This window comes from Pseudophryne corroboree, chromosome 10, assembly GCF_028390025.1.
Source record: "Pseudophryne corroboree isolate aPseCor3 chromosome 10, aPseCor3.hap2, whole genome shotgun sequence".
In the NCBI taxonomy this organism is placed as follows: domain Eukaryota; kingdom Metazoa; phylum Chordata; class Amphibia; order Anura; family Myobatrachidae; genus Pseudophryne; species Pseudophryne corroboree.
In genome coordinates, this window is record NC_086453.1 from 142,880,257 (window position 1) to 143,024,435 (window position 144,179).

General features: G+C 45.7%; 1 protein-coding gene across 1 annotated transcript; it reads left to right on the top strand.

Moving 5' to 3' along the window:
• The first annotated feature begins 19,381 nt into the window (after positions 1–19,381).
• On the top strand, positions 19,382–102,561 carry LOC134965238 (troponin I, cardiac muscle-like). Its single transcript, XM_063941738.1, has 10 exons — positions 19,382–19,471; positions 19,595–19,802; positions 20,482–20,639; positions 32,926–33,093; positions 41,137–41,178; positions 42,028–42,159; positions 44,103–44,192; positions 86,250–86,435; positions 96,353–96,458; positions 102,372–102,561. Exons 1-9 carry the CDS (start codon positions 19,382–19,384, stop codon positions 96,452–96,454), a joined length of 1,176 nt encoding a protein of 391 aa, XP_063797808.1. The 3' UTR covers positions 96,455–96,458; positions 102,372–102,561.
• The last annotated feature ends 41,618 nt before the right edge of the window (positions 102,562–144,179 follow it).

Genomic DNA, 144,179 nt, shown 5'->3' on the forward strand with positions numbered 1-144,179 from the left:
GAACCCCGGAATCCAGTTCCGACAATACCCACATATTCCTAGAAATGTGTGAATTTGTTGCTGAGTCTGCAGCAGAGTCATGTCACGGATGGCCTGTATACTGTCTTAGTCCTTGTGTCAAGCAGTGTCCCAAGTATTTAACCCTTGTCCAGCACAACTGCATTTATCCTTAGAAACCTTGTGTCCTGTCTGGGAGAGGTGAAACAAAAGCTGTTTAGTGTCTGCCAGGGACGGTTCAGATGAATCAGAGCATAACAACAAGTCATCAACATATTGTATCAGCACCGACCCATTCTCAGGTTGAAAGGATTTCAAACAATCATGTAGGGCCTGGTAGAAAATACTTGGGCTGTCAATGAAACCTTTGGGGAGACGGGTCTAGGTGTACTGTACTGTAAGAGAAGGCAAATAGGTACTGGCTGTCGGGGTGAAGAGGAACAGAAAAGAAAGCAGAGCAGAGGTCAATTACAGTGAAGTACTTAGATGTAGAGGGAAGCCGCATGAGGATGACAACTGGATTGGGCACTACAGGGAATTGACTGTTGACTATTCTGTTTATTCCCCTTAAATCCTGCACTGGCCTGTAACCCCTCCCGCCCACTCTTTTTCACAGGGAAGATGGGACTATTGGCTGTGCTGGACGTCCTTACTAGGATGCCCTGCTGTAGCAGCCGCTCTATGACAGGGTATACTCCTAATTCCACCTCTCGTTTCAGACGGTACTAGGAGATTTTTGGAGCAATCCTGCCATCTTTTATTTGCACTACTACTGGGTCTACATTTGCCATCAGTCCAGTGTCTTGTCCATCTTTGGTCCATAAGGAACCCGATATTTGTGAGATCATTTCCTCTACCTGCGATGGACATGTGTCTAGAACGGTAAAGTGCAACATTAGCCTTTGAGGGGTATCTAACATATCTTGTACTTCCTGCGCATGGTTCTCAGGGATATCCAAAAACACACCCTCAGGGGTACAATATACAACACACCGCATTTTGCATAATAAATCTCTGCCAAGTAGATTAGTCGGAGCCGATGCAGCCAACAAGAAAGAATGTTTGGTATGCAAGGGCCCTATCATAGCCTCTGCAGGATTGGTCAAAGGGTACTGTTGCATCTTTCCCGTTACTCCCATTACCGAAATTGTTTTGCCCGTGATCATTATTCCTGGTGAAGAGTATAGTACAGAACCTGCCGCCCCTGTATCTACAAAGAAAGGTTGTCTTGTGCCAGGTACTTTGACCATGACCTCAGGTTTATCTCCAAGGCCAGCAGTCAGTTTTACTGGCTGCAGAATACAGGTGTGACCTGACCTCTATTGTGAATGTTGCCCTTCCCGCAGGGCATTGGCAGCTACTACGTGTGAGGGAGATATCTGTGAGGTTTCAGAGGTCTGCCAGTCCTTCCTTGGTGGGTACCTCTGTGTTTCCCCTCTGTGTGGCTCATAATCCCTCCTATTTGTTCCCTGGTCCCATCTATGTGTCTGATAACGTGGCTCATGTTCTTGTCTAAGAGGTCTATACTTACTATGTGTATCTGTGTTCCTACAATCTTTGGCAATGTGTCCCTCCTTGTGGCAAACATAACATCTTATTGACCTTCTCCATTTCTCTTCAATGATCTGGGGTTTCAGTTGGTTGGTCATCTCTTCAAGTTCCTGTATACTTACCACCATCAACCTTTCCCCTTGCGATTCTTTGTGTTTGATGATATTCCAATCGTGTTCAATTGCAGACTCTCTCAGGGCATCTACAGTAATCCCCCTCCAATTAGGGAAAGAAGTCTGTACTCTGACTTTCAATGTCTCTTTGAGCCCATCCATTAGAACAGAGACAGCCACCTCCCTGTGGTTCACATTGTCCTTCATATCCTCTATCCCAGTGTATTTAGCCATATCTTGTAAAGCTCTCTGGAAATATTCGGATGCCAGTTCACTTTCTTTCTGTTTGATTGAGAAAATCTTATTCCACTTTAAAACTGGGGAAATACAATCCTAGTTGTATATTAATCTGTTACGTTCTCCTGATTGTATTCATTAGTCAGAGGACTGTCTGCCTCTACCTTGCAATTTGTTATAAATTTTTGGGTGTCAATATTAGGGGGTAGGCACGCTTATAACACTGTCCGCCAATCTTTGTTTGTGGGTTCAAGGGCATTGCCCAGGTCTTTAATAAACTTCTGGCATCCAACTAAATCTCTCCTGGGATCGGGGAATTCTGACATGATTGACCGCTGTTCAGATCTGGTCCACGGGAAATACATTGCGATATTCCTCATGGGGGTTACCCTGTCCCTGTCAATTCTCCCATTGGGGACAGCAATTATGCGGACGGGGTGTAGCCCTGCTATATCATTCCTTTCTGACTCATCCTGGGGATAGACTGTTTCTTCATAATGGACGGACCCATACTTACCGGTAGCTCTGATCCCGGCCATCTCACCTGAAGAAGACGCAGTTGTTACTCTTACCGGTTAGGCTTTCCCCACATGGGTTTCCTGTATGGTTACTGCCTGAGAGAGAGCCGAGATCAAGCTAGGTTCGTTATCCTCTTCTGAACTATGACCCTTGAGAGAACTTAAAACAGGGTACAATTTGCATGGGTTAGGGTTAATACAATTTGCAAGTGCATTCCTATCATTTTCTGGTATGTTATTGGTTGTAGCAGCCTTCTCTCCATCAACATATGGAGGTGGTGGTGCACTCGCATTCACATTCCTGTCTGGTTTGGAATTTGCTGCACGAGCAAGTTCCCTTTGCATTTCTCCCTCTTGTTGCCATATTTTTAAACAGTCGTTATGTCTGATCCTTTGTTTCTTGGATTTGATCAGACATATCCTATTTCTAACATTGTGCAGCACTTCTGGTTCAAAACTACTTACCCTAGGAAATGATACCCTATCATTGGTTGTAGTATTGTATACCCAGTGGCTGGGCTCCCAGCGACCAGCATACCTGCGCCGGAATCCCAACCGCCGGCATACCGACAGCGTGGCGAGCGCAAATGAGCCCCTTGCTATTTATTCTCCCTCCAAAGGGGTCATGGACCCCCAAGAGGGAGATAAAGTGTTGGTATGCCGGCTGTCGGGATTACGGCGCTGGTATACTGTGAGCCGGGATCCCGACAGCCGGCAAAACTGAAGACCACCCCTATCAGGAATCAGGCTAGCAAAAAAGCGGTTCTCGGACAAGCTGACAAACGATCTCTCCACCAATGACCCCGTATCTGTATGGAAAGGAATGCAATCCATAACCAACTATAGGAAAACATCAAAGTCCACCGCCATGCACCAAGACCTTGCAGATGAACTGAACCACTTTTATTGCAGGTTCGCAAAAGAAGTCCCCTGCAACCCAAACAATCACCTCTACGATGCCCCGAACACCGACGGCCAACCACAGGCACTGCAAGTCACCCAAGAAGAGGTGGAGGCATTGTTCAAAAGGACCAAAACCAGGAAAGCTCCGGGTCCTGACGGAGTGTCACCATCTGCCCTAAGAGCATGTGCAGGTCAGCTCGCCCCCATATTCACCAAGATCTTCAATAAATCGCTGGAGCTACAGAAAGTCCCTTCCTGCCTCAAAAGGTCTACTATAGTCCCGGTCCCCAAGAAACCCACTATCACGAACCTGAACGACTACAGGCCGATAGCACTGACGTCTGTGGTCATGAAAACGTTCGAGCGTCTGGTTTTGAATCACCTGAAAACTGTGGCTGGCCCCCAACTGGACCCCCTGCAGTTCGCCTATCGCTCGAATCGGTGTGTCGAGGATGCAGTCAACCTGGGCCTGCACTACATTCTACAGCACCTAGACATTCTCGGTACCTACGCGAGGGTCCTGTTTGTCGATTTCAGCTCGGCCTTCAATACAATCGTCCCCAGCATCCTCCACCCCAAATTACTTTGCCTAGGGGTCCCAGAAGCTACCTGTTCCTGGATAATAGACTTCCTGACAGATAGGACACAGGTGGTGAAAGCGGGGGAATTCACCTCTCAAGCGCGGTCCATCAGTACAGGGGCCCCTCAGGGCTGTGTCCTCTCACCCCTGCTCTTCTCCCTGTACACAAATGACTGTACCTCAGAGGCGCAATCAGTAAGGATCCTCAAATTCGCCGATGACACCACCGTCATCGGCCTCATCAAGGATGGGGACGAACCGGTCTATAGACAGGAAGTAGACCGGCTGGCCCAGTGGTGCATCCACAACAACCTTGACCTCAACCCCCTCAAAACTGTCGAGATGATAGTGGACTTCAGGAAGAAGTCATCTAGTGCACCTCCGCTAACGATTGCTGACAGTGTGGTATCGCTAGTGGACTCCTTCAAGTCTCTAGGGACCACAATCTCCAGGGACCTTAAATGGGGGTCCAACACTGACGCCACTGTTGGGAAAGCGCAGCAGAGGTTGTTCTTCCTCAGGCAACTAAGGAAGTTCAACATCCCACAGAAGCTCCTGCTCCTCTTCTACTCCGCGATTGTGGAGTCGGTACTGTGCTCCTCGATACTCGTATGGTACAGCTCCGCCAGCGCGAGGGACAGATGCAGGCTCCAAAAGGTGGTCAGAACCGCAGAGAAGATCATCGGGGCCGACCTTCCCTCAGTCCAGGACCTGTACTTGTCCAGAGCTAAAAAGCGGGCAATGAAGATAGTAAAAGACCAGCTACACCCCGGCCACAGCATGTTTAACTTGCTTCCTTCAGGCAGGCGTTACAGGGCTGTCCCCGCCAGATCCACCAGAAGCCTCAAAAGTTTCTTTCCCCAAGCTGTCCGCCTGCTGAACTCCTGAACATTGACTGACTAGACGTACATGTAACTCACTTGTGTCCCTACGGTATACCTATCTGTGTAACTTTACTTGCCCCCCCCACACACACACACACACACACCTGCTTACCTGTTACCTACTTGGCTGTTGTATAGCAAACCGTAGACAAATTCCTAGTATACGTAAGTATACCTGGCCAATAAAGCTGATTCTGATTCTGATTCTGATTCATCAACAGTCATTTGTACGCATTCATCACAAAAAGCTTCTGTGTATGGACCATATTTCCCACACATTATATAACCAGCGGACGCTTTCGGCCCCTGTCCTTCAGCCTGAGCCCTGGCCAGCGAACGTTTCTCGCCTGTGTATTTGGCTCCCATTGTGGACTTTGTAAACACAAACACCAAATGGACAATGCAAGCAAACGATGAAAGTACTCCGAGTTCTTTCAGCAACTCCTTTTCTGCTGGAAAGTACCACGGTCCACTCCAGTAGTGACTGCCCGCATACCCAGTGAGGACCCTACCAGACCCCTCAGTACTGGAAGTATGAAGTATTATCAGCAATAAATCAATACCCCACCTTTTTCAGTGGAGATTGAAAGCCTGATCTTTTTTTGGTTTCTATCCACTGGAATTTTCTTGGGTGAGAAACAACTTATCTATCACCGTATCCAATGAATGTCTACCTAGGAATATTTCCTGAGAGAGTCAGCGAAAATTCCTTCTCTTTACACAAATCATGTCTGCGTATGATGACGCAATTGCGCGAAATGATGCAAATGGTATCACATTGTGCCACGTATCACATATACACACGTGCGGTCCAATCGCACGGCTTATAGATAATTGTTATGTATACGCCCTACGATCACGGGAGTCGAATTCACAAGCTGCGCTCCACAGCCGGAGCATAACACTAAAATCATGCTCCTCCACACGTTTTACTTTTAAAACACACACACTACGTGCCTCAATACCAGTACGTAAGGTCACTTGCCTTTACGCCACCAAGCCCCTGCTTACTCAGTGTCTCCTCGACAAGATCCCATTTTTGTCCTGGGGTTCAATGCACTCACACTTACTTTTCAACAACCCACACTTACTTTTCAACAACCCAAAAAAAATCACTCCCTTTGATTGATAGCTTGCCCCAGAGGTAGTACACTTATAATAAGAGTTTGAGTAATCTGTTTAAAATCAGATAGTTACTTATTAATGTGTAACTATAAGTATTTTATCCCACCTTAAAATTAACTTCTATTGTGTGGCAAACTTGCGCTCGCTACTTTACGCAACTTTTGCGTAAGTCCGCAACCGTGCATGTAATCGTGCACACGTGCGTGTTCCCGTACGCACGCTTCACGTACTGTTGTACCGTGCCACGTGTGTACTGTGCAATCGCAAATAAATATTCCACACTTATCTCGATCAATGTAAGCAATGAAGCAAATTTGTGTTTCTACTGCCTCTTCTTAATACACATTACACCTTTGTTCCTCACACACACTGGAAGTCACCCACGAGGATAACTTCCGTTGAGTGCTTCCTAAACTTTTAGGCCGGATCTGAGTTTTATATGTGTTTTACAAGTACCCACTTAAACGAATACACCAAATGTATAACAAATAACTTATCCAATTCTATGCGGATCTATAATGACTATTACAACCTATGGCAACAATATATGAGAATATACACAAAATATCAGTACACTTGTGCGCGTTTTCGCGCCAAAAGTAACACACACAAAAAAGAATAGCTTTTCCTTGTTGTCCCTCGGTTCGCACCAGCACCTCTGAGACTATGCCGGACAGACCTGGTTTAACAACATTAGGTAGTTTTAGCACAAAACAAAATGACTTTAGACGCGTCTCCACCCTTTGTTGTTAGACCAAAGTTTGTAGGCGCTGCAAGTCCGCGAGTATGAGGTGAACTGGAAGAGCCCCCAACTGTAAAGTTCGATTAACTTGTAGGGAAAAGCAGTACCTGATTACACTAGGGTTATAGCCGCTGCGGTCTCTAACGTATGCATACACCCGCTAAAGTATGTATAAAAGTTGCGTATAAACACTGACACATTATACGCACAATGTAGCGACATGTGTGGCTGAATACACCTTATCCCAAACAAGAATGGAATGCGACACCAGTAGTTAAATGTAATGTTGTGGTCCAACGCATCAACAGTATTTACTCAAAAGATACAGATAAAAGATACAACAATATTAAAGAGAAGAGCTACAACCAATAGTACATATGTTTGTCCATGAGCGCTCCCGGATCCAGGACTCAGTCAGTCTTAGCAAGATGACCTTCAGAGAATAGGGACTGAAGCCTGGTTCAGGAGACCTCTCTTTTATACAATGAGTCCAAATACAATACAATGAGAAATGTAAGCTCTTCTTCCATAGGTCAAGGGGCAGGTCATTTACAGTACATGAGGGGTCATAGGTTGGTTTGAATGAATGGGCGATGCTTGGTCCAGGTGTGTTTGCAGGTGTTCGCCACTGGGTTCCCGCCGAATATCCTGAGTACAGTATCATAACAGTTTGCTAATATTATATTTCTGCGTATATCTACATGCAGAAACATGCGATCAACTGCAAATAGCAACCGGAATGTAGATCACAAAATACTGCACATCTGGATACCAAACACTAAGTCCTAACCTTGCTCTGTCCCCTCACATTGTGTAAAGCTGAATAACTCTATTGTTCTACCATTTAAGTGTATGTAAGTTGCTGGCAATGTGTGAAGGAGAGTATGCGTAAATTATGCACTATATGAATAGAATATTGAATATGTCTTTGTGACTTTTCTGTGCGACTGCATGTGCTACCGTATATACTCATACCACGCACCAATACACAAGGCTCGTGAACCAGTGTATGTAGCGTGCGTGTATGTGCACGCATGGCGACTACGCGCATGCACAGAGGCCACTGTGTTTGGTGTTTGCATGTGGTGTGTATGTAATATTTTCAACTTCGACAGAGGATACCCAGTTTGGGCAGGCAGTGCTGCAGCAGTCTCCGCACGTTCCCGCACGTTCTGAAAGCTTTGTGAAATCCCCATCGTACTAATCTGTCCCCAATATCCCTTATGGATGCTAGAGAAAATAGGATTTTAAATACCTACTGGTAAATCCTTTTCTCGTAGTCCATAAGGGATATTGGGCGCCCGCCTCTGTGCGTTTACTTTCTGCAGGTTCTCTGTTATGTGTTACCTGTTCAGCTGTTGCTGTTCCTGTTGCCAGCCATTGCTGGCCCGGTTATGTTGTGGTGTGCTGGTGTGTAAATCTCACCACACTTTTTGTTGTCATGTTCCTTCTCTCAAGTATGTCATTCTCCTTCGAGCACTGTTTACCTATAACTGACCTGTGGGAGGAGGCATAGAGGGGAGGAGCCAGCACTCCCAGTTGAAGAAATTTAAAGTGCACTGGCTCCTTTGGACCCGTCTATATACCCCATCGTACTAATCTGTCCCAGATAACCCTTATGGACTACGAGAAAAGGATTTACCGGTAGGTATTTAAAATCCTATTTTTGGGTAATTGTCTGATTATTCTGAAACAAGAACCCTCATACCAGAGTACACCCAGACAGAAATGGATTATTAGTTCAATTGTATCTTTAAAATATTTGTATTTAAAAATTCATTAGTACAAATCTGGTATTACATCACACATATCTTAAATCTTGACTTTTGTGGGCTTTTTGGTAGATGAGAGAACTGTAGCTATCTACCCATCCAAAGATGAGCTCACCAACAGCTTGTTCACACCACATGGGTCAAGTTGATATAACCCAACACGTTTAGGGCTGGGAGGGAGGAGGTTAGGTTTAGGTGCCACTCAAGGGGTTAGAGTTAGGCTGCTGGGAGGAAGGATTAGGCACCACCAGGGAGAGATTAGGTTTAGGCACTAAAGTGGAGAGCTAGGTTGCGGGGAGGGGGGGTTAGAATTAGCCACCACCAGGGGAAGGTTACAGTTAGGCACTAAGGCGGAGGTTAGGGTTAGTTTGTGGGAAGGGAGGGTTACTTACCTCTCCCCTGTCAGTATTTTACACATCGGGATGCCGGCATCAGTATTGTGACTGCCGGCATCTTGTCCACCGGTCACATATACCAAACCCCTACCTACAACTCTGCACAAGTGGGTGAGTCAAGTGGACTTTAAAACAGCAGACCAACTGGTTGAAATGGTGGAAAGGTATGTGGCAGCTGAGGAACTATTAAGAAGACCCCACAAAGCCCTAGTCCCACAAAAGCAATCTCCAGTGACCACTAGTAAAACTGTTCCAGTGGAGAAGGGTGCTTGGCGGTGGAAAGAACTTAAGGCTGTGGGTTTGGAACCTGAAAGTAGGTCAGCAGGTTCCTACCCTGTAAAAGACTTGATAATAATATGATGTGGTGGCTTGGGCCATATTGTTGTTAATTGTTGCTTTCCTCTGGACCTATACAATGTGATACTGCTTATGTCAATCACAGAGTATCTTTCTTTACTCAGCTAACCTGCACTGCAGACTGAGACAAATAAGCAAATGTGTATAGTCACTATAGAAGGCAACCAGGTAGAGGCTTTGATAGATCTGGTAGTCTTGTTACTCTTATGAAAACTAAATTGTTAAACCCCTTAATCCATAAGGGGAAATCTGTATGTGTAATTTGCATACATGGGCATACTCAGTATTATGTTACTGTGGAGGTGAACATAGAAATGCAGGTTGGTTCCGCTGTAGTCTGTGTGGGTTTGGTTCCTGGCTTGATGTATGATGCAGTATTAGTGAGAGATTTTGCCCACTTCTGGAAGTTGTGGCAAAACTGATTTGTTACAGAAGTAAATAACCCAGATCCATTTGAGAATGTTATTGATACAATAGCAGTGGGAGTGTCTTCTGGGTCTGAAATGTGCCCTCTCTCAAGCATGTTTGAGGAGACAGAGAATGATAAGAACAGTAAAAAATTATATACAGTACCTACTACTGAAATAGAAAATGTTGTTGAACTAGTTGATCATCTGCCTGTTCTTGAAGTCAGAAAAGAGATCTTTGCCCTACTCTGGTAAACACTAGAGAGAATGTAAGAGTGATTGGTGGAAACCCTGTAGACCCTGATAGTAGGTGTCCATACCCTCACATGGCAGTATGCCAGGATTTTCTGCATCAAGTGACCAAGAAAGGGGAAGATATTGTGGAACAATTGGTAGTCCCTAAGGCATATAGAAGAACAGTGTTAGACCTAGCTCATGGCCACATAAATGCTGGCCATCTATGGGTAGAAAACCCCCCACTGAATTTTAGAGGTTTTTCTGTCCTGGAATCCATAAAGAGCTATCTGAATATTGTGCATTATTTCCTGATTGTTAATATCATGCTCCAAGGCCACATTTATAAAGTCCACTTGTGTCATTACCCATTGTTGAGGTTCCGGTTGAAATTATAGCTATGGATTTGGTTGGGCCTCTAATAAAATCTGCCCGGGGCCATCAATCTATTTTGGTGATAATGCATTACGTTACCAGATACCTGGAAGCTATACCAAAGCACAATACATCAACAAAGACCATTGCTAGTGAACTAGCACATGTTCTCAGCAGACTTATAATACCTAAGGAAATCCTGACTGATCATGGTACCCCATTTATGTCAAAAATCATAAAAGAATTATGCTGTCTAATTAAATGACTAAAATTAAGATCCTCTGCGTACCACCCCCAGACTGATGGGTTAGTAGAGAGGTTTAACAAAACTTTAAAACACATGTTAAAGACAGTGGTGGATAAAGATAGCAGGGACTGGAATTATTTTCTTCCTTATTTATTGCTGGCCATAAGAGAGGTTTCCTGATCCTCACCAGGGTTTTCACCTTTTGATGTGTTGACACCAAAGGCGATTACTGGACATTGCCAAAGTGACATGGGAAAGGCAATCCAGTCCATATAAAATTATTATTGAGCATGTGTCTCAAATGCAGGAGAGGATTGCTACAGTGGTGACAATAGTGAAAGAGCACTTAGAACAGGCCCAATAGGTACAGCAGCAGGTGTACAATCACAATGTCCAGTTACATACTTTTGCTCCTGGGGACAGAGTGCTTGTTTTAATTCCCACAGTGGAAAGAACATTTTTGGCTAAGTGGCAAGGACACTATGAAATCCTTGAAAAAGTGGGAGAGATTAATTATAAAATGTACCAGCCTGGGAAAAGAAAGCCATAAATAGTAAATCTTATAAAGCCTTGGAAGGATAGAGTAGCTATGTCAGCCAACCCAGCCCCTCCAGTAAGGGTTTGGTTCCTGAAGTAACAATAGCTAAAACCGTCTCAACTGTTCAACAGCAGGAAGCTAAAGAATTTCTCATAAGAAATAGAGTTTTGTTCTCAGACAATGCAACATACCAGGTAAATCAACAGTCATTAAACATGACATAATCACTGACCGAGGTGTTAAAGTTAACCTAAAGTCCTATAGAATATCAGAAGCCCAATGGGAAGCAGTGTCTATAGAAATTTAAAAAATGTTGGGGGTAATTGAAGAGCCACTTAGTGATAGGTCAAGTCCCATTGTGCTTATTCCGAAACCTGATGGGAATTTGCGCTTCTGTAATGATTTCCGTAAGTTGAATAATGGGGGTCAATCCGAGTTGTTAGCTCGTTGCCGATTTTCGCTATACTGCGATTAGTCGCTTACTGCGCATGCGCAAGGTTCGCAGTGCACATGCGCTTAGTTATTTTACACAAAAGTTAGGTATTTTACTCACGGCATAACAAAGCTTTTTCATCGCTGTGCTGATCGTAGTGTGATTGACAGGAAGTGGGTGTTTCTGGGCGGAAACTGGCCGTTTTATGGGAATGTGCGGAAAAACGCAGGCGTTCGAGTTGCAAAACGCAGGAGTTGCTGGAGAAACAGGGGAATGGTTGGGCAAACGCTGGGTGTGTTTGTGACGTCAAACCAGGAACGAAAAGGACTGAGTTGGTCGCAATGGCTGAGTAAGTCTGGAGCTACTCAGAAACTGCTAAGAAATTTCTATTCGCAATTCTGCTAATCTTTCGTTCGCACTTCTGCTAAGCTCAGATACACTCCCAGAGGGCGGCGGCTTAGTGTGTGCAATGCTGCTAAAAGCAGCTAGCGAGCGAACAACTCGGAATCAGCCCCAATGTGTCATAGTTCGATGACTACCCATTGTGTCGGGTGGATGAATTTATTGGAAGGTTAGAAACAGCAAGGTACTTGACCACTCTAGACTTAACCAAAGGGTATTGGCAAGTGCCGTTAACCAAGAATGCCAAAGAAAAGACAGCTTTTTCTGCTGTATTGTTCCAATACAAGGTGTTGTCATTTGGGTTACATGGGTCACCTGCTATCTTTCAAAGGATGATGGATAGCATTCTCAAGCCACATAGACAGTATGCTGCTGCTTATCTGATTATGCATTTATCTATAGTAATGACTGGCAGTCTCACTTACCCAGAGTACAAGCAGTGCTGGACTCCATCCATAAGGCAGGATTGACAGCCAACCTACAAATATATTGTCTAGGGATGGAAGAAGTAAAGTTTAGTATCTGGATACACTACTGGCAGATGTTTGATAATAAAAATGGGGTAATTCAAATGTGGCCACAACCCCTGAATAAGAAGCAGGTGAGAGCATTTGTAGGAATAGGGTATTATAGAAAGTTTATATCCAATTTTGCCACTATTGCAGTATCACCGACAGACCTTACCAAGGGCAATCAGAAAATGATGTTTAAATGGAGTCCTGAAGCAAAAAAGGCTTTTCAGGAGTTGAAGGTAGCATTGTGGTTCTGATTCCGTATATATATATATATATATATATATATATACACTGCTCAAAAAAATAAAGGGAACACTAAAATAACACATCCTAGATCTGAATGAATGAAATATTCTTATTAAATACTTTGTTCTTTACATAGTTGAATGTGCTGACAACAAAATCACACAAAAATTATCAATGGAAATCAAATTTATTAACCCATGGAGGTCTGGATTTGGAGTCACACTCAAAATTAAAGTGAAAAAACACACTACAGGCTGATCCAACTTTGATGTAATGTCCTTAAAACAAGTCAAAATGAGGCTCAGTAGTGTGTGTGGCCTCCACGTGCCTGTATGACTCCAAATCCAGACCTCCATGGGTTAATAAATTTGATTTCCATTGATAATTTTTGTGTGATTTTGTTGTCAGCACATCCAACTATGTAAAGAACAAAGTATTTAATTAGAATATTTCATTCATTCAGATCTAGGATGTGTTATTTTAGTGTTCCCTTTATTTATTTTTTAGCAGTGTATATATATATATATATATATATACATACATATATATATATATATATATATATATATACATATATATATACTGTGGCAGGGACAGCATTTTTCCATGTGGAAGTAATGTGGAGTGTCTAGACCAGGTTTTGGAAGCAGTAACAGAATCCCAGGTGTGTGATCAGCAGCACCTGGGATTTCCTGATATAAGGGTTTCCAGGGCAGAGTCACCTTGCTCTTGACGGTGGACTAGCTACCCAAGTGATAGGCCGGGTTCTGTGGGTTAGACTAGGGACCACTGGAGCCTATCAAGAGTCTGCTATGCTGAGAGGGCCTGTATGCTACTGCCTGTAATACTGACTGCATATGGATTTAACTTGCTATGTGGTGACCTGCTGTTCAAAATAAACACTGAAAGTGTTCATCTGAGTCCCCATGTTTGTGATCCTTGTCACAAGTGGTGGAGAATGCAAGCAAGGACATGGTGTACAGCAGAAACTGTTGGTAAGCATACCGGTGTTTAAACTACAAGTTTTCCCTTTTCTTTTCTTCCTCTCTGGTTATGCAGTGCAAGTGGCAGCCTTAAAGGGTCATAGCATTATAGGCAGACTGTTTGCTGTTATATGTTAAAAAGCCAGCAAAACAGGCGGGTGTCGGCTTGGGTTGTTTGATAAGTCGGGCACATTATATTAAACCTCTGAGATTTGTCCTTAAATGGGCCACGCAGGGCAATATGGAGGAGTTACTAAAACAATTTGCTGAACTTGCAGCTGGGCAACAAACCCAGATTCAAATGTTACATGAGGGGCAACAAACCCAGATTCAGATGTTACATGAGGGGTAATGAACCCAGGCTGAAAGACAGCAAACTCAAATTCAAATGTTGTACGATGAGTTAGAAGCACTTAAAACATCTGAGCCAGAGCGAGAAAGGCTACTAAAGCTTACCGCAGCAGATGATATAGAGGCATTCCTTTGCACGTTTGAGCGCACAGCCACGCGGTTGGGATGGCCTGAGGAGGAATGGTCTCACAGGCTGGCTCCCTGTTTAACAGGGGAGGCACAGCGGGCGTATGTGGACATGACTGTGGCTGTGGCACGCTCCTATCTTGGCCTAAAAAAGGCTACATGAGGAAAGAAGAGGAAAAAGGGCTGTATTATCGGTGCACAAGAAGAAGATCCGATCTGATTATCGCATCCACTTATATTGTTTAAAATTTAACTTTTATTATTTTATATTTAAGAATCGTGCAAATTGATTACACACAAACTAGGAGTATGGGCGAAACATAGAGGTTAAAATATGACATAGACAAAACATAAAAGTGCAATAGAATATAATAAAGGTGATCAGAAGATTAAAAAATGTGTCCGCGTGTTTACTCTAACGTCTACGTAGTATATTGATGATTGATTATATCATTATTATTATATTTGTCTAGTTAGTGAATGATATCTCAAGAGGACATTTTGGGAATGTGAATAAGACAATTGGAAATAAAGTATTATCACTTATACAACACTCTGTTCTAATTGTTAGGTGTATATATTAATATTATCACGCGAGGGGAGACACCTTCTTCATTAGGAACTTATGACACCTTGAAGTAGTTCCAAATCATATAGGTATAATCACGTGACAACCTATTCCAGTATTCGGATATTAGTATCGTATATCCTAGATTTCAGTGTTCGATATACATATTTTCTTTATACATAAAAGAAAAGACACCCTCTATACTGGGAACTGATAATTCCTTAAGGCTATTCGGATTCAATTCCTGTACGCTAAAATGCAGTCACATGGATTTCAGATGGTATGTTATTAAATGTTTGACATACTGTTACCGTGAACTCTCATTAATTAATAAAATTATGATGTTATGATACCAAGGTGTATGCTCTATTTTTATCCCTAGAGGGCAAACGCCTTCTTTATTTTGGGACTGGTAACACCTTAAGGCTATTCAAAGTTGGATCAAATATCCTGCAGTAGTCGTCATGATATCTTATCAAATAGAGTATGGGAAACACGATGTCATATCTTTGATCTGTTATAACGTTGAGGTGTATACTCTATTTATATCCCTAGAAGGAAAGCACCTTCATTATAAGGGACTGGTAACACCTCCCCAATACTCTATATGTTCATAGCATTTTTGTCGTTACATGGGAAAACACCTCCACTGTTACACGACACTGATAACTCTTAAGTGATTATATATATTGAGCCGATCGATTATATATATTGAGCCGATATATTGAGCCGAGACGTAAGAGTAAACACGCGGACACATTTTTTAATCTTCTGATCACCTTTATTATATTCTATTGCACTTTTATGTTTTGTCTATGTCATATTTTAACCTCTATGTTTCGCCCATACTCCTAGTTTGTGTGTAATCAATTTGCACGATTCTTAAATATAAAATAATAAAAGTTAAATTTTAAACAATATAAGTGGATGCGATAATCAGATCGGATCTTCTTCTTGTGCACCGATAATACAGCCCTTTTTCCTCTTCTTTCCTCATGTATCTAGTATAGCTGTAGTTGGTTGCACCCCCGAAGCAAATGGTAATTACCAGTAACATAATAGGGGTCTGACATTGAACTTATGTTTCATACCTTCATTTGACAAAAAAAGAGTGTGTGTGCAGATACATCATTGATCTCCTAAAAAAGGCTATACTGGATAGGATTGGAGCGATCGGGCCCAGCAAAGTCCAAGAATTCCATGACTGGCGGCTGGAGGACTCTGAGCCTCCCAGGATTTAGCTGGCCAAACTAGCCCGACTGTCAAGGGCCTGGTTGCAGCCGGATAAAAACTCCACAGTACAGATTGTGGAAATAGTTGCACTGGACCATTCCATGTGGGTGTTAGACTGCTCGGTGCAGAAGTGGGCCCTGCAGGCTGAGCCCCAGACGTTTGAGAAGTTGGCAGTGGTGATTGAGTGGCACCTGACGCTGGGAAAGCTGAATAAAGCCAGGTCAGGATACGGGCCAACACCTAAACCCAGAACTCAGGTCCCAGTAGTTAAACCAAAGGCTCCGCCTCCCTTGGTGGGCTTTGAGTGCAGCGAGCCTGGTCATGTGCGGCAGGACTGCCCTAAACTGGGCGAGCTGATGGATTGCAGTGTGGGGAGGACGGCTCGGCCGTTTGTCAGCATGGCGGCGGTGGGGGGTGTCCCAAGCAGAGCCCTCCCTGTTCCGGGTGCAGGTACAGGTGGAAAACTGGGAGATTTGGGCCCTGGTGGATACCGGCAGTGGGCTCACATGGTTCCTCTGGAAGCTGACAAGGTCCAGCCTCCTGTCAGGGTGTTGTGCGCTCATGGCGATATGGAGGAGTGCCCACGTGTCTACTTACCCCTGACCGTTCAAGGTCGGTCATTAAAGGTGGTAGCCACGGTGACCTCCAGACCCCCGTATCCGCTGATCCCGGGCTGGGACTTTCCATTGCTGCAGGAACTGGATACCTGACATGCTACCATCAAACCGTCAACCACCAAAACAACCCAGAAGCCAGAGACCAGAGACTACCAAAGTTTAGCGTCCGGGAGAGAGGCTGCCAGTCCCAAACCACTCAAAAAGACTGAAGTGGTCATTCTGAGTTGATCGCAGCCAGCAACTTTTTGCTGCTGGTGCGATCAACTAATCCCCGCCTATGGGGGAGTGCATTTTAGCTTAGCAGGGCTGCGAACGCTTGTGCAGCCCTGCTTAGCTAAAAAAGTTTTGTGTAAAAGTAGACCAGCCCTGGACATACTTACCCTGTGCGACGATCTCAGCGATGATAGGGACGGCTTTGACGTCAGACATCCGCCCTCCATTCTCCTGGACACGCCTGCGTTTTCCTTACCACTCCCAGAAAACGGTCGCCAACGGACAGGTGACGCCCCGGAACACCTTCCTTCTGCCAATCTTCTTGCGGGCGCTGCTGCATCTGCTTTCTTCGTATCCAGTGTCATAGGGGTCACCAGGCAACGCCGCGTGCAATGCGCACGCCGTGCATGCGCATTCCAGACCCGTTCGCATTACAGCGAAGAACCGCTGCGTGCGAATTAGTCAGAATGACCCCTGAGTCCGAGGCCCATTGGAACCCAGTTGGTGAGAAGATATCACTGCAGGAATTTGGGAGAGATCAACGCGATGACAGCAATTTGGTACACGCCTTTGAGACTGTTAAAGTAGTTAACGGCAGGGTAGTTGATGCTTTACCATCAGAGGGAGTACCATATTTTGTTTTGTAAAATATTTGCTATATCTTGTCGCTACTTTACAAGGGAAAAAGGTAGATCAGCTCTTGGTTCCCCAAAAACTGGAGCACTTGGTGTTAGAAGCTGCCCATACGCATTTGTGGGGTGGCCATCTAGGGGAGGAGAAAACACTCCAATGCATCCAGTTAAGGTTCTTTTGGCCCGGCATCTATGCTTCCATTAAGAGGTATTGTCAGGAATGCCCAGTCTGCCAGAGGACAGCCCCTCGGCCAGAGTTTAGAGCTCTTAGGTAAAAATAATTCAGCGCTAATAACTAGTTAGATAAGTATTAAGAAATTTATTAATTGAGAACATACATCATTAATTCCTTATATATTGACACATATTTTACTGTTGCAACAGATATTAATGATAAAAATCAATAATGGTACCAAAAATTAAAAGTTAAAAATTAAAAAAATAGGGCCAAGATCAACACTGCTTATTTATAGAAAAATTCTTGAAATGCTGGGTATGTAGCAAGAGGCCTTATCCTGGGGAAATAGATTATCGGTGTTACCAGTTCACTATGGTGAGTCCTCCAATCGGTTAGCACTCCGTGGAAATTGGGGATTCTCTCACTTGTTTGGTTGTCCCGTGCTGGAATTAATGTGGGAATTGAACCATAGGAGGTCCTGATGTAGTTATCTTCCCTGAAGTTATTCCATAGGGATCACCGTTCCCAATAGGTGGATTATCTTGCAGTTTGGGGGTCCCAGTCCCTTATTAGGTGATAAGACTGGGACCCCAAAACTGCAAGACTTGCCGATAATCCACCTATTGGGAACGGTGATCCCTATGGAATAACTTCAGGGAAGATAACTACATCAGGACCTGCTATGGTTCAATTCCCACATTAATTCCAGCACGGGACAACCAAACAAGTGAGAGAATCCCCAATTTCCACGGAGTGCTAACCGATTGGAGGACTCACCACAGTGAACTGGTAACACCGATAATCTATTTCCCCAGGATAAGGCCTCTTGCTACATACCCAGCATTTCAAGAATTTTTCTATAAATAAGCAGTGTTGATCTTGGCCCTATTTTTTTAATTTTTAACTTTTGATTTTTGGTACCATTATTGATTTTTATCATTAATATCTGTTGCAACAGTAAAATATGTGTCAATATATAAGGAATTAATGATGTATGTTCTCAATTAATAAATTTCTTAATACTTATCTAACTAGTTATTAGCGCTGAATTATTTTTACCTACCTGTTCTTATGTAAAGGGTCTAACTAGCCCTTCTTATTCAGCAGCTTGAGGATCTAGAACACCTGTCAGCGCCATCTCTACCTTGGTAGTCCAATTTCCACAAAGAGTTTAGAGCTCCACTGGTACCCCTCCCTATCATTTCCGTACCTTTTGAGTGGATTGGTATGGATCTGATAGGGTCAGTGGAAAAATCTGCTCAAGGGCACCAATACATCTTGGTGGTAGTTGATTTTGCTGCCAGGTACCCAGAGGCTATACCCCTGTGCAATATGAAATCTGGCACTATTGCCAGAGAACTACTAACCATGTATACCCACTTAGGAATACCGAAAGAGGTCTTAATAGGCCAAGGTACACCTTTCATGTCTAAACTCATGAAAGATTTATGTTGGTTGCTAAACGTAAACAGGATTGCCACCTCGGCGTACCACCCGCAGACAGATGGCCTGGTAGAAAGATTTAATAAAACCCTTAAGCAGATGATAAAGAGGGCAGTGTCACAAGAAAAACGAGATTGGGATCTGCTCCTACCTTACTTGATGTTTGCAGTCAGAGAGGTACCCCAATCCTGTACAGTGTTTAGTCCCTTCGAGCTCCTCTATGGGAGACAGCCCAGAGGAATTCTAGATCTCTTAAAAGAAGGGTGGGAAGAATAACCATGCCAGGCCCCTACGTCATTCAGTTTGTGGCCCAGTTATATGGTCGTCTAAGGCAGATTGCGCCACTACTGAACAAACACATGGAAAGGGCCCAACAACGTCAGAAACAGAGGTATGACGTCACCTCAGTCAACCGGTCCTTTAATCCGGGAGACAAAGTGTTAGTGCTGGTGCCCACCACAGAAAGATGTATGCACAATGGCGGGACCCTTATGAGATCATCAAGGCAGTGGGACCGGTCAATTACAGGGTCCGACAGCTGGGTAGAAGGAGGGAGGTACAAATCTACCATGTAAACCTGTTAAAACCCTGGAAGGAAATTGCCAATCGGCCCACTTTGGTAGCTAAAAAGATTTCATAATGCCAGGTACCCATTGAAGTCACGCATACTCCTGAATAGAAACGGGAAGTGGTGAACTTGGTGAAACGCTACCAAGATGTGTTTTCTGCCATTCCGGGAAAGACACAGATCATCCAGCATGATGTTGTGACTCCACCCGGGGTGGTCATTAAACAGAGGCCATATCGCATACCCGAAACGAAGCGGGCAGCAGTAAAGCAGGAGGTGGAAGAGATGTTACGCCTAGGGGTTATAGAGGAATCCACCAGTGAGTGGAATAATTCAATTATCCTAGTACCGAAGCCTTCAGGTGCCTTACGGTTCTGCAATGACTTCCATAAATTAAATCAAGTGTCCCGGTTTGATTCCTACCCTATGCCCCGGGTTGATGAGTTGGTAGAAAATTTAGCCAATAGTCAATATCTCACTACACTTGATTTGACAAAAGGTTATTGGCAGACTCCATTAACAGAAGCTGCTAAGGCAAAAACAGCCTTCTTTACCCCAGAAGGCTTATTCCAATATAAAATGCTCCCATTTGGTTTACATGGTGCCCCAGCAACCTTCCAGAGAGCTATGAATATGTTGCTGCGGCCCCACAGGGAATATGCGACTGCATATTTAGATGACATCGTTATTTTCAGCTCTGACTGGCAGTCACACCTACCAAAGGTAGAAACCATTTTACAGTTTCTACGGGCACACGGGTTTACCGCCAACCCTGAGAAATGTGCCATTGGTATGATTGAGGCCAAGTATTTTGGGTACATTGTGGGCAGGGGACAGGTTAAACCTCAGGCTAGTAAGGTAGAAGCAGTCCTCACCTGGTCTAGACCTAAATGTAAATCACAACTTAGGACATTTGGTCAGATATTATCGCAGGTTCATTCAAGATTTCGCCGCTAGAGCGGCTCCACTAACTGAATGTCTTAAAAAACAATTCCTAGACAAGATAACGTGGTCTGGACCAATGGAAACTGCTTTGCAGGATTTAAGACGAGCTTTGTGTAATGAGCCTGTCTTGCAAGCTCTTGACTTTAAAAAGCTATTTGTGTTACAAATGGATGCCTCTGGGACAGGATTAGGAGCAGTCCTATCCCAAGAAGTAGATGGAGAGGAGAAGCCCATCCTCTATCTTAGCTGTAAATTATTGCCCAGGGAGCGCAGGTACTCAACTGTGGAGCAGGAGTGCTTGGCCATTAAATGGGCAGTTGAGTCATTAAGGTATTATTTATTGGGACGAGAGTTTTTGTTGGTCACAGACCATGCACCCTTACAGTGGATGCATACAAACAAAGAGGTGAATGCTCGTGTGACCCATTGGTTTTTGGCTTTGCAGCCATTTAAGTTTGAGGTGAGGCATCGTCCGGGGAAACAACACCTCAATGCCGATGCCCTTTCCAGGAGGTTTGTAGGTCCTGTTCCTCCAATCAACCCTATGGTGAAGCTAGGGGAGGAGGAAGAAGGTGAGGTGGGTGAGCTCTGGAAGGTAGTGGAAGGCTGTGTACCTGGGTGGATGACACAGGTAGGGGTGGGCGAGGCAGAGAGCTCGCCTGAAAATAGTGTAGCTTCACCAGGGTTGTTGAAGCTAAGGTGGGAGGACTGTGGCAGAGGCAGCATTTTTTCCATGTGAAAGTAATGTGCAGGATCCAAACCAGGTTTTGGAAGCAGTAGCAGAATCCCAGGTGTGTGATCAGCAGCACCTGGGATTTCCTGATATAAGGGTTTCCAGGGCAGAGTCACCTTGCTCTTGACGGTGGAATAGTTACCCAAGCGATAGGCTGGGTTCTGTGGGTTAGACTAGGGACCACTCGAGCCTATTAAGAGTCTGCTATGCTGAAAATGCCTGGCCCTGTATGGTACTGCCTGTAATACTGACTGCATATGGATTTAACTTGCTATGTGGTGACCTGCTGTTCAAAATAAACACAGAAAGTGTTCATCTGAGTCCCCGTGTTTGTGATCCTTGTCACAATACATACATACATACATACATACATACACATATACAAATGTCAACAACAGTATGGACTGCAAGAAGTAGTTTTTGTTTATTTCTAACCGTAATTGCACATACTAGTCTGCAGCATAAGCTTGATAAACCTGGAAAATGATGACTCTGCAGAACACACAGGCTTGTTTTAAATATATTAGTTTCTGCTAAGTTGCTACAATTGTATCTCTTCTTATAAATGTACCGTATGAACACGGCAGTATTCTTATTAAACAGCAGCTACTCTTCTGGATTTTAGTTTTCATCTAATAAATTCCTTAACTCTGAAAAAATGAATTCCAATTTTGGAAACACTAATTTATTGAATAGTGCAAATGCAGAAAATCAGTATTAAATCAGATCCAAGCTGACATTTCACACTAGTTCTGTAGGATGTAAAATGACAGATAGTGGCTATTTCTGACATGAGTAATAGCAGAGATATGCTAGAGATGAATAATTAAACTTCTCCATAAAAGGACAGTATAGCGAACAATGACATAATAGTACCTTAAGTATGCTTTTATATATATTTTTCTTATTTTTACAGAAGCACAAATAAAAAGTTCACAATTACCCACATGTTGCATATTAAATGGAAGCTGCAATATCTATAACATTCTTCAATTTTACCGTACATATTAAAGCAATTGATTTAATTCTTATAGTGGGACTGTCAATTATAAATGATGCTGCAGGGCTGTGACCTCTAATGACTAACTAGCTCTGGCAGACTGTTTCCCTTTAAAATCATAGAACAGCACTGCCAAGTGGAATTAATGATTGCACCAATCACAGTATGCCTTTGGGTCATACTATATGCCTCCTGGATGTTCCCAGAGATTTGTTACTGATGTAGAGGAACCATGCTTAATAAAATACTACATAGTAACTAAGGTTGAAAAAAGACAATTGTCCATCGAGTTCAACCTATTTGTGGTCTCCTATGCAGTCTTATTATAGGACTACAACACAATATGTGGGGTGGTTCACAAGCGCTGCAAATCACTGATCAATAAACATTAATTTATCCCAGTCATAATGGTCATGTTCAGACTTCTTGGGTCACAGAGGTTGCCCGACTTCTCCCCCTCCACGGTTTATCAAAGGCTCGCACCTTTTGACTAACCTTCTTAGGGTGGGATATATACATCAAAAGGTTTCTTTAGATATTCTCCTCGTACACACTCATTTCATAGGATCGAGATTATCACACCCCCGTCCCTCAAAAAGGGCACTCACCTTCCAACAGTGCCCTATATTCCTTGAAAGGTTTCTTTGCTGTTTAGTGGAACCCCAGATTTCCACTGGTAACCACCAGTATTGAGTAGATATGTGGATAAAGAAGCAGTGGATATCCAAAAAAATACACAGATTTATTGTATCTTATAGAGATATATATATACCTGGGTGTGGTATTTGGGTACCCCAGGTCGTATGGGCTCCTCCATTTGCCTTTTAAATTGCTAAAGAGGACCAACACTCGGTTTTAATTTAAAGCTGTTCGCACAATTTTTGGAGTGGTTGGTACCTTGAGGTATTTGGGGGTGAGAGTAATTCCCGACTGACCTAGGGAACCATTTATTGTTTTTATTTTTTATGTTTTATTTTTGTACTGCCCATTTTTAATGTTGTATGGATATATCTCTATAAGATACAATAAATCTGTGTATTTTTTTGGATATCCACTGCTTCTTTATCCACATATCTACTCAATACTAGTGGTAACCAGTGGAAATCTGGGGTTCCACTAAACAGCAAAGAAACCTTTCTAGGAATATAGGGCACTGTTGGAAGGCGAGTGCCCTTTTTGAGGGACGGGGGTGTGATAATCTCGATCCTATGAAATGAGTGTGTACGAGGAGAATATCTAAAGAAACCTTTTGATGTATATATCCCACCCCAAGGAGGTTAGTCAAAAGGTGCGAGCCTTTGATAAACCGTGGAGGGGGAGAAGTCAGGCAACCTCTGTGACCCAAGAAGTCTGAACATGACCATTATGACTGGGATAAATTAATGTTTATTGATCAGTGATTTGCAGCGCTTGTAAACCACCCCACATATTGTGTTGTAGATTGTTTCAAGGAGTAGTGCTCTTGGGGGTTGGTACCGAGCTGCAGCAAGGGCGCAAGATATTTTTTTCTGTTTGTTGGAAATTATTATAGGACTAGTTATTTTTATGTTAGGACTAGTTATATTAACTATAATGCATGCTTACGCACCATAACCCTGAATATCTTTATCCAATAAGAATTTATCTAACCCATTCTTAAAGGTGTTGACTGAGTCCGCAGTTACTACTCTTGCATCAATGTGCGGAAACTCCTCTCCTCTAACCTAAGCGAGTGACCACGTGTTCTCTGTGCTGATCTTATAGAAAACAGGTCCCTCCCAAGCACTGTGTATTGACCCCTTAAATATTTGTAGCTGTTGATCATGTCCCCTCTTAGCCTCCTCTTTTTCAATGTAAACATGCCTAGGCTTGCAAGCCTTTCCTCATATTCCAGCGTCTCCATGCCCTTGATTAGTTTGGTCGCCCTCCTCTGAACCTTTTCTATCTCCAGGATATCCTTTTTGTAATATGGTGCCCAAAATTGCAAACAGTATTCAAGATGAGGCCTCACTAGTGATTTATATAATGGGAGTATAATTCTCTCGTCCCTTGCATCAATTCCCCATTTTATGCATGCTAACATCTTATTAGCCTTCTTTGCTGCCCTCCTACTTTGGGTACTGCTGTTTAATTTGTTATCTATGTGAACCCCTAAGTCTTTTTCCAGTACAGAATCCCCTAATATTACCCCATTTAGTATGTAGGTGTTATTTTTGGTTTTGCCCCCAGAGTGCATTACCTTACACTTGTCTGTGTTGAATCTCATTTTCCATTTTGCTGCCCATGCTTCCAGTTTAGTTAAGTAATTCTGAAGAGACTCAGCATCCCCCTCCGTATTTATAACCTTACACAATTTGGTATCGTCTGCGAAAATTGATACAGTGTTCTCTAGACCTACTGTTAGATCGTTGATGAAAATGTTGAACAAAAGTGGTCCAAGTACAGACCCTTGTGGCACACCACTTAGTACTTTAGTCCAATCTGAAAATGATCCATTGACCACAACGCGCTGCTCCCTATTATCTAACTAATTACTGACCCAAGTGCATATTGTGCTCCCTAGCCCTGTTTCTTGTAGCTTGTAGATAAGACGCATGTGTGGTACAGTGCTGAAAGCTTTGGCAAAGTCTAAAAAGATTATATCCACCTCCTTACCCTGATCCAGGTTCGCACTTACTGTTTCATAAATGCCAAGTAAGTTGGTCTGACATAATCTGTCCTTCACAAATCCATGTTGGTTCCTTTTAATGACCTTATTTGCTTCAAAGAACTTTTGAATACTGTCCCTTAGAATACCTTCCAATATGCTCCCCTTTTTGAATATCGGCACTACCTCCACTATACGCCAGTCTTTGGGAACCATACCCGATTTAACCAAATCCATGAAGATCAAAAATAGAGGTCTTGCTAATTCAGCGTGCAGCTCCATAAGAACCCTCGGGTGAATTCCATCGGGACCAGGTGACTTATTAATCTTTAACTTTTTTAATCGGTCACAGACTACGTCCTCACAGAAATAAGCATTTAGCAGTGGGATATTATCTTTGTTGAGATTTTGTGTTAGACCCAGCATTTGGTCCTCTCTGGTAAATACCGTTGAAAAAAACTTGTTTAGTTTGTTTGCTATGTCATTATCATTTTTGATTAAGACTCCGCTCTTGTCCTTTAAAGGACCTATACTCTCCTTCTTTAGTCTCTTGCTGTTGATGTACTTAAAATAATTTTTGGGATTCGCTTTGCTTTCCTTTGCTACTAGTTTTTCAGTTTCTACTTTAGCCGCTATTATTCCTTTTTTGCATATTTTGTTACAGTCCTTAGAGTGTTAAAATGACTCCGCATCCCCCTCAGATTTGTATTTTTTAAATGCTCGTCTTTTTTTGTCCATTAATTCCTTCATTTTTCTGTTAAACCACATTGGTTTGGGATTTTTATTCCTTTTTTTGCTGCTGGTGGGAATAAATTTACGAGTATTATTAATTAGCAGTGATTTTAATACATCCCATATCTCTGTAGTATTTTTCCCTTGAAGCAAAATTTCCCATTCAATGTCCCTTAACGCTTCCTTCATTATGTCAAAGTTGGCTTTGCTAAAGTTTAGAGTCCTAGTTGAGCCAGTATAGGACTGCTTATGAAAACTGATATTGAATGTGACCATATTGTGGTCGCTTTTACCTATGGGCTCTCCTACTTCAATATTTGATACCAATTCCCCATTGTTAGTGAATACCAGGTCTAAGATTGCATTGTACCTAGTTGGTTCCTCGATTCATTGAACTAAGTAATTATCATTTAGCGTGTTTAAAAACATATTGCCCCTAGCAGTATCACATGAATTGATTTTCCAGTTTATCTCGGGATAGTTAAAGTCTCCCATCACTACTATGTCTCCTACTCCTGCTGCTCTTTCAATTTGGTTCAGTAACAATTTCTCGTCAGACACATTAATACCAGGCGGCCTGTAGCATAACCCCAATAATAACTTCTTTATTCCTTTACCCCCGCATGCAATTTCTACCCATAACATCTTAATAGTATTTACAGTCCCTTCTTGAATATCTTCCCGTATAACAGGTTTTAGAAATGGCTTTATACCATACCCCTACACCCCGTTTATTTAGTCTGTCTCTCCTGTACAGCGTGTAACCCTCTATATTGACTGTCCAATCGTGAGTTTCGTCCCACCACGTTTCAGTAATGCCTATAATATCATATTCCCTGCTTGCTGCAAGGATTTCTAGTTACTGTAGGACAGCAATGTTAAAATTGGGGAATATGTGCTATCAAGGTAGTACAGCTGTTATGAGGCCCAGAGCTGAGAGGGGTCCTGTCAAAGGTACATATGTTATATACATTTTTCACCATTGCGTGGTACATTACACAGGGGCCCTAACAAACTTTTGCCATATATAGTTATGCCCCTGGATCTGCTCATTGTAATGTGGCATAAAATGAACTGCCTGGCTTTATGATGTTTGATACTATGAATTTGGGCACTGTAATGTGGCACAATATGAAGTGGAGGCACAATAGTGTGGCATAATATGAACGGAGGGCACTGTAATGTGGCCTAATATGAAGTGGAGGCACTATAGTGTGGCATAATATGAACTAGGGGCACTGTTATGTGGCCTAATATGAAGTGGAAGCACTATAGTGTGGCATAATATGAAATGGGGCACTGTAATGTGGCACAATATGAAGTGGAGGCACTATAGTGTGGCATAATATGAAATGGGGCATTGTTATGTGGCACAATATGAAGTGGAGGCACTATAGTGGGGCATAATATGAAATGGGGCACTGTAATGTGGCACAATATGAAGTGGGGGCACTATAGTGTGGTATTATATAAACTGGGGCACTGTAATGTGGCACAATTTCAAGCGGAGGCACTATAGTGTGGCATAATGTGAACTAGGGACACAGTATGTCATAATGTGCAGTGGGGATTCTGTGTTGTATAATGTGTATAATGATAGCCCTACAGTGTGACATAACATTACCTAAGGCACTACTATGGTTCAGCAAATGAACTAGGGCACTATTATGGGGCATAAAATTCACAACTGCTGCAGAGAGGTGTCTGTTTAGAAGTATTGGTATAGGGGCCCCTTCAAAATGTTACTATGATGACCACAAAGATTTGGCTACGCCCCTGGGCACTATATATTGGTAAGATTGAAATTAATTTCGAAATTTCAGTTTTGATTTTAGCTTACATGTTGTGATGGGCATTTTATGAAGAATGTTGCATATTATATATATTACTATATGCATACATTTTCCTGACACCATTCCTAGGGGATGAGGTCAGGATCCTGGTGTTCGGAATACCGACGCCAGAATCCCAACACTGCTCGAACGAGGAATTGCCACCACTCAGGAGAGTTAAGCTGGGAGAAGGTGTTAGGTTTAGGCTTCGGAAAGGGGGGGGGGGGGAGGATTAGGGTTAGGCTGCGGGGGTGGGAGGGTTAGGCTGCGGGGAAGAGGAGTTAAAGTTAGGCACCCCAGGGAGGGTTAGGCTGCGGGAAAAGGAGGGTTAGGTTTAGGCTGCGGGAAGGGAAGGTTAGGGTTAGGCACCACCGGGGAGGGTTAGTGTTAGGCTGCGGGTGGGGAGGGGTTAGGTTTAGGCATCAGGCAGGGAGGGTTAGAGTTAATGGGGTTAGGGATTTGGATTAGGTACTCACTGTTTTGGCATCATGATTCCCAGCGCTGGGATGCCACAGTCGGTATTTTGACTGCCGGCATCCCGACCACCAGGATATTGTATATATACCTTTCCTAAATAGTGTCATTAAATACTCACTTTTTTTTTAACCCTTTTCCACATAAGCCCTGCCTATTCCAGGCTTTCCTATAGCTATCTTTCTCAATAAAATATTACCATTGCCAATATATAACTTTAGCATTATCTAGATTATCACAAGGAAAATAAAATAAATAAGAGTTATTATGACCGAAAAGATACAAAGAAATATGGTTAATAGGTACAGGTTTGTTTTATCTTAATCAATGGGGAATCTTATAAATAAAGTCATGAAGATATATAGGGGGTTATTCAGAGCGCAGATCTTGCTTCACGCGGCAAGAGCTGCGTCAGTCTCCTCAGATGCTGTTCGAATGCCCACCACTGTCAATCAGGGGAAGCTGTCAATCAAGGAGAATACCAGATGAATAGCAGATGGACCACTATGCAACGCATCGCAATGCCCGTTATACATTATGCTACACACTGCAATGTCCCTGAGACATTATACCACATACAATGCCCGTGATACAGTATACCAACACCGACATGCCTGTGACACATTATGACACACACTGCAATGCCTGTTATACATTATGCCACACACTGCAATGCTCCTGAGACATTATGCCACATACGACAATGTCAGTGATTCATTATGCCATATACCGCAATGTCCATGATACATTATGCCATACACCGCAATGCCCATGATACATTATGCCACGCATTGCAATGCCCATTATACATTATGCCACACACCGCAATGTCCATGATACATTATGCCAAACACCACAATGTCCATGATACATTATGCCACACACCACAATGTCCGTGATACATTATACCACACATCGCAATGTCCGTGATACATTATGCCACACACCGCAGTCAGGGCCGGTTCTAGACCTTGTGGCGCCCAGGGTGAAAGTTTCCTTTGGCGCACCCCCCCTCCCCCGAGACGGCGAAATAGGGTTAATGTGCGCCTCTGGCGCGCTCAAAAATGGGGGCATGGCTTCATAGGAAAGGGGCGTGGTCAGTTTTGCTCCCTGTAGTTTTCCCCCTGTAGCGTTGTGCACCCTGTAGAGCTGTACCCACAGTAGCTGTTGTGCCCCCTGCAGCTGTTGTGCCCCCTGCAGCAGTTGTGCCCCCTGCAGCTGTGCCCCCAGTAGCTGTTATGCCCCCTGCAGCTGTGCCCCCATTAGTTGTGGCCCCAGTAGTTGTGCCACCTGCAGCTGTGCCCCCATTAGTTGTGGCCCCAGTAGTTGTGCCCCCTGCAGCTGTGCCCCCATTAGTTGTGGCCTCAGTAGTTGTGCCCCCCTTAGTGTCCCCCTGCAGCTGTGCCCCCATTAGTTGTGGCCCCAGTAGTTGTGCCCCCCATAGTGTGCCCCCTGCAGCTATGCCCCCATTAGTTGTGCCCCCTGCAGATGTGCCCCCATTAGTTGTGGCCCCAGTAGTTGTTCCCCCCTGAGTGTGCCCCCTGCAGCTGTGCCCCCATTAGTTGTGCCCACAAGTAGCTGTGCACCTAGTAAAAACAAATAAAAAATACTTACCAGCCCCGTTCCTATTCCCGACCACTACACTCTGTCTCCGCCGCCGGCGCCGCTCCTCTGATCTATGGGAGAGTCGTCATGACGTCTCTCCCATAGCGCTGCACAGAAAGGTCCTCTCGGTGAAGGGAAAATAGACGCTACCTCACTGCGCATCTAGATTCCCTTCGCAGAGAGGACCTTTTCAAAACCACTGCCGCCGTCATCCTAGTTAGTAGCGGCTCTTGCCACGGCGGCAGCGCCCCCGGGACAGTGGCGCCCCGGGCAAAAGTACTGCTTGCCCGTGGCAAGAGCCGCTACTGACCGCAGTGCCCATTACACATTAAGTCCTACAGCAAGGCCTCTAATTACTTTTAAATTACCTGCTCATTACCAGGGATTTTATGCTCTTGGTTCCATGCACAGTGCCAGGGGTTTTCATGCTCACGGTGTCATGCTCGTTGCCAGTGGTTTCAAGCGCTGTGTGCTATGCTCGTTGCCAGGGGTTTCATGTGCTGGGTGTCAAGCTCGTTGCCAGGTGGTAATGCTTGTTGCCAGGTGTTTCATGCACTGGGTGTCATGCTCGTTGCTAGGTGGTAATGCCTGGTGCCAGGGATTTCATGAGCTGGATGTCATGCGTGTTTCCAGGGGGTAATGCTCAGTGCCAAGGATGTTAATGCTCGCTACCAGGGATGTCAGGGTGCAAGGGTGCCGCGGAAAGTGCTATGCACTCCCACGGGTCCCGGCACTTCCTAGACGCTAGAGGTCAAGTATGACCTCTAGCATGTCTCCTCCATGGCGGCAGCCATTTTGGGAGGGACATTTAGCAGATTGACATGCAGACGGTTAGTGCTAATGGGCAAAACCATGTAGCACTGCAGGTGAGGCAGATGTAACATGTGCAGAGAGATTTAAATTTGGGTGGGGTTTGTTCAAACTGAAATCTAAATTGCCGTGTAAAAATAAAGCAGCCAGTATTTACCCTGCACAGAAACAATATAACCCACCCAAATCTAAATCTCTGTGTACATGTTACATCTGGCCCACCTGCAGAGCAACATGGTTTTGCCCATTAGTGTGCTTTTTTGGTTTGCTAACTAACCTGCGTAACAGCCTTAGCCACATCGTGGACACAGCAAAAAGTCACTCACAGTGTACTAGAGGCGCTGGCTGCGACTTTAACTGCTCAGGAATTGATTTCACACATGTACAAAGTCACAGATGATGCACAACAGGACCTGGTGTGAGGAAAAGCCACAGCTCCTCGCACCGGAGCCCTTCTTACACAGAATCAGGCTCAGTTGCACACATAGATGCCATGCTGCAAATCCAGTGGTCAGTGAACAGTACCAATGCAGTTTTGTTGCTTCCATTTGTTTTAATTAAGCAAATAAGTTTCACATATTGAGCATAAAAGATGCTCGGTGAAGCCGAGCCTCACGGGACCTGACATGACTTGAGCCATAGTGTAAAAGACACATCTGCACGATGACACATTTCACTGTTGCTTTTGAACTTACAAATTTTCAGCAAATATCGTAAGTTAATGGATGTTTGAAAGTAGACTAGGATGTATAGAACAGAAAAAAAAGTGACAATAGAGCATTAACCCATTGGGAGACAACAGGAGGTGAATAAATACAAATAAATATATATATATATATATATATATATATATATATACAGGTTGAGTATCCCTTATCCAAAATTCGAAATCTCACATTTTTGGTCCCCCTACTGAGATAATGACACATATATATATACATGTTATATTATATATCTATATAATGTATCTATACATACACATAATATATAATATGTATGTAATTATCTCAGTAAAGGACCCAAAAACGTGGGATTTTGAATTTTGGATAAGGGATACTCAACCTGTATATATATATATATATATATATATATATATATATACAGTGTGTGTGTGTGTGTGTGTGTGTGTGTGTGTGTGTGTGTATGTGTGTGTGTGTTCGAAAGTCAGAAGCGCCCAATAGTGTAATACAATTTTCAACTATTCACCATGTAGTGACTACTGTATATATTAAAAAAAATGGTTTTGTGCCCAGCTTCATACCAAAACTTTTAAATGTAAGTGCTGAAATATATCAAACAATATCCAGAATTCTTGGATGTTAGTAGATCGGTATATAGTTAAATTCTCCAGTCCAGCCTTTTGGGATTTTTAACCTAAATTCCAAATAACATATGACTCTCCTCTCCACTCTCCACAATAAGACTCTCCTCTAGTCTCCAAACCTTCAAGCGTTCCCTGAAAACTCACCTCTTCAGGCAAGAGTATCAAATTCCAGAACCGCCCACATAACTTTCATAAACCTTCCTGTCAAATTGCATCCACTCTGTACAGTCCACACATATCCTCACATGTCTTCTCACCCTTCTTCCCGACCTCGGTTCATCATTGCTGTGTGACCACATCATACAGCCCACCAAGAACCTTTGCAATCTGGCGGACAACTATGCAATAGATAGCACCTATCCTTGTGTATACATGCTTATTTCCCTATAGATTGTAAGCTTGCGAGCAGGGCCCTCCTACCTTTATGGCTGTTTGTTATTACCCAGTTTTGTCATATCATTGTTATTTCCAATTGTAAAGCACAACGGAATTTGCTGCGCTATATAAGAAACTGTTAATAAATAAATAAAATAACATGCAGCACATAGTGTGATACTGTTAACAAATAGGTATTTATTATAAAAAGAAATACAGTACACTCACATTGTATACAAAGCTTGTCTAAGAATTGGCTTGGTCCTGGTAGCTGTTGTTAGTCCAGAGAGGTGGTAGCAATTCCAGGATGTCCAATGTGCAGTTCCTGTACTGGCAGGACCCCTGAAGCGTTTTGTCTTGAGGACTTTATCAAAGGGTGCTGTCCTCAGCATGGTTTCCATAATGCTCCTTATAAAGGCATGTTAATCCAGTTATTTGATACATCACATGACCAATTCAAGTCACGTGACTTTACACAAACTAGATATCAGTACATCAAAAGTATCCCACAACAGACTTGACAATGTATAAATATAATATACCTATTCAAAAAGCCCACATAACAATTAAAAAATACTGTATATAGTAAACAATTAGTTTATATATTCATCTTATGTGTGAAAATTAATTAGGGGACTATACCATAATTAATTATGGTTTACAGTCCCCTAATTATCATATATAAGATGAATATATAAAATTATTTTTTTCAATATATATATTTTTCATTGTTAATGTTAATTATGTTATTTATGATGAGCTTTCGCCTTATATATTTACAGTATGTTATAAGAAGAAATATAAATGCAATGGACATCATAAGCCATTAACCACTTCTGTCATATGTTATTGAGAACAGACTTCAGTCACCACTAACCAAAATATGTTACCTCCATCTGATCATTGTAAATAATACATACATATGGAGGAGTGGTACTAATAAAGAGCTTATACTGTCACCTTCACGTTATCATTTCTACAAATAGTATGAAGAAGAGGAAGAGGAGTATGTGGAGGAAGAAGAGGTTGAGGAGGAGGAGGAAGAGCCAGTACCGGAACCACCAAAGCCTGCACCTCCAGCAGCCGCCCCACCACTAATCCGAAGGAAATCATCAGCAAACTATCGCTCCTATGCCACCGAGCCACAGGTTAAGGTAAGGGCAGGTTAGCTACACTAGGTATGTGTACCTATTTGTGTATTACATTACAATATAGTATAAATTTTATTGCGGAACATATTTTAATAAATCTCTTCTATTGCCATTTTTTATTAAATAAACCCCACACAATGATCCCACACAATTCTGTCTCTGATAAGATTTGCTGCCAACATTTTCAGCTCTGTCACACATGTATTATTATTATTTCTCCGGCAGGGTCCACAGGTTATCCACAGGATAACAATGGATATGATGGAGCAACAGCGGATTGGCACCAATTGATCAAAGCTTTCTGGCCTCCCAGGATGTAACGGGCTCATCCATATATCCCCGCCCACTGGCTCAGGCAAATCAGGTTTTTGTTTGGTGCGGCAGGAGCCGGACCATGGTCAGAGGGCTGCTGTTTTTTTTAGCAGCCCTAAGCTTTCTTATGCTAATTTTATAGTCTTACTAGTTTTTTGAGTGATCTTTCTAAACAGCGTCTTATACGCTTAGAAAGAGTCGCTCCAACAACTCTCCGCTGGGTCGCGACAACACTTACCCATGAGTACAGTGCTGTTTCAGCGGGCGTCTGTGTCGGATATACTAGCAGGTCCAGCAGACGTTACCAGGTTGTGGCCGGAACACGGGGAGAAGGTAAGGCATCGGATCTGCTTAGCAGATGGAATATGGACACAGCCACACTGTTTGGGGAGGAGACTACCAAACAGTAGCTGATGCGGCTGCCACCACGGGTGCACCAGTGCTAGGCCTTAGGGATCTTAGGCACCAGGAATAGCATGAGGCCGCGATCCCTAGGGTTGATGTCAGCAGGGGGAGTCAGACGCTCTCCTGGTCGCCCCTCCCCCCGGTTCATGACCAGTTTCCGCCGAGTCTCCCGCCGTGAACTGTTTCCTCGCTTCCATCCCAGACGCTACCACGAGGGGACTCGGTCACAGCATAGGCGGCTGTGTGACCGGTGTGTCTGTGTTCACTGAGTGCTACCACGAGGGGACCTGGTCGAGCATAGGCGTCTGTGTTCACTATAGGTTCATGGAGCGGCAGTGTACACTAGTAGCGTCTGGATCCACTCAGCGTTCGCTAACGTATTTATCAATCCTGGAAGCGAGGTGAGTCTCCCTGTATCCCACTCTACTGAGTACGGGCTATACAGCACTAAAATTCTCTATCTACTTTTTTGAGTACTAATAGTTAGATAAGTGCCTATTGCATATGAGTCTGTATACATTTACTGTGGTTTCTTTCGCATTGCATCTGAATACGTTAGATCTGTTTAAACATGATTCAGTAATATGTTTTCCTACATACTTAAAAATGTATTTGTAGTTGATGATGTGCTCATATAACTAACATATAACATGTGACTGACTGCTAGTGTGATTGCTGACTTTACTATACTGTATGTTGTAAGTTGTTTTTTCTGATCCTCAATGCTGGTGCATGGGTAGGGTCAGATTGTATATCACTTTAGAAGGTTTAAAGTGATTACAGTCACAAATTGTGTAGTACACTGTGAAAGTGCTGATTATTTATCATGTCTGAGAGCGGCAAAGGTGACGAAGGTACACTTACAGCAATACCAACACTCATATCATGTTTGTCTTGCAAAACTGTATTATCCTCTTAGGATCTGGTTCAGGATGGTTTATGTGCAAATTGTTTTGCCTTTCAGCAAAATACAAGGCAGATCTCTGTCAGGTACAGATGGATCCACCTTGGGCTATGTTTGCACAGACCTTGTCCAGTATAGCTGAACAGATAATTCCTACAGCTTTTGTATCAGGAATGGGGTACACTATTAACCCATACATGCAGCTCCCTAACTACGGTATATAATTTCCCCCAGCAGCTTCTCAAATGAAACAAAAGCTGATAAACCAATGGTAAGTAAATCTTCACCTTCACAGGCTACACATGAGGATTCATCGGAAGATGAAAGCTCAATTTACTCTACTTCGGCATACGAAGAGGAGGAAGAAGGTCTCTCAGCTCAGAGGCTTGGGCTACACCCAATAAAAAATACAGAATTCCCAAAAAATGGGATTCCCATTATCCTTTTCCAGCTGGGGATTGTTTAAAAAGGGAGGTGGCTCCTAAAGTAGATACACATGTGATTCGATTAGTGTGAAAATCTATATTGCCTTTGCCGTCAACATCATTAAATGATGTCACGGATAGGAGAGTGGATGGTTTTCTAAAAACCATATTTTCTCTGTCTGGAGCCAGCCATGGCTTCAGCTTGGATGGCAAATGCAGTGGCTGCCTGGCCTGATGCATAGGATGCATTTCTTTAGCTTCTAGAGAGCAAAAATACCATATAGCTCATATTAAACAGGCTGCATTATTTTTGGAAGAAGCTGCATTAGATATGGGTACTATTGCTTCTAGGGCATCAGCCTCAACAATAGCTGCTCGCAGAGCAGTTTGGTTACGTACGTGGAAAGCTGATTCAGAATCTAAGGTTTTGGAATCTTTGCCTTTTTCTGGAAATATTCTTTTTGGTAAAGAATTGACAGATATTCTGGAGTCATAAGCAGACTCCAGAAAGGTCAAGTTTTCTTCCACATATAACTCCAAACCTAAGGGTCCGGCTTTCCGACCCTTTCGGTCTCAAGGAAAAGCAAAGGGAAAAAGTGATCGCAAGCATCCCCAATACAATAAGTTTGGTAAGTCCAAAAAGCATTGGGCTACCAGAGGGCCGGCTTCCAAACCAGAAGACAAGCTATCAGCCTGCTGGTGCGGGCCTCCACCTGGGGAACCCCAGGGTAGGGGACCGACTTCTTCAGTTTGCACAGATATGGCAGCAGTCTATAACAGATGCCTGGGTGCAGGAAGTGGTATCTCTAGGTTATGTTTTTCCCTTCAAGAAGCATCCTCCTCAAAGGTTCTTCTGCACCAGCCCATCTCAGGTAAAGACGAAGGCCAGGGCTTTGCAAGAAGCAGTTCAGAAATTGCTTCAGTCAGGAGTAGTCATTCCAGTACCCCCTGCACAACGAGGACAGGGTTTTTACTCCAACCTGTTTTTTGTTCAGAAGCCAAATGGGTCATTTCGGCCCATTCTCAATCTCAAAATGCTAAACAAATCTATTTGGGTACTGCGGTTTCATGTGGAGACGTTACGTTCCATAGTATTGGCCATGGAGCAAGGGGATTATATGGTATCCCTGGATATTCAGGATGCTTACCTACATGTTCCTATAGTACTGTCCCATCAGTGTTATCTCAAGTTCGCTATCCTCCAACAGCATTTTCAGTTCCAGGCCCTACCCTTTGGGTTAGCCACAGTCCCCAGAGTATTTACCAAGATTATGGTGGTTATGGCAGCTTATCTCCGCAAGCAGGGGATAAGAATTTTTCCATACCTCAATGACCTTTTAATCCTGGCACAGTCACAGGAATTGCTCCTGTGTCATCTCCAACAGGCAATAACATGTCTGCAGAGGCACGGGTGGCTCATACATTGGGCAAAATCATCTCTAGTTCCGTCACAACGGATGACTCAATTAAGGGCTGTACTGGATTCAGGTCTGCAGAGAGTATTTTTACCTCGGAACAAGATATCCAAGGTACAGTCAAGGATTCAGGACTTGTTACACAGTCAAACGTTATCCATTCACGCAGCAATGCGAGTGATAGGTTTGATGGTGACAACATTCAACATGGTGAAGTATGCACAATTCCACTCAAGACTTCTGCAGCATCTGATTCTTGCCAAATGGAATGGAGTACATCAGACAATAAAGAAACAGACTATGGTACTTTCGGTAAAAGTAAGAAAGTCATTAGCCTGGTGGCTACAAACATCCCATCTAGACAAGGGGAGACCCTTTTGGATATCAGATTGGGAGATCCTGTTAACAGATACCAGTCTTCAGGGCTGGGGAGCAGTGTCCGGAAAATAGTGGTTCCAGGGACAATGGACCAAAGAAGAAAGTTGCCTGCCAATAAATCTGTTGGAACTTCGAGCCTTATACATGGTACTGATTCAGGCAAAGGACATTCTTCAAGGAAAACCAGTCCAGATCCCTTCGGACAATGCAGCGGCAGTAGCGTACTTCGACCATCAGGGAGGAACTCGCAGCAAAAAAGCAATGAAGGAGGTAAGTCACATATTGAAGTGGGCAGAACTCCATCATCCAGCCTTGTCCGCAGTGTTCATTCCAGGAGTCCTAAACTGGGAAGCGGACTTTCTCAGTCGACACACCATTCAAGCAAGCGAATGGGCTCTACACCCGGAGGTCTTTCAGACTCTAGTAGACAAATGGGGGTTGCCAGAGATAGATCTCATGGCGTCCCATCTGAACAACAAAGTGCCCACATACAGGTCAAGAACAAAGGATCCCAGAGCGATCTTTGTGGACGCCTTGTCGGTGAGATGGGACTTTCATCTGGCTTATCTGTTTCCTCCAATCACCCTATTACCCGGGGTGGTGAGGAAAATAAAACAAGCAAAGGGTGCCGTGATTCTAATAGCTCCGGCTTGGCCCAGAAGACATTGGTACACAGATCTGCAGAGAATGTCGATGGATGCTCCATTTCTGCTCCCTCAACGTCCAGACCTACTGATGCAGGGTCCTTGCTATCACAGACATCTGGATCGACTGTCTTTGATGGCGTGGCTCTTGAAACCTCTATCCTGAAGTCAAGAGGATTTTCACAACAGGTAATTCAAACAATGCTCAGAGCAAGGAAACCCTCCTCAGCTCGTATTTATCACCGAATATGGCAAGCCTATATTCATTGGTGCAGTGAAAGAAATGTGGACCCGAAATCTTTCAGAGTTTCCAGGGTCTTAGCATTCCTTCAGGCAGGAATGGATAAAGGTTTGAAGGTGGCTTCCTTGAGAGTGCAAGTATCGGAATTGACTGTATGATTCCAAAAGAAAATTACCAATTTACAGGATGTGCGTACTTTTTTCCAGGGAATGCGGCGCATTCAACCTCCTTTTGTTCCACACTACAGTACCGTGGGACTTATGTTTAGCCCTGAAAGCCTTTCAAGTTGCCCCATTTGAACCACTTAATAAAGTGCATCTTAAATGGCTGACAGCTAAAGTGCTCTTTCTACTGACTATGGCATCAGCTAGAAAAGTATCGGATTTAGGGGCGCTTTAATGTTGTTCCCCTTTTCCGATTTTTTTATCCAGATAAAGCAGTTCTCAGAACTAGGTCTGGGTATCTTCCTAAGGTGGTGTCTAAATTCCACCTTAATGAAGAAATTGTAGTCCCGGCTTTTCAGGTATCGGGACTTTCTGCGGGAAATGCATCGCTGGACGTGGTCCGTGCATTAAGGATCTACGTGGATCGTACCAGTGCCATCAGAAAGACAGATTCTCTCTTCATTCTCTACGGATTTCACAAGAGAGGATGGCCTGCTACTAAACAGACGCTGGCAAGATGGCTTTGAATGACGATTTCAGAAGCATATTCTCAAGCTGATCTTCCTAATCTGGCTAATGTCTCTGCTCACTCTACTCGTAAGGTAGGTCCTTCATGGGGAGCACAACATGGTGCTTCAGCAGAACAGATATGTAAGGCAGCCACATGATCTTCCATTAACACGTTCATTAGACATTATGCCTTGGATACTTTTGCCTCTTATGACCCTGAATACGGGCGTAAGGTTCTCCTCTCCAATCAGGGGCATCCCCACCACTGAATTGCTTTGGAAAATCCCATTGTTATCCTGTGGATAACCTGTGGACCCTGCTGGAGAAATATTCGTTATGGTAAGAACTTACCGTTGATAACGGTATTTCTCCTAAGTCCACAGGTTCTACAGGGATCCCATCCTGACGCACCTGATTTGAGGATCCTTCTACTCACTAACCTCTTCCTTCTTGTACAGAAGGGTGTGCATGTGTGTTCTTATCGCCTGATTAGGGTGCTACATGATGCTCCTGCCTTGTGCTTTGGAATACAACTGATTTGCCAGAGCCAGTGGGCGGGGATATATGGACAGGCCCGTTGCATCCTGGGAGGCCAGAAAGCTTTGATCGATTGGTGCCAATCCGCTGTCGCTCCAATGATATCCATTGTTATCCTGTGGAACCTGTGGATTTAGGAGAAATACCATTATCAACGGTAAATTCTTACCATAACGTATATTTTCCCAGGTTCTTGAATGTGCTAACCAATCAGACTGTCAAAGCTGCCAATCACTTTGAACGATAAATTTAAAACAGCAATAGAAATAAATGCTAAACAATCCTGAATTATCAATTCTATTGTCATTTTAAATCTACCAGCAACAACCTGTTGGTCCTTTACTCCAAACAAGTAAAAATATAGCTTATTTTATGGTTCTTATCACTGGGAGCTACTCTGAGCTTCATGTACAGGGTGAACTCCTCTTCCTACCAGGCTGCAGATTTGGTGCATTGACAGCACTGTCCTCTCTTTCTTAATGAGTGATTTACGTCTCCTATCAAAATCCATAAAACCAGAAGGCCCCGATGTCCCCTCTGTTGAAAAACTTTTTCAATGGGCGAACCCTTGTTACGCCTTACCGTGTTCTGATATGTTATTGATTTCTGGCACTGAGTTGGAACACAGCAGCAGAACATGAACACTTGTTTATGTTCACAATGCATTCAACTAACAGGCCCATATCTAAGTTATTTATTATTATTTATATATTACCAGTTATTTATATAGTGCAATCATCTTCCGCAGTGCTTTAAGAGGGATACATACTAGGTGATTTCTGCCTAAAAAATAAACGATAACAACAGAAATGTCGTTATTGTTTATTATTAGGCTGAAATCGTCCAATGTGAATGGGGGTAATATTGGTGAATGCTGAACGATGCACGCTCCCGCATGTCATTCAGCGATCACCAATATTGAGCTGACATGCAGCTCAACCCGTCAGTGTCGGGCTGAGCTGCATGTTCGGGAATGCCGGCAGTGACGTCACTGATTGTTGTCATTGAACAATAATGTTCAGTGTGTACGCACTATATCGTTGAACGCTATATCGTTCAACGATATAGTGGTTCATCACCGGCATTTCTCCATCGCCTAGTGTGTACCCGCCTTTACAAAGATTATTTGGCCATTCACATCAGTCCCTGCCCCATTGGAGCTCCGTTTAGGGCAACATGAATATAATATATACCATTACACAGCAGGCAGCATGAGCAGTTATTGGTGGTCTCTGATGCCCCTTACTACCTGCATCAGTCTTAAGTGTCTGATAAGACAGAACACTATTTCTACAGTATCCACATTAAGCTGGGGATGGCCATCGACCATTGATGGGTAACCAATTTGCCATTAATGGGTGATGGTTTTGCCATTGATGATGTAGATCTGATGGTTCTCCACCATGGATGGCAGATGAGGCAGTGATGTTTTATTATTATTTTCTGACCAGGGGGTACATAGCTTAGTTCCACCTCCATTGTCCTGCTCAGTCCCATCATATTCTCTGATTGGCCTTCAAGGGGTGACACCATCAATGGTTTCCTGTCTATGGTTTCATGTCATCCATGTAAAGCACCATTGATGGTGACCCTATTTGATAGCAATACATTATGCAATGTTCTGTGTCTTTTTATTGTCATTCTTAAGCCCAGTCTTCTGTCTGCTGTTATGTTCACCTGCCATTTTGTATGTAACGCAGGCCCCCTCTTTGTGTTTATTTCCGCCCACTATGTTTGAGGTCACTTGCTCCTCTGGTTTGTTCATCATTATTGGCCCATGACGCCATGCTGCAGCCTCAGACCAGTCACTGCTTGCATGGATGAACAGTAAACTACCAGCACTGCTCTATAGACTCAATCATCATGCCTAGCAATAATATGGTATAATGCAGAAGGTTAGAACATGGAGGTATCTCTGGATTACTGCAGAGCTAGCCAAAACAACATCAGTGTACAGTTCCTGGGCTCTGATAAACCCTACTGTATGGACAGGACATAAAAATACTCTTATTTGAGTACATTTGTTTTTGTTATTTGAAACCAATAAAATGCCTTTTTTTTTTAACAACATTGAGTGATTAAAGTAATAACAATATCATTTGTTTTGCCAGAGAAAACCGAAGATATCTGCATCTCGGAAACTGCAGCTGAAGGTATTGTCGTATTTCTTTTTTAATGTAAGCCTCTGTGCATTATGAAATTGAAGCCAATATTTGTACCTGGACCTCTTTGTTTTGTTCAAGCCTGTGGACAATTAGCACACAGTGATACACATGAATATCATCACCAGGTGCCAGTGCTTTGAGGTCATTTATTGTGAGAGAGATAATCATTTCATGATTATTATTATTATTATTATTATTATTATTATTATTATTATTATTAGTCATCATTATTAGACTACCCCTGCTCCCCGCACACTGTGGAGGCAACCATTATCCATTCACATTCTCCTGTCAGGTCTGTGGTTCCAAATGAGTTTTCTCCATTCTCATAAACTAAATGGCTATGTCCACAATGGGACATGTGCTTGTTAAATATTATACAGGTTGAGTATCCCATATCCAAATATTCCGAAATACGGAATATTCAGAAATACGGACTTTTTTGAGTGAGAGTGAGATAGTGAAACCTTTGTTTTTTGATGGCTCAATGTACACAAACTTTGTTTAATACACAAAGTTATTAAAAATATTGTATTAAATGACCTTCAGGCTGTCTGTATAAGGTGTATATAAAACATAAATGAATTGTGTGAATGTAGACACACTTTGTTTAATGCACAAAGTTATAAAAAATATTGTATTAAATGACCTTCAGGCTGTGTGTATAAGGTGTATATGTAACATAAATGCATTCTGTGCGAAGACTTGGGTCCTATCCTCATGATATCTCATTATGGTATGCAATTATTCCAAAATATGGAAAAATCCGATATCCAAAATACCTCTGGTCCCAAGCACTTTGGATAAGGGATACTCAACCTGTATTGTGTCTCTCAGAGTCTGATGCTGCAAATTGCTAAGAGTGAGATGGAACATGAAGAGGAAGAGCGAGCCCGTGAGAAGGAGAGGTTCTTGGCTGAGCACTGTCAGCCCCTACAACTCTCTGGACTGTCTCGTTCTGAGCTTCAGGTAATGAATAATACTGTACAAAATTGGAGTAAACTGTCAGCTAGATGCATCATCGCTTGGAAAATGTCGGAGATGAGCGGATTCGGTTTTACTCGGTTTTACTCGGTTCTCAAAACGGCATCTTATTGGCTCACTGATGTCACGTGTTTTGGATAGCCAATCGGATGCCGTTTTGAGAACCGAGTAAAACCGAGTAAAACCGAATCCGCTCATCTCTAGAAAATGATAATATGGAGAGTGAAAAAGTACCAACCAATCAGGTCCTAACTGCCATGTCACTTGCTGTGTTTGAAAAATGGCAGGAGCTGATTGGCTGGTACTTATTCTCTCTCCATTTTATCACTTTCCAAGCGATGATGCATCTGGCAACTGCTACAGTAAACTATACTGTAACTGTATAGATTCCGATATACGTCTTGTGGGGCTACATACAAGCAAATGTCAGGGTTCTGGAACCTGACGCTTTATTTGTAAGGCACGTTAAATGTCCATATATGAAATGAGTTTAGTTTAGCATTGTAGTAAATGATAAAGAAAAATTTGACCCCTTTTCTTAGCAACCAATCACAATACAGTTTGATGTATGTCTAATAGGGAAAAGGTGGCAATATAAAACCAAACCATTATTCCAGTTATTACTTATAAAATCTTTGTAGGCACTTGCAATGAGTTGCTCATCTTAGTGCTAGTTCCTTAGCACTTAGGAATTGATATAGCCGTATCTTTAAGCCGCAGCACCGGGACTCACAGCGTATGCTGAAGAAACACAGCGTTAGGCTCAATCTTTTGCCGCTGTGGCCGTATTACTTGAGCGGTAGCACGGGGTGCACACTGTGGAAGTTGGAAGATCACAGTATCAACCTCCACCCATTGCTGTAAAAGCCGTTACACTTATTACGAGTGTGGGGTTCACGTAAATCACTCAATGCCGGTAGAGGATTTAAGTGCAGACCTCTTGGTTAGGTCATTTGCATACCTGCCGTCCTTGGTTTGCCGGCTGAGTAGTTAAAGATGGTAAATCCCAAAGCAATCGAAAGGCCCTGCTGGAGTCATAGTTCATATACACAAGTCCTGATCACATGAATCTCCTTGCTTACGCATTTCTACGCTGATGTACAATGGCGGTTTCGTCAGAGGACGAGAGATGTGTGCGTCTTTTCTAAGCAATCTAGTCAGAGTGCTTAGAATTTATGCACACATCGCTACGTGTGTACCACCCTTTAGTGAATTTTGTTTTAGAATGCATGGGCTTTCTTTGGGTAGGTCAGTGACATCAATATGTTTTAAAAGAACTTATAGGCCAAAAAAATTAGTATACATATTACTTTGACCCAATGAATGAAACTGATTTGGAAACAGAGATAGTCGTTTATCTCTGTGCACCAACCACACAGGCACCATGAGGGGTCAACTTACACACACACATATCCTAAAAAAGTGCACATGAGTGCACAACAACTCGCGTTGCTGAGCGGTTTGAAAGGGGCCAGTTGAAATAATCCGGGTCGAGCGACCTGGCATTTCAAGTCGGGTAGCAACCAGGGTTGAACTCGTGTTCAACCAAGCTCAACGTGCGGTGTGAACGGGTAAGCTGAGTCGATGCGACCTGGCACCCGTTCACTGTATAGGAAGAGGCGGAACTTGGAGATCATCTGATCTCCAAGTGCTTCCTCCGCACGGACCACTGCTGGCGTCATCATCACAGCAATATGCCTAGTTGGTGCCACAGTCTGAAAGGGGTCTCAAGCTGCAAGGAGCCGTGTACAAGTCCCTGGTGTGACCCACGCTTAATGCGGTCTGAAAGGGGTCTTAGTCATTACTGTCAGTGAAACCGAGTCTTTAGGATGAGATCTGGCCGTCATGCAGTACACCAGTTTCTGTTTGAGATTCAAATGTTTATCAACAAAACACTATAGATTATTGCACATCATGTTTTCTTGCAGGATCTATGCACGGAGCTCCATGAAAGGATTGATGTGGTGGATGAAGAAAGATATGACATGGAAGCTAAAGTGAACAAAAGTATTACAGAGGTACTTGCACAGCCTGACGCACCATGACTGTATGAGGCCTGCTTGTTGTAGTAAACTGTATCCCAATGTCAGTTCAGGGACTGTACACCGTAATGTTCTGGAAGGACTTTTTGACAATCTTTATTAAGTAGTGGAGAATATTGTATAGTTATAAAAGACTTCAGCACTTCATCACTTGAAAAGGGCAGTGAGGATGCAATGTTCGTGCTGGAATATACAGAAAATGCATCCCTGTAACATTATCCAACACATACTCTGCTTTAATAGTAACCTAATTTCCTTAGACTTTATTAAAAGTTACATTTAAGGAAAGTGCATAAAACTCAGTATTTGAGGAATGAGGAACGAATTTGAGGAATGTGGCCCAGTGGTTAGCTTGGCTTCCTCAGCTCACATCAATAAGGTTTGATTCAAATCAGTGTACTATATGTGTATAGTCTGTATGTTCTCTCTATCTCTCTATGCTTGTGTGCGCTTTCCACTGTGTACTCATGTGTCCATAGTGCACATGCAAGACCCCTCACCATGCGGCCACATCTGTAAGCATGTGGCCACAAGGTGATTGACAGCGGCGGCCGTTGGGTTGGGGTTGTCGAGATGGCGTTTCACGGGAGTGGAGAACAAAATGGTGGCCATGTCGGCAGCGTTTTTTGGGGCAGCTGTGTGATGTTATACGCAGCCACTCCAAGAAAAAAAATGGTGCCTGACCACCTACCAGCGCAGTCAGCCTGAGCAGGCAGTGGTCAACCTCAATTTGATGCGTTCACAATCAAATTGTGAACGCATCACGCAGCGGCACCACACACGCTGGCCTGAGCTGGGTGGCCCCGAGCATGTGGGTAGATCATACTTACCTACTCTCCCGGAAGCTGTGGGCAGGTCTCCCGCATCCTGCTCGCACCCTAGTGATGCGAGCAGGATGGAGACATAATCTCCCGTATTCGCAGGTCCGTCGGGTGGGGAAGGGGTTAAAATTATGCAAATCACGTCATTTTAGCCCCGCCCCCTTCCCACAGACCCGCGAATCGCTGCATTTTCTGAAGTGGGGGTGGTGCTTGGTGATGTCACAGTCTGGCCCCGCCCCCCGAAGACTCCTGCAGCGTCTCCTCTCCGGGCTTCTCCCGGAGAGGAGTAATACAATGTAGGCAAGTATGGAGTAGATGGACACAGATCTTAAGGTCCATACACATTAGACGATGTCGCTCTATGAGCGACGTCATCTAATGTTTCCCCTCCTGGGCCGGCCGGTTGGCGGCCGACTGTACACACTGAGGCTCCTCCCTCATACTCCGGCTCACCAGCACCACAGTCTCAAGGTACTTCACCTATAACGGAGAATTCTCCAGTTTGTATTGTGGCTACACTGCAGTCTCAGAACGGCACCAGTACACATCACCTGACGGCTGCAGTTGGCGGCGGTACTCCGTCTGCCCACAATCTCCAACGGCTGTTCCCGGCAGTGGGAAAACGACAGCCCGTGTCATCTGATCCACGGCAGTGCCTGGCTGTGATATAACATCGGTCCGTGCCGTCCAGGTTGCTGCTCAGCCGTGGGACAGTGTCTTGGTCTCATACGGACAAGTACAGCGGCTTCGGCGGGTGTCACACCTGTGAATCTTCACCGCAATCAGCGGCTACAGCGTGTGTTCTACTGACACCTTGGAAAATGCTATAATACCCATGCTCAGGGCATAAAAAGGATATCCACCAGCCCTAGGTATTATACAAACGACCATCTTACATTTGGGACCTACAAACTAAAGAGCAAGCCCGGATAATTATTCTCTTCATCAAAATCCTGTTCCTCAACATCATACTGTGGGCGTTATACAGGACTCTACCGAGGACGCTCGGTAGTACCAGCCCATAGGAGAGGTAAAAACGGTATATTGTTCATTGCTTATTTGACTACTGGGCCCTTTTTCTGTCTCCAATGATTGGAGAAAAAATTCTGCTGTCTCTATATTTAGCCACATCACACTGTAGAGAGTAAAATTGTAAAGATTAAGTGTTACTATTGTTACAATCTTTAAACAAGTATCAATCTTGTACCCTGAATCAGGGGATTTCTAGACACAAATTTTTGATTGATACTGTATGCTCATATTATGGTGCTTCTGAGTATGGTTATGCATTTATCTTTTATATGACCAATTTTATCTGTTGTAGCTGTATTTTATATAATAAATAAATTTTATACAGAAGATTGTCAACTCTTCATGATATATACCAATTTGTAAAGCACCTTAAGCGCAGCCGATTTTCTTTTTTCCTTTCCTAAACACTGAGCGATATGACCGCTCATATCGCTCAGTGACGTCACGCCTCCGCCAGCCATGCATGCAGGTCCTGGACAACAGTCCAGATCCTGCAGGCATGCACTGCTGACAGCGATGATCGTTGCTGACCAGCGGGGCTGCGCATCGATCGTCGCTGGCGGTATACACACTTACCGATAAAATGAGCGACATCGCTCAGGGAGGGGGAAAATGAGCAACGTCGCTCATTTTATCGACAAGTGTGTAATGGCCTTTACTGTGGAAGCCAGATCTGCATCCATCTCTGAATAGCCCCCATAGATTGCAAGGACCACTAGGGCAGACATTGATATAAATGATTAAATTGAAATATGAAATTAAAAATACACGGAATCATTCAGAGTTCGTATTACAAAGTGCAAATTATAAATTTGTAAAGTGAGGTTTCAGTTGTACTGTCTGAAATGTTCTGCTAACATTCTTCTTATTGTGTACATAATGTATAGTAAATACACAAATCAGCCACTAGGTGGAACTCTTTGTAGAAGTATTTTCTTAATGTAATACATGAAGATGTAGATTCGAGCGTACAAATGTAATTTTTTTAAGCGACAGCAACAAATTGGTCAAACTTCTAGGATAATGCAAACTCATAATATGCGATGGAAAACAACAGTATTAATATAGCAAATTAAGCCAGAAATTATAATGCCTGTGACACAGAGATCTTTCTTGGGACATGTCAAGCCTACACCTTGTTAATCATGTGGCCAGTGTCGGACTGGGACATGAAGGGCCCACCGGGGGATGCTGTTGTAGGGGCCCATGCTTAAGGGTGTTTCCAGGCTCCAGTGGGGTGTGGCCAGCCACCACAGAGGTTTGGCTAACCATTACAGAGTACATGTTCTGTCTCCCTTGCTAAATATATAATAAACCATATTCTTGTGAAGTATAATATAACATAAGTATAATGCATAATTAAAGTGCACTAGGATAGAGTCTGGAACCTGATCCCTAGAGGAGGAGGAGGACCCACAGGCAGTGGGGCCCACCGGTGGTTTCCCCTGTTCCCCTGTGGGCCAGTCCGACCCTGCATGTGGCTATAGGCTATAGCAGTAGCGCAAAGAGGGATCCATTTAGATCCCTCCACCTCACAGTGGAGCAGATGTATTAACCTGGAGAAGGCATAAGGAAGTGATAAACCAATGATAAATGCAAGGTGATAAACGCACCAGCTAATCAACTCCTAAATGTTAATTTACATATTGGAGGTGATTGGCTGGTGCATTATCACCTTGCATTTTTCACTGGTTTATCGCTTTCTTATGCCTTCTCCAGGTTAATACATCTGCCCCAGTGTGCATGCGTGACCTAAGGTATAGCATGTGCAGCCACTATAGCTGCCTTGGCAGAATACGACAATGTTAACCTCCGCTGGTGACAATAAAGGCAAAAGTAAAGCTTTAAAGATTTGCCGGGACAGCTCCTGATCAGAGCAGCTGTTCCAGCATGAGGGCCCTGATAAATAGTTCCGACACTCATTCCCAAATCGCTGCAGCTAGCAGAGACATGTATGTGATGCTAGTATTGGGGCCATTAGCTGCAATTGTAACAAATAGGCCCCTTAATGAGCATTGGAGTATTTTTCACTCTCTATCCACCATGATAAAATAGATTATCTGTGTCTGTAGAGAAACGATGGGAGGGCTATAGTGCACACTTCTTCTGCCCTCTGACCAGGCTGTTCCAGCCTGTGAGTGATTGGTGTTCTCATGTACATAGAATTGGTTCACATTTATATACATAAGGGTGTGCTACAAAAACATTAACATATCTAGGGAGTACTCTGTAAACACCTAAGAGGCTTCTTGGGAAACCTAAATTCCAAACTATAATGTGGTGGTTACTTAGAAAACATTCACACTGTAAGATGTACATAGCAACTGCAGGTACTTGGTGAACATATATTGCAGGAGTGGGCAGCCTGCTAGAATTAGGAATCTAATGGGTCACACGTTCATTTATTTTTACTTTGTAAAGAAGGTGACTATCAAGAACAGATTTTACATTTCTTAATATTAGTTCTAGAAATGTGGGGGTCTGCAAAGGCACCGGAGCATTAGAGATGAGCGGGTTCGGTTTCTTTGAATCCGAACCCGCACGAACTTCACTTTTTTTTTCACGGGTCCGAGCGACTCGGATCTTCCCGCCTTGCTCGGTTAACCCGAGCGCGCCCGAACGTCATCATGACGCTGTCGGATTCTCGCGAGACTCGGATTCTATATAAGGAGCCGCGCGTCGCCGCCATTTTCACACGTGCATTGAGATTGATAGGGAGAGGACGTGGCTGGCGTCCTCTCCATTTAGATTAGATTTAGAAGAGAGAGAGAGAGAGAGATTGCTGTGATACTGTAGATTAGAAGAGAGTGCAGACAGAGTTTAGTGACTGACGACCACAGTGACCAGTGACCACCAGAGACAGTGCAGTTGTTTGTTTTATTTAATATATCCGTTCTCTCCCTGAAAAAAACGATACACAGTCACACAGTGACTCAGTCTGTGTGCACTGCTCAGCCCAGTGTGCTGCACATCAATGTATTGTATATAAAGCTTATAATTGTGGGGGAGACTGGGGAGCACTGCAGGTTGTTATAGCAGGAGCCAGGAGTACATGATAAATAATATTATATTAAAATTAAACAGTGCACACTTTTGCTGCAGGAGTGCCACTGCCAGTGTGACTAGTGGTGACCAGTGCCTGACCACCAGTATATTAGTAGTATTGTATACTATCTCTTTATCAACCAGTCTATATTAGCAGCAGACACAGTACAGTGCGATAGTTCACGGCTGTGGCTACCTCTGTGTCGGCACTCGGCAGGCAGTCCGTCCATCCATAATTGTATTATAATATATACCACCTAACCGTGGTTTTTTTTTCATTCTTTATACCGTCGTCATACTAGTTGTTACGAGTATACTACTATCTCTTTATCAACCAGTGTACAGTGCGGTAGTTCACGGCTGTGGCTACCTCTGTGTCGGCACTCGGCAGGCAGTCCGTCCAACCATAATTGTATTATATACCACCTAACCGTGGTTTTTTTTTCATTCTTTATACCGTCGTCATACTAGTTGTTACGAGTATACTATTATCTCTTTATCAACCAGTGTACAGTGCGGTAGTTCACGGCTGTGGCTACCTCTGTGTCGGCACTCGGCAGGCAGTCCGTCCATCCATAATTGTATTATAATATATACCACCTAACCGTGGTTTTTTTTTCATTCTTTATACCGTCGTCATACTAGTTGTTACGAGTATACTACTATCTCTTTATCAACCAGTGTACAGTGCGGTAGTTCACGGCTGTGGCTACCTCTGTGTCGGCACTCGGCAGGCAGTCCGTCCAACCATAATTGTATTATAATATATACCACCTAACCGTGGTTTTTTTTTCATTCTTTATACCGTCGTCATACTAGTTGTTACGAGTATACTACTATCTCTTTATCAACCAGTGTACAGTGCGGTAGTTCACGGCTGTGGCTACCTCTGTGTCGGCACTCGGCAGGCAGTCCGTCCAACCATAATTGTATTATATACCACCTAACCGTGGTTTTTTTTTCATTCTTTATACCGTCGTCATACTAGTTGTTACGAGTATACTACTATCTCTTTATCAACCAGTGTACAGTGCGGTAGTTCACGGCTGTGGCTACCTCTGTGTCGGCACTCGGCAGGCAGTCCGTCCAACCATAATTGTATTATAATATATACCACCTAACCGTGGTTTTTTTTTCATTCTTTATACCGTCGTCATACTAGTTGTTACGAGTATACTACTATCTCTTTATCAACCAGTGTACAGTGCGGTAGTTCACGGCTGTGGCTACCTCTGTGTCGGCACTCGGCAGGCAGTCCGTCCATCCATAATTGTATTATATACCACCTAACCGTGGTTTTTTTATACCACCTAACCGTGGCAGTCCGTCCATAATTGTATACTAGTATCCAATCCATCCATCTCCATTGTTTACCTGAGGTGCCTTTTAGTTCTGCCTATAAAATATGGAGAACAAAAAAGTTGAGGTTCCAAAATTAGGGAAAGATCAAGATCCACTTCCACCTCGTGCTGAAGCTGCTGCCACTAGTCATGGCCGAGACGATGAAATGCCAGCAACGTCGTCTGCCAAGGCCGATGCCCAATGTCATAGTACAGAGCATGTCAAATCCAAAACACCAAATATCAGAAAAAAAAGGACTCCAAAACCTAAAATAAAATTGTCGGAGGAGAAGCGTAAACTTGCCAATATGCCATTTACCACACGGAGTGGCAAGGAACGGCTGAGGCCCTGGCCTATGTTCATGGCTAGTGGTTCAGCTTCACATGAGGATGGAAGCACTCAGCCTCTCGCTAGAAAACTGAAAAGACTCAAGCTGGCAAAAGCACCGCAAAGAACTGTGCGTTCTTTGAAATCCCAAATCCACAAGGAGAGTCCAATTGTGTCGGTTGCGATGCCTGACCTTCCCAACACTGGACGTGAAGAGCATGCGCCTTCCACCATTTGCACGCCCCCTGCAAGTGCTGGAAGGAGCACCCGCAGTCCAGTTCCTGATAGTCAGATTGAAGATGTCAGTGTTGAAGTACACCAGGATGAGGAGGATATGGGTGTTGCTGGCGCTGGGGAGGAAATTGACCAGGAGGATTCTGATGGTGAGGTGGTTTGTTTAAGTCAGGCACCCGGGGAGACACCTGTTGTCCGTGGGAGGAATATGGCCGTTGACATGCCAGGTGAAAATACCCAAAAAATCAGCTCTTCGGTGTGGAGGTATTTCACCAGAAATGCGGACAACAGGTGTCAAGCCGTGTGTTCCCTTTGTCAAGCTGTAATAAGTAGGGGTAAGGACGTTAACCACCTCGGAACATCCTCCCTTATACGTCACCTGCAGCGCATTCATAATAAGTCAGTGACAAGTTCAAAAACTTTGGGTGACAGCGGAAGCAGTCCACTGACCAGTAAATCCCTTCCTCTTGTAACCAAGCTCACGCAAACCACCCCACCAACTCCCTCAGTGTCAATTTCCTCCTTCCCCAGGAATGCCAATAGTCCTGCAGGCCATGTCACTGGCAAGTCTGACGAGTCCTCTCCTGCCTGGGATTCCTCCGATGCATCCTTGCGTGTAACGCCTACTGCTGCTGGCGCTGCTGTTGTTGCCGCTGGGAGTCGATGGTCATCCCAGAGGGGAAGTCGTAAGCCCACTTGTACTACTTCCAGTAAGCAATTGACTGTTCAACAGTCCTTTGCGAGGAAGATGAAATATCACAGCAGTCATCCTACTGCAAAGCGGATAACTGAGGCCTTGGCATCCTGGGTGGTGAGAAACGTGGTTCCGGTATCCATCATTACTGCAGAGCCAACTAGAGACTTGTTGGAGGTACTGTGTCCCCGGTACCAAATACCATCTAGGTTCCATTTCTCTAGGCAGGCGATACCGAAAATGTACACAGACCTCAGAAAAAGAGTCACCAGTGTCCTAAAAAATGCAGCTGTACCCAATGTCCACTTAACCACGGACATGTGGACAAGTGGAGCAGGGCAGGGTCAGGACTATATGACTGTGACAGCCCACTGGGTAGATGTATGGACTCCCGCCGCAAGAACAGCAGCGGCGGCACCAGTAGCAGCATCTCGCAAACGCCAACTCTTTCCTAGGCAGGCTACGCTTTGTATCACCGCTTTCCAGAATATGCACACAGCTGAAAACCTCTTACGGCAACTGAGGAAGATCATCGCGGAATGGCTTACCCCAATTGGACTCTCCTGTGGATTTGTGGCATCGGACAACGCCAGCAATATTGTGTGTGCATTAAATCTGGGCCAATTCCAGCACGTCCCATGTTTTGCACATACCTTGAATTTGGTGGTGCAGAATTTTTTAAAAAACGACAGGGGCGTGCAAGAGATGCTGTCGGTGGCCAGAAGAATTGCGGGACACTTTCGGCGTACAGGCACCACGTACAGAAAACTGGAGCACCACCAAAAACTACTGAACCTGCCCTGCCATCATCTGAAGCAAGAAGTGGTAACGAGGTGGAATTCAACCCTCTATATGCTTCAGAGGTTGGAGGAGCAGCAAAAGGCCATTCAAGCCTATACAATTGAGCACGATATAGTAGGTGGAATGCACCTGTCTCAAGTGCAGTGGAGAATGATTTCAACGTTGTGCAAGGTTCTGATGCCCTTTGAACTTGCCACACGTGAAGTCAGTTCAGACACTGCCAGCCTGAGTCAGGTCATTCCCCTCATCAGGCTTTTGCAGAAGAAGCTGGAGGCATTGAAGGAGGAGCTAACACGGAGCGATTCCGCTAGGCATGTGGGACTTGTGGATGCAGCCCTTAATTCGCTTAACAAGGATTCACGGGTGGTCAATCTGTTGAAATCAGAGCACTACATTTTGGCCACCGTGCTCGATCCTAGATTTAAAGCCTACCTTGGATCTCTCTTTCCGGCAGACACAGGTCTGCTGGGGTTGAAAGACCTGCTGGTGACAAAATTGTCAAGTCAAGCGGAACGCGACCTGTCAACATCTCCTCCTTCACATTCTCCCGCAACTGGGGGTGCGAGGAAAAGGCTCAGAATTCCGAGCCCACCCGCTGGCGGTGATGCAGGGCAGTCTGGAGCGACTGCTGATGCTGACATCTGGTCCGGACTGAAGGACCTGACAACGATTACGGACATGTCGTCTACTGTCACTGCATATGATTCTCTCAACATTGATAGAATGGTGGAGGATTATATGAGTGACCGCATCCAAGTAGGCACGTCACACAGTCCGTACTTATACTGGCAGGAAAAAGAGGCAATTTGGAGGCCCTTGCACAAACTGGCTTTATTCTACCTAAGTTGCCCTCCCACAAGTGTGTACTCCGAAAGAGTGTTTAGTGCCGCCGCTCACCTTGTCAGCAATCGGCGTACGAGGTTACATCCAGAAAATGTGGAGAAGATGATGTTCATTAAAATGAATTATAATCAATTCCTCCGCGGAGACATTGACCAGCAGCAATTGCCTCCACAAAGTACACAGGGAGCTGAGATGGTGGATTCCAGTGGGGACGAATTGATAATCTGTGAGGAGGGGGATGTACACGGTGATATATCGGAGGGTGAAGATGAGGTGGACATCTTGCCTCTGTAGAGCCAGTTTGTGCAAGGAGAGATTAATTGCTTCTTTTTTGGGGGGGGTCCAAACCAACCCGTCATATCAGTCACAGTCGTGTGGCAGACCCTGTCACTGAAATGATGGGTTGGTTAAAGTGTGCATGTCCTGTTTTGTTTATACAACATAAGGGTGGGTGGGAGGGCCCAAGGATAATTCCATCTTGCACCTCTTTTTTCTTTTCTTTTTCTTTGCATCATGTGCTGATTGGGGAGGGTTTTTTGGAAGGGACATCCTGCGTGACACTGCAGTGACACTCCTAGATGGGCCCGGTGTTTGTGTCGGCCACTAGGGTCGCTAATCTTACTCACACAGCTACCTCATTGCGCCTCTTTTTTTCTTTGCGTCATGTGCTGTTTGGGGAGGGTTTTTTGGAAGGGACATCCTGCGTGACACTGCAGTGCCACTCCTAGATGTGCCCGGTGTTTGTGTCGGCCACTAGGGTCGCTAATCTTACTCACACAGCTACCTCATTGCGCCTCTTTTTTTCTTTGCGTCATGTGCTGTTTGGGGAGGGTTTTTTGGAAGGGACATCCTGCGTGACACTGCAGTGCCACTCCTAGATGTGCCCGGTGTTTGTGTCGGCCACTAGGGTCGCTAATCTTACTCACACAGTCAGCTACCTCATTGCGCCTCTTTTTTTCTTTGCGTCATGTGCTGTTTGGGGAGGGTTTTTTGGAAGGGCCATCCTGCGTGACACTGCAGTGCCACTCCTAGATGGGCCCGGTGTTTGTGTCGGCCACTAGGGTCGCTAATCTTACTCACACAGCTACCTCATTGCGCCTCTTTTTTTCTTTGCGTCATGTGCTGTTTGGGGAGGGTTTTTTGGAAGGGACATCCTGCGTGACACTGCAGTGCCACTCCTAGATGGGCCCGGTGTTTGTGTCGGCCACTAGGGTCGCTTATCTTACTCACACAGCGACCTCGGTGCAAATTTTAGGACTAAAAATAATATTGTGAGGTGTGAGGTATTCAGAATAGACTGAAAATGAGTGTAAATTATGGTTTTTGAGGTTAATAATACTTTGGGATCAAAATGACCCCCAAATTCTATGATTTAAGCTGTTTTTTAGTGTTTTTGGAAAAAAACACCCGAATCCAAAACACACCCGAATCCGACAAAAATAATTCGGTGAGGTTTTGCCAAAACGCGTTCGAACCCAAAACACGGCCGCGGAACCGAACCCAAAACCAAAACACAAAACCCGAAAAATTTCAGGCGCTCATCTCTACGGAGCATTGGGGGCCTGCGTTGTGTAGCAATATGGGCCACTAAAATGCTCTCTCGGTTGATTATTTGGTCTAATGGGGTTGCATTGTATTTGTATATAGCTCTTTGATTTATCATTTTTGTAATGTATTTAATTGGCTGTGTAAATGACATGCGCTTGTTTTTGACCATTCCGTGGTCAACACAGTATATGTGCCATATGCAAGTGTTTCTAGTATTTCAACCCAATGTGCGTAGATCAATGGAGCAACTGTTAATGGAGGACCTGTCATCTGTACCAGCCAATAGGAGGACTTGGATGGCGTGAGCGTGGGCTTTGTAGAGTAGAGTAGATGGCTGTACTGTAATTTTACTAGCAAATAAAATAAAGGAGTAGAGAGGGCAGTGTCCACATCCATTTCTACTATGCAAGAGCAATGTGGGCACAAACTTGGCTAGACATATGGCTGGTGTTGCTAATCCACAGTGTTCTGCAATGCACAGTAAGGGTGGATCAGGGGCATAATTTCATACTTGGATCCCAGAAGATGATAGTTGTCAGCATGAATGGGAGGAGCTGAGTTTGAGAGCCCAGGAGGAGTAATAAAAATGTCCCGTGCATCACCAGTGGTACTGTATAGTTGAGGCATAGCAGACTCTCCTTCAAATGTATTGCTGCAGCCTGCAGGTTCCAATGCATTAGGTATCGGATCCCGGCCACCAGAATGCCGGCCGCCAGAATGCCGGCAGCAGGGCGAGCGCTGCACACACCACAGGTTCTATTCCCACTCTATGGGTGTTGTGGACACCCACGAGTGGGAATAGCCCCTGTTACCCGGGACTCCGGCAGATGGCATTGTCAGCAGTCGGGATTCCGGAGTCGGCATCCTGACTGCCGGGATCCTGTCTGCCGGCAGTGTAACTTTATCCCTTTCCAACTTTAGCGATCAAAAGAGGTTAGTAGCACCAGGGAAGTGTGTGGCATAATATGAACTGGATGCATTACAGTGTAGCATAATGTGGAATGGGGGCATTGTGTGGCATAATGTGAACTGGGAGCACAACGGCACAGTTGTGGTGCTGGAAGTATTTACACATTATACTTTTTTTAATATTAGTTTTTATTAGTTTTTCTCCAAAACATTTTAGGGATACAGAAAAAAAAGGGAAAGGGGAGAAAAAAAGACAAAAGCAACAGAGAATGACATACCTTCCAACTGTCTCGATTTTTGTGGGACAGTCATGTTTTTTGGACACCCTCTAGCAACGTTTATGTATAAACTGTAATCCATCCCTAAGCATAACTTGTGTGCTGCGCATGCAAGTACAGGTGATTCAGAGTCATATTTCAATCAAGTGGGTGGTCATGCTTACAGGGTGCATACATATTCCGAATAATATTGCAAGAAAAAGACAATGAAGATGATTAAGAATATAATTTGTATAAAGAGTAATCACTATTTCCCTAAATTACCGTAAATAAATTGTCCCAATCTTCACGGGCAATATATGTTGGAGCTCAGGAATTCTACAGTTCCACAGTATTGCAATGGGGCTGTGGTACAACTGTACTTGTTGCACAAGGTATCGAGATCCTACAGTGTCACAGTGTTGCAATGGGGCTGTAGTTTAATGGTACTTTTAGGAAAAATATTGATCCTGTGTTTAAGTTAGAAAAAGTCACTGTACTCCAAATATTGCACAAGGATTGGCTCAGTCTTTACTCTCCAAAATGACTCAATGTCACTAGAATATTCATATAAACAAATGGTGTCTTGGTAACGAATACCACTGTGTTTATGGGTTCCTTTTACGTGGCTTTCACTCACAGGCCAGTCAGCACCCCCTTCTCCATGCGGTCGTGAGTGGTGTGTATGTGACAACAGACAATTAGGGCTTAGCCCTCACCCTCCTGTAGTCTGCACAACAACAAGTCACTCTGAACCTCTTAGGTAATTCTGCTACCCCACTGGTCCTTCTCAGCAGTTTTGGCTCTATCAAAATGGCCGTGACGTCTGTGCCTCTGCCCAGGCCTAGTGGTGTCTGATTACTGGCTGCGATGTCTCTTGCCCACTCTCCCGGTTCTCTTCACAACACCCCGCTGCCTTAGCTCTGCAGTGATGCTCTCCACTGCCCTGCATGATTACCAGGTTCACACCATTTAGTTGTCCTGCTCCGTTTCTCAATACACGCCTGCTCCCTGCAATGGCGTCTCTCCAACTCCCCTGTTCACGCTTCCTTCTTCCCACAAGGATCTGCTTGCTCTCCACTCACCATCCAATCCAATCCTGTCACTTCACAAGACACGACAAGTAACCCCACTTTGGCTTGTGCCTTAACCCCTGCTGTGCCAACCAAGAAAACGTCAGATGTAAACACTTTCATTCACATCTTTAAAAGGGCATACACCATTTTTTCCCAGGGTACCACACAGATTGTCCACTAGAATTATACATTATACATATGTATCCATATGTTGTATTATACTGCACAGGACTATGTTGTATTTTCAACAGTTCATTGCTGTTATTAATCCATTATCAGTTATGTATATTTATGAAGGAGCTAAGGAGCCCGGACATGCAATCGCTAATTGTTAGCCAAGCCAGGGCCGGATTAAGACTTGGGGTGCCCGGGGCACTTAAGAAGTGGGACCCCGATAGAAGGTGGGGGATGTATATTAAAATGTGCATACCGCTCAACATGTCCCATTCCAGGAGGGACAAAATGCTCTCTACCTGGACTTCCCACTTAATCTAGTATATGATTGGCTTCACCTGTGTTGAACTATTTAATTGATAAAAGAGATATTTCAACACATGTGATTGAAATCATAAATTAAGAAGGAAGTCCAAGTAGAGCATTTTATCCCTCCTGGAATGGGTCATGGTGGGAGGTATATATTGTGTATACTAAATTTAAACCAATGGTGTATATTAGTGATGAGCGGGTTCGGTTCCTCTGAATCCGAACCCGCCCGAACTTCAGCTTTTTTCCACGGGTCCGAGCAGGCTCGGATCCTCCCGCCTTGCTCGGTTAACCCGAGCACGCCCGAACGTCATCATCCCGCTGTCGGATTCTCGCGAGACTCGGATTCTATATAAGGAGCCGCGCGTCGCCGCCATTTTCACACGTGCATTGAGAGTCATAGGGAGAGGACGTGGCTGGCGTCCTCTCCGTTTAGAGAAGAGAGAGACACAGTATTTTGGGGAGCATTATTAGGAGGAGTACTACTATACTGTATACTACTCTACTACTTGCTGAAGTGATATTTATAGAGTCATAGGGAGAGGACGTGGCTGGAGTCCTCTCCGTTTAGAGAAGAGAGAGACACAGTATACTATTTTGGGGAGCATTATTAGGAGGAGTACTACTATACTGTATACTACTATACTACTTGCTGAAGTGATATTTATAGAGTCATAGGGAGAGGACGTGGCTGGCGTCCTCTCCGTTTAGAGAAGAGAGAGACACAGTATTTTGGGGAGCATTATTAGGAGGAGTACTACTATACTGTATACTACTCAGACACAGTATTTTGGGGAGCATTATTAGGAGGAGTACTACTATACTGTATACTACTCTACTACTTGCTGAAGTGATATTTATAGAGTCATAGGGAGAGGACGTGGCTGGCGTCCTCTCCGTTTAGAGAAGAGAGAGACACAGTATTTTGGGGAGCATTATTAGGAGGAGTACTACTATACTGTATACTACTCTACTACTTGCTGAAGTGATATTTATAGAGTCATAGGGAGAGGACGTGGCTGGCGTCCTCTCCGTTTAGAGAAGAGAGAGACACAGTATTTTGGGGAGCATTATTAGGAGGAGTACTACTATACTGTATACTACTCTACTACTTGCTGAAGTGATATTTATAGAGTCATAGGGAGAGGACGTGGCTGGCGTCCTCTCCGTTTAGAGAAGAGAGAGACACAGTATTTTGGGGAGCATTATTAGGAGGAGTACTACTATACTGTATACTACTCTACTACTTGCTGAAGTGATATTTATAGAGTCATAGGGAGAGGACGTGGCTGGCGTCCTCTCCGTTTAGAGAAGAGAGAGACACAGTATTTTGGGGAGCATTATTAGGAGGAGTACTACTATACTGTATACTACTATACTACTTGCTGAAGTGATATTTATAGAGTCATAGGGAGAGGACGTGGCTGGCGTCCTCTCCGTTTAGAGAAGAGAGAGACACAGTATACTATTTTGGGGAGCATTATTAGGAGGAGTACTACTATACTGTATACTACTCTACTACTTGCTGAAGTGATATTTATAGAGTCATAGGGAGAGGACGTGGCTGGCGTCCTCTCCGTTTAGAGAAGAGAGAGACACAGTATTTTGGGGAGCATTATTAGGAGGAGTACTACTATACTGTATACTACTCAGACACAGTATTTTGGGGAGCATTATTAGGAGGAGTACTACTATACTGTATACTACTCTACTACTTGCTGAAGTGATATTTATAGAGTCATAGGGAGAGGACGTGGCTGGCGTCCTCTCCGTTTAGAGAAGAGAGAGACACAGTATTTTGGGGAGCATTATTAGGAGGAGTACTACTATACTGTATACTACTCAGACACAGTATTTTGGGGAGCATTATTAGGAGGAGTACTACTATACTGTATACTACTCTACTACTTGCTGAAGTGATATTTATAGAGTCATAGGGAGAGGACGTGGCTGGCGTCCTCTCCGTTTAGAGAAGAGAGAGACACACAGTATTTTGGGCAGCATTATTAGGAGGAGTACTACTATACTGTATACTACTATACTACTTGCTGAAGTGATATTTATAGAGTCATAGGGAGAGGACGTGGCTGGCGTCCTCTCCGTTTAGAGAAGAGAGAGACACAGTATACTATTTTGGGGAGCATTATTAGGAGGAGTACTACTATACTGTATACTACTATACTACTTGCTGAAGTGATATTTATAGAGTCATAGGGAGAGGACGTGGCTGGCGTCCTCTCCGTTTAGAGAAGAGAGAGACACAGTATTTTGGGGAGCATTATTAGGAGGAGTACTACTATACTGTATACTACTCAGACACAGTATTTTGGGGAGCATTATTAGGAGGAGTACTACTATACTGTATACTACTCTACTACTTGCTGAAGTGATATTTATAGAGTTATAGGGAGAGGACGTGGCTGGCGTCCTCTCCGTTTAGAGAAGAGAGAGACACAGTATTTTGGGGAGCATTATTAGGAGGAGTACTACTATACTGTATACTACTCAGACACAGTATTTTGGGGAGCATTATTAGGAGGAGTACTACTATACTGTATACTACTCTACTACTTGCTGAAGTGATATTTATAGAGTCATAGGGAGAGGACGTGGCTGGCGTCCTCTCCGTTTAGAGAAGAGAGAGACACAGTATTTTGGGGAGCATTATTAGGAGGAGTACTACTATACTGTATACTACTATACTACTTGCTGAAGTGATATTTATAGAGTCATAGGGAGAGGACGTGGCTGGCGTCCTCTCCGTTTAGAGAAGAGAGAGACACAGTATACTATTTTGGGGAGCATTATTAGGAGGAGTACTACTATACTGTATACTACTCTACTACTTGCTGAAGTGATATTTATAGAGTCATAGGGAGAGGACGTGGCTGGCGTCCTCTCCGTTTAGAGAAGAGAAAGACACAGTATTTTGGGGAGCATTATTAGGAGGAGTACTACTATACTGTATACTACTATACTACTTGCTGAAGTGATATTTATAGATTAGATAGTGTGACTGTAAGTGTATTATCTGACTTGTGGGGGAGACACTGACAGTGGGGAGCAGTTAGAGTCTGAGAGCAGGACTCAGGAGTACATATAACGTACAGTGCACACTTTTGCTGCCAGAGTCAGTGCCACACTGCCATTGTTGTGACCACACTGACCACCAGTATAATAATATATTTTGTGATTGTCTGCTTAGGACTCGGAGTACTAGTTGCAAGTTGCAACGTGACCTGACCACCAGTTTAATAATCAATCACCACCAGTTTAATATATATATAATTGTATATAATATATATATATATATATATAATATTGTATACCACCTACCCGTGGTTTTTTTTTTTCTTTCTTCTTTGTACATACTACTATAGTATAGTAGCTTACTGTAGCAGTCTGCGGTGCTGCTGAGCTGACAGTGTCCAGCAGGTCCGTCATCAGTCATCATTACCAATACCTAATAAATATATTATCTACCTGTCCGGCTGCAGTACTAGTGATATTATATATACATACATATATATATTGATTTCATCTCATTATCAATCATCCAGTCTATATTAGCAGCAGACACAGTACGGTAGTCCACGGCTGTAGCTACCTCTGTGTCGGCACTCGGCAGTCCATCCATAATTGTATACTAGTATCCATCCATCTCCATTGTTTACCTGAGGTGCCTTTTAGTTGTGCCTATTAAAATATGGAGAACAAAAATGTTGAGGTTCCAAAATTAGGGAAAGATCAAGATCCACTTCCACCTCGTGCTGAAGCTGCTGCCACTAGTCATGGCCGAGACGATGAAATGCCAGCAACGTCGTCTGCCAAGGCCGATGCCCAATGGCATAGTACAGAGCATGTCAAATCCAAAACACCAAATATCAGTAAAAAAAGGACTCCAAAACCTAAAATAAAATTGTCGGAGGAGAAGCGTAAACTTGCCAATATGCCATTTACCACACGGAGTGGCAAGGAACGGCTGAGGCCCTGGCCTATGTTCATGGCTAGTGGTTCAGCTTCACAGGAGGATGGAAGCACTCAGCCTCTCGCTAGAAAACTGAAAAGACTCAAGCTGGCAAAAGCACCGCAAAGAACTGTGCGTTCTTCGAAATCCCAAATCCACAAGGAGAGTCCAATTGTGTCGGTTGCGATGCCTGACCTTCCCAACACTGGACGTGAAGAGCATGCGCCTTCCACCATTTGCACGCCCCCTGCAAGTGCTGGAAGGAGCACCCGCAGTCCAGTTCCTGATAGTCAGATTGAAAATGTCAGTGTTGAAGTACACCAGGATGAGGAGGATATGGGTGTTGCTGGCGCTGGGGAGGAAATTGACAAGGAGGATTCTGATGGTGAGGTGGTTTGTTTAAGTCAGGCACCCGGGGAGACACCTGTTGTCCGTGGGAGGAATAGGGCCGTTGACATGCCTGGTGAAAATACCAAAAAAATCAGCTCTTCGGTGTGGAAGTATTTCACCAGAAATGCGGACAACATTTGTCAAGCCGTGTGTTGCCTTTGTCAAGCTGTAATAAGTAGGGGTAAGGACGTTAACCACCTCGGAACATCCTCCCTTATACGTCACCTGCAGCGCATTCATAATAAGTCAGTGACAAGTTCAAAAACTTTGGGTGACAGCGGAAGCAGTCCACTGACCAGTAAATCCCTTCCTCTTGTAACCAAGCTCACGCAAACCACCCCACCACCAACTCCCTCAGTGTCAATTTCCTCCTTCCCCAGGAATGCCAATAGTCCTGCAGGCCATGTCACTGGCAATTCTGACGAGTCCTCTCCTGCCTGGGATTCCTCCGATGCATCCTTGCGTGTAACGCCTACTGCTGCTGGCGCTGCTGTTGTTGCTGCTGGGAGTCGATCGTCATCCCAGAGGGGAAGTCGTAAGCCCACTTGTACTACTTCCAGTAAGCAATTGACTGTCCAACAGTCCTTTGCGAGGAAGATGAAATATCACAGCAGTCATCCTGCTGCAAAGCGGATAACTGAGGCCTTGACAACTATGTTGGTGTTAGACGTGTGTCCGGTATCCGCCGTTAGTTCACAGGGAACTAGACAATTTATTGAGGCAGTGTGCCCCCGTTACCAAATACCATCTAGGTTCCACTTCTCTAGGCAGGCGATATCGAGAATGTACACGGACGTCAGAAAAAGACTCACCAGTGTCCTAAAAAATGCAGTTGTACCCAATGTCCACTTAACCACGGACATGTGGACAAGTGGAGCAGGGCAGGGTCAGGACTATATGACTGTGACAGCCCACTGGGTAGATGTATGGACTCCCGCCGCAAGAACAGCAGCGGCGGCACCAGTAGCAGCATCTCGCAAATGCCAACTCTTTCCTAGGCAGGCTACGCTTTGTATCACCGCTTTCCAGAATACGCACACAGCTGAAAACCTCTTACGGCAACTGAGGAAGATCATCGCGGAATGGCTTACCCCAATTGGACTCTCCTGTGGATTTGTGGCATCGGACAACGCCAGCAATATTGTGTGTGCATTAAATATGGGCAAATTCCAGCACGTCCCATGTTTTGCACATACCTTGAATTTGGTGGTGCAGAATTTTTTTAAAAACGACAGGGGCGTGCAAGAGATGCTGTCGGTGGCCAGAAGAATTGCGGGACACTTTCGGCGTACAGGCACCATGTACAGAAGACTGGAGCACCACCAAAAACTACTGAACCTGCCCTGCCATCATCTGAAGCAAGAAGTGGTAACGAGGTGGAATTCAACCCTCTATATGCTTCAGAGGTTGGAGGAGCAGCAAAAGGCCATTCAAGCCTATACAATTGAGCACGATATAGGAGGTGGAATGCACCTGTCTCAAGTGCAGTGGAGAATGATTTCAACGTTGTGCAAGGTTCTGATGCCCTTTGAACTTGCCACACGTGAAGTCAGTTCAGACACTGCCAGCCTGAGTCAGGTCATTCCCCTCATCAGGCTTTTGCAGAAGAAGCTGGAGACATTGAAGGAGGATCTAACACGGAGCGATTCCGCTAGGCATGTGGGACTTGTGGATGGAGCCCTTAATTCGCTTAACAAGGATTCACGGGTGGTCAATCTGTTGAAATCAGAGCACTACATTTTGGCCACCGTGCTCGATCCTAGATTTAAAGCCTACCTTGGATCTGGGGTTGAAAGACCTGCTGGTGAGAAAATTGTCAAGTCAAGCGGAACGCGACCTGTCAACATCTCCTCCTTCACGTTCTCCCGCAACTGGGGGTGCGAGGAAAAGGCTCAGAATTCCGAGCCCACCCGCTGGCGGTGATGCAGGGCAGTCTGGAGCGACTGCTGATGCTGACATCTGGTCCGGACTGAAGGACCTGACAACGATTACGGACATGTCGTCTACTGTCACTGCATATGATTCTCTCAACATTGAAAGAATGGTGGAGGATTATATGAGTGACCGCATCCAAGTAGGCACGTCACACAGTCCGTACTTATACTGGCAGGAAAAAGAGGCAATTTGGAGGCCCATGCACAAACTGGCTTTATTCTACCTAAGTTGCCCTCCCACAAGTGTGTACTCCGAAAGAGTGTTTAGTGCCGCCGCTCACCTTGTCAGCAATCGGCGTACGAGGTTACATCCAGAAAATGTGGAGAAGATGATGTTCATTAAAATGAATTATAATCAATTCCTCCGTGGAGACATTGACCAGCAGCAATTGCCTCCACAAAGTACACAGGGAGCTGAGATGGTGGATTCCAGTGGGGACGAATTGATAATCTGTGAGGAGGGGGATGTACACGGTGATATATCGGAGGATGATGATGAGGTGGACATCTTGCCTCTGTAGAGCCAGTTTGTGCAAGGAGAGATTAATTGCTTCTTTTTTGGTGGGGGTCCAAATCAACCCGTCATTTCAGTCACAGTCGTGTGGCAGACCCTGTCACTGAAATGATGGGTTGGTTAAAGTGTGCATGTCCTGTTTATACAACATAAGGGTGGGTGGGAGGGCCCAAGGACAATTCCATCTTGCACCTCTTTTTTCTTTAATTTTTCTTTGCGTCATGTGCTGTTTGGGGAGGGTTTTTTGGAAGGGACATCCTGCGTGACACTGCAGTGCCACTCCTAGATGGGCCCGGTGTTTGTGTCGGCCACTAGGGTCGCTTATCTTACTCACACAGCTACCTCATTGCGCCTCTTTTTTTCTTTGCGTCATGTGCTGTTTGGGGAGGGTTTTTTGGAAGGGACATCCTGCGTGACACTGCAGTGCCACTCCTAGATGGGCCCGGTGTTTGTGTCGGCCACTAGGGTCGCTTATCTTACTCACACAGCTACCTCATTGCGCCTCTTTTTTTCTTTGCGTCATGTGCTGTTTGGGGAGGGTTTTTTGGAAGGGACATCCTGCGTGACACTGCAGTGACACTCCTAGATGGGCCCGGTGTTTGTGTCGGCCACTAGGGTCGCTAATCTTACTCACACAGTCAGCTACCTCATTGCGCCTCTTTTTTTCTTTGCGTCATGTGCTGTTTGGGGAGGGTTTTTTGGAAGGGACATCCTGCGTGACACTGCAGTGCCACTCCTAGATGGGCCCGGTGTTTGTGTCGACCACTAGGGTCGCTTATCTTACTCACACAGCTACCTCATTGCGCCTCTTTTTTTCTTTGCGTCATGTGCTGTTTGGGGAGGGTTTTTTGGAAGGGACATCCTGCGTGACACTGCAGTGACACTCCTAGATGGGCCCGGTGTTTGTGTCGGCCACTAGGGTAGCTTATCTTACTCACACAGCTACCTCATTGCGCCTCTTTTTTTCTTTGCGTCATGTGCTGTTTGGGGAGGGTTTTTTGGAAGGGACATCCTGCGTGACACTGCAGTGACACTCCTAGATGGGCCCGGTGTTTGTGTCGGCCACTAGGGTCGCTTATCTTACTCACACAGCTACCTCATTGCGCCTCTTTTTTTCTTTGCGTCATGTGCTGTTTGGGGAGGGTTTTTTGGAAGGGACATCCTGCGTGACACTGCAGTGACACTCCTAGATGGGCCCGGTGTTTGTGTCGGCCACTAGGGTCGCTTATCTTACTCACACAGCTACCTCATTGCGCCTCTTTTATTCTTTGCGTCATGTGCTGTTTGGGGAGGGTTTTTTGGAAGGGACATCCTGCGTGACACTGCAGTGACACTCCTAGATGGGCCCGGTGTTTGTGTCGGCCACTAGGGTCGCTTATCTTACTCACACAGCTACCTCATTGCGCCTCTTTTTTTCTTTGCGTCATGTGCTGTTTGGGGAGGGTTTTTTGGAAGGGACATCCTGCGTGACACTGCAGTGACACTCCTAGATGGGCCCGGTGTTTGTGTCGGCCACTAGGGTCGCTTAGCTTAGTCATCCAGCGACCTAGGTGCAAATTTTAGGACTAAAAATAATATTGTGAGGTGTGAGGTATTCAGAATAGACTGAAAATGAGTGTAAATTATGGTTTTTGAGGTTAATAATACTTTGGGATCAAAATGACCCCCAAATTCTATGATTTAAGCTGTTTTTTTGTGTTTTTTGAAAAAAACACCCGAATCCAAAACACACCCGAATCCGACAAAAAAAATTCGGTGAGGTTTTGCCAAAACGCGGTCGAACCCAAAACACGGCCGCGGAACCGAAACCAAAACACAAAACCCGAAAAATTTCCGGCGCTCATCTCTAGTGTATATTCGTTATAACTAATAGCTCCACCTAATTGAAAGACAACTATTTTATAAATTTTTCATGTACTGGAACAAAGACAACTTAACCTTAAAATACACATAGAAAAATAAAATAATTTATCTTGTCACATGCAAGAATAGCAGCAGCCTCTGTACTACTTACACACTGGGACCAGACTCAGGAGGACTCTCTGTGTGTGTCTCTATCTCTAGACCCAAATGGTTTAGTTGCATAACAGTTTACACAGGACTTCTCTGGGGAGGAGAAGCTGGGATCCCTGTGTCACTTACAGCTCTCTCCACCCTCCTATTTGTCCTCTGGTCAGAAAGCTCCGTTGGTAGCTCATGAAGCATGATACTCCTTGTGTCTCTGCCTGCACCGCATTCTGCTGCTGCTTAAGAGGGAAAGATAGTGATGTCATTGTGCTCTGGCCGGGGGAGCCCGGGGTACAGTATGCCCTGCACACACCCCTTAATCTGGCTATGAGCCAGGGCCGGCTCCAGGCATGTTCAGCTAGAGCGGCCGCGCGGGGCGCCACCCTTAATGGGCACCGCACGCTGGCGCCACCATATTTGTGCCTGGAGCCAGCCTGCAGTGCCTCCTGGCCTAAACTCTTGTGTACGCGGCTGTGCGGTGCCGGCGGCTGACGTCAGACGCCGGCACAGCGCGCACACAAGAGTTTTAGAAGAGTCCTCCCGCGCCCTCAGCGGCACTCCCCCTCCCGCCACCACCGCAGGTATCGTGGGGGAATTTATGGATCGGGCACTGTGTAGGGGCATATCTTGCACTGTGCGGGTATATCTTGCACTATGGGGGTATTTATGTATCTGGAACTGTGTGGGCATATCTGCACTGTGGGGGCATTTATGTATCAGGCACTGTGGGGGCATATCTGCACTGTGGGGGCATTTATGTATCTGGCACTGTGGGGGCATATCTGCACTGTGGGGGTATATATGTATCTGGCACTGTGGGGATATATCTGCACTGTGGGAGCATTTATGTATCTGGCACTGTGGGTGCATTTATGTATCTGGCACTGTGGGGGCGTTTATGTATCTGGCACTGTGGGGGCGTTTATGTATCTGGCACTGTGGGGGCGTTTATGTATCTGGCACTGTGGGAGTGTTTATGTATCTGGCACTGTGGGGGCATATCTGTATCTGGCACTGCGGGGGCATATCTGCACTGTGGGGTTATTTATGTATCTGGCGCTGTAGGGGCATTTATGTATCTTGAACTGTGGGGACATATCTGGCACTGTGGCCATTTATGTATCTGGCACTGCTGGGGGGCATGTCATGTGTATCTGGCACTGCTGGGGGGAATGTTATGTGTAGCTGGCACGGCTGGGGAACATAACATGTAGTGTTCTCGCTAGGCGTCTGTGGCTAGGCAATGTGTCTCAGTGCTCTACCTGGCGCAAAGTGTCTAACGTGCTCTGCCTGGCGCAAAGTGTCTAACGTGCTCTGCCTGGCACAAAGTGTCTAACGTGCTCTGCCTGGCACAAAGTGTCTAACGTGCTCTGCCTGGCGCAGTGTGTGTAGGAGGTTCTACCTGGTGCAATGTGTTTTAGCTGCACTACTGTGTGGTGTAATGCGAATTGCCACTATTATGTGGCCACACCCCTTCTCCACGAAGCAACGCCCCTAAATTTTTGCTGCGCGCCTTAGGCGCGCACTGTCCATGCTTTGGTATGTAGGTAGGGGAGCACCAAGCATTACAGTATGTACATAATTTTGCCCTCCTAACTTAAAAATGTGCCCTCCCTGTGATCAGCACCCTGCCCTAAAAAGTGAACACTATCATGTGTAGCTGGCACTGCTGGGGGTGCATGTCATGTGTAGCTGGCACTGCTGCGGGGCATGTCATGTGTAGCTGGCACTGCTGCGGGGCATGTCATGTGTAGCTGGCACTGCTGTGGGTCATGTTATGTGTAACTGACACTGCTGCGGGGCATGTCATGTGTAGCTGGCACTGCACATTATGTGTATCTGGCACTATACTGGAGACATTATGTGTATGTGACACTATACTGGGGACATTGTGTGTAATGAACACTACTGTGGCTGTTATGTGTAAGGCTGCTAATTGTGTGTGTAGAGGGGGGGTGAAAATATATTTATTTATAGTTTGATTACATGAAGTTATGAGGTCACGCCCACTTTTCCAGGAGGCCACACCCACTTTTCCAGGAGTGCGCGCGTCTGCTCTTAAATTTTCTCGCCTAGGGTGCTAGTAGGCCTGGAGCCGGCCCTGCTATCAGCCAAGCCTCTATGGTGGCTGGCCACGTTCCCCTGGTGTGCCTTCAGATGCCCCAGTCTGCCACTGGTCATGCAGGACATGCTGATGGAACTGCCAGCTATGCAGATGTGGACGTAAGCCAGAGGAACATCTTTTTCCCCTAGTGCTCACTGTTGCTGAGGCTGTCTGCATACAGTGACTACTATACACATTTTTCCCTTGCATGCCGTTCAAGAGTAACAACCGTTTTCTTCATCCAACTCTGCATAAGGCCTTAAGGGCACGTAGCAAATGTGTTCCTACATGTCCACAAATGTGTATATGCTCAGTGCTGTGAAAAGTGTATATGTAGGCAAAATACGTATATGCCCATGGCTGGCCACTGATGGCATGTCTGCCAACATCAGAGGTCTCATATGCTGATGATGGACATTATATATCCGGCGCTCCTTAACATAATGTGTATTCTGAGTATAGGCTGCCGGCACCATAATAAGCAAAAGATGTAGTACGGCTAATGAGTGTCTTTCAGCGGATGTGTGAAAATATGTTAATGACACAGGCACCTGGATTTCTATTGAGGTACCCACAGGCAGCTGCACAGATGCTGCACTGCAACAGTGTACAAAAGTCATACAAAGACACCTATGCAAGAAAACAGAAGCAGATGTTTGGATGCACTGAGAGCCTCACAAATACTTTTCCTTAATATTAATTTTTATTAGTATTATTTAAAATAATGTAACTTTATTCCAGCCAATATGAAACATTAAAATAAAGAGTGAATAGACGGTAAAGAAAATGTTATAATAAAATGTTCTTACTTAACAGAGACTGTTGTATTTATTGTAATATTGTTTCTTCAAATAAAGGCATTATAGCTCCCGTTTATTTATAAATCATGTTCCATAAAACATTTTTTCTCTGGCTGTCTGTGTTTAGTATGGTCTCTGATGCAAGTATCTAGAGAATTATAACTACAGCTACAGTCACTTATATGTCACAAAATACAATGTTGCTCAAGCTTTTGTTCTCAGGGCCTGATTCAGCATGGATCGCAAAAGCAAAATTTTTCTCTAATGGGCAAAACCAGTGCTGCAAGTATGGTTGTACAGGGCAGTACTGCGTACCGGTAAGAAATTGGCAGCTGGTACGCAGTACCGACCACCTTGCCGCCGCTGTGTCCAATGGGAAGGAGAGCGCAGCATGCACTTCTCCTGCACCTCTCCTGCCCTCAGTCTGGTCTCCCTTTGGCGGTAGCGGCGATGACATGTATCACAATCAAGTGCCGGTTTGTGAGCCAATCAGAGTTCGTGGACCGGCAGCCAATCAGGAACCGGCGCCTGATTTGAGATACACGCTGCCAGACTGAGGGCAGGACTGGCGTGCGCTGTGCTCTCCTCTCCTCAGACATAGTGACAGCAGAGCTGGCCCTAGGCAGCAGCAGCAGTGAGTTGCACTGCTGGGGGCATATGTGTATCTGGCACTATTGGGGGTCTTATGTGTATTTGGCACTGTGGGGGCACATTTTTATCTGGCACTGTGGGGGCATATCTGGCACCATGGGGGCATATGTGTATCTGGCACTTGGGGCATATTTGTATCGGGCACAGTGGGGGCATATCTGGCACTGTGGGGGCATATGAGTATCAGGCACTGCACTACTGGAGGCATATGTGTATCTGGTACTATTGGGGGCATATGTGTATCTGGCACTGCACTATTGGGGGCATATGTGTAACTGCGAATGCACTATTGGGGTCATATGTGTATCTGGCCCCCCCATATGTGTATTACGAACTAATTTTCATTGGCCACACCCCATGTGACCACACCCATTTTTTGGTTGCGCGTACACAGTACCACTAAAAAACGTTTTCTACTTGCACCACTGGGCAAAACCATGTCCACTGCAGGTGGGGGCAGATATTGGGTGGGTCATATTGTTTCTGTGCAGAGTAAATACAGGCTGCTTTAATTTAGATTTCAGTACAAACACACCCCACCCCAATCTAACTCTCTCTGCACATGTTACATCTGCCCCACCTGCAGTGCACATGGTCTCTGTTAAGTAAGAACATTTTAATATCACATTTTCTTTATCTTCTTTTCTCTCTTTATTTTAATATTTCATGTTTAGGTGTTATGGTCTTTTATAGCAGTTGGTAACACTTCCAGTTATCACCTAAAGGATATGTAAAAACATGTCTCTTCAGAGAGTCAGGGAGATTTCAGGGAGTCTCCCACACATTCTGGGAGAGTTGGTAAATATGGTAACTCAACTCTATAAATTTCGGCATTGTGTACAACTCTGAATCAGGCCCAATAAAAAACAAGAGCGATGTACAACAATGTTTGATGATCAATTTATTTTTTTAACTGAAGGGAATACGCTGATAGTAAATCCCTGTGGTGGGTGAAAGACCATAGTATCACAATCTCACTGGCTTATCTGAGGATATGCACAGTGGGGGGTCATTCAGACCCTGCTGCTATTGTGGCCTGTAGCGCCAGTTTGCCAATGGAGGCAAACTGTGCATACGTAGTGGGTGCATTGCAGCTGTGCGAAATTATACATTGCGGCCACATCCCCGATGGATGTGACTGCAATGTGATTGACTGCCGCGGGCATTAGCAGGGCGGTGGCGCAGCATTGGGGGTGGGGGGCCGGGCTGGGACAAGTTTAAGGGGTACTGCCTGACAACACACGCAGCCACTCCGATAGAAAAAATGGCGGCCATCTGCTTGACAGCACAGTCAGGTTCCCCTGCCAGGGGTCAACCTTAGTTCCGATGCATCCGCAATTACATTGCGGATGCATCGGGAGGTGATTTCAAACATACTGGGAGCCTTGCCCTGTGCTGGGTGGCCCCCAGCATTTGAGAAGATTAACGCATATCTGTCTGGGTATGCATCTATGCATGTAGCTGTATCACTGATGCATGGCGGAGAAAAGTTAAGACTATTATCGTCCGTTCTTATCTCCTTCACTGGCTAATATGATGCCACACTTGTCATTTGAAACCCACATCCTGGAAGGAAGTAGCCGGATGCCTGTGTATTAGATGTGCATAGCAGATAGTTTCACATCTACTGTACTTTGTTTATTTCCAATTTCTAAGCTGCAGTTCATGTAAAATACTAGAGTCCATGTACATAAGGAGCTGTTAGTTTCCCAATGACATGTGTTAGGGAACTAACATTTCTTTCATTTATACGGTATTCCACCTAACCCTCTGTATTTCTGCTTTTTTACTCACTTCCCAGTTCACCTTTTTCCCAACAATCTCCTGTGGATTTTCTAGCCATTGGTTCACTCTACCAAATCACTGAGAGGCAATGCATTTCCTCCAAGTCTACATTTTAAAAGTACAATTGTCAGACATCATGCGGATTTACCGTACACAGGATGACAAGCCACTGTCCTCATTTTTGCTTGCTACAAAACATCAAGGACTCCCTAGGGGTTGTCTCCCTCCCTGGTCAATTGGAAACTTTACAGTAATGATGCACTAAATTCATATTTTTAGTTCCAGACAAACTCTGTTCCTATTGCTAGAGTTTGACAAATATAGAACTGAATCAAAATTAATATTTTCATATACAATTTAATATATCATCTTGCCACTAAAAAAAACATAGGGCCTAATTCAGATCTGGGGCGGGATGTAATGGGTTGCGAGACGGCCAGAGCTCCGAGACTGCTTTAAAAAAACGTACGAGTTCAGCCGGAGTCTTGTAATTCCGGCTTTCTTGCAAGCCATTACATCCGGTCCCTGATCACAACAGCAATATTTTTCTCTCTGTGACTAGACAATGGTTGTGGATCTGCGTGTGTGCAGGAGCCACACTGCGCATGTGCAGATCTGGGGATGCGATGCAGCGTGCAGTGCCCCAGAAGCTGCAGCCTGATTGACACACTGCTGGCATTTGGGGGCAGCCTCTGGGCACATTTTCTGGGTGTGACAAACGCAGTGGCTACATCCTTGGACACAGTTTTACTTCATAGTTGCCTACCCTCCCGCATTTTGCAGGAAACTCCCTGAAATAGCAGCAATCTCCCTCACTCCCTGAATAGGCCACAAAATCTCCCTGATTGCACCTTACCCCCATTAAGTAGCTGTTACATTCTTGGGGAAAAAAATCAATTAGAGATGCATACATTGAAATGGGATCATCCGTGCCATGTCCCGGTATTGGTGATAAGGCACAGTGGGGCAGATGTATTAAGCCTGGAGAAGTGATAAAGCAGTGATAAGTGGAAGGTGATAATGCACCAGCCAGTCAGCTCCTAAGGGCGGGATGTACTATCACTGATCGCGAGTCATCGCCGGTCATCGCAATGATGCTATGGGTGTCCTGCGATCAATGATGGTCCGCAGGAGAGGGTTTGTGGCGGCTTCCGTCACCTCCCAGCCCCAGGAGGTGACGTGTGCAGGGAGTCCCGGGCTCCTCCTTCTCCCCCCTGCAGCCGGAAGGAGACAAGGCTGTGCTGCGGGGGAGAAGGAGGAGGGGGGCCGCGGTTTACTCACACAGGTATGCTGGGGGGTGTGAGGTCGTCGTGAGCGACGGGGGTCAGCGGCGGGATGCTATGGTGGTAAGAAGCCTATAGGCTTCTATAGGGATACCCTCGGCAGCGTAATCCCGGCGGTGGGATCTTAGTACATTTGAAAATGAGGTAAAACCCCCGAAAACGGTGGACTAATCGCATTTTTCCCTTAGTACATCCCGCCCTAATTGTCATTTTTCAAACCTGTAATGATTGGCTGGTGCATTACCACCTTCCACTTATCACTGCTTTGTCACTTCTCCAGGCTTAATACATCTGCCCCACAGATCTCTATGATTGGCTACATGCACTTTGAATAAGGTTTCTCGTGGCCACTTACAGTATATGGAACCTCTAGTAAAACACAATACATAAACAAATCCTGAAAAATATCCGCATTATAATGTTACAAAATATGAACTGCGGCACTGTATTGTGGCACAGTATAAAGTGGAGGCACTATAGTGTGGAATAAGATGAACTAGAGGAACTTTGAATTGGGGTAATGTGTTGCATAATGTGTACTGGTGGCCCTACAATGTGAAATAATGTGAACTAAGGCACCACTATGGTTCAGACAATGAACTAGGGCACTATTATGGGGCATAAAAGATAACAATTGCTGCGGAGCGGTGTCTCTCTAGAAGCATTGGGTCAGAGGCCCTTTCAAAATGTTGCTATGCGGCCCACAAAGTTCTGGCTACGCCCCTGCGTCGCTCCCTTCCCCGCAGGCATCGGCAAGTGTGTATCCGATGCTGGCGCCCCGCTGGGTCCCCTCCGCCGCCAATATCGGTGTGTACTGGGTTTTTCTTTCACAATCTCCCTGAATGCTTTTTCAAAAGTAGGCAAGTATGCTTTACTTGAACCAGCAGCAGAGCCAGAACTACCATTGGTGCAACAGGTGCATTGCACTGGCGCCCCTAAGGACTAAGGGGCCTACTGCTGCCCAGACTAGCAATTAATTATTCCCTCCCTCTTCTCCACAGACCATTTTGAGCAGTGTCAGATGAATGGCCCAGTGCAGGGAGCAGGGTGGGCCACACTGCCTGAGGGACATGTCCCTTACCTTAGGGAGGCAGGGCTGACCTTGTGTGTGCCCGAGTGATAGGTCCTGCCACCTATCAGCACTGATGATCACAGCCACATACTGCTTCTAATTAACAGACAGCTGTGTATTATTTCTGTTTCACTGCTGTCTGTGAATTAAAAGCAGCTCAGAACGCATATAACTGGCACTGTCAGAGTCTGCTTAACTTAAAGCCCATATTGACTGGCCGATGCGGGAGAGATGCCGCTCAGCACAGCGCGATGTGTGCTGAGCGTGCGGGGGGGGGGGGGGGGGGGGGGCGCACATTTCACCCAGCGGGTGAAATGAGCGACCCGCTAGATTGGCCTGTAAGCAGATAGATTGGCCATGCAGGCCAATCTAGCAGCAGCGATAACGATGCGCGGGGCTGCGCATCGCTATCGCTGTAGGGGGTACACACGGAGCGATAATGCTTAAATTCTAAGCAATCTAGTCAGATTGCTTAGAATATCGCTCCGTGAGTACCCCCCTTAAGGGTGTGTACAAACAGTGAGATATATCTGTAAGTAATTGCACATCTCAAGGTTTTAGGCAGCTTGCGATACAGATTCGATCCCGATGCGCGCTCCCGTGGGGTCGGTATCGTAAGGCTAGATAGACTGTGCAGGCAAGTCAATCTTTACTATCTAGTGTGCAATCTAGTACAAAGTATAGTCATAGTTGGTACTTAGGGGGTCATTCCAAGTTGATCGCTCGCTAGCTACTTTTAGCAGCCGGGCAAACACATTGTCGCCGCCCACCGGGGAGTGTATTTTCACTTTGCAGAAGTGCAAACGCTTGTGCAGCAGAGCGGCTGCAAAATCATTTTGTGCAAAACAAGACCAGCCCTGTAGTTACTCTTCGTGTGCGTTGTTTCTAACAATGGAGGGACGGCTTTTGACGTCACACACCCGCCCAGCGTTCGCCCAGCCACGCCTGCGTTTTCCCTGACATGCCTGCATTTTTCTAAGCACTCCCTTAAAATGGTCGGTTGCCACCCAGAAATGCCCAGTTCATGTCAATCTTCCTGCGTTCTGCCGTGCGACTGAAAGCTTCGCTAGAACCTGTGCAAAACCACAAAGGGCTTTGTACCCGTACGTCGCACGTGTGCATTGCGGTGCATACGCATGCGCAGAAATGCTGATTTTTAGCCTGATCGCTGTGCTGCGAACAACGGCAGCTAGCGATCAACTCGGAATGACCCCCTTAGTCAAAATCGTACATATCTGTGCTATCTGGGCTCTGGGGGAGTTCACAAGGGGTGGGGGGGCTTGTCACGGACAGAGCAGAGGCTGCTGTGTTCCTGCCCCCACCATGTAAATGTCCCCTCATCTCCGAACCATGCAGGGCATTGCACTTGTACCCCTGTCATCCACTGCCTCTCCCTGTCACCCTCTGCCTCCTCCTGCCTTCTGCTGTCACCCTCTGCATCCCCTGCCGTTTGCTCTCACCCTGTACCTCCCCTTGTCTTCTGTTGTCACCCTCTGCCTTTCTATGTTATCCTCTGCCACCCTCTGCCTTATGTTGTCACCCTCTGCCTCTTCCTGTCCTCCAATGCCGTGTGGCATATTGTGAACTTGGGTTGGGGTACAGGAGGGGGGCCCAAATGATATAATTTTTGCACCTGGGCCCACCACTCACAAGTTCCACCACTGCCCAACAGCATGATTTTGGCGGACACTGTGAGTAACCTGAGGGCTATTCAGATGTCCGCTGGTCGTGCAGTTGAATCGCTGCTACATTATTAAAAGCAGCAGATCAGAGAAGCCAGCAGTGGGTGTCTTTTTAATTAAGAAGCATACTGCGTCTTTAGCATAACTTCGCACAGTAGTTGCGCCCACCTCTGTATCAGCCTCTTCATCTCATACAGATACAGCAGTCTTCTTGCACTAATTTGACAGGATTTTCACGTAGAGAGAGTACATTTGCAGCAAAATTGTCAGCCGGGTAATAAAATAAAGACCTAATTAATTTCATGTTGGTGGCGGCCTTACAGCTTCTTTAAAGAAGCTTGTTAGTTATCTAGCAATCCTGAGGTGGTGTTGAGGGAAGAGATGGCTGTTCCTATGTGACCATGTAACTTACTACTAAAACCCTTACTTTATGCACATTGGGGGTCATTCAGACCTGATTGCACGCTGAGCTGCGATCAGGTCAGAACTGCGCAAGCGTATGCACCACAATGCACAGGCACGTCGTACGGGTACAAAGCGAATCGTTGCTGTGCGATGGATTTAACAAAGAATCCATTCGCACAGCCGATCGCAAGGAGATTGACAGAAAGAGGGCGTTTGTGGGTGGCAACTGACCGTTTTCAGGGAGTGGTTGGAAAAACGCAGGCATGTCCAAGCGTTTGCAGGGCGGGTGTCTGACGTCAATTCCAGGACCTGACAGGCTGAAGTGATCGCAGCGGCTGAGTAAGTTCTGGGTAACTCAGAAATTGCACAAAACTTTTTTGTAGTGCTCGACTGCACATGCGATTGCATGCTTGCAAAGCAAAAATACACTCCCCTATAGGCGGAGACTATCTGATCGCAGCGCTGAAAAAAATAGCTAGTGAGCGATCAGGTCTGATTAGGCCCATTGTGCAACAGCTCCATCTCAGTAGCCTGCAGAGCTGCATGCATTTATCTTTACCATTCCACAGAAGCCAAAGTCTCCTATACAAACCACAATCATTATTAGATCATTAAATGCAAGGATCAAACAATTGTATAACCGTCATTACCTGCACATGTGTGGTACGGCTTTTGATGTCCAGAGAAGGCATGTGCACTGTGCTCTGTGTTTAGCTGCATTACAAGGGGTTAGATGCAAAAAGCCTAGGGCATGGGTCTTCAACCTGCGACCCTCCAGCTGCTGTGGAACTACACATCCCAGCATGCCCTGCCTCAGTTTTAGCATACCTTAATAGCAAAACTGTGGCAGGGCATGCTGGGATGTGTAGTTTCACAGCAGCTGGAGGGCCACAGGATGAAGACCCATGGCCTAGGGCATCTGGAACCCTTAATCAAACTCTGGGCATGAGCAGGAGATAAAGAATGATATTATACTGTATATTACATTCACAAGAGATTGTTTTGTAACAATTACAATTTACATTTTTGTTCCTTAGGGGTCTATTTATTAACATTATTTTTACTAAAATAATGTGAAAAAACTGCTCCAAACCCTTTAATTCACTTTTTTTTTAGGAAGCCACATTGCATTCCCCATACTTATAATGGGAAATGTGATGCGGCCAAATTTACTTTAAAAAAAATGTGAAAAAATAACGCAGTGTGCCCTGTGATAATCTCGCCGGCTCAGGCTGGCGAGATCATAGGGCAGCACTGCGATAGGGAGGCATTTGCCCAGTTTTCTCTGCCCCAGGCAGAGAAAGCTGTGCGGGACCCGGCTCCAGTGATCAGCTATGTGTGTTCGATGGACACTCAAGCTGATCAAGTGTAAAAAGAATTTAAAAAAAGTAAAACACAAAACAAAAAATATACTTACCTGTCCAGGGAGCTGGTGTCCGCTGCTCCGGTGAATGCTGCCGGCCGCCGGGTCCCCCATGTGCTGCAATGTAACCCGGTGCAGTAAAGTGACGCTGCAAAGTGGTATAATGTCTTTGGAACTCAGGGGGAGATATATTATAAGGCATGGATCATGCCGCTAGAGCACTTCCTGCGTCAGCTCATTACCGAGGTGAAGCAGGAAGGTACACCAAAGAGATGTATTAACATGTATTAACATCTCGTTTGCCAGAGTAGGGAAATGAAAACTCCCCCCTCCGGTGATCCCCGCCAGAGCTGTGCCTCTCCCCCACACCCTGGCCAGCTCCACTGGTCATGCACAAGATCTCACTACTCTCCATGAAACTCCTACGTAGCCTCCGCCACAGCCGAGGACAGCGCTGTCGCTACTTTGGTGTATGGACAACGACACCTGCAGCTGTTGAAATTGATACAATTCATACGGTGCCCTGCATATCATCACACTTGTAAATAGCAGTGCCAATATAGACAGGGGCGCATAGCGCCCCAGCCATGTAGCACACACCACTGATACCACTTCTCACCCACAATGACTCATCATGCTGTAGCTAAAATGAGGTGCAACACAACAATGTTCACTTGGATTCCAGGCAGTGCTTGGTCTTACAGAGTAAGATGGCATTTACAGTGTTGTAGGAGCTTGCAGTGACTAACAAGAGTTGGGAAAGTACATTGTGCAGTACCCAGACGGCACATTTTCATATTTGTAGAATGTTCCTCTTGTGACTATTCAGTCTCCTCACAAACGTAATGTACTTTGCGAATGGTGTCTCTCAAGTATAAATTAGAGATGAGCGCCTGAAATTTTTCGGGTTTTGTGTTTTGGTTTTGGGTTCGGTTCCGCGGCCGTGTTTTGGGTTCGAACGCGTTTTGGCAAAACCTCACCGAATTTTTTTTGTCGGATTCGGGTGTGTTTTGGATTCGGGTGTTTTTTTCAAAAAACACTAAAAAACAGCTTAAATCATAGAATTTGGGGGTCATTTTGATCCCAAAGTATTATTAACCTCAAAAACCATAATTTACACTCATTTTCAGTCTATTCTGAATACCTCACACCTCACAATATTATTTTTAGTCCTAAAATTTGCACCGAGGTCGCTGTGTGAGTAAGATAAGCGACCCTAGTGGCCGACACAAATACCGGGCCCATCTAGGAGTGGCACTGCAGTGTCACGCAGGATGTCCCTTCCAAAAAACCCTCCCCAAACAGCACATGATGCAAAGAAAAAAAGAGGCGCAATGAGGTAGCTGTGTGAGTAAGATTAGCGACCCTAGTGGCCGACACAAACACCGGGCCCATCTAGGAGTGGCACTGCAGTGTCACGCAGGATGGCCCTTCCAAAAAACCCTCCCCAAACAGCACATGACGCAAAGAAAAAAAGAGGCGCAATGAGGTAGCTGTGTGAGTAAGATTAGCGACCCTAGTGGCCGACACAAACACCGGGCCCATCTAGGAGTGGCACTGCAGTGTCACGCAGGATGGCCCTTCCAAAAAACCCTCCCCAAACAGCACATGACGCAAAGAAAAAAAGAGGCGCAATGAGGTAGCTGTGTGAGTAAGATTAGCGACCCTAGTGGCCGACACAAACACCGGGCCCATCTAGGAGTGGCACTGCAGTGTCACGCAGGATGTCCCTTCCAAAAAACCCTCCCCAAACAGCACATGACGCAAAGAAAAAAAGAGGCGCAATGAGGTAGCTGTGTGAGTAAGATTAGCGACCCTAGTGGCCGACACAAACACCGGGCCCATCTAGGAGTGGCACTGCAGTGTCACGCAGGATGTCCCTTCCAAAAAACCCTCCCCAAACAGCACATGACGCAAAGAAAAAAAGAGGCGCAATGAGGTAGCTGTGTGAGTAAGATTAGCGACCCTAGTGGCCGACACAAACACCGGGCCCATCTAGGAGTGGCACTGCAGTGTCACGCAGGATGTCCCTTCCAAAAAACCCTCCCCAAACAGCACATGACGCAAAGAAAAAAAGAGGCGCAATGAGGTAGCTGACTGTGTGAGTAAGATTAGCGACCCTAGTGGCCGACACAAACACCGGGCCCATCTAGGAGTGGCACTGCAGTGTCACGCAGGATGTCCCTTCCAAAAAAACCCTCCCCAATCAGCACATGATGCAAAGAAAAAGAAAAGAAAAAAGAGGTGCAAGATGGAATTGTCCTTGGGCCCTCCCACCCACCCTTATGTTGTATAAACAAAACAGGACATGCACACTTTAACCAACCCATCATTTCAGTGACAGGGTCTGCCACACGACTGTGACTGATATGACGGGTTGGTTTGGACCCCCCCAAAAAAAGAAGCAATTAATCTCTCCTTGCACAAACTGGCTCTACAGAGGCAAGATGTCCACCTCATCTTCACCCTCCGATATATCACCGTGTACATCCCCCTCCTCACAGATTATCAATTCGTCCCCACTGGAATCCACCATCTCAGCTCCCTGTGTACATTGTGGAGGCAATTGCTGCTGGTCAATGTCTCCGCGGAGGAATTGATTATAATTCATTTTAATGAACATCATCTTCTCCACATTTTCTGGATGTAACCTCGTACGCCGATTGCTGACAAGGTGAGCGGCGGCACTAAACACTCTTTCGGAGTACACACTTGTGGGAGGGCAACTTAGGTAGAATAAAGCCAGTTTGTGCAAGGGCCTCCAAATTGCCTCTTTTTCCTGCCAGTATAAGTACGGACTGTGTGACGTGCCTACTTGGATGCGGTCACTCATATAATCCTCCACCATTCTATCAATGTTGAGAGAATCATATGCAGTGACAGTAGACGACATGTCCGTAATCGTTGTCAGGTCCTTCAGTCCGGACCAGATGTCAGCATCAGCAGTCGCTCCAGACTGCCCTGCATCACCGCCAGCGGGTGGGCTCGGAATTCTGAGCCTTTTCCTCGCACCCCCAGTTGCAGGAGAATGTGAAGGAGGAGATGTTGACAGGTCGCGTTCCGCTTGACTTGACAATTTTGTCACCAGCAGGTCTTTCAACCCCAGCAGACCTGTGTCTGCCGGAAAGAGAGATCCAAGGTAGGCTTTAAATCTAGGATCGAGCACGGTGGCCAAAATGTAGTGCTCTGATTTCAACAGATTGACCACCCGTGAATCCTTGTTAAGCGAATTAAGGGCTGCATCCACAAGTCCCACATGCCTAGCGGAATCGCTCCCTTTTAGCTCCTTCTTCAATGCCTCCAGCTTCTTCTGCAAAAGCCTGATGAGGGGAATGACCTGACTCAGGCTGGCAGTGTCTGAACTGACTTCACGTGTGGCAAGTTCAAAGGGCATCAGAACCTTGCACAACGTTGAAATCATTCTCCACTGCACTTGAGACAGGTGCATTCCATCTCCTATATCGTGCTCAATTGTATAGGCTTGAATGGCCTTTTGCTGCTCCTCCAACCTCTGAAGCATATAGAGGGTTGAATTCCACCTCGTTACCACTTCTTGCTTCAGATGATGGCAGGGCAGGTTCAGTAGTTTTTGGTGGTGCTCCAGTCTTCTGTACGTGGTGCCTGTACGCCGAAAGTGTCCCGCAATTTTTCTGGCCACCGACAGCATCTCTTGCACGCCCCTGTCGGTTTTTAAAAAATTCTGCACCACCAAATTCAAGGTATGTGCAAAACATGGGACGTGCTGGAATTTGCCCATATTTAATGCACACACAATATTGCTGGCGTTGTCCGATGCCACAAATCCACAGGAGAGTCCAATTGGGGTAAGCCATTCCGCGATGATCTTCCTCAGTTGCCGTAAGAGGTTTTCAGCTGTGTGCGTATTCTGGAAAGCGGTGATACAAAGCGTAGCCTGCCTAGGAAAGAGTTGGCGTTTGCGAGATGCTGCTACTGGTGCCGCCGCTGCTGTTCTTGCGGCGGGAGTCCATACATCTACCCAGTGGGCTGTCACAGTCATATAGTCCTGACCCTGCCCTGCTCCACTTGTCCACATGTCCGTGGTTAAGTGGACATTGGGTACAACTGCATTTTTTAGGAGACTGGTGAGTCTTTTTCTGACGTCCGTGTACATTCTCGGTATCGCCTGCCTAGAGAAGTGGAACCTAGATGGTATTTGGTAACGGGGGCACACTGCCTCAATAAATTGTCTAGTTCCCTGTGAACTAACGGCGGATACCGGACGCACGTCTAACACCAACATAGTTGTCAAGGACTCAGTTATCCGCTTTGCAGTAGGATGACTGCTGTGATATTTCATCTTCCTCGCAAAGGACTGTTGAACAGTCAATTGCTTACTGGAAGTAGTACAAGTGGGCTTACGACTTCCCCTCTGGGATGACCATCGACTCCCAGCGGCAACAACAGCAGCGCCAGCAGCAGTAGGCGTTACACGCAAGGATGCATCGGAGGAATCCCAGGCAGGAGAGGACTCGTCAGACTTGCCAGTGACATGGCCTGCAGGACTATTGGCATTCCTGGGGAAGGAGGAAATTGACACTGAGGGAGTTGGTGGGGTGGTTTGCGTGAGCTTGGTTACAAGAGGAAGGGATTTACTGGTCAGTGGACTGCTTCCGCTGTCACCCAAAGTTTTTGAACTTGTCACTGACTTATTATGAATGCGCTGCAGGTGACGTATAAGGGAGGATGTTCCGAGGTGGTTAACGTCCTTACCCCTACTTATTACAGCTTGACAAAGGGAACACACGGCTTGACACCTGTTGTCCGCATTTCTGGTGAAATACCTCCACACCGAAGAGCTGATTTTTTTGGTATTTTCACCTGGCATGTCAACGGCCATATTCCTCCCACGGACAACAGGTGTCTCCCCGGGTGCCTGACTTAAACAAACCACCTCACCATCAGAATCCTCCTGGTCAATTTCCTCCCCAGCGCCAGCAACACCCATATCCTCCTCATCCTGGTGTACTTCAACACTGACATCTTCAATCTGACTATCAGGAACTGGACTGCGGGTGCTCCTTCCAGCACTTGCAGGGGGCGTGCAAATGGTGGAAGGCGCATGCTCTTCACGTCCAGTGTTGGGAAGGTCAGGCATCGCAACCGACACAATTGGACTCTCCTTGTGGATTTGGGATTTCAAAGAACGCACAGTTCTTTGCGGTGCTTTTGCCAGCTTGAGTCTTTTCAGTTTTCTAGCGAGAGGCTGAGTGCTTCCATCCTCATGTGAAGCTGAACCACTAGCCATGAACATAGGCCAGGGCCTCAGCCGTTCCTTGCCACTCCGTGTGGTAAATGGCATATTGGCAAGTTTACGCTTCTCCTCCGACAATTTTATTTTAGGTTTTGGAGTCCTTTTTTTACTGATATTTGGTGTTTTGGTTTTGACATGCTCTGTACTATGCCATTGGGCATCGGCCTTGGCAGACGACGTTGCTGGCATTTCATCGTCTCGGCCATGACTAGTGGCAGCAGCTTCAGCACGAGGTGGAAGTGGATCTTGATCTTTCCCTAATTTTGGAACCTCAACATTTTTGTTCTCCATATTTTAATAGGCACAACTAAAAGGCACCTCAGGTAAACAATGGAGATGGATGGATTGGATACTAGTATACAATTATGGACGGGCTGCCGAGTGCCGACACAGAGGTAGCCACAGCCGTGAACTACCGCACTGTACTGTGTCTGCTGCTAATATATAGACTGGTTGATAAAGAGATAGTATACTCGTAACTAGTATGTATGTATAAAGAAAGAAAAAAAAACCACGGTTAGGTGGTATATACAATTATGGACGGGCTGCCGAGTGCCGACACAGAGGTAGCCACAGCCGTGAACTACCGCACTGTACTGTGTCTGCTGCTAATATATAGACTGGTTGATAAAGAGATAGTATACTCGTAACTAGTATGTATGTATAAAGAAAGAAAAAAAAACCACGGTTAGGTGGTATATACAATTATGGACGGGCTGCCGAGTGCCGACACAGAGGTAGCCACAGCCGTGAACTACCGCACTGTACTGTGTCTGCTGCTAATATATAGACTGGTTGATAAAGAGATAGTATACTCGTAACTAGTATGTATGTATAAAGAAAGAAAAAAAAACCACGGTTAGGTGGTATATACAATTATGGACGGGCTGCCGAGTGCCGACACAGAGGTAGCCACAGCCGTGAACTACCGCACTGTACTGTGTCTGCTGCTAATATATAGACTGGTTGATAAAGAGATAGTATACTCGTAACTAGTATGTATGTATAAAGAAAGAAAAAAAAACCACGGTTAGGTGGTATATACAATTATGGACGGGCTGCCGAGTGCCGACACAGAGGTAGCCACAGCCGTGAACTACCGCACTGTACTGTGTCTGCTGCTAATATATAGACTGGTTGATAAAGAGATAGTATACTCGTAACTAGTATGTATGTATAAAGAAAGAAAAAAAAACCACGGTTAGGTGGTATATACAATTATGGACGGGCTGCCGAGTGCCGACACAGAGGTAGCCACAGCCGTGAACTACCGCACTGTACTGTGTCTGCTGCTAATATATAGACTGGTTGATAAAGAGATAGTATACTCGTAACTAGTATGTATGTATAAAGAAAGAAAAAAAAACCACGGTTAGGTGGTATATACAATTATGGACGGGCTGCCGAGTGCCGACACAGAGGTAGCCACAGCCGTGAACTACCGCACTGTACTGTGTCTGCTGCTAATATATAGACTGGTTGATAAAGAGATAGTATACTCGTAACTAGTATGTATGTATAAAGAAAGAAAAAAAAACCACGGTTAGGTGGTATATACAATTATGGACGGGCTGCCGAGTGCCGACACAGAGGTAGCCACAGCCGTGAACTACCGCACTGTACTGTGTCTGCTGCTAATATATAGACTGGTTGATAAAGAGATAGTATACTCGTAACTAGTATGTATGTATAAAGAAAGAAAAAAAAACCACGGTTAGGTGGTATATACAATTATGGACGGGCTGCCGAGTGCCGACACAGAGGTAGCCACAGCCGTGAACTACCGCACTGTACTGTGTCTGCTGCTAATATAGACTGGTTGATAAAGAGATAGTATACTACTAATATTATATACTGGTGGTCCGGTCACTGGTCACTAGTCACACTGGCAGTGGCACTCCTGCAGCAAAAGTGTGCACTGTTTAATTTTAATATAATATTATGTACTCCTGGCTCCTGCTATAACCTATAACTGGCACTGCAGTAGTGCTCCCCAGTCTCCCCCACAATTATAAGCTGTGTGAGCTGAGCAGTCAGACAGATATATAATATATATAGATGATGCAGCACACTGGCCTGAGCAGTGCACACAGATATGGTATGTGACTGAGTCACTGTGTGCTGTGTATCGCTTTTTTCAGGCAGAGAACGGATTATAAATAAAAGTGGTGGTCACTGGTCACTATCAGCAAAACTCTGCACTGTACACTACTGAGTACTCCTAATGCTCCCCAAAATTAGTAAATCAAGTGTCTCTCTAATCTATTCTAATTCTAAACGGAGAGGACGCCAGCCACGTCCTCTCCCTATCAATCTCAATGCACGTGTGAAAATGGCGGCGACGCGCGGCTCCTTATATAGAATCCGAGTCTCGCGATAGAATCCGAGCCTCGCGAGAATCCGACAGCGTCATGATGACGTTCGGGCGCGCTCGGGTTAACCGAGCAAGGCGGGAAGATCCGAGTCGCTCGGACCCGTGAAAAAAAACATGAAGTTCTGGCGGGTTCGGATTCAGAGAAACCGAACCCGCTCATCTCTAGTATAAATATTAGGCTGTGTGGCCCGTCAATGAAAATGACCATTTTAAGGTTTGCATCCAGTGCACTGCATAAATAAGGTTCTTTGATGGCAAGTCCTGAAGACAAGTCTACAGGGGCAGACATCCTTTTAAAATGATATATTGCACAGTTTTTCAAACTCCACCATTACAGTGCAGGTTTAAAGGATATCCATGCTTGAGTATAGATGGTTAAATCAAATTGACTGAAATACTAATACCCCTTTCACAACAAAATCCCGGGTCTGTCCTGGGATTTGGAACACTGTTTCAGTCCGGGACAGACCCTTTTTACACTGCGGCTCTGACCCGGATTATTCTTAGGTCAGTGCCATTTACAGTTCACATGGGTGCAGTGAAACTATTCTGCCAGTGCTTTGAGATGACATCATCTCCAAGCGCCGGTGAGCTGGCTTCCATAGGGGGGAAACTGGATCCAGATTACCAGGTCATACTGCCTCTCATCTCGGGTTCTTCCTGTGTCCAACTCTGCAAGCTACCCGGGTTGGAATCCCGGTCATTGGACCCAGGTTTTTTTTCGGGGGGGGGACCCTTTCACACCGAGGTGCGGCCTGGGTTAATGGCGGAGTTTGGAAAACTCTGATTTATTGTAATAAAAAGTCCATTGTATCTCACTGCAATAAAATAGGAAATAAATAAGGACTGAAAGAATTACACATTTATATTATATTTTGGATGTAATATTACATAGAGTGCATTTTTTAGAATATTATTATTATAAAGAATAATATTAAATATTTTTTCAAACTAATGTATATTTAAAAATGTCAACAACTGGTCTTTGTTCTCACATAAGGTTACTGTCCCTTGTGCAGATTGAGGACTTGAATCAAAAGATTTTTGATCTGCGTGGAAAGTTCAAACGGCCACCACTGCGAAGAGTGCGCATATCAGCAGATGCCATGATGCGGGCACTTCTGGGCACGAAACACAAAGCTGCTATGGACCTAAGAGCTAACCTCAAGCAAGTTAAGCAAGCCAAAAAAGATGATGCAGATAAGGTAAATGATGTTATCCTTGGGTTTCCCAAATGAAACAGGTTGAATGGGATGTATTACTTTTCAAATCGCATTGTTGGATACTCATGTACTTTTATTTAGCCACACATGGGGCATATTGCGCATATCTGGTAGTTCTGGAGCCATGTTCCATGTCTTGCTGCAAATGGCATCTGACTATCCTACACCCCTTTCACTTCCAAGTCAGTCAGTGGACCCCATAAGGTCACCAAAAATGACTAATGGGCTCATTTATCAATGAGTGATAAAATTCACTGTGAGTGATAGACTGCACCAGCCAATCAGCTCCTAACTGTCATTTTTTAAACACAGTCTGTAACATGGCAGTTAGGACCTGATTGGCTGGTGCAATTTATCACTCACAGTGACATTTATCACTCATTGATAAATGAGCCCATAACTTTGTAATGTGCTGTCTCACATCCTGTATGAGGTGAAAGGATTTTAATCTGTACAATGGGCAAAATATGTAAAGTAGATTTTCACTTTTGTCCAAAATGAGGAAGCTGGCGCACCAAGGACATCAAAGAATACATAGTCCAAAGGGGAGAGCAGTCCATAAAGGAGCCGTAAATTGCATGTTCCAGTCATGCCAGCTTTAAGGGCTTATCCCATATTTCTCATACGTCCTAGAGGATGCTGGGGACTCCGTAAGGACCATGGGGTATAGACGGGATCCGCAGGAGACATGGGCACACTATAAGACTTTGAATGGGTGTGAACTGGCTCCTCCCTCTATGCCCCTCCTCTAGACTCCAGTTAGATTCTGTGTCCAGGAGAGACTGGTCACACACTAGGGGAGCTCTACTGAGTTTCTCTGGAAAGACTTTATGCTAGGTTTTTTATTTTCAGAGAGACCTGCTGGAGAAAAGAAGACTTCAGTGATGGCAGAAGACTTCAAGTCTTGGAGGTACCGCGCTCCCACTCACGAGCGGCACTACAAGGGTGCAGGGCGCAGGGGGGGTGCCCTGGGGAGCAATATACCTCTTTCCTGACACTGGCAAAGTATGTATACAGTGCATAGGCACTGTATACGGACCCCCGCCAGTATAAATATGAAAACTATTAGCGGGGCTGAAGCGCGCTGAGAGGGGGCGGAGCTTAGCCCTCACAACTCGCCACAGCACCATTTTCCCTCCTGTCCCACCCAAAAACACTGTTAGGCAGCTAACAGTGAAAAACGAGGGGGCGGACACAGTGATTTTAGTGCTAAATAGAAAAATATAGCACTATATATATATATATATATATATATATATATAAATAACGCACGTGTTATGATGAGTTGTAATTGTGTTCTGTGTTTTCCCTGTCACATATACCCATTATAGCTTTAATAGTATGTCGACATGTGTGAGTGCTCTGCCACAAAATGGCTATGGGAATCCCTCTGTCGGCACTGCCGACTCCTGATGGTACTTGGGTCTGTAGATCAAGTGTCAGCAGGTCGGTAGTTGTATGCTTTTTTTTCAAAAGTAATCACTGTAGGGGTGACACAGTAGTATGTGGGTGACCTGTCGGCACCAACTGTTATTACTGGGTGTAAATTAACATGAAGTAAATAACCTATGCTTGTATAGGGTACGGTTCCATGGGCCTGTAGCTCTAGCACAGACGTGGTTTTATTTGTGGGGAAATTATATTCAATTTATGTGTATATACTTCCCTCGAACCCCTCGGGGTCGCAAGCATGTTATTTTTACCTAGTTACTACTCCCTGTTGTCGATGAATACTCTGTTTTATGTTGACCATAAGGTTTCCTGGTCAGATCTACAACTTGGGCATTCAGTACATGGTCGTACACATTCAGCACACATTAATGTCACTACGGACCCTGGGGTTGTAGACAAAAAAAATACTTATACAGCGTATGTATGTTTTATATATTTATATATAGGATATGTGTGTATATGTGTATTTTAATTATGTATATTCATATTACAAGTCCTAATGAATGCTGAAGTAACATTTTTCCTTCTCATGTGCTGGTCGCTCTGTTGCTAAAGCTCTAGGTCAGCCGTGACGAGATGGCCTCAGATCCTCATGAAGAATCCGAGTGTTTATTCTTTGCCCGCCGCGGACAGAATACAGTGAGAGTCGACCCCTGGTCTGCACGGGGCCCTGTCACAATGGATCGTATACAGGAAGCTAAGTGATTTTTTAATTATATGCTTTGATGATATTTGCATTGCATACGCATGGGGGAGTGCTTGTATTCAGAAATGGTCGGTTACCTTGGCATCCGATAAAATTACCCTAGAGAGAGAGGGGACGTTTCTTAGGTTGGGTCTTCTCTATAACATTACGGCAGGCTGGACTCTTGGGTGCACGGACCACTTCCATAGCTCTCTCGGCTGGGGCGGGGGGGCGTTGTGGATTCACCAGGGGAATGCTGAGGTTGACTCCGAGGGATACTGGAGTATCTTCCCTATGAAGGTGTAACCGGGGTTTGGGGATGCCTTGGTTAAGTTACTCTCGGCAGATACCACTGGTACGTCTACCTTCTTGAGATAGGTTCCCTCACAACGTTTGATGACGCATCCTTTAGTGGGATGCAGTCGTTTTAACAGTTGGATACCGTTCGTTTTTTCCCTTTCTTTGCAGATAGTGGAAGGTGGAAAGGTAAGAGGTCTGCAGCCTTTTCAAGGTTGCAGAAACAGATATCGTCTTCTGTTTCTACCGCATCCTACGCATGTTCTATCTTGCTGGAGCCCACTTCGGTGGGAAATCGTCTGGTGCTCTTAAGTCAGTCCTGCTATGGACTTGGACCAGTGAGTTACTAATAGAATCCAAAGGGGGGACATACTGGAGTTTCCAGATGATACCCCGCTCTGTTTTTCAGATAGATCTTACTGATTCTCCTCTGGAAGGGGAGGTAGTATGCGATGCCATACCAGAGTTGCGTCGGGATCAGGACATTGTCCTGCTGTTCCTGTCGTATAGAAAAAAAAAAGTTTTCTACTTAAGAGGTTGACCTACATGGTGGAATCTCTCAGGCCTGGGATCTCCAACACGTATAATTAGAATTTAAGTGCGGTTTCATCTGCATTAAACTTGCCTGGTTTTGCTATCCAGGATTGTCTTGGCCATTTCACCGGAGTGATGGCAGGATGATGGGTTTCCTGCGATAGTAAGAGCCATTATTGTTCTGTACTGAGACGCTCTCCTGACTACGGCGAGGTCAAGAAACAAGTGGTACAAATCATGGTTCTCTCTGACAGTTGTTCAACACAAAGAATCGCTGTTGCTCCCAACGACGCAGATGTCTGCGGTGGGAATAAGATTAGATACTGAACTGTTCAGAGTTCGTTTTTTTCCTGTGGAAAGAGATCTGAGGATCCAGAGTCGGATCAGATTTGCAGTAACAAACCATCAATATGTTCCGTTGCTGAAGAAAGTGGTTGCAGCCTACGAGGCCTTTTCGGTGAGCAGGTCAAATGACAAGGTTTTCATGGGACCAGTTGGACATGTGTTCTGGGTATCACCTACACATGCACCGGAAAATAATCCTAAGAACCGGGATATCGCTCCTGTGGTGTCTGCATTCTCACCTCTTAGAGGGTCAAAGGTTCGCGATCCAGGTTTAGATCCTCATGTCCTTACATGCAGGTCTCCAAGGCTGGGGAGCAGTCTTTCCGAGGGAAGAATTTCCAGGGGGAAAGAGGTCAAGCTGGGAAGCTTGTCGGCAATAAGCATTCTTGAATTAAGAGCTATTTTCAATGAATATTTTCTTCGAGATCTGCCCATTTTAGTTCTGTCGGATGACTTAACGGCAGTGGCGTAAGTAAGCCACTAGGGCGGAACAAGGAGCGAGGCCGCAATAGCAGAAGCTGCATAAGTTTCCGCTGAGCGGAAGGGCAGGGAACGCTATTTTAGCAGTCTTCGGTCCGGATGTAGCCGACGGAGAAATAGATTTCCTCTGCAGCTGCGATCTCCATCAGGGAGAAATGTAGTCGTCATTGAGAAGTTTTCACAGAAGTGACAAATCTTTGAGGAGTGCCTCAATGGGACAGGATGGCATCTCGCTTCAACGAGAGACCTCAAGGATAGTGGTCCAGGTCAGGAAACACTCAAGCTATGGCTGTGGCCGCCCTCGTGACACCTTGGGTGTTTGCAGTCGGTCTACGTGTCCCCTCCATTTTCACTTTCCGAAGGTGATACACATAGGAAGAACAAGGGTTTAGGCGATACTCATTGTTCCGGTCTAGTCAAGGATAACTTGGTATCTAGATCTTCAAGACTTACTCATAGAAGATCTGTGGCCTTCTTCCTCATACGAGAGGACCTGTTGCGGCAGGGACCGGCCGTGTATCAAGACTTATCACGGCTGCGGTTGACGGCTGGGCGTTTGTGCGCCATATTCTAATCGAAAGGGTATTTCTGGTGATGTCATTTCCACTTGGCTTCAAGCTAGGAAAGGAGTAACGGTGAAGCTTTACTTCCGTATTTGGAGGGAGTGGGTGTCTTAGTGTGAATCCTGGAAGGCTCCTACGGAAAAATTTCAGCTGGCTCGTTTTTTCTCCATTCTTTGCGAGCAGGTGTGGATACAGGCCTATAGTTAGGCTCCATTTCAGTACACTTTTCGGCCTTATAAATTCTCTTAAAAAAAAAAAAAAGAATCGGTCACCTTTCTGGAAGTCCAGACTTTTGTGAAACGAGTGCTGCACATCCACCCTCTGTTGGGCCTCCACTGGCAGCGTGGGTCCTTAACGTGGTGACGGTGTTGCAGTTTCTTATTGTCAGAAGGGTTAAAACCTTTATGAAAGGTTGTGTTGAAATGTCTCTCTTGGACGGTGGTCAGGTTATTGGCCTTGGCATCCGCATGGCGGGTGTCAGAAGTAGCGGTCTTGTCTCACAAGAGCCCCTAGTTGATCTTCCATGTGGATAGAGCGGAATTGAGAACTCAGAAAATAGTTCTGCCATAAGTGGTTTCTGTGTTCGCAGAAAACCTCCCTATTTTGATGCCTATTTAAACATTGGCTGTTTCAAAGTCTCTCGAGGTAGTCAGGGCTTTGAATTTTTAGGTTGCCAGATCGGTTCAGATTGGGGAAACAGAGGCTCTGTTTATCCTGTATGCTCCCAGCTAAATTGGGGCACCTGCTTCTAGAAGTTCTATGCAGTCTGTTACACGCTGGATCTGTGATACGATTCGGCTTGCTCGTTCTACGGCCGGATTGCCGTTACCGAAGTCGGTGGAGACCCATTCTAGTAGGAAGGTGGGCTCTTCTTGAGCGGATACCCGAGGAGTCTCGGCGGTTCATTTTTGCAGAGCGGCTACTTGGTCAGGTTCAAACACTTTTGCTAAAGTTCTACAAGTTTGATACCCTGGCTGATGGGGGCCGCATGTTTGCTCAATCGGTGCTGCAGGGTCGTCCGCACTCTCCCGCCCGGTCTGGAGCTTTGATATAAACCCCATGGTCCTTACGGAGTCCCCAGCATCCTCTAGGACGTATGAGAAAATAGGATTTTAATACCTACCGGTAAATCCTTTTCTCTTAGTCCGTAGAGGATGCTGGGCGCCCGTCCCAGTGCTGTATCTGCAGTTATTGATTATGGTTACACTCTTGTGGTGTTTTTTTTCAGTCAGGCTGTTGCTGACGTTGTTCATGCCATGGCATGCGGTATCTTCTTATTGGTTGTATTGACACACAGGTTGTGTTACATATTATTGCAGCGTATGGCTGTGTATTTTTCATGCCGTTGGCTGGTGTTCTATTGAATGCCACGTTCTGCGGCGTGTTCGAGGTGTGAGCTGGTACGACACTCACCACGTTTAAACAATAAATTCTTTCCTCGAAATGTCCGTCTCCCTGGGCACAGTTCTCTAACTGGAGTCTGGAGGAGGAGCATAGAGGGAGGAGCCAGTTCACACCCATTCAAAGTCTTATAGTGTGCCCATGTCTCCTGCGGATCCCGTCTATACCCCATGGTCCTTACGGAGTCCCCAGCATCCTCTACGGACTAAGAGAAAAGGATTTACCGGTAGGTATTAAAATCCTACTTTTAGAATGATTTTTATATAAGTTCATGTTCCATTCCTTTAACTGAATTGTGGGGGGATGGGCGTGGACACTGCTGGGGTTCTCTATGGAGGACTTGATTTGTAGAGAAGGCCACAGCAGATCTTTATGTTTGGACTGCCTTCTACTGCACAATTACTCCGGGGTAATAGCATGAAGGGAGGTAGATGTGATATGAAATTGTAATTTATACAAATACGTCTCCTACTGCTTTGTTCATTAGAGATAGAAACACTTCCCAAGATTCCAATATAGTCTACAGTGTTCTAGACCAATTACAGATAGAAGGCAAATACCTTGTCACAGGAACAATTTATGACGCACATCCCACCTCTCTCTCAGCCCCTACTGTCTAGTAATACAGGGCGACTGGCAGATGCCTGGATACTGGCACTCTGCTTTGTAGGAGACGGGTAATTAGGACAGATTAAAGGTTAGCAGCTTCAGGTTTAGATGGCATCGTGTCTAGCATCAGGTGCGTTATAGCTCAGCCAGCAGTCATCCAATTGATGCCCTGCCATCATTACAGCAAACAGTCCCAGGAATATAACTACATGGCCTTCCTGCAGCAGGAATGCATTTATGAAGTGTACGTGAAACCTACAGATTTAGATGTAATAAGTGGCTCTAATGTTATATTATAATTCAAGCATATACTAGACAAAGCTGATTTTGATAGAGCCAACAAGAAACAATCCAAGAATTATATTTGTATTTATTTAGTATAAACAAGATGTGCACCCATATACAAACAATATATAGGGCTTGATTCAGAAATGGACACAAATGCCTTCGCAAGCTGTGATGCCATACACAGCGGTTGTGGGAAAATATGCAGATGTTGTAGCCGCCGGGATGTGTATTAAAGCGCCAACTGGAAACGCCTGATATCTGCCTCTTGTGTACAAAGATGCAACAATCGGATGCATATAGGGGGTAATTCCAAGTTGATTGCAGCAGGAACTTTTTTAGCAGTTGGGCAAAACCATGTGCACTGCAGGGGAGGCAGATATAACATGTGCAGAGAGAGATAGATTTGGGTGTGGTGAGTTCAATCTGCAATCTAAATTGCAGTGTAAAAATAAAGCAGTCAGTATTTACCCTGCACAGAAACAAAATAACCCACCCAAATCTAACTCTCTCTGCAAACGTTATATCTGCCTCCCCTGCAGTACATATGGTTTTGCCCAACTGCAAAAAAATTTCCTGCAGCGATCAACTTGGAATTACCCCCATTGGGTGGTCATCTACCTTCAGAGGAACCCTTAGAGTGGCCGTTGGAAGTAAGACACTGGAGCCATGTTTACTATATGCAGGATCACAGTTGCAAGCTATAACAGTCCCCAGAAACAGATGCGTCACACCTGCGTTTTAGTGGCCACTACCTTGTTACCTCCCACAGATGCTCCCTGACTGTCACTCACTTTGCAGATAGACCCTCACTGCGACCGCCATCACAAGACCATAGCGGCACATGCGCGGTGCAACTTATACACATGTGCAACAGCCAGAGGTGTAGCTAGGCGCCATGGTGCCCGGAGCAAGGGTATATTTTAGCACCCCACTCCCCTGTACTGAATTGGGGGCCTAGGGGCCGTTTCGGACCCTGACGCCGATGTGCAAAAATCGCTATGAAGCAATTTTTGCACATCTGTGCATGCGCATATGCCGGTATGCGCATGTGCAAGGTCCTAAACTGCGTTCTCTTCAAAAAGCAGTTTAAGACATGCAGGGGGGTGGGAATGGGACATCGACGCCACGTTTTGTGGGTGTGGACGCATCGTTTTAGTGGTGAGGTCTGGATGATGCAGGCACGTCTGGACCATTTACGCGGCGGGCCGCAGCAGCTGCGTGATGCCACACACAGCTGCTATGACCCTTAACATGGCGGGTAGCCATCTGCAGAAAGAGTTGCTGCAGCTGGGGCAGAGAGGTGCTGCAGCATTACACCACTGTAGAAAGAAGTGCCGCAGCAGCCAGGGCAGAGAGAGGTGCTGCAGCTGGGGCAGAGAGGTGCTGCAGCATTACACCACTGTAGAGAGAAGTGCCGCAGCAGCCAGGGCAGAGAGAGGTGCTGCAGCTGGGGCAGAGAGGTGCTGCAGCATTACACCACTGTAGAGAAAAGTGCCACAGCAGCCAGGGCAGAGAGAGGTGCTGCAGCAGCCAGGGCAGAAAGAGGTTCTGCAGCAGCGGGGGCAGAGAGTGGTGTAGTAGGACAGAAGTAACCCTGCTGCAGAGCTACAAGCAGACAGTGAGACATATAAAGAGGGCGGGCAGAGCTCTGGCATGTGTTGGCTGTCAGTGTCTCTTGTCGCCTATGGCCTGGCCTGTTTCCTACCTAGTCTCCGATTCCGAGTCAGTGTGAGCCTCACTGATTCTCCTCCTCCTGCTCTGTAGCTGCCTGTACAGATGCTCACGATGGGGAGGGGGGAGGGCAGACGGCAGCGCGCCATCTAACTTTTTCGGCACCCGGAGCTCGTGCTCCACCGGAGCCACCCTCGCTACACCCCTGGCAACAGCAGCACATCCTTCACTGCACACAACATCCACATTGTGCCCATCTCTGCATTAGGCCCAGAGTCCCCTATTAATAATGATGTGGTCTATGAATATGTTACTGATGGGTTACAGAAACCCATGTGCCTACAGTATTTCCAATGTAGGGAATGGGGAAATGGATGGTGAAAGCTTAGGCTGGTCTGTTCAATCGCTATTGATATACAGAATGTAAAATAAAATCTTCAGCTTACAAGTCAACAGCTTGAGGTCAGCTTATTGTTTCATCGAGTGGCAACAGAAAATATAATACCAGAAACATCCAAATAATGTTATTGTCAACTGAGAGATATTCATTTGTGTGAACACAAAAAGATGTGTACTGTAGATCTTCCTATTTGTAGAATATAAATCTGTATTTACAGAAATAACTCTTAATAGTTAAATGATGGCTTTGTGACTAGGAATGAGAATGCAGCCTTAAGGTTGGCCATCGGTGTGTTCGCCATCGATGGTGAAACTGTGAGTGGCCATCAATGGTCACCAACTGTGATATGGGAGACTGTCGATGGTTTCACTCATCAATGGTCATCCCTGTTATTTCTGTGAATGACCTGCGGGCCAATCATAGCCTGGGGGCGGGGCTTCACATGTGTTGTGGGCAGAGCTATTCTCTGTGTCCCGGCATCTTGCAAAAAAAATATGTATATGTTCATTTATGCTAAGCCATCGATGGAGAGAAACCATTGGTTCTCTCATATCGATGTCAAAACTGTTCGACATCGGCCTTAAACCATCAATGATTAGGAATCATTGATGGCCATCCCTATGCAGCCTATCAATTCCAAGCCAAAACCAGTAACATCAGCGATGTACAAGGTGCCTTAGTATTGCCACTTGGGGGCTCATAATTAAGCATCCAACTCGTGGCTAGTTACAGTGGTGAATGCTAAAGTGCCAGAGCAATTCACTATTACTCCAGGTGCAGGACGGCTGCTTCTGTACTTTCACTGAAAGTTACTAGCAGTGACAGTTAATACTGTTGGGCTGTGTAAGTGCACATGCATGAACAGAGATCACGCCTGCGCACGGAGACGGACACTGGAGATGGAGCAATTCCTCTTCATACTCCGAAACTCACTCCAATAGGAAGGAGCGGGCACATGGGAACTCACGGCATCTGAATAATGAATGGGCCCATTACTTACAACATGCAAAGCTAGTGTTTCCATTTCCACATGTGCTGTGAGCACCTATATGATGATGATTAGGCCCATACAATGCAGGTAAGCAACAGGTGCACTGTAAGCCATGTTTCTGTCATTAATGCATACAATAGCAAGTTGCCAGAACATAACATCTGCTATACCCCTGCGATTTAGGATATACGTGAAGTAGGAGACTGGAGAAAGAACGTTGATGCTCTCAGTGGAATGGAGGGCAGGAAAAAGAAGTTTGAATCATCTGGAGCTGTGCAGACCTAAGAAGGTAATATTGCTAAGTGCTGCAGCTATGTTGGACAGTGGTTGTGTTGTTTATGAGATGACCATAGCTACCTACTGTCTTGTCTGAGAGACTCCTGGATTGGGAAAAGACCTCCCAGGCTACAGAGAGGCCACACAATTCTCCATTAAGGTGGGAGAGGGTGCAATTCATGTCATTCTATGCCCTTTCCCCAATAACTGGATGGTGGGGATGGTGCCAAATTACAGTACATTAAATATCTTCTATTCAATATTGTCCAGCACACTAAAGAATGATTAGATAAAAGTGCCTTGTGTCTATATTGCACACATTTATAAACATAAAATAAGCCACCTGCCACTTCACATTGCCTTTACTAAAATGGGTCATCCTGATATAAGGACATACTTGTCTTATCTCTTGGAATGTCCAGAATTTCAGGGAGTTCTCCCAGACTTCTGAAAGTGTAGGCCAGACTTTCCGGATACTCTCTTTTCCCCAGTGAAGGGGGCAGGCCAGGGGATAAATTACATACCTATGCACAGAGGTTTTTATTATTAAGAGCCGTGTTTCCCAACTCAAGTCCTCAGGGGAACTCTAACAGTGCATGCTGGAGCTCCTGTGTGTTCACCATAGCCACATGTGGTACTAATTACTGCACTTGTGATTCTGTAAGGAGACCTGGAACATTTTCTAGATAACCTCTCCCTTTTGAGCACCTACATTTACACTTGTAAGCACCATGTGGTGGGTGGCTTAACAAATATTTGCAAGAGTGTGTAACTTGAACTTCTGCATTTTATTTTTAAATGCAATCTACAGAGGTTTTTTTTTAAATATATAAATTAAGCCAAATAGCGAATTAATATTTACTGTGAAATAAACCCTTTCTTGCGTTTGCGGCCTCGTTGGGGCTGAGAGTATCTGGGTGTACTTCTAAGACCTTAAGGATTTGATCATGCAAATATAAGAGCTAACACATCAGCAGATATTCTCTAGACTCCTTTAGAATTTTTTGTCAAAAGGGTAAAAAAATTAACCAACACTTAAAGGGGGTATCCAATAAGCTACTGTAATTTACTGCGGCTAATTGTTTCACTGGGCGCTATCCTATTAGTCCCCCATAGTGCTTATCCCCCAATGCTGGCACTTATGGGGCATTGGTTTCACCTGCCTCAGGCAGGCAAAGCCAAATTCCTGATAAGTGACTATTTTTCCAAATATATGTCTGTGGCTTTTTGCGGACCCTATGTATTTTGATAGGAAAAGGGGATTTTTTATCACTCATTAACTGGATAGGGGAATTAAAAAATCTGTGATAACATAAATATCGGCAATAGAATAAAAAAAAATCTGCATTAAACGTATGTATGTATATGTATTTATATATATACAGTGGGGCAAAAAAGTATTTGGACAGCCATCAATTGTGCAAGTTGACCCACTTAAAAAGATGAGAGAGGTCTGTAATTTCCATCATAGGTACACTTCAACTGTGAGATAGAATCTGAAAAAAAAACAGGAAACCACATTGTATGATTTTTAAACAATTTATTTGTATATTCTTGCGGAAAATAAATATTTGGACAATCAAAAAGTTTAACTCAATACTTTGTAATATAACCTTGGTTGGCATCTACAGAGGTCAAACATTTCCTGTAGTTCTTGACCAGGTTTGCACACACTGTAGCAGGTATTTTGGCCCACTCTTCCATGTAGATCTTCTCTAGATCTGTCATGTTTTGGGGCTGTCGCCGTGCAACACGGACTTTCAACTCCCGCCACATATTTCCTATTGGGTTGAGGTCTGGAGACTGGCTAGGCCACTCCAGGACCTTGAAATGCTTCTTACGGAGCCACTCCTTAGTTGCCCGGGCGGTGTGTTTGGGGTCATTGTCATGCTGGAAGACCCAGCCACGTTCCAACTTCAATGCTCTTACTGAGGGAAGGAGGTTTTTGCCCAAAATCTCACGATACATGGCCCATTCATCCTCTCCTTAATACGGATCCGTCGTCCTGTCCCCTTTGCAGAAAAGCAGCCCCAAAGCATGATGTTTCCACACCCATGCTTCACAGTGGGTATGGTGTTCTTGGGATGCCATTCATCATTCTTCTCCCTCCAAACATGGCGAGTGGAGTTTATACCAAAAAGTTTGATTTTGCTCTCATCTGACCACATTACATTCTCCCAATCCTCCTCTGGATCATCCAGATGGTCACTGGCAAACTTTAGACGGGCCTGGACATCTGCTGGCTTAAGCATGGGGACCTTTTGGGCGCTGCAGGATTTCAATCCATGACAACGTAGTATGTTACTAATGGTAACCTTTGTGACTGTGGTCCCATCTCTCTTGAGGTAATTGACCAGGTTTCCCAGTGTAGATCTGGGCTGATTCCTCATCGTTCTCAAAATCATTGATACCCCATGAGGTGAGATCTTGCATGGAGCCCCAGGTCGAGGGAGATTGTCAGTGATCTTGTATTTCTTCCATTTTTTTATAATTGCGCCAACAGTTGATCTCTTCTCACCAAGCTGCTTGCCTATTGTCGAATAGCTCATCCCAGCCTTGTACAGCTCTACAATTTTGTCCCTGGTGTCCTTAGACGGCTCTCTCGTCTTGGCCATGGTGGAGAGGTAGCAGTCTGACTGTTTGAGGGTGTGGACAGGTGTCTTTTATACAGATAACTAGTTCAAACAGGTGCCATTAATACAGGTAACGAGTGGAGGATAGAAGAGCTTCTTAAAGAAGAAGCAACAGGTCTGTGAGAGCCAGAAATCTTGCTGCTTTGTAGGTGTCCAAATATTTATTTTCCACAAGAATATACAAGTAAATTGTTTAAAATTCATACAATGTGATTTCCTGTTTTTATTCTTTCAGATTCTGTCTCTCACAGTTGAAGTGTACCTATGAAGGAAATTACAGACCTCTCTCATCTTTTTAAGTGGGTCAACTTGCACAATCGGTGGCTGTCCAAATACTTTTTTGCCTCACTGCATATATATAAATATATATATATATATATATATAGATCCAGAGAAGTTGCACTCGCATACTGAACTGTCACAACTGCTGGGGTGCAATAGCCAGAGATCAGTCCCCTCCAGAAGCTGTCTCAAACATAGAGAAAGTGACAAGGAACGCACTCACCAGGCTTCTTCAATAGTGAAAATGAGATTTCTTTAATTCAGCTCACATAGTTTACAGGGTCAGGCTCTGACCCTGTAAACTATGTGAGCTGAATTAAAGAAATCTCATTTTCACTATTGAAGAAGCCTGGTGAGTGCGTTCCTTGTCACTTTCTCTCTCTCTCTCTCTCTCTCTCTCTCTCTCTCTCTCTCTCTCTCTCTCTCTATATATATATATACACAGGGGTTAAAGTGAGCCGGAACTGGGCAGAACTGCATTCCGTCAGTTCCACTTGGAGACGGAACACAGTTCCGCCTCCTCTGGCTCACCTCACCCCATGTGTGCCCGGCGCCCGCTGAGATTGTAAGACGGGCGCCCGCTGAGATTGTGTTACCAGCGGGCGCCCATCCCCCTGCACAGCGGCAGCTGGAGGCAGGAGCTCAGTACTGAGCTCCGGCTTCTGACTCTGTCAGTGCGCGCTATGGGAGAGACGTCATGACGTCTCTCCCATAGTGCCGAGGAGCGGATGCACAGAAGACTGCAGCGGCCGGACACGGAGCCGGGCTTGGTAAGTATGGTGCGTTGTGTTGTTTTTTTTATTTATGTCGCAGTGCATCTACTGGGGGGCAAACTACTGGGGGTGGGGGGGACGCATTACTACTGGGGGGCAAACTACTGAGGGGCATCTACTGGGGGCAAACAACTGGGGGGCAGTACTACTGGGGCAAACTACTGGGAGGCATCTACTGGGAGCAAACTACTGAGGGGCATCTACTTTGGGCAAACTACTGGGGGGCATTACTACTGGGGCGCATCTACTGGGGGACATTACTACTGTGGGCAAACTACTGGGGGACATTACTACTGGGGGCAAACTACAAGGGGGCAAGCTACTGGGGGCAAACTACAGGAGGGCATTACTACTGAGGGGCAAACTACTGAGGGTCATCTACTGGGGGCAAACTACAGGGGGCAAGCTACTGGGGGCACACTGCAGGAGGGCATTACTACTGGGGGCAAACTACTACTGAGGGGCATCTACTGGGGGCAAACTACTGGGGGGCAAACTACAGAGGCGCATTTACGGGGGGCAAACTACAGGGGGCATTACTACTGGGGCAAACTATTGGGGGACATTACTACTGGGTGCAAACTACTGGGGGACATTACTACTGGGTGCAAACTACTGGGGGACATTACTACTGGGTGCAAACTACTGGGGGGCATCTGCTGGGGGGCAAGCTACTGGGGGCAAACTACAAGGGGGCTAACTACTGGGGGCAAACTACAGGAGTGCATTACTACTGGGGGCATAACTATAGGGGCATTACTACTGGGGGCGTAACTACAGGGGCTAAACTACTGGGGGCATTACTACTGGGGGCTAAACTACAAGGGGGCATAACTACAGGGGCTAAACGACTGGGGGCATTACTACAGGCAACATTACTACTGGGGGCAATATTACACAGGGGCATTACCATTAAGGGCATTACTACTGGGGGCACTACTAATGAGGGCATTGTAAAGGGGGCACTTCATAAGGGGCATCACTCCTGGGGACATTAGGGGCACTGCTATTGCGGGCATTGCATATCGGGCACCACTACTATGGGCTCTATATAAGGGGCACTACCACTGTGGGCATTGTATAAGAGGCACTACTGCTGTGGGCATTATGTGTATTATGGGGTGCTACTACTGTGGGCATTATTACTATTGTGTAACACGCCCCTTTTTTGAGACCATGCCCCTTTTTTGAGACCATGCCCCTTTTTTGCGCAATACCTTTGTTGCATTGGCGCCGTGGGAGAGGGGGAGAGAGAGTGGGGGTGGCTGAGACAGAGGCATGGCTGTGAGATAGAGAAATAGATATGAGTGAGACTCAGAGGGATAATTAGATAGACATATAGATATTTGAGACTAATGAGAGGGATAATTAGATAGACATATAGATTTTTTATATATAAGAAGGATTTTTATTTAAATCAAGATAACTAGCCCATGCATTTTCCACTATCACTGTGAAATAAACCTTTTCTTGCGTATATGGGCCCTCATTCCGAGTTGTTCGCTCGCAAGCTGCTTTTAGCAGCTTTGCACACGCTAAGCCGCCGCCTACTGGGAGTGAATCTTAGCTTCTTAAAATTGCGAACGAAAGATTCGCAATATTGCGAAAAGACATCTCTGTGCAGTTTCTGAGTAGCTCGAGACTTAGTCTGCCAGTGCGATCAGTTCAGTGCTTGTCGTTCCTGGTTTGACGTCACAAACACACCCAGCGTTCGCCCAGACACTCCTCCGTTTCTCCAGCCACTCCCGCGTTTTTCCCAGCAACGGTAGCGTTTTTTCACACACGCCCATAAAACGACCAGTTTCTACCCAGAAACACCCACTTCCTGTCAATCACATTACGATCACCAGAACGAAGAAAAAACCTCGTAATGCCGTGAGTAAAATTCCTAACTGCATAGCAAATTTACTTGGCGCAGTCGCAGTGCGAACATTGCGCATGCGCAATAAGCGGAAAATCGCTGCGATGCGAAGAAAATTACAGAGCGAACAACTCGGAATGACCACCCTGGTCTTGTCGGGTAAGTATACCTGACATATTGTGCATATGGCACTGGACATATCTTGAGATGCCTATTGGTATAAATATACTATATTTACTTGCGTCTTTTAGAGCTTCTTTTTGGAAACTACATTATCCACTATGTCATCAGGAACATGTTACACCCCAATAAGTGGAGCCCAATATTTATTGCCCCTAGACAATATCTCTTATACCTTCTCTCTTGTTTATTTTTAGGTCAGGAGCATCACTCATGAAAACTGCAATGGGGGACATCACACCTGCCTAGCTGTCATGTTCCCTGTACTAATCATTTTACTGTCTAGTGTTTGTGATGAATAGGTGACTAGACTACCTTCACATGTTGTTTGTGTCCTGTATTATCCCTGCATATATTTATAGTCACAAATAAACATTACAGAACGTGGTATGCCTGAAGTATGATTTGTTGCTCTGGTTGGGTGTAATTTTTTTTTTTGATGGTCAATTAAATCATTAGCAGAAAAATGTGTATTATATAATATATAGTTGGAAATAACCTCTAGAATGAATTGTATTAAGATACTCACTGTAAGATACTCTCGTATTAAAATACTTTCTGCAGCTATATAAGGCATACAGGGCCTACTACTTTAGTAGTTACATTTAACATTGTATTTTTTGGTGTAATGGGAAAATGCATCCATACCCTTGTTTCTGTCAGTATTTTGATCTGCACATATACTAATATACTGTACATGCAACTTTACATCTACCATAGAGATTCTGTAGGTCCTGCACAAAATGTCATCATCATTGTCTTGGAACTAACATAGAAACAGAGAATTTGGCAGCAGATAAGAACCACTTGGCCCATCTAGTCTGCCCCTTTTTAACCATATTATTACCTCAAACCCCATTTGACCCTTATTTCTTTGTAAAGTTGTCCTTATATCTATCCCGTGCATGTTTAAATTCCTCTACTGTCTTAGCCTCTACCACCTCTGATGGGAGGCTTTTCCACTTATCCACTACCCTTTCTGTAGAGTAATTTTACCTCAAGTTTTCCCCGAATCTACCTCCCTCCAGTTTCAGTGCATGTCCTCGTGTTTATACTTCTCTTCCTTTCAAAAATGTCTCCCTCCTGTACCTTATTAAAACCCTTGATATATTATAAAAGTTTCTATCATGTTCCCCTTTCCCTTCTCAGCTCTAAAATATACATGTTAAGATCCTTTAGTCTTTCCAGGTATGTTTTGTGATGTAGTCCATGCACCATTTTAGTTACCCTTCTTTGTACAGTCTCTAATGTATTAATATCCTTTACAATATATGGCCTCCCTATTCTAGATAAGCCGTACCAATGACTTATACAGTGGCATTATTACTTCATTCATTCATCCATTCATTCATCCATCCATTCTCTTTCTTTCTTTCTTTCTTTCTTTCTTTCTTTCTTTCTTTCTTTCTTTCTTTCTTTCTTTCTTTCTTTCTTTCTTTCTTTCTTTCTTTCTCTCTCCTGCTGATTCATCTACCTATGCAACCAAGCATCTGACTAGCCTTCCTCATTGCTTTAGCACTAACATAATATGCATCATTGTACATTGGGAGGCCATTACTTACAGTACAAGAAGCAGAAGCTAATCATGGCTCTGCCTTATAAGAACTTACAACTTAATGTCCCCTATCATCCTCTCCCAGTGCACATGGCCACAACCTATAAAATACACTAAACTCCAAAACGTTAGATTGTTTGTAGTGCGATCATTTTACACAAGTCACATTTTTTTAATAAGACAGAATATGCAGAGTAAAGGTTTAAGTTTTGTCACGATAAGCTTGAATAATGATTGATCAAGTGAGATTACAGATTTTTATTAAGGCTGACAGGAGACAGGTATGAACTGATCTGTACTTGGGTGGAAGGGCAGTTAGTAAAGTATGCATTCTATAAAATGATAGGTAGAACGGATTGGTTGTCATGGGCAGCTTCTCCACTTTTCCACTCTTTAGAAGGTTTCACACGTTCCCTCTCAGCCATATCTGTCATTTAAGTTACACATTCCCCACCTCAACCCTCATTTGTTGTATCAGATGAAGGTACAGTTGCCAGAGGATAAGGAAGGAATTTAGCAGGATGGCATTGTGTGGCTTTTTGCCCGCTGAAATAAAGACGTGTTCTCTTTCTGCTTTAGTCTAACCACGTTGCCTGCTCGCCATTCCCTTGGCCATCTCTCTTTCTCTCTTCTTTACTCTCCCAGCCAGCTCTCTCTCTCTCTGCTCCCTCAGCTGGCTCCTCAGTGCTAACTGGCACGTACGCAGAGCATGCAGATATCTTTCCTGCAGATACTGTATGGGGATGCTGGGTAGTGTGACAGCAGAGGAGTAAAAGTGGTGAAGGATAACTTGCAAGTGATAAAGTATTGATCTCAGAGGGAAAGGAGTGATAAAGAAATCAGAAAGTGAACAAAGTCTAGAGAAAGCAATATTAAGGGAGTGACTGCCCTGATCAGTAGAAGAGTCCGTCCACTGGGAGAGGCACAAGGAAAATGTGGATAATCAGTGATGACTGTGGGGATGTTACAGGGTAAGAAGTGATAGAGCCCGGCTGAGGTATGATAAATAAATTATTATACAACCTAGAGCTGAGAAAGCAGAGTAGTAAAATTCTGTGAACTGGTCACAGCATGTTCAAGTAATATGTTACATGAGCCAAGTGTTCCTTATAAACACTGAAGTAGTACTTCTAAAGCATCTTAGAGGTGTAATCACTATTTGCTATATTACAGATGTAATTACTACTTGCTCTGCTAAAAATATTCATAGTAGTTTGCACTTAAACATTTCATGTTCTAATATATATAACCACACTTACAGATGTCTAATGGGGCCAGTCAGACAGTGGCAAGACGACAGCACTCAGAGGCTGATAGCAGCCATCTCCTGTTCAGTAATTATCACATCAACCTTCACCCAGTTCATTCTGTGGCTTTGGGGGGAATTCAATTACAGACGAAGACATCCGCCCAGCTGAATCAGTGCAGCAACGGCCGCACTTTACAGCAGCCCACATTTACACAAAACTACTTGCAAACCCACAGGGTAGCAAGCGCATTTGTGTGAATTCAGGATACGTCCGGGTGGGCGAAGAGAGCGAAATGCGGGCTGTTGCCAGCATTCAAATGCCATAGGCAATGGCAATTTGCACTCTTCGTCCACAATTGAATTTCCCCCTTTGTGTTCCTCTCCACATACCACCAATAACATCTAACCAGGCTGTGACCACTATAAAATTTACTGTTCACTATTACATATTTTACATATTTTTTATTTATAAGTATTTGATCCCAGTGAATAATAAATACAGTTGCAAGTAATATTTTCATTTGAAGATGATATATATTGCCCCAGCCGTCTCAATAGTGTTGCTCCAGCTTTGATACCTGACAGTGTTTTGTGAGGTGCTTAATAAATATTCCTGTAATAGTAATCAACACAAATGTAGGGGTCCCATCAATTTGAAACAGAAAAATGGGAACTTTATTTTTAAACGGTCGCTCAGTACACGAAGGTCCCTCCCTATTTTTATACTAAATGCTAGCTGAGGCATTTAGTAAAATCAGTGACCCCCCAGTGACTGCCTAGCAGTGGCTTCTTTTGGGATAATCAGTGTACACCGTCTAGGCCTTGGGGTTGCTAGTCTGGACTGGGATAGCAGAACGCAGTGGGAAGCCTCTCCCCTTCTATCATGGCAGCCTTACATAGCTTCTTGGGAGCTACCTTGGCTAAATGATAGTCAACAGATAAGACTTATAAACCAAACCTAATTTCCTGGGCCTGCAGGCCCATACATACCATGCCTATTACAAACAACAATATAACAGAAGGACTGCATTACAACCACAAAACTCAGGCTCATTATGTGGCCTTTCCTCGCCTCTACCATGAGTAGTCCAGGATCAGCCTTACCACTTCTCTGGCTGAGAACATCAGGTCTGCCCCCGGGCCTAAACCTCAAAATGAGCAGGGAGCTGTTGGGGGAGAGCACCGGGACCAGCAGGGACATCTCCTTCAGATTTCAGTGTGCTCGCCACATTCTCATACCCTCCCATTTATCAAATAATGTTATTCAAATATTCCTTGTGCCACTAGTTACCTGCAATTGTTTTTTTACCCCTGTATTTTTTTTGTCCTCTTCCACCCCACTGTGTGCTTTTCCTGTAATGTGTCACTCCACTGATTGCACACCTTTCCATTGTGACTTACGCACTGCACCCCAGATGGTGGCCTTGGATGGTTCCTCAGTTTTCCCATATATACACTGGGCCCTTGTATGGCTCACCTCCCACCTTGTAACCTTCGAAGTGTGCCTAATATGGCTGTCTCATCTGGTACGCTTGTGGATGGGATGAAAAATACATGTACTCGTGGTTTTGTTGGGACCCTACTCTGAAATGTAGGACTCTGCAACATCTCCATTTTGTGTTATCTCATCAAGATGGCTGTCCCACCAGGTACCTTGTGAGGGTGGAATACAAAACCCTTGGAAGTTATTACCCAAAATAGCTACACCAGTCCTGCATTATGCTTTCTGTGTGCTCAAGGTTTTCTTTTATGTCTGTGCGACTTGTCTATTGTTACTTTACTTAAATCTTCTGTATTATGGACACTATTCAGTAAGGATTGCAAATTCTGCTTTTTAGCATAATTTGCAATCATTCTGATCGCATGCTGGAGGACGCCCATCGCAGGGCAAGGCTGCCCAGCATGTTACCCTCCGCCTCCCCCCCTGCGGCCATGCTGAAATTGCAGTTGCACTGCAATTTCAGCGTGATCGCAGAGAGTCAGGTAGCCTCCTGCCGGCGCAGCTTCTGACGTCACACAGCCGCCCTCATCACGCCCACACCACAACCCCCGTTCATCTGCCACACCCTCCGTTTCCAAGCCGCTGCCCCGGCAACGATCTGTCTCCACCTATGATACGGAGCGTTGCCGCCCCCCTCTCGCCCTGTGAATGCTTCTGCCTGATTGACAGGCAGAGGCGTTCACATTTACTGCGCATGCGCCCACATCCTCTTTGTCATTTTTGCGATCCAACCTGAATGGGGGTCTATGTGCATTGTTTTTGATGTCTGTAAAGCGCCTTGAGCCCTGTGCGAGAAAGAGCGCTATATACAGTAAATAAAATTATTATTATTTTTATTATTACAACTAACCAAATGTATGTTTTCATGTATTTTTTTTAAATATAATAACATGTAAAAAGTATATAACTGTCTTGCAAATGATCCCATGCAGTGGGTTCAGCCTGTATCATATATATACATATATATATATATATACATATATATAGATATACATATCATATACTGGCATTAATAGCTGAAAGGTCCCTCATTCCATGCGAGTGATGCGTCAAGTTCCGTTTAGCTTTGTACTAATTCTCCTGTCTATGAAAAGACTTCCAAATGGTGCTGAAAGCTCCCTGGGTACAACTCGCATACCAGTCACTGTCAGTATTCTGCCTGCGGGGAACACTGTGCCATTGTCTACACATGACAGCTGATTGGGGAGAAAAGGGAGAACATTCTGATTGTGTTGTATCACTTTAGTACAAGGATCTGCTTTCATCCCATGTGGTATCAGTTTGTATTTAGCGATGATCTATGTGTAGGCTAGTCTTTCGCTAATTGGCACAGTTAACAGTATCCCTATTAATGGTTTTTACCATAATGTATCATTAGAACATGTGTAATGGATATTATCATAGGAAATGTGCATTTGTGCTCTTCATACTGTAATTCATAGAGATGATATATAAAAATCTGATAGCTGTGAGACAGTTATGAGAGAAAGAGATATCTAGGTGTATCTATAAGGGGTTCAGTGGGGCCTCACACTACACCCCATTGTATATACAGGTTGAGTATCCCTTATCCAAATATTCCGAAATACGGAATATTCCAAAATACGGACTTTTTTGAGTGAGAGTGAGATAGTGAAACCTTTGTTTTTTGATGGCTCAATGTACACAAACTTTGTTTAATACACAAAGTTATTAAAAATATTGTATTAAATGAGCTTCAGGCTGTGTGTATAAGGTGTATATGAAACATAAATGAATTGTGTGAATGTAGACACACTTTGTTTAATGCACAAAGTTATAAAAAATATTGGCTATAATTACCTTCCGGCTGTGTGTATAAGGTGTATATGTAACATAAATGTATTCTGTGCTTAGATTTAGGTCCCATCACCATGATATCTCATTATGGTATGCAATTATTCCAAAATACGGAAAAATCCGATATCCAAAATACCTCTGGTCCCAAGCATTTCGGATAAGGGAGACTCAACCTGTACTATACTTACCTTGTGGCAGCCACTGAAGACATCTCCCAGAGCTATGTCCATATGCAATAGAGAAATCCCTGTGACATCACTGACACCTGCAACTGCATCCACCTTTGCATCAAGCCCCAAGTCTTAAAATGTACTTAAATCTATTGTACTCTGACAAGCAACACATTAGTGTAGGGCCACACATAGCGGCCAAACGGGTCCCGTTCAGCGCTTGGCCGCAAGGAGACTGCACACGGACCGGATGACTGTATGGGGGGATTTCATTGAGAACACATACATTTCGGGCCGGATGACTGTACGGTGGGATGTCAATGAGAACACATACATTTCAATGTATGTGTTCACACAGTGAGGCACAGCCACACTGTAGGCCTAATTCAGACCTGATTGTAGATGTGCTAAATTTATCACATCTATGATCACTCATACAGACATGCGGGGGACACCCAGCCCAGGGCTAGTCCGCCCCACATGTCAGGCCCGACCCCCCGCACAAGTACAAAAGCATGCTTTTGTACTGTAGGAGTAGCTCCCTGCCAATGCAGCTCCTGCATGCGCAGTTCAGACCTGATCGTCTGCTGTGCAAAAACGTGCCCTGTGTTCCATTGAAGTCCTGTGTGTCACTGGCTGAATCCTGTTCTGCGGGATCCTGCAGAACAGGATCCGTGTGCACACAAATCCCTCCTCCCAGCCCGCTGTGTGTGGCCCCAACCTTACAGTTTTCTGTAGCTTATTTTTTGTTGAATAAATAATGAAAAAATAAAAAATGTGTGAAGAACTAAGTACACCTTTATGGCTTCCATATCAGTAAAGAAGGTCATCTGAGCCGGATGCAGCTAAGTATTACCCCTTTAACACCAACAGCTTTGAACACGGGTTATTGGCACATGAGCGCGCATAACCCACGTTCAACCCGGTTCGCTGTGCGGTGTGAACGGGAGCCGGGTCAGGGCGACCTGTTTCCAGTTCACAGTGTGTGGGCAGGCGGCGCTTGGAGATCATGTGATCTCTCAGCACCGCCGACATCCCCAATCCTGGCAATATGCCGGGTTGCTGTCTGCGGTGTGAAAGGGGTACTGAGGCGGGTCGCACACTGGGCACTGGGAGCTCAGATGTGAAAGTGGTATAAGTGTACTTTATTATTTGACCAAGGAAATGCTTCCAGGCATAGAGTTCCAGTTCTATGTATAAGCAGCACATGTGGCAGCTCAGCCTGGAAAACTCATATCTAGGAAAAAATACATCAGCAACGGTCACAAACAGAGCTGCCCATTCAGGGACACACTTACTGATCGGTTGCTCTGTGTCTCGGTTGTCTCATCCAGCTTGGTGGGTGTTTGAGTTTGCCTGCCCAGCTGCGACGTTTGCCCCGCAGCAAGTGTGCATGTGCTCGTTCACAGACATATTAGGTGTACACACCTACGGATGATGTAATGGTTAGCATTACCGCCTCACAGCACTGAGGTCATGGGTTCGATTCCCACCATGGACTAACTGTGTGGAGTTTGTATATTCTCCCCGTACTTGCGTGGGCTTCCTCCAGGTACTCCGGTTTCCTCCCACAATCCAAAAATATACTGGTAGGTTAATTAGCTCCGAACAAAATTAACCCTAGCGTGAATGTGTCTGTGTGTACATGTGATAGGAATATAGATTGTAAGCTCCACTGGGGCAGGGACTGATGTGAATGGGCAAAAAATTATCTGTAAAGCGCTGCGGAATATGTGTGCGCTATAGAAATAAATTGTAATAATAATAATATGCCCCACCAACAGCTCACAATATAAGGGCTTCGTATGTAACAAGCTTAATGGTTGCCTTTTATCAGCCCGAAAACGCCCCCAATGCCCTCCTGCCTAATTTAATTATTTGTATTAATTGGTTATAAGCTTTCATTTGATAACAAATTTAAAAGAATAATAAAAAAGCCACTATGACATTTTTTTAATTTTATTTACTTTATGCGTACATATTTACTAAGCAGGACAGCTTACAGCGGCAATATGTGAATCTCCTACCCATTTACACTCCATTCAAGATGGCATAAGGCACAGTACAGTGGAAATATTTTACAACTACTAGTATATTTCAGGCTGACAGTACCAACACAAGCATCCAAGTGCCGCCCCCAAACAAGTGCCACCCCTAGGCACGTGCCTCATGTGAAATTCACTACTGCCAAAGTGGAATTGTTCGTTATCAAGAGAACCTCATACAAACTATAGACTTTATATGGAATCCGAATCTTGTGAGAATCCGACAGCGGGATGATGACGTTTTCCCCCGTTCGGGTTTTGCAAATAAGGCGGGAAGAACCGAGGCTGCATCGGACCCATGTAAACCACGTGAAGTTCGGGGGGGTTCGGATCTCGACGAACCAAACCCGCTCATCTCTAATACAAACTGTACTGAATTTTGAGGGAGGAATCATTTTATCTGCAGGATCTGGACTCCTTGCAGACATAAGTCCACTGTTAAGTGGTTTATGTGCAAATCATCACAGGACTCTGGAGGACTGTAGAAGTGTGTCTTTCTTTACTCACTGTGTCATGCTGAATAATGGCTGCAGCAGCACTTCCTGTGTAACAAACGGAAGGCAGTTATAAAACTACCTGCTGCATACTTCCCAACATGACCCTCTCCAGTAGTTCCCTCTTAGTGTATGCTTGCCCTCACCTGTGGTGAAACACCTTACTTATCCATTAACCTGTTCAACACAGGTGCCAACAATCATACACTGAGAGGGTAGTCCAGGAGCAGAGCATTGTGTCCCTCCTGGACAGGGTCATGTCAGGAGGTATGCTGCTCTCTACATTAAACTACTTTTTAAAATATATCTAAATCCACTATGAACTACTCGAGTATACCATTAGAGAAGTGGGCAGGATGTGTGAGTGCAGCGGATTCACCTAAAATTTGGGAGCCTCCTTGATGTTTCGAGAGAGTGGGTAAATATGTAGATATAGGCTTATTTCCTAACTACATGCAGATTAACAGACAGTTTGAGCAAGCACATTAATTGTAGAGATGTGCGCGTGACACATTGCGGGTTTTGTGTTTTGGTTTTGGATCTGGATCTCCTTTCATATTTTGGATCTGGATTGGTTTTGCCAAAACTATCCTTTCAGGTTTTGGTTTTGGATCTGTATTTTTTGAGAAACCCCCCCCCCCCCATAAAACAGCTAAAATCATAGAATTTGGGGGTGTTTTTGTTCCTACAGTATTATTAAACTCAATAACATTCATTTCCCGTCAATTCTGACCACCTCACTGCTCACAATATTGTTCACCAACATAGGCCAAAGCCTGGCTGGCTAAACTAAGCAACAGAGCAGCGGCACAAACACACGGCAGTCATTTACAAATTAGTACTGTATTAGCAATAACCAATCAAACCAACTCAAGAGTACTATCAATAGAAAACAATCCAACACAGAAATCGTGTGTACACTATAATTGCTCTAAAGTAGTTACCAAACAGCAAAGAAAAAAACAAACAAAACCATGTGTAAATAAACAAAAGCAGACATTGATACCCCCTACACGAGTGCACATGCCCCCAGCACATGCCTATCCTCAGTGCCCAGTCTGTACCTCCCTCTTGGGGGCCCTGGGTAACTGATGACTGGCACTCTGTGCCCATGTAAAGCCACGATCAATCAGCCTTTTTGTCAAGCAGCTCCCCAAAATCTCCCCAATCACAAAAAACAGCATTCCGTATCAGCGTAGTACAGTGCAGAATACTTTGGGACACACAGTTAAATATTGTCCACGTTACAGCGCTGGTCGGATACAGTGCGGGTCAGACACAGTGCGGGTTACAGTGCAGGTTGGATACAAAGCGGGTTGGATACAATGCAGGTTACAGTGTGGGTCAGATACAGTGCAGGTGGATACAGGGCAAGTCGGATACAGTGTAGGTGGAATTCATTGCGGGTTGTATATAGTGCAGTTCGCATACAGTGCGGGTGGGATACAGTGTGGGTTGGATACAGTGCAGGTTACAATGCGGGTTGGATACAGTGCAGGTTGGAGTGTGAGTTGGATATAGTGCGCTATGGCTACAGTGCAAGGTCGGATACAGTGCGAGATACAGTGCAGGTCGGAGTGTGGGTTGGATACAGTGCGCGTTGGCTACAGTGTAAGGTCGGGTACAGTGCGACATACCGTGCGGGATACAGCTTGGGTCAGATACAGTGCAGGTCAGAGTGCGGGTTGGATACAGTGCATGTCGCATACAGTGAGAGATGGCTACAGTGCAAGGTCAGATACAGAGCACGTTGGATAAAGCGCAGGTTGCAGTGCAGGTCAAATACAGTGTGGGATGGATACAGCGCAGGTCAGATACAGTGTCAGTTGGGTACAGTGCAGGTCAAATACAGTGTGGGTTGGATACAGTGCAGGTCAAATACGATGCGGGTCGGATACAGTGTGGGTCAAATACAGCGCAGGTTTTAGTGCAGGTCAAATACAATGTGGGTCGGATACAGTATGGTACAGATACAGCATGGGTTACAGTGCAGGTCGGATACAGTGCAGGTTAGCTACACCAACAGTGCACTTACTGTGAGAGATGGTCCTCAGTGCGGGGTTGTCAGCAGTGTTTTCAGTGTGGCAGTGCCAGCAGTGTCGGCAGTGCAGGGATGCCAGCGGTGGTGTCGGCAGTGTTTGCAGTGCAGGGGAGACAGCTGTGTCCTCAGTGCGGTAGTGCCGGCAGTATTGGGGTGTCAGCAGTGTCCTCAATGTGATGGTGCCAGCAGTGTCGGCAGTGCAGGGGTGCCAGTGGTGTCCTCGGTGCGGTGGTGCAGGCAGTGTTGGCAGTGCAAGGGTGCCAGCGGTGTCCTCAGTGCAGTGGTGCCAGCTGTATCGGCAGTGTAGGGGAACCAGTGGTGTCCTCAGTGTGGTGGTGCCAGCAGTGTCGACAATGTGGAAGTGTAGGAGGTGTCCTCAGTGGAGGAGTGCTGGCAGTGTCCTCAGTGCAGGGGTGCCGGCAATGGCAGCAGTGCGGGGTTGCGGACGGCGGTGTTAGCAATGCAGACCACGGCGCATGCAGTGGGGGCATCCATCTTGCCCCACTATAATCAGTGGGGATGTAACGGCTGGAATTGACGATATCCGTTGGACGGTACTCTCCAACTGCAGCCTTTGAGTCGACCTTCCAAAAACCTGGGATCAAGAACAGGAACTTTAAAGAAGAAACAACAAACTACCATCAACATGTGCTTCCTTCTCACACACTGGAGGGTATCACACCCCGGTGTGGCTGACTGCAATTTTCACCGGTTTGATGAAAATCATCATGGGACCGGAGGCCTCAGCCACCCAATCATCACCTATTAGCACTCGCGCACCAGGGTGAGATTGAACCTCGCAAAGCCTTGCAAGGTCCACTAGACCGGCGCTCAGTAAAGGGGACGCACAGACACAGAGTACTACTTACACCGCCACCCTTGTCACTTTGATGGGATGCTTTCTCTGTTCCTATAATGAGAATACAACATCCTATCTATTCTACACTCAAGCTACTCTGAATTCTAAACGGCCAACAACTAAACTAGGGCCGTACTTGTTACCTGCTAACTCTGAACAACCCTCAACGTTTAATTATTATTAACATCAAACATAATACAGAATGAAAGCAAAACAACAATGACAATTGTAACAGACACGGCGTGAGCACCTAGTGATTTGGATTCCCCTATTCACGTTGTTCCTGCCCGTCCTCAATCCTCAACCAGCTGTAGGATCAGAATAGCCGCCACCCAGAAACCTCCTACCATGAACAGCCGTTCATGGGTAAGATCACAATGGCACGTGGATCTGGTCTGCTCCTCACGCGCAGCGCACTCCAGGACTTCTGTTACCCAAACACAAAGAGGGTGTGGCCTTCTGCGCTTGGGATCCTGAGTACCCTCCCGGCCACATGTAAGAGCCGTACAGCCTCTTACACTCAGGCCTTCCCAGCAAGGGTACAGGATGCAGAACACGGAAACTCTGCCCACCTAAAATGGGCACTGGAGTGATCGGGCTTACTGCCAGATCACTCTTATTCACTGCATGGGCCTGCCTACTTTGGGTACGGTGGAGTGGCCTGGACCTAGTGCTCAGTACCATTCTGGTTCACCCGGGGCACTCTATTTATGTTGGGCCTAGTGCCCCCTGGCTGTCCTCCCAGGCCTGAAACCTGCAATTACCGACGGGCCTAGTGCCCGCCTAACGTGGAGCAGATTGGGTGAACTGAACCTAATGCACAGTCACCTTATACCCCTAATTGGCCACACTGTGACTAGGGCATAGTGCCCTCCTCTGCTGCCACAGGCCTAATGCCTGTTCTTGCCCACGGGCCTAGTGCCTGCCTACCGCGCCACTGGCCACTGGTCTGACTGTACCCTCAGGCCTAATGCCTGGCAACCCTGGTGGTCTAGGGAGGACTTAGAGGAATGTGGTAATGGCCCAAGGCTGCCTATCAGTGCTGGATGGAGGGGCTGCAGTGGGGAACTTCGTTAACTCTTTTTCTTTCCTCTCACTGCAGCTCCGTCCGGTCCTCAGCTTCCGGGCCTCTTCCCGCCAACAGTCGCCATCCTCTGTGCTCCGCCGGGTCTTCCTCTGCCTCTGCCGCCCATTGCCGCATTCCGCTGGATCTTCTTTCTTCAGGTCTTCTCTTCTCCGTCGCCGGCGCCCGAATGAGCTCTCCCGCTCCGCAACGTCTAATATAAGATGCTGCGTGGGGGCGGAGCTATGACGCGGAGAGCTCTGATTGGTTCGCCACAACAGCTCCCCATTGGCTGCCAACTCGCGAGCTGGGATCGGCTCGCTAATGGCGCCAATTTCAAATTGCTGCACAGCCATTGGAGGAACTTGAATCCTTGCAGATGCAAGCTCCTCCATGCCTCCCGGAGAATACGGCCATGTGAGCGGGTAAGTTGTCCCGCACACGCCATGCTCTGAGTGCCCCCTCACAGGGACACCCTAATTGGCTGAGAGCCGTGACAGAATACAATGACAGAATACAATGGGACTGATGCCGAGGCAAAACTTTAGGATCCAACAGCGGGATCCTGAGGTTTTGTCTCGATTGGGGATTCAGGGACAGGCAGGGAGATCCGAGCTGTAGCTCGGATCGCCTCGGATCCCCTAGGTTCGTGGGTGTTCGGTTCTCTGAGAACTAAACCTGCTCATCCCTAATTAATTGTGACTCAATTTGGGTAATATATATCTGATAATGACCTGAAATTAATTAATAAAATTGTACAAAATAAAAGCAGGGTGAGTTTTTCACAGCTTGGCCAAGAACAAATGTCCTCCTTCCCTTCTCTATGGGTGGTCTTCAGTTTGCCGGCGGCCGGGCTCCCGACGACCAGCATACCGGCGTCGGAATCCCGGCCGCCGGCATACCGACAGCTTTTGGGGGGTCCAACAACCCCCTGGAGGGAGAATAGATAGCGTGGCGCGCCACCGTGCCTGCAGCGTGGTGAGCGAAGCGTGGCGAGCGCACCGAGCCCGCAAGGGACTCATTTGTGCTCGCCCAGCTGTCGGTATGCCGACGGTCGGGATTCCAGTGCCGGTATGCTGCCCGCCGGGAGCCCAACCGCCGGCATAACATACTACACCCCTTCTCTATAGCAATCCCTGTGTATAATGGAAAAGGAAATCATAATCCAGTTCTGGTTATTTACATATTTTATTCAAAATTGTTTTTTTTTTTAAATGTTTATGTCAGATAATTTGCCTGGGAGTGTGGGCATTTATACAGCAGCTTCAAGAATAATGCTGTTGATTACCGAGAACTGTGTGATGTACTTAATAAACATGCCATAGAAATAGTAAATCACACAGGTGTTGTTTTAAGAGTTCAATTAACTCCCGCGGGGATTAAGAGAGAAAATAGAGCCTGGTGCCGCTAAATGTTTGCAACAGGAATTAAAAAAGAGAAGAAAAAAAGAAGTCTGACAAAAACATCAATAGAAGATGGATTGCATATGAGTAAGAAACATAAAGCATGTATCTGATCCAGGACATTCATTTCTTCTATTCCAGAATTCTCCTCTCTTTTACTTGCAAACCTGTGCAGCGCAAATGTTATTTTAGCTATAAAGTGTCCTGTCGAAGCAAGTACAAGAGCTTGGCCGCCCTGGAAGTGTATTCATGTTATCGTCAGGCATATGAAAATAAATACAGAAAGAGCAATATATATTCATTAATTAATCCACACAATAAAAGAGGCTTGAAACACACAGGGTGGGAATGAATTACTCTACAGGTGACACAGAGGTTACAGCACGTACTAAGCTAGACACTTATTCAATACTTTGCAGGAGTGAATGAACTTATGTAACAGCTTGTGAGTAGTAAAACTATATAGCTCACAGTAATGATGAGGGAGTGGACCAGGGCCGTTTCTTGGGGCAGGCGAGCAGTGCAACCGCACATTTTTTTATGTCATGGGGGGCGCATTTTTAAATCTCGCACTGGGAGCCAAATTGGCTAGAAACAGCCCTGGAGTGGACTTTTTGATTGTGGAATAATTCTATTGGTAATTTTTTTTAGGGATCTATGTACTAAACCTTGGAGAGAGATAAAGTGGAAAGAGATAAAGTACCAGCCAACCTGCTCCTGTTATTTCTTCTTCAGGGTGCATAGTCTCCCCAGGTTTACCTTGGGGTATGCTTGGTGGAGACCAGGACAGGCACCGAACAGCAAAGCTATTCAAGATCCCAGGATGCACTATATCCCTCTCCCCTCAAACCCCGCCCACAGCTCATGCTTTTCAGTTTTTGTTTGGTGCCAGCAGGAGCTGGTCACCGGTTAACAGTGGGGCTGCATTCAGCAGCCCAAATTTTACTTTTAACATTTGTTTTTCTTTCTGAGCAAGCAGCACTAGGCAGTCACTTGGACACCAGCGCTGCTACTCCATCGCCCCCACCAGCGCCGGCGATTTCAGCTGGGCCCTGCAGCCTTCAACTAACAAGAGCACACAGGGGAACCGCGGACTGCAACCGGACTCTGGGGGACAGGTAAGGCAGGCTTCTGCTTGTGGGACCTGCGATCATGGTAGTCCTATACCTCAGGTCCTGGGAGACGGACCAGCTGTGTTTACATGGACCCCAGACCATGGCAAGCCTTGGGCTTCACTAGACCACCAGGGCACATATATTACTGGTGCTGGGAGCATTTTATTAAGGCCAGGTGGTGGATGTCAGCAAGGGGAGGCAGTGCTTCCACAGTGGCCCCTCCCCCAACCCAGGGCACCATTACCCTGAGGTCTTCCCACCCTGGGCTGCTCCTCCCACCCTCCTTCCTCACAGAGACACTAGGTAGCCATTGCAAAAGCTCTGCAGGTCTTCAGGAACGCTGGGTTTGGTCTCCCTGTATATGGCTCCTGGGAGTCAGGTTATACACAACACCTTTTCCTACCAGATCTAATAGCTGGGTAGTTGAAATTAGTGCCCACTGCAGTTAAATTGTATTTTCTGCATTGTATGTGACTTATGCTAGTTCTGCTGTCTGTGCTTTTCTGACTGTACATTAAATTACTTTCCCTGTACCTACCCTTACTCAGTTCCCTTGTCCCCCCAGACAATATTTTTCTACCAGTCCATCAGCAGACCTCAGCAAAGCCAATGTGCTGAAGAGGGTCATTCAATCCTTACTACAATCAGGCGTGATTATTCCTGTCCCTGTGACTCAAGGGGGGCAGGGGTTCTATTCTACGCTCTTTTTGGTTCAGAAACCCAATGGGTCTCATCGTCCCATACTCAATTTAAGATTACTGAACAAATATCTGAAGGTGCTCAGGTTTCTTAGGGAAACTCTCCATTTCATTGTCCTGGCTATGCGACCTGGGAATTTTATGGTCTACCTGGATATACAGAATGCTTACCTAAATGTACCTATAGCACCCTGTCATCAACAATAACTCCAGTTTGCTGTCCTACGTCAGCATTTCCAATTCAGGCCCTACCCTTAGGCCTTTCCACAGCCTCCAGGGTGTTCACCAAACTTATGGCGGTGATGGGTGCTCATCTTCGGCAGCAGGGAATCTGGATACTCCCTTACCTGGATGACCTCCTCCTACTTGCACATTCTCCAGAGGTCCTCAAACATCATCTCCAGGTGACCATGTCATTCCTTAAGAGTCACAGTTGGCTGATGCTCTGTTATCCCGTCTGAGAAGATGCTCCATCTCAGAGCTCTGCTGGATGCTGAAGTGCAATGTATTTTACTTCCCCTCGGGACCAGATTACAGCACTACAATTGCACATCTGTAACTTACTCCACAGTCGCAGAGTCTCTATACACTCCGCAATGCAAACACAGGAATTCATGGTATCCGCCTTCAACGTTGTGGAATACGCGCAATTCCACTACAGGCTTTTACGAGGCCTGAAACTCGCCAGGTGAAATGGGCAGCCCAAGAAAATCAGATCTCAGACAATGATACTGTCTCCTGATGTCCGGACCTCCCTCCCATCATGGCTACAAGCTTCTAACTTAGACAAGGGTAAACCGTTCTGAATTCCACAATGGGTCCTTCTCACCCTGGATGCCAGCATCCGGGGATTGGGAGCTGTGATGGGTGGTCACTCCTTTCAGGGCTGTTGGGGAGAGACTCTAGAGACACAATAGACACTTCTGAACAATATCCTGGAAATTCGGGCAGTTTACAGGGCCCTCCAGATAGCTCAGGGCCTTCTTCATGGCTCTCCCGTGCAAGTACAGTCAGACAATGACACAACAGTGGCTTATATCAATTGCTGGCCTTGATATGGGCATCTGCCTTGCTTCTCTAAATGTTCATGTATCCGTCTGGGTCCAGAAAAGACTTGCTCCCTTGTCAGATGTACATACCTTACTTCAGGGGGTACTCCAGATTCAACCTCCCTTTGTTCCTCCAGTGGCTTCTTGGGATTTGTCCTTGGTTCTTCGGGCCCTGCAACAGCCTCCCTTGGCCTCAGATGGTCACTGTTGAACTCAAATGGTTGATCGGAAAGGCTCTCTTCCTCATGGCCATCGCCTCAGGTATCTGACTTGAGGGCACTCTCCGCCCGCCCCCCCCTCCCCACCCACACACACATACACACACCTCCTCCTTTTTGATCTTTCATCACAATAGGGCTGTCCTTTGGACTAAGCAGGGATATCTAACCAAAGTAGTATCCAAGATCCATATCAATAAAGAAATTGTGGTCCTGGCCTTCCATACACCCGGCCTTTCACATGAAGAAGCTTCATTGGATGTGGTCCGTGCTCTCAAGATCTATGTGGACCATACTAGTTGCTTTATGAAAATGGATTTCTTGTTCGTTCTCTATGGATTCCACAAGCGTGGCTGGATGGACCATGGCTTGCTGGCTCCATTTAACCTTCTCACAGGCCTACCCACAAGCTGATCTTCCAGTACTGATTACAGTCTCTGCTCACTCTACTCGCTCTGTGGGACCTTCATGTGCAGCCCGCTGTGGTGTTCTGCTAAGCAATTATGCAAAGCCGCTACGTGGTCTTCTGCCCACGTTTCTTAAGTTCTATGCCTTTGATACGTTTGCCTCTCAGCTTTCCTTCTTTCTGCTTAGGAGCGTTCCCTCCCTATTACTACTGCTTTGGGACATCCCCAAAGATAACCCTGTGGACACTATGGACCCTGAGAAAGAAAATAAGAGTTATGGTAAAACTTACATTTGTTATTTTTTTTTCTTCGAGGTCCATAAGATCCACAGTGCACCAACCCTGACGTACCTAGCTTCAATGGGTTACTCATCTCGGTCACAAGTTCCCGTCTCCTGATTGTGAGAGTGTGTTTCCTGAGTGTACCATCCTTATTTCTCTTCTCTCCAGTGTCTGCTGGGGGCTTGTTAACTAAAACTGAAGAGCCTGAGCTGTGGGTGGGGTATGAGGGAAGAGGGGTCCAGTGCATCCTGTGAGCTTGAAAGCTTTGCTGTTCAGTGCCTGTCCTGGTCTCCACCAGCATACCCCAAGATAACCCTGTGGATCCTATGGCCCTTAAAGAAAAAAGTTCACGAAGGTAAGTTTTACCATAACTCTCATTTTTTTTTTAAACAAAGGGGTCTATTTACTTAAGTCTTATAGAGAGAGAAAGTGGACAGAGATAAAGTAACAACCAATAAGCTCCTAACTGCCATGTAACAGGCTGTGTTTGAAAAATGACAGTTAGGAGCTGATTTGCTGGTACCTTTTCTCTATCTACTTTACCTCTCCAAGACTTAGTAAATAGACCCCACAGCCTCTAACACAGCAGTTAGGAGCGGATTGATTGATACTTTATCTCCGTCCACTTTATCTTTCTCCAAGGGCATGTTAATGCACCTTATGCTGTATGTAGAATAGATCAAGCCACAGATACAACTCATGCTGATAATGTTGATCACCAGCGTACATCTAGCTGTAAAAACAATTATTGAATAATAACTAGTAATAAAACAGGAAAACAAATTAAATAGATAAAACAGCAGTCAATGCGAACTACCTGGTCAGAAGTGTCACCACACACACCCCAATTCAAATACACAAGAATAAAGTCACCAAAAGAGTTCTCCTCAGCAGTGGCGTCACAAGCCGGGTGCAGCGGGTGCGGCCCGCACCCGCGTGTGATGCCTAGAAGGGGTGACACCAATCTGTGGGCTCCTCCGCAATGACAGGTGCCAGGTGCTGCAGTGTGAAATTCTGCTGCAGCAGCCGGTTCCTGTCATGGAAGAGGAGCCGACAGTGCTGCAAACAGTCTCCGGGAGCAGCCCAGTAAAGCCCTGCATCTCCGGAGATGCTGGGCACATCCCTGGAGTGATGACCCGCGAGGCCATGCCCCCTTTCTTTTGGGATCACGCCCCCTTTTTGCCGTGAGTGGGAAAAAAGGCACACTGGCATATTAAGGGTGCGCACCGGGTGTCACTACACTGTAGGATCTCTCCGTGATGTGGCCCTTCTTCAGTGGATTTCTGAACTTCTGTATTTCTATGTCTCCAAAGAATTTCTCTCAAAAAGAAACCGAGAACACCTCACAGATCAATATTGCCATCCTTAAGACTTTGTATGGAGTTGAATGGACTGTGTAAGGGATGTAGGCCCTCATTCTGAGTTGATCGCTCGCTAGCTGCTTTTAGCAGCAGTGCAAACGCTAAGCCGCCGCCCTCTGGGAGTGTATCTTAGCTTAGCAGAAGTACGATCAAAAGGTTAGCAGAACTGCTAGAAAAAAATTTCATGCCGTTTCTGAGTAGCTCCAAACCTACACCTACCTTGCGATCACTGCAGTTTAGTTCCTGTTTTGACGTCACATACACACCCTGCGTTCGGCCAGCCACTCCCCCGTTTCCCCAGGCAAGCCTGCGTTTTTACCTGACACGCCTGCGTTTTTTAGCACACTCCCGGAAAATGCTCAGTTACCTCCCAGAAACACCCACTTCCTGTCAATCACTCCCCGATCAGCCGTGCGACTGAAATGAGTCGCTCAACCATGTGTAAAACTGCATAGTTTTGTGTGAAAGTACTTTGCGCGTGCGGACTGCGTACCATATGCATGCGCAGAAGTGCCGAGTTTTTGCCTGATTGCCGCTCTGCGAACGAAAGCAGCTAGCGATCAACTCGGAATGAGGGCCGTAATTAGATATCTTATGAAGTTTGTGAGTTATTCTGAAATGTGATAAACTTACCTGAAGAAGTGAGTTTTCTGGGGATGCTTAAACTTGAAGATTTGGAGACTAGTAGGAGAGTCTTATGATGCGTGTGGATTAGAGTTTTTGCAGTATATTAAATAATAATACTAAATATGGCCATATTTTGAATATGTTTTGTAGATGTAATCTGTGACTGCAACCTGATTTTGAGTTGAAACCAGTGACATGCGGTGCAGTCAGTTGCTAGGGAGGCACACAAGGGGATGGAAGGGGATCTTTACAGTATAGTTTGGGTGAATAAAACCACAGTATAATGCAGGGCTCACACATTGCCACACATCAGAACAGAAAGAATTCAGCAGCTGAGTCTCGTTATAAATATGCAAATATCCATGAAGTAGTGAAGAGTTGAGAAATGGACCAGTGAAGTTGCCCATAGCAACCAATCAGCTGTGTCTTTATAAAGTACGTTCTGTAAAATGTAAGGGAGATGCTGATTGTTTGCCATCGACAACTTTTCCACTGGTCTATTTCTCCACTGTTTTCACTGCTTCATGAATAGACCCCTTAATAATATCAGGATTTCATTCAAGCATAGATCTCAGTACTTTATAATTGCTGAAATGTTATGACACAGTGGGGCCCATTTAGTATTGTATATTTGTGCCTATATCCCCCAAAACACCATTTTTTTGTGAGTTATACACAAATATGAAGTATCCCCCGAATGTAAGAAGCAGTGACCGCAGCCTGCTGCGATACCTCCATTCTGTCAGCAGTCACATCCGCCATAGGTTTCTATGTTATGCTGCCCGATTTACCAATATTCGGAATGTGAAGTACTCCAGATATTGGCTGCCGCCATCAATGGTGGTAGTCCATTGTAGTTGGCAGAGGGTTCCCCCGGGACCCTCCCTGGAAGTGGGCGCTGTGCAGTACGGTCTTAGCTGACCACACACGCGCAGCCATGCGAGTGGACACGGTGCACTAATTGGGGTTCCCGGTCACTCTACGAAGAAAACGACACCAAAAAAACATAAAAAAACTCATGTCGACCTTTTGTCCTGTCGACCTAGACCATGTTGACCTGAAGACCCTGTCGACCTAGAGACCCTGTCGACCTAGTTACTGTCGACCAATAGTGGTCGACCTAGTTACGATCTACCTTCCATACCACACCCTAATCACAGTAGGGTGGCGTGGCTTAACACAATTCTCAGTTCTCTGGCCAGTTACTCAGAAGCAGGGCTAGATCTGCTGTGCTATGACTGACAGGGGGCGTGATTTCATCTGGGCTGAAGGCACAGCCCCATCAATGAGGCAGCTGTATAGCTGCCTCTTTCTTCATGTTTATCAATAGGCTTTTAAAGCCCGTGGCTTGGCCCCGACCCCCGCTTCAGAGAGTTTTCAGTTATCAAAACTTTATGCCTCCCATCAAAACTGGACCGCATTTACAGTGCAAAGATTATTATAAAAATGCACAGAAGATAATTATGAAACAGAATATGTTTTATTAATTTTTTCTTTGTGTTATTATTTTACTCATTATGACAGGGGAGGCACTGTGTTCATTATGACAGGGGAGGCACTGCCTCCACTGACTGCACGTCCCTGGTCGAAACATATTAATATGGGGAACAAAAGGACATTTCAGAGACAAGGATGACACTACGTACAGTAGGCAGCAAGTTGGTGGGGTTTATTGTAGTTCAGGCATTCAGTAACGCAGACCAATTCCAATGGTGATAAGAAATCTGCATAGGAGCATTGCCCAAATATATAAACTGATTATGAAGTAATTCAATAGGCTATACAAATAATCTTATGTTTAGGGATACACACAGATACAACAGAATATGCTGCACTATATAAGAATCTGTTAATAATAAATAATAATAATAATAATAATAATACTGTGGTAGTTGCTCTTGGGAACAAGATTTAGGGTACTCCCTCCCCTAATTTGTGTTCTGCCTACAAACAAAAGGGTATGATTCCCAGCACTCATCTATTTTCTTATTTTTTTTAATGTAAATTTACAGACAAATGCCATTTTACAAGCTGTTCATTAATAGTCTCAGTCCGAGTTGACCAATATTTATAGATAGATATAATTGTTATAGTCCGCACAGGGTATTGGAGTTTATAGACAATGTAAGGGTGATACGCATGTCTGCGTTTTACTCACCCATACTTTCCAGTTATCCAAGACTGTTCCCAGTTTTCGGCCTATTTAAAAGCAATGGCTCCTCAGACTCCTGACTTCCCTTGTGTTGCAGTTGGTGGTGAGCAGTGTACGGTGAAGCGTCTCCCGCTGTTCGCTGTTTAGTGCAAAATATGTTTATTGAAAAACAGTAGCAATGACAAACGGTTAACATACAGACAATTGCAATAAAAAGTAGTATCGTAATACAACTGCAGGCCCGTCTAGCTTCCATAGCTAATAACAGGAGAGCATGTAAACAATGTGTTGTAACAGCTCAAACACGTGGGAAGGTATAATTTGATAGTCAAACATGTCTTGTTAACCCTATTAGCCCAAATCAAGAAACAAGATAAAGAAGAAGAGGAAAGAAAAGATACGGAAAGAGGTAGAGGAGAAAAAGAAAGGGGAAAGGATAAGAACCAGAATCAGAATCACCTGGTCCAAAGCGCGAGTCTCTTGCCCACTACACAACGGGAAGCAGTACGTTTAGGTGGGGAAATGTCTAAGAGGACGTGGAAGAACTGGAGGCGAGGATGGACCTAAAGGTTGGGGAGTCTTTAAAAAGTAGCCATCGAACCCACGTGTCCCTGAAGGATGAATATCCCCCATCAGCAGATGTCATTATATCATCTAAGTCCATATAAAGATCTACTCTATTCATCCAATCTCTAACGGTTGGAGGGGAGGAGGATCGCCAGCGGACAGGAATCACCGTTTTGGTGGTATTGTTGAGATGGCATAATAAGGAATGTTTATAGCTCGAGATGGGTTTAGACGAGTAATGGAACAGCCAAAACAGGGGATCCGTTGGTACCTCTTCACCCGTAATTTCAGCAGAAAGTGAAAGTATCTCCTTCCAGTAGGGTTGGAGTAAGGGGCACGACCACCATATATGGAGCTGGTACCCTGGGCCAGAGGAGCAGCGCCAGCAGGTATTGGGGAGTCCAAGACCCATCTTAGAAAGAATATCAGGACATCTATACCACCGAGAGATCAATTTGTACTGGGTCTCTACTACCAGTGTACTAGGGGAGCAAGCATGAGCCAGTTTAAATATTTTCTCCCAAACGTCCTCGCTGAGCTCCCGGCCGAGATTTTTATCCCACGTCTCAGTAAAGGGTGGGAGAGTTGAGCTGGAGTCTGCCAATAGAAGGTTGTATATCAAGGAGATAGAGTGGGGCGGAGGTGACGGGCTATCGCAGAGGCGTTCAAACGGCGTGAGGGTTGGGGGTCTCCCACCAGGATAGCCCTGAGACACCATAAAGTGGCAAACTTGCAGATAGCGCCAAAAATCTCTCGGCGGCAAATGCCATTTCTCTTGTAAATCCAAAAAAGAAATGACCCCACCCCCATCCACCAGCTGTCCGACCCTCCAGAGTCCTAAATCATACCAAGGCTGGAAAGCCCGCGTGGCACTACCAGGGGGAAATCGTTCATCAAATAAAAAGGACATGTAAGAGGAAGCCGGCGAGGAAACAGAGGGGGATTTTTTAGTCGCCATCCAACACGCCAAAGTGGGGCCTACAGTGGGATGAGAAATGGCAGGGAGGGTATGTAACCACGGAACAATGGCAATAGGTGACGGGAGCACCTGGCTCTCTATCTGCACCCATTGTTTCGATGGTGCAGCTCTAGACCACCAAAGAATCCTTTGGAGGTGGCAGGCTCGGTAGTAACCTTGTATGTCCGGCAGGCGAAGGCCACCTCTGTCTCTCTGCCTAACCATCATGGAAAATTTCAAGCGGGGCCTCTTACCTCCCCAGATGAATTCTCTAAATAGCAGTTGGACCTCCCGAAACCATGTTGGAGGAATTTTGATCCTTAGGGTCTGCAATAGATACAAGATTTTAGGGAGGGAGTTCATCTTGAGAATGCCCAGTCTGCCTAGCCAAGAGAAAGACTTGGAAGTCCAGGACTGGAGGTCTGCATGAAGTTTAGTTAGGAGGGGGGTAAAGTTAGAATCGAAAAGACGTGAAAGATCCTTGGTAATGGTAGTCCCTAAGTATTTCAAATGAGAGTTGTGCCAGGCGAAGGGAAGTGCTGCTTTAAGTCCTGACACCATGGCAGGCGGGGCAGTAAGATTCAGGGCCACTGATTTTGAGTAATTTATTTTAAAATTGGAGAGCTCACCAAAGAGCTTAGACTCGTCCATTAAATTAGGTAAGGAGACTATAGGGTTTGTGATTGTAGCCAGTAAATCATCGGCGAAGAGGGCAAGTTTATATTCATTGTCCTGAAGTCTGATCCCAGAAATATTGGGATTAAGCCTAATCGCCCTAGCTAGGGCCTCCATGCAGAGGATAAAAATCATGGGGGACAGGGGACAGCCCTGCCTAGTACCATTCTTTATATCGAACGATCCAGACAAGGAACCGTTGATCGCAATTCTGGCCGAAGGGGAGGCATAGAGGACCAGGACGCGATGCAAGCAGGTCGGATCCAGTCCCATGTGTCTCAGCACCCAAGCCATAAAACCCCAGTCAATTCTGTCGAACGCTTTTTCAGCGTCAGTGGATAGTAGGATCGCCGGGGAATCCTTTGAGGAGACGTAGTGGATAAGAGCTATGATCTTAGACGTATTGTCCTTGCCTCTCGACCCGGGACAAACCCCACTTGGTCATTGTGTATAAGGGAGGGCAGGAGGGACTTGAGCCTATTATCAAGGAGTTTGGCGAAGAGTTTAACGTCAACATTGAGGAGGGATATAGGCCGGTAGCTGGGGCACAAGGAGGGGTCCTTGCCTTCCTTAGGGTTGACCGTGATGTGTGCCTCAAGAGATTTCCTAGAAAAAGGGTTAGCATCGGAGACCGTGTTGCATGCGTCCAAGAGGAGAGGGGATAATTTGTCCTTAAAAGCTTTATAATAATTGATGGTGAAACCGTCAGGGCCAGGACTCTTTCCAGAAGGAGTGGATTTGATGGCATCATCGAGTTCTTGGAAAGTAAAGGGCATTTCCAACTCCTCCCCGGCATCCACCGAGAGTTTAGGGAAGCCAATCTTTGTAAGATAAGCGTCCACGTCGCATAACCTATCGCTAGCCGAATCGGGAGAGGGGAGATTGTACAGGGAGGTGTAATACGAACAGAATGTCTCCACAATTTTATCCGTGTCGTGGAAAAGACGGCCATGAGCGTCCTTTATGGAGGGAATGCCCGGTTTGTTGCCCCAACGGTAATACCGGTTGCGACACTTCCGAAAGGAGAATTTGACTTTATCCAAAAGTAATTTATTCAGGGATGAACGGGCTGTGACCAGATCTACATAGGTGTCAGGGGAGAGAGAGACCTTATGGGCGGTTTCAAGGGATTCAATTTGCCGCAAAAGTCCCTCAATGTGGCCTAAACGTTGTTTCTTTAAATAGGAGCCCAATTGAATGCACTTTCCCCGGATTACACATTTATGAGCCTCCCAAATTGTCAAGTCAGAGACATCAGGGGAGACATTACAAGCAATATACATATCAATTGCATCCTCAAGTTGGGTTTTACAGTACGGGTCGTGCAGTAGAGACTCGTTAAAGCGCCACGAGCGTCGCTGGGCAGGAGGGGGTCCGATGGAAATGTCCAGTCTAACCGGAGCATGATCGGACCATGTCGTCTGGCCTATGGAAGCATTGCAAACCAGGGGTAGGTGTCTGTGGTCGAGTAGAATATAATCTAGTCTAGAGTATGAACGATGAGGAACCGAGTAGTATGTATAATCCCGGTCAGACGGGTAAAATATGCGCCAGACGTCGGACAGCTGGTGAACGTGAAGGAGGCGCCGCACCCTCCCAAACAAACGGTGATGCACCATCGGGGACTTGGAGGAGGTGTCCAGGGTGTGGTCGAGGGCCCAGTTGAAGTCTCCCCCCACAATCAGGATCCCTTGTTTCAGCGTGTCAACCCTGACCATATATTCTCGAGGAAGGCAGGTTGACCCTGATTGGGAGCATAGATGTTAACAATTGTAAAAGTCGTGTTAAAAATAGAGCATACAAGTAAAAGGCATCTCCCCTCCTCCAACCTGTGGACCACCACATTGGTAATGGGTAAATGTTTAGCAAAAAGGATGGCCACACCTTTAGATTTAGATTGGGAATAATTACAATAATACGAGGTGGGAAAGAACCTATTCCTGATATGGGGTGCAGAGGGGGAGTGTCGGAAATGGGTCTCCTGCACGAGGACAAAATCAGCCCTCTCCGCATGAAACGAGCGAAGAGCTCCAGCCCTCTTCTCAGGGACATTTAAACCCCTGGCGTTTATGGAGAGTATCCTAAGTGTAGAAGCCATATGTCGGGATAATGAAAGACCTCAAAGAACGTACACTGTGGACCAGGTGAAGAGATGAAGAAAAGAAAGGATGGGACTAAGAAGAAAAGAGAAGATAGAAGAGCATCCAAGAACAAGAGAGAAAGAAAGCAACATAACAGAGTAAGTCGAACAGTAAGATACCGCATCCGGACAGGAGAGGGACCGTAAGGGTGCCTCTGTCTCGGGAGAATCGTAGTGGTAGGGGGCACATTAGGGGGCCGCAGCCCCGTCATCCTAAGAACAATCATTGTGAGTGAAACGTAAGTAACAAAGATAACCGATGTTGGTTGTGCAATCCAGGAACAATAACATGAATAATAACAATAACAGCAATACTAATAAAAATAGTGGTAGAGGGAGGGCGTGGCTTGGCCGAGCATGGAGTAGGAAGCTAGGAGTTAGAGCTCCGTCTATCCTGCCTTATATATCCTGATTCCCCCGCTCGTGGCTGCTACTGACCCGGCTCACGCGTTGTGGCTTTTAACCCTGCTCATGTTGAGGGGTCTGCGGGACTGTGTTTCTGCCCTGGGAAGCCGCTGGACGAATCGCGGCCTACACCGCCCGGCCTCACTCCTTCCGCCCGGCGCCATCTTGGGAACTAACAGCGGAGTCCGGAGCCGCGCTGGGACGGAGCTCCCTTCACTCGCACCCTCTGCTGTTTTCTGCTGAACCGGAGGTCGTTGTGTGGCCCTGTCTCCTTCCACCTTGCGTCTGGCGGACTGCATGTCCCTCTGTGGCGGTGATAGTTGCTGACGGCGCGGGGGTGCATCTGCCTGCACGGACCGTCTCTCCTCACATCCCCTGCCTCTCTGCACTGCTGGTCGGAGCCTCCCAGTCTGCACTACTCTGCCTGCAGGGCTGCCTTGATACCTGCAACTACCCTGCTCTACCCACACTGCTGGGTGACGCTTCCATATCTACACTACTCTCTGAGAGGGTCCACTCAAAAAGCCTGCTGTTGATTATACTGCCTGACTGCTGACATTACAGATTTCCTTTTCCTTGCCTGGATTTATTCACCTGCGTGAGACTCTGGAGTCATGGGGATTTTACAGCCTGTGGTGAGCACGTATTGTTTATTCTATATCATTGAATCCGCCCGTCTCCCATCATGGTACGTGGGGGCAGTGCTGCTGCTGCTACCGCTGCTGCTAAACTTGAGAAATATGCTAGAGGCTCTCAATCCTCCTCCCAACCCACCCGGGGTGCTGCTCCCCCATCCCCCTCTTCCCCCTCGGGATCACCACTTCGTGAAGACGACACGTCTCAGTCGACACAGCAAATTCTCTTAGCCATATCCACGTCCGAGCACAGAGTCATGGATAAAATTGGCCAAGTACAGGTGGATATCACTTTAATCAGGCATGACATGCAAAAGATTCGTGAACGGATGGGGGAGGCGGAGCACCGTATCTCCGACCTAGAAGACGTCACCAATCCTCTTAAAGACACAGTTTCCAACCTCACAACCCAGATGTCGGCAGTCGGCTTCGCGCTCTCCGATATTGAAGGAAGACTGCGTCGTAATAACGTTCGCTTTGTGGGCCTCCCGGAGAGAGCGGAGGGCTCCTCCCCAGAATCGTTCCTCGAAACATGGCTTCTCCGCCTATTTCAACGCGATGACTTTGGTCCTCAGTTCTCTGTGGAGAGGGCCCATCGATTGCCTGCCAGGGCTCCTCCCCCGGGCGCACCTGCACGCACTTTCATAGCCCGTTTTCTACATTACAGGGACCGGGATGCGGTCCTACGGCTGGCCCGCACACAGGGTCCTTTGAAATTTGACAACCATGATATTTCTGTTTACCCAGACTTTGCCGTAGAAGTCCAGAAGTCGCGTACGCAGTTCCTACAGGTCCAAAGAAAGCTTCGTGACCATCCAATTCAATATGCCATGTTGTTTCCGGCACATTTAAGGGTGGTGTATGATGGCTCCACACACTTCTTCAATACCCCTCAAGAGGCGGAGGCCTGGCTGGAGCGCAGACCCAGGCCCCCTATTTAGGGACTGTTTCTCCCTCAGAGGTCGCATTAACTGCTGGGTTCTGTACTCCTCCTAACCATGTAGCGGGAATGATCTTTATTTCTAGGAGCTGAATGCTAGAATATAGCCTTTTTTGTAGAGGCATTAGTTGTCTCTACTCCCTAGGGTTGTTATAGGTTCTCAGCCTTAGTTTAGTTAGGGTTTTTTTTTGGGATCCAGGCGTGTCTAGTTTGGGATGGATATGCAGGGAGGGGGGGGGTTTGGGATGTTCTGGGTTTGTTTGTTTTTTTGTACATGTATTGCTTCATGTGTCACTGTGCTATTTTTTTTTCTCGAACTGTAATGTGTCCATGATTTTTTCTATGTATGCCTTCTGCTCTCCGTATGCTCTGCCTGTGTGCTGGCGGGGGACCGTAGTGATCCCTTTGCTCCTTCCCCCTCTACGTTATGGGTTCCTCTCTTTTGCGCGCCTTGCTTGCCTTGGATTTCCCTCTTCTCCTGCCTCTCCGTATTTGCCCCTTGCCTTTTTTCTCCTTCTGTCCTTTCTCTTTTGTATCCATGGCTGCAGGGGTTGATGGACTCCGCATTCTCGGCTGGAATGTGAGGGGCCTGAATGACCGCATTAAGCGGGCTCTGGTTTTATCTCAGGTGAGAAAGTATAGGGCAGATATCATATGCCTTTCCGAAACGCACCTAGTTGGTACTAGAACCTTGGCTCTCAGGAAGCCCTGGGTGGGTCTCTCCTATCATTCCACCTTCTCTGCTAACTCCAGGGGGGTTTCAGTTTTGGTGCGGAAGTCGGTTAATTTCCACTTAGTTCATAGCCAAAATGACCAATATGGCAGGTATGTATTTCTTAGGGCCTATGTTAACCGTACACTTTTACACATACTTGCTGTCTACATCCCTCCCCCCTACAATAATGAGGTACTCAGGCAGGCAATGTCGTTTCTTGCTACTTCTCCCTCAGCTCCGGTCCTTTGCATCGGAGACTTCAATAATGTTTTGGATAAAGTTTTAGATAGATGGGCTGAACTTCCCCCTTCTCTACCCTCTGCCTCCCCGTCCCCCACTCCGCAAGAAAATAAGGGATCCCTTCTGCGCTCATCCAACAACAATAAACAGTAATGCAATAAATGATAGGTTCCCAATGGATAAGTCTATGACTAAATTATAGTCTCTTTTAGTTCTTATACAAAGCGGAAGTGCTGGATGTAGGGAGACTCAATGCATACCGTACTCACAAGGAGTCGTGGTATGTCCCGCATGTAGAGGTGTCTTAAGTCGCTTGGTTCTTCTTTACCTTCTCCGAGGTGGAAAGTTCTTATCCTCGTAGTTGGATGACCTTAAATGCAGAGATCTGACCCATCTGGCTCCGCTACCGGTTCGCCCTCCCTGCCGTCCCCGGCTGCTGCTGCTGCGGGCGGTGGCACTGACTGGACGGGTCGCTGTATATGCAGCGACCCGTCCAGTCAGTGCCACCGCCCGCAGCAGCAGCAGGTCATCCAACTACGAGGATAAGAACTTTCCACCTCGGAGAAGGTAAAGAAGAACCAAGCGACTTAAGACACCTCTACATGCGGGACATACCACGACTCCTTGTGAGTACGGTATGCATTGAGTCTCCCTACATCCAGCACTTCCGCTTTGTATAAGAACTAAAAGAGACTATAATTTAGTCATAGACTTATCCATTGGGAACCTATCATTTATTGCATTACTGTTTATTGTTGTTGGATGAGCGCAGAAGGGATCCCTTATTTTCTTGTGCATTGTGTTCCAGGGTGATTGAGTGATCATCTGTTGGTATCCCTACTGCAGCTCTCTGAGGCGCAGCAGTCCTCTACCTCCCCTTTTTTAGATCCGTCCCCCACTCCGTTCGCGAGGTTGGTTTCCGAGCTTGGACTCCTGGATATTTGGAGGTTGAGACACCCTAAACAACTCCAATACTCCTGCCACTCGGCCAGCTTTCACTTCTCGAGAATAGACTTGGCCCTCGTCTCCCCTGATCTCACTGCTAGAATACTGGATGTCCAGTACCTTCAGAGGGGAATCTCGGATCACTCACCTGTGCTGGTGGTCCTAGATTCTGTTCCTGCCTGTGGGGCTAAACTCTGGAAATTGAATCCCTTCTGGTTGACCTTGCTGACTGACCACGAGGCCTTGCTTAGTGAATGGAGTGATTTTGGGGTTCATAATGCGTCCTGTTCTGATTCACTGGTTAAGCATGACGCATTTAAAGCTTCACTACGGGGCTCCTTCATACGACAAATAGCTAATGTCAAGAAATTTAGTAGGGAGGAAGAGATGCGCCTGGAGCTTGCCTGTTCCCAATCCGAATCTGCTTACCTCACTACTAGGACCCTTGATGATCGGGCAAGTTGGGATTTGGCCAGGAAAGCCTGGTCTGACCACTTGCTTGATAAATCAAAGCGCAAATTACTTTTCTCCCAGCACACCCTCTATTCACAATCGGACACGGGGGGTAGTTACTTGGCCTTTCTGGCTCGGAGAGAGAGAACGGGGGGTTCCATTCAGCAGGTCTGTGATGCTCAGGGCGACATGGTATATGCCACTCCTGAAATAGCCCAGGTTTTCCAGTCCTTTTATTCTTCATTGTATGCCTCTAGGGTCACTTATACCCCCACTCAACTACAGCAATATCTTTCAGACATTGCCCTGCCACAGCTGTCCCAACAATCTGTAGATATTTTGGATGCTAATATCACCCCAGAGGAGGTTGAGGCTGCTATTGCCTCCTTCCCTAATAAAAAGGCCCCGGGTAGCGACGGTATACCGGTTGAAGTTTATAAACAATATCGTGCATACTTTGTCCCCTATCTTTTGACTCTCTGTAATACATTGATGGAGGGCGCTCGTCTACCTCCCTCTATGTCCGAAGCTATTATTGTGGTGATCCTTAAACCGGGTAAAGACCCTACGGCCATGGAGTCCTACCGCCCGATCTCATTGCTACCTACTGATGTCAAGATTTTGGCCAAAATTCTGGCACTTAGACTCAATAGTGTTATCACCTCGATCATTCATGATGACCAGACAGGATTTATGCCAGGCAAGTCCACCCTCCAAAATTTGAGGCGACTGTTTTGTCACCTGCAGATGGAGGACCGCCCCGAGTCGGGGGCTGTGGTGGTTTCCTTGGATGCTGCCAAGGCCTTCGACTCTGTGGAATGGGAGTATTTGTGGGAAGTCCTTAGACGGTTTGCTTTTGGCCCCAAATTCATACGCTGGGTACAATTACTCTATTCCTCCCCCGTGGCTGGAATATCTGTCAATGGCTATGTGACGTCCCCATTTGCTTTGTCCCGTGGTACCAGACAGGGCTGCCCACTCTCCCCTGCCCTTTTTGCCCTGGCTGTAGAGCCATTGGCATGTTTCATCAGAGCGTCCCCTGATGTTAGGGGCATCACCATTGACGGACATGAGGATGTTATTGCATTATATGCCGATGACATGCTCTTGTTCCTCAGAGACCCTGATGCTTCCCTGACCTCCCTTCTGGGTATTGTTGATACATTTGGCCTTTACTCCGGCCTGACTATCAACTGGAATAAATCTAATGTCTTTCCCATATCTGGTATTCTTCCTGACCCGTTGCCAGATGTGTCCTCCTTGGCCTGGACCCTTCGCTTTCAGTATCTTGGTGTCTGGATCACTCCTAATGTTAAGTCTTTTGTACATCAAAACATTGACCAGGTCACGGTGGATCTGAAGCGACGGGTTCATGTATGGAAGAAGCTTCCCCTTACTGTCACGGGTCGCATTAACCTTATCAAGATGGTGATACAACCAAAGTATCTTTATCTATTGCAGCACTCTCCTACTTATATCCCCAAGAAAATATTCACTAACATTGATAATGTGCTTTCCTCCTTTGTTTGGGGCAACAAAATGCCTAGGGTTGCCCTGAGAGCTCTAGTTAGGGCTAAATCGGATGGAGGTTTGGGCTTTCCCAATCTCCGGGCCTACTATATAGCTGCTCAGCTTGCACACCTGTCTAAGTGGATTCTCAGTAGGGATAGTTTCACATTTGAGAGATTCTTTGCCGAGTGTGTGGGGTCTCATTTCTCCCCTCTCCAGTTTCTTCTTTCTGCCTCTTCTACTGCTGGTCTTCCTCCTTTGCTCCGTCAATCGCTACTTGTGTGGCGTCAGGCTCACTCCTATTATTCCTGGCAAGGCACAGACTCTGACACGCCACTTTGGTTCAATCCAAGATATAGGGAGTTGTTGCAGCTCTCACAGGACAACATATGGATTGGGGCGGGCCTTACCACAGTCTCGCAACTGTATGATAATGGTGTTTTCAAGTCTTTCGCACAACTGAAGGAGGAGCTTGAAATATCCAATAGATCCTTTTATCGTTATCTACAGCTCCGCCATGCGGTGCAGGCACAGTTTGGGGCCTCGCCCCCGCCCATTTCTGACTCCCCGATTAAAGATATGGTTAGGAATTTGGGTGCAAGACACCAAGTTTCCATTCTATATAGTAGTCTGAATGCCCACATCTGTCCGAATATATTTGACCAACTTAAACTCAAATGGGAACAAGACATTGGCCCAATTGCAGACGACCAGTGGCTACAGGTGTTGAGCTCACTTAAATACTCTACTCAGTGTATCAAATATCAGCAGGTTTATTTCTTTGTTCTGCATAGGACATACAGAACTCCAGTTTCTTTGTATAAAGCAGGCCTACGGCCTGATAGTACCTGCCCCAGATGTGGTGCCCTTGACTCTACTTTTTGGCACCTATTATGGCTGTGCCCCACAGTACATGCCTTTTGGGAAGCAGTTTGGGCAGATACTCTGCTCACTGAACCTACGCTGCCCCCCCTCTCTCCTACTATATGTATGTTTGCGCTAGACTTAGAGGAATCCTACTGCCCGGCGCTATACAAATATGTTCTTTGCCTGACTACCTTAGCTAAGGTGATTATAGCGCGTAACTGGTTTGCTACTTCTTCCCCCAATGTGTACAACTGGCGAGCCCTAGTAAATGAGGTGTCAGGACATGAGAGGTTTACACATAGGTCTAGAGGGACCCTACCCCATTACTTTAGCAAGTGGGACAGGTGGAATACGTCCCGTCTGGCTACAGCTGGGGCACTATTCTCTGACTAATTGAGGCTTCATATTTGAATTTGCGATGTTGCCGTGACGCTTATTATCTTTTTCCATGTGACACTGTGACACAGATGGTATTAATTATTGTATTTTTCCTGTAATTTTTTTTTTCTCTCTGTTTTGTTTGTTGTTCTGGTTTTGTTCTGTATTTAATGTTGTTGTTGTTTTTTTATCTTGTCCCTGTGAAAAACTCTAATAAAAAACTACACAAGTAAAAAAAAAAAAAAAATAGTGGTAGAGGTCCTTTCAGGGCAGAGACAGAAAAAAAAGGGAGGGAGGGAGGGGGGGTGTAAGGGGCATAAATGAGGACCATAACTACGTTAGGCAAACGCGTAAGAGTAGGTTCTGGGTCTAAATATAGAGTAGTAATTGACAGCTATGACATGGTACAATGGTGAAAATCAGGGTACAGGTATTGTCAAACACCCTGGGGAACTGAGGGGAGAGAGATAAAAAAAAACAACATAAATCTGAAGTCATGAAGCAGAAACAACAGAGGATCCAAGCAAATATGTCTCACTGGGGGGTCAATCTATAAACCCGACATGGGAGACTGTCAAAAGCAGATCTTGAAAAAGGACAAGCAAAGCCCTTCAGCTGCACTCCCGTCAGGTGGCATCCATCGATTGGAGAGGATCTTCGCCTTTGGATTTACGTTTTGGATTCTGGACATTGTGCCACCTCTCTCTTCTGGTTGGATTGGCAGAGGCCAGGGTGGGGAGAGTAAAGGCTCGCCAATCAGGGAGGGAAATATCTTCTAGTCCCAAAGCATCGCAAAATCCAGGAAAATCCACTGGGGATTGGAGAGAGAGGACCTTGCCAGCATGGGACACTTGTAAGGAAAACAGGAAACCCCATCTGTACTTCAGGTCACGTTTGCGCAGCATTTCTGTCAAAGGCTTTAACAACCTCCGCTGCTGGAGCGCACGCCAGGAGAGGTCTTGGAAAATTTGGATTCGAGTACCATTAAAATCAACTCCCTCCAAGTCTCGTACCTTGCGAAGAATCTCCTCTTTCTGTGAGAAATAATGGAGTCTGCAAATGACGTCCATCGGGCGATCAGAAGCTGGCCCTTTTGGTCTGAGGGCTCTATGAGTCCGGTCGAATTCAATCGAGTCAGAAGGGTCCAGACCCAGGATTTCGCCGAATATTTTGGTTAGAGCATCAACAAGGCCGGATGGAGGAACCGCTTCAGGGAGGCCCCGGACTCTAATGTAATTCCGACGGCCTCTATTGTCCAGGTCGTCTAATTTATTCTGCACCAGCTCCATGTCTGACCAGAGCTGGATTAAGGGTTTGGGGGGCCCGGGGCATTTAAGACAGGGGGCCCCAAAGTCTTCCCCACAAACTGAACTAATAAAAGCATATTTAGACACATACATGTATGTATGTGTGTGTGTATATATATATATATATATATATATATATTTATATATATATATATATATATATATATGTATATGTATATATATATATATACACACATACATACAGTGTATACACACATATATATCTATATCAGATAGATAGATAGCGCAATCTGCTAATTAAGGGGGGGACACTTCTTTCTTACTGTCCTATCTTGAGCTGACTGGCTGCAGTGACTGGTGCGTGCTCCTCCACCCTCCACGGACATACTGGCCCGCTATTTCCTCTTCTCTCCTGCCCCCGCCCGGGCCACTGGTCCTCCTAGCAAGCCGCGCGGCACGGGCAGTCATTTACACAGAGAGTCGGGCCGGCGCAGGCTTTCAATGTGGGTGCTCACCAGCAGCACATCATAGCAGCGCAGCGCATCATAGCAGTGCAGCGCTGTCAGTATGACGGCTCAGCTGCTAATGCCTGCTGTCGCCGCGCTGCGGATCGGTGTTTAAAATCCGATCTGTGGTGGGCGGCAGAGGGCCCTCTTAGATCGGGGGTCCCGGAGTACTTACCCCTTGTGACCCCCCTAAATCCAGCTCTGTGTCCGACCCCTGTTGAGTGACCGCGTCACGAAGCTGGAGTAGTTGGTCCTCCACTGTGTCCCTTTCCTCCTCCAGAGAGACAATTCTGGAACCCAAATGTTTCATATCAGATTGTACAGACGAGATCTGGGTTTGAATAAAGTACTGAAGTCAGCATTCAAGAGCTTGCATGTCTTGCTTAGAAGGAAGGGAACGGACGTGGGTCAGAATTTCCCCAATTTCACCCCGCAGTTGGGTCATTTGAGCCCATAGATCTCCAGTCGGGGGAGAGGAGGCCATCGTGGGTGGGTCAATACCTGTATCAGGCGTAGTAGGAGGGGGATCAGCAACAGGCATTATAGATAAGTAGGATCAGAGATTCGATTGAGATGAAGTACTACGTGTAGACCGGGACGGATTTTCCCTGTTGATTTTTCTTGCCTCTGGCCATCAGAAGAGGGTGAATGAAAGGACCATTTCAAAAGGACAACACCATAGTCTATAGGGATGACGGGGGATACATTCCCCTACTAAGTAGACAGCATAGCCAGTGGAGAGCAGCGCACTCACATCCCGTCAGCGACCGCAAGGCAGACGCCCGGGAGTATGTAAATGAGGAACAGTCCAGCAATAGAGTGCACCGCTATCGGATAAGGAGGGTCGGAGTAGCACAAAAGTCACAGCACAGTGTCCCGCAAAAGCATCCAGGTGCTGAGGTGTATGTGTAGCTGAGCAGTGCGGAGCCTGCAGCACATAAGTACAGAGTAACAGTGGCTAGCACAAAGCAGTGGGAGTTACTCACAGCACAGGTGCAGATCTCAGGGAGCTCCAATGAGCAATAGGTGGGAAGAAGCGCTGACCTCTACCAACTCTCCAGGTTCAGGAGCCAGCCATAGAAAGGTGTTCAGCCAGGTAGCAGGGGTGAAAGCAGCGTTCAAGTTGGGGGGCCGTCCCGGAGGCCTCCGAGGGTCCACCGACCCAGCGAGGTAGGTGATAGGAGGGCCACTTCAGGGCACAGTGGGTGGCAGAAAGGAGATTCCAGCTTGGTGGGACAGCTCCGGCCTCCCAATCCCGGGTGAATTAATCTCAGATCCTGGCAGCCGGAGGAACACCCAGACCCGCTCTATCTCTGCAAGCGGGCGCCGCCGGGACCAGCGCCTGAGCTCCGGGGATCCAAGGCCCGACCGCGGCACCCGCCGAGGAAGCAGAAGGAGAGCGGTCGCCGGCGGAGAGGTCCGCGGGGCCCGGTCAGCCCACAGCACCGCGCCACGGGCCTCAGGGTGCAGAGAAGATGCAGGAGATGAGGTGGATGCGGTGCGGTCAGCAGCTCGGCGGCTCCAGGGGGCAGCGGGTAAGATGGCCGCCACTCGATCGAGGGTGCAGGGGATCTAGACAGGATGGCAGGAGACAGATGGGGCCTGTCGGAAGCCACAGAGCGACGAGGTCCCGCTTCCGGACGTCCAGTCCGGGTCGTTGCCAAACTTGAGGCCCCGGCTTCACGCTGGGGGAAGGCCGCAATCCGCAGGAGTGCTTAACAGCAACAGCAATACAGGAGGGGTCGCAGGAGGTAACCTGGAGCGCCTAGGTAGAGGGCAGGAGGAGAAAAGAGGTATATAAGGGCTATGCCTGCAGGAGCTGGAAGGAAGCAAGTCCACTCTCCACAATGGCCAGGCCACGCCCCCCCCCCCCCCCTGTTCGCTGTTCAGCTTGGCAGGAGAGCAGCGGTGAATTGACCTTTCCACAATCGTCGCATTTTGGATACAAGGGCTTCGTCAGAATACTCCAGATGATTGATGCTTCACTTGTTCCCATATAAATTCTTCTTTGGGATGCACATCACTTCCACCCTTACTCCAATGCCCCGACTGTGTTTTCTTTCTTACTTCTCATTCATGGGAGTTCTTTTCATGAAGGCAATCAGTTTTTAATAGTAAATATCATGGATGGACGTACAAATAATATAAAATATTTTGTTAATCCTTCAGATTCCAGAGACTATTGCTGTACAGAAAATAGTTTTGCAAAAGAAGGGAGGGTTCCGCACTTACCCAATCATTTACATTTGTATCAGATAAATAAGTGAATAACATAGACCAACATTTTAGTAATATACTCCTAAAGGGTTCAGTAACATAACTCTGTTGGTGGTGCACCCTAGAGTCATATATTGTAACAGACAAGGAAAGGAAAGAAAACTCTTTTTGGGGCACGCTTTGAAAAAACTGAAGATAGTTTTGTTATTAAAACATCAACATTTTATTAGTATGCATTAAAAGCAGGTATGGTTTCCATATATCACGATAATTGGTATTTCATACAAGTACACAAACACAAAACACGTGTCGGTGGACCTAACATAAAAATTGCACCAGAAGTATGAAACTGCATGTGATGGTTTCTCAATTTTTCAAATTTCAAGATAGATCATTGTTTGAGACATGCAGAGTGTACAGAAAACAGGCAGGGAAAAAGATAAACAACAGACAACTCTTCCGAATGTGATCGCTTTGGCTTCAAAGTACCATCCAGATGCAAATGAACAACAAACTAAAGAAAGAGCTCTGGTCTTGTGAATAGGTCGTACTGGTCTGCCAGCCCGGACAGTGGAGAACAAAGACTTCATTCACATGATGGAGGTGGTTGTCACTGACAGGAAACTGACCATCCCTATAAACCAAAATTAGCAACCTCATTGATAGCATTTATAAGGATGAAATGAGTTAAATTAAAGATAGAGTAGCCAATGCCTGGAAAATAACGATTGGTTTAGACATTTGGACAACCAAGAGACTAATGGGCCCTACACACTAGAAGATAACACTGAACGATATAAACATTCTCGTTCATTAATGAATGAGAACTTGTTCATATCGTTGAGTGTGGAAGCACCAACGATGAAAGATGTGCAGCCCCGTGCTCGTTCATCGTTGGTGCCCCGTCGCTTATGCATGCAAGCCAATATGGACAATCTCATCCATATAAGCATGCACTGCTATGGAGCCGGGGGACGGGGGGAGTGAAGAACCTTCACTCCCCTGTCACCTCGCCTGCCAGCCGTATCGGCCGTCGGGCAGCTCGACGGCAGGTCAACAAGTATGTTTGCCCAGTACTGCTTCCTACCTTGTTATAAGTGAATGTTACTTTTGCATTGTACAGAACACATATTACCCAGTCTCTAAGAGATCTCCCCTCCACATACTGCTCATTCTTTCACAGCTTGTGTTGGCCAGTGCACTGAAATGTGGGGAATACCAGAAAACACAATTCTCACAGTCACCACAGATAATGGAAGCAACATGGTAGCTGCATTCAGACTGGAAGAAGAGGAGCTAAGCTCTGCAGATTCAGAAGAGGATGAGGAGAGCGAGGGAGAACTTGAGTGTAAGGAGGCAAGGTAATAATATTAGAGTTATTACATTTCCAATAAAAATATATTTTCAAAAATATTTTCATTTAAATACAATAATAATGAAGTCCTCTGTTTGTCCTCTGTCTGTTTCTCAGGTATGAAGGCATGTATGCTTATCATTAGTGTACTAAATATTGTTTACTATAAACATCAATATTTCTTTTTTGCTCCCAGAACTATGTCTCTGTTGTTTTTTTTCTGTTACACATGTGGAAATGGTAGCATTCATTACTAGGAGCCTGATAGGGCCACCTAGTATTTCACAAACTCAGAAAACGTAACGTTTTCGGTGTTTGTGTATGTGGACCAATGATGGCGTTGATTTCAGGTGCCCTGCTTTTTCCTAAGGAAAGGAGGTCCAGCGTTGCGAAGGGGGATCCTCCGCTGCCTCTGCAGTGAATGTCTTGCAGCTGTGCGCATGCGTAATCCCAGGTCACGGATGCTTACAGGCCAGTATGGAACTGGTAAGCATCACTGTTCAGCAACACCGCCACTTCAATACTGAAATGCTCCGTTAATTAAATAGATCCCTATGATGAATAGGCCAGTAATATCTAATAAGGCTTTAACCGAAAAAGAACATTATCCATTGTAGAGCTTTTTTTTATATGTAAATGCAAAGAAAATTTTGAAGACTAGTACCCTGAAACACACAGAGCTAATACCAGACATCAAATGGTAACTGAATATAAAATGCATATAATAGGTATAATCCAAGATAGTAGCACACAGCAATCAGAAGTGTAGGGGCTACAAGCCATGGTCAGGGCAGACGGAAAGCAACAACAATAAAAACATAGGCTGGGGTCAGTGCAGGTGACAAACAAGAATAGTAGGAGATTCAGACCCTGGACTAGCAGGCAGCTCACAAAGATGGACAAAGACATGCAGTGTCAAAAATGGGACAACCAAAAAGATACTGTCTAAGCAGGCTTGTTTTTTTATAACTGTATATCTTCAATTAAAGATATCTCAAGACAGGTTGTCAACTGATCAGTAGTAAAATAAAACGGATATAGGTCTGGGTAAAAATTTAGTACACAGTGAGCTTGTAACGTCAGACATACATTTTATATATGATACCCATAACACTCTGTATGCAGCATTCGGTACTTGGAGTTCCAAGGCATCAGTGACCGGGGCATGATTGTGACCAGGACAGCTGTTTCTTATCACCTCAGTATCAGTGGCGTATCTATAATGGATGTAGTGTGTGTAGTGCACACGGGCCCCTGGGTCCAGAGGGGGCCCACACCGCACACACTGCACCCATTTCTTCTATATACTTACCTTTCTGGTGTCCAGGTGTGGGTCCCCTCCTCTCCCGAATCCCGTAGCCGGCAGCCGCAGCAGCGCTGTTAGTGCTCTGTCTGAGCACAGTGCCAGAGTCTACAGGGGCATGTGCAGGTCTCTGAAAAAATGGCCGTCGCGCCATTTTTTTCAGAGACATGCGCATGCACTGTAGTCTCTGGCACTATGCCAGAGGATGTGGGGGTTAGGCTTAGGCTGCGGGCAGGGGAGGGTTAGGGTTAGGCTGCAGTAAGGGAGGGTTAGGGGGTGAGGAGTAGCTTGCTTCCAGAACCCTGTATGGATGCTACGGTCGGTATCTCCCACATTATGGGCCTAATTCAGATCTGATCACAGCAGCAAATTTATTATCAAATTGGCAAAACCATGGGGGTAATTCCAAGTTGATCGCAGCAGGATATTTTTTAGCAGTTGGGCAAAACCATGTGCACTGCAGGGGGGGCAGATATAACATGTGCAGAGAGAGATAGATTTGGGTGTGGTGAGTTCAATCTGCAATCTAAATTGCAGTGTAAAAATAAACAGCCAGTATTTACCCTGCACAGAAACAAAATAACCCACCCAAATCTAACTCTCTCTGCAAATGTTATATCTGCCTCCCCTGCAGTGCACATGGTTTTGCCCAACTGCTAAAAAAATTCCTGCTGCGATCAACTTGGAATTACCCCCCACGTGCACTGCAGGGAGGCAGATATAACATGTGCTGAGAGAGTTAAGAGGGATACACACAGGGGTATATTTACTAAAATTCGTATTTTTCAGAATGAGCTTAAAGTTCAAACACGAATGACATCGAACGTGTAAAAGTGCAATTTTTTGAATGGATTACGACTCATTTACTAAGCTGTCGTATTTGTAATTTTCGTGTTTTCCGATGTCGATGTCATTCGTGTTTTTCAATGGTAGAATGCGGCCGATTTTGTAGATTTGGTAGAGATTGGTTTGTTTCGTGATGGAGGAGTGTCTGTGCTCATTACTATAAATCCGCCCCAAACCGGCCGCACCTCGTGGGTTTAGTTAGTGGAGAGGTGAGAGGAAGGTGTGTTAGGAGTTGGTGAGTTGTTTGGAGTTTTTGGCGGTTTGGAGGAGGTTCTTTGCGATTGTTGAGTGCTGTACTGTGTGTGTAAGTAATCTTGTCATACTTGTTGTGTAGTTATTTAAAAGTCTGTCTAGTTTTTTGTCTTTGTTTTTTTTTTGCGTCTATTGTCATTGTTTGTGAGAGTGTGTGTGTGTGTGTGTGTGTGTGTGTGTGTGTGTGTGTGTGTGTGTGTGTGTGTGTGTGTGTGTGTGTGTGTGTGTGTGTGTGTTTGGTGTGTGGTGTGTAGTGGTAGTGGAGGAGTGTGTTTACTGTTTTTTTTTCTCAGTGTTATTTGTTGTTTGTCCTGATTATGTCCCAGTCAGAGGTGAGTGTGGTGGAGGAGGTGAGTGAGAGGGAGGAGGTGAGTGAGGTGGAGGAGGTGAGTGAGGTGGAGGAGGTGAGTGAGAGGGAGGAGGTTAGTGAGAGGGAGGAGGTTAGAGAGGCAGAGGAGGAGGGTGAGGTTGCTGCTGCGGCCTCCAGTGAGAGTGAGAGTGATGCTGATGACGCTCCGCAGCCACGCACCACTACGAAGACAGGCAGAAATGTAAAATTTAGTCACGCAAAAAATGTGGCATTGGTGAATGAGTTAATGCGTCATCATCGGCACCTGTTTGGCCCTCAGGCCTCCAAGGTGACATCTCGCAGAAAGGCTGTGCTGTGGGGTCAAGTAGTTTCGGCAGTGAACTGCGAGGGTGTGGTGAGGCGGACTGAGGACACTT

Excerpts from the sequence above, each read along its gene's own strand:
- LOC134965238 (XM_063941738.1), top strand. The coding sequence starts at position 19,382 with ATGTATGCACAATGGCGGGACCCTTATGAGATCATCAAGGCAGTGGGA. Across the intron at positions 19,803-20,481 it reads GGTTATAGAGGAATCCACCA|ACAAGATAACGTGGTCTGGA; the intron begins GTGAGTGGAATA and ends AACAATTCCTAG. Across the intron at positions 33,094-41,136 it reads CCACCGAGCCACAGGTTAAG|AGAAAACCGAAGATATCTGC; the intron begins GTAAGGGCAGGT and ends TTGTTTTGCCAG.